General features: G+C 54.2%; 6 protein-coding genes and 3 long non-coding RNA genes across 17 annotated transcripts; 3 read left to right on the forward strand and 6 right to left on the reverse strand.

Moving 5' to 3' along the window:
* The first annotated feature begins 13,025 nt into the window (after window positions 1-13,025).
* EPHB4 (EPH receptor B4) lies at window positions 13,026-30,473 on the forward strand. Its single transcript, XM_030301225.1, has 17 exons — window positions 13,026-13,191; window positions 15,936-16,006; window positions 16,192-16,479; window positions 17,185-17,581; window positions 18,551-18,706; window positions 18,892-19,224; window positions 19,530-19,654; window positions 20,074-20,239; window positions 21,991-22,093; window positions 22,305-22,369; window positions 22,488-22,601; window positions 22,689-22,936; window positions 26,607-26,822; window positions 27,100-27,249; window positions 27,657-27,850; window positions 28,057-28,212; window positions 29,347-30,473. Exons 1-17 carry the CDS (start codon window positions 13,140-13,142, stop codon window positions 29,474-29,476), a joined length of 2,964 nt encoding a protein of 987 aa, XP_030157085.1. The 5' UTR covers window positions 13,026-13,139; the 3' UTR covers window positions 29,477-30,473.
* Window positions 24,067-28,145, reverse strand: LOC115504335. 2 transcript variants are annotated; one of them, XR_003965661.1, is made up of 4 exons: window positions 28,067-28,145; window positions 27,280-27,405; window positions 26,529-26,837; window positions 24,067-25,172 (listed from the first exon to the last, which is right to left on the reverse strand). It is a non-coding gene; the product is annotated as an uncharacterized LOC115504335 (long non-coding RNA). The 2 variants fall into 2 exon arrangements; XR_003965660.1 differs by having other exon boundaries at window positions 24,067-25,323.
* A 2,456-nt stretch (window positions 30,474-32,929) lies between the features above and the next one.
* Window positions 32,930-71,141, reverse strand: ZAN (zonadhesin). The gene is made up of 48 exons (XM_032591556.1): window positions 71,065-71,141; window positions 69,857-69,909; window positions 69,226-69,372; window positions 68,782-69,053; window positions 68,515-68,602; window positions 67,661-67,813; window positions 64,844-65,008; window positions 64,183-64,274; window positions 63,912-63,990; window positions 63,623-63,769; window positions 62,816-63,087; window positions 62,453-62,537; window positions 61,781-61,935; window positions 60,759-61,303; window positions 60,063-60,485; window positions 59,707-59,828; window positions 58,674-58,858; window positions 56,070-56,211; window positions 55,782-55,898; window positions 55,179-55,303; window positions 54,685-54,830; window positions 53,091-53,234; window positions 52,604-52,711; window positions 52,348-52,517; window positions 51,520-51,722; window positions 50,648-50,789; window positions 50,082-50,329; window positions 49,671-49,851; window positions 49,305-49,416; window positions 48,859-48,953; window positions 48,366-48,542; window positions 47,146-47,354; window positions 46,754-46,898; window positions 46,087-46,334; window positions 45,826-45,990; window positions 45,228-45,352; window positions 44,592-44,887; window positions 39,417-39,631; window positions 38,846-38,987; window positions 38,223-38,470; window positions 37,655-37,784; window positions 37,292-37,466; window positions 36,822-36,995; window positions 36,404-36,543; window positions 35,748-35,947; window positions 35,514-35,652; window positions 34,809-34,949; window positions 32,930-33,036 (listed from the first exon to the last, which is right to left on the reverse strand). The coding sequence occupies exons 1-48, from the start codon at window positions 71,139-71,141 to the stop codon at window positions 32,930-32,932; spliced, it is 8,169 nt and encodes a 2,722-aa protein (XP_032447447.1).
* On the forward strand, window positions 65,497-81,243 carry LOC115504337. 3 transcript variants are annotated; one of them, XR_003965663.1, is made up of 3 exons: window positions 65,497-65,611; window positions 67,256-67,357; window positions 79,962-81,243. It is a non-coding gene; the product is annotated as an uncharacterized LOC115504337 (long non-coding RNA). The 3 variants fall into 3 exon arrangements; XR_003965664.1 differs by having other exon boundaries at window positions 67,256-67,353; XR_003965665.1 differs by lacking the exon at window positions 65,497-65,611 and adding an exon at window positions 66,655-66,684.
* EPO (erythropoietin) lies at window positions 79,113-81,012 on the reverse strand. The gene is made up of 5 exons (XM_030301238.1): window positions 80,996-81,012; window positions 80,315-80,457; window positions 80,008-80,094; window positions 79,569-79,748; window positions 79,113-79,401 (listed from the first exon to the last, which is right to left on the reverse strand). Exons 1-5 carry the CDS (start codon window positions 81,006-81,008, stop codon window positions 79,246-79,248), a joined length of 579 nt encoding a protein of 192 aa, XP_030157098.1. The 5' UTR covers window positions 81,009-81,012; the 3' UTR covers window positions 79,113-79,245.
* Window positions 81,244-90,591: 9,348 nt separating the features above from the next.
* POP7 (POP7 homolog, ribonuclease P/MRP subunit) lies at window positions 90,592-91,706 on the reverse strand. Its single transcript, XM_030301431.1, has 2 exons — window positions 91,533-91,706; window positions 90,592-91,293 (listed from the first exon to the last, which is right to left on the reverse strand). Exon 2 carries the CDS (start codon window positions 91,281-91,283, stop codon window positions 90,861-90,863), a length of 423 nt encoding a protein of 140 aa, XP_030157291.1. The 5' UTR covers window positions 91,284-91,293; window positions 91,533-91,706; the 3' UTR covers window positions 90,592-90,860.
* A 14,367-nt stretch (window positions 91,707-106,073) lies between these two features.
* LOC115503709 lies at window positions 106,074-109,167 on the reverse strand. Its single transcript, XR_004343064.1, has 2 exons — window positions 109,091-109,167; window positions 106,074-107,991 (listed from the first exon to the last, which is right to left on the reverse strand). It is a non-coding gene; the product is annotated as an uncharacterized LOC115503709 (long non-coding RNA).
* Window positions 106,916-116,596, forward strand: GIGYF1 (GRB10 interacting GYF protein 1). Of its 6 annotated transcripts, none has more exons than XM_030299946.1 (24): window positions 106,916-106,997; window positions 107,092-107,221; window positions 107,330-107,425; window positions 107,590-107,701; window positions 107,811-107,919; window positions 108,283-108,323; window positions 108,546-108,716; window positions 108,963-109,216; window positions 109,337-109,445; window positions 109,931-110,068; window positions 110,235-110,332; window positions 110,541-110,712; window positions 110,847-111,013; window positions 111,131-111,231; window positions 111,319-111,432; window positions 111,516-111,616; window positions 111,772-111,854; window positions 111,962-112,105; window positions 112,216-112,443; window positions 112,707-112,894; window positions 112,995-113,155; window positions 113,250-113,407; window positions 113,501-113,630; window positions 113,724-116,596. In XM_030299946.1, the coding sequence occupies exons 1-24, from the start codon at window positions 106,963-106,965 to the stop codon at window positions 113,774-113,776; spliced, it is 3,093 nt and encodes a 1,030-aa protein (XP_030155806.1). In that variant the 5' UTR covers window positions 106,916-106,962; the 3' UTR covers window positions 113,777-116,596. The 6 variants fall into 6 exon arrangements, with proteins under 6 accessions (XP_030155806.1, XP_032447548.1, XP_030155805.1 ...); XM_032591657.1 differs by having other exon boundaries at window positions 112,710-112,894; XM_030299945.1 differs by having other exon boundaries at window positions 110,847-111,231.
* Window positions 116,537-121,693, reverse strand: GNB2 (G protein subunit beta 2). The gene is made up of 10 exons (XM_030299997.1): window positions 121,562-121,693; window positions 119,131-119,276; window positions 118,889-118,927; window positions 118,664-118,770; window positions 118,270-118,333; window positions 118,024-118,186; window positions 117,863-117,929; window positions 117,394-117,595; window positions 117,087-117,303; window positions 116,537-117,013 (listed from the first exon to the last, which is right to left on the reverse strand). Exons 2-10 carry the CDS (start codon window positions 119,185-119,187, stop codon window positions 116,907-116,909), a joined length of 1,023 nt encoding a protein of 340 aa, XP_030155857.1. The 5' UTR covers window positions 119,188-119,276; window positions 121,562-121,693; the 3' UTR covers window positions 116,537-116,906.
* Between the last annotated feature and the right edge of the window lie 203 nt (window positions 121,694-121,896).

Raw genomic sequence — 121,896 nt, forward strand, 5'->3', positions numbered from 1 at the left:
AAGTCTAAAGAGGGCTCAGAGAAGCCTGACTGAAGTTTGGTCAAGGAAAGGGTCTTTGTCATGCCTTGACCCCAACAATCCTCCACCTCACTGCACCCCGATCCACTGATCCTGCCCTCTTCCCAGTCCCCCACTCACTTCCCTTCTTATCCAGCTTAAAGTTCATGGTCAGTGAAAAGCTCTCCCTTGTCCCTCTCTCACTTTATTAACCTCCTGGCAAAACCACAGCCCAGGTAAATGCAACTCCCCGCCCAGCTTGAACCTGCCCAAGCAGCTAAATGTGGCTGAAGAAAACATCCAACTATGGGAGCTCATCTCAAATTCATGACCATGAACCTCAAGTGTGCCCTCATGCTGCCCAGCATTCAGATGAGTCTAGTCACTCTCCTGCACTCCTAGAGGACTTACATCCTCACCCCTCTCTGTTCAACCCTCTGTGCTTCCTGTACAGCTCCTCAGCACCATCTCACTTCCCAATTCGGCGAGAAAACAGAAGCCACCAAGAGACTAAAAGCTCCTAATCCACCACCACGCTCCGCTGTGCCCTCCTCCTGTCACTAGTGATGAACTGATCATGCTCCCAGCTAAGGTCAACCCGCCACTACATCCCATTTCATCATCTTGTTTTCTCTTTTCATTGGCTCATTCCCACAGATATACAAATATGTTTTCCCCCGTCTTGTCTTAAAAAGGAAAAAAAAAAATCTTTTTTGAATACACTGTACTCCCCCATTATCGCTCCATTTCTTTGTTGTTCTATATAGCAAAACTCCTTAAACAAGTTGTCTATACTAGCTGTTTCCAATCCCTCCTCACATTTATTTTTTTTTATTTTTGAGAGAGAGAGAGCAGGGGAGGGCCAGAGAGAGGGGGGCAGAGGATCCAAAGTGAGCTCTGCACTGACAGCAGAGCCTGATGTGGGGCTTGAACTCACGAGCCGAGCCATGAGATCATGACCTGAGCCAAAGTCGGACACTTAGCCCTAAGCCACCCAGGCTCCCTCCTCACATTTTTTTCTTTTAATGTTTTTTAATATTTATTTATTTTTGAGAGAGAGAGAGCAGGGGAGGGGCAGAGAGAGAGGGAGACACAGAATCCGAAGCAGCTCCAGGCTCTGAGCTGTCAGCACAGAGCTTGACGTGGGCTCCAACCCACAAACTGAGAGATCCTGACCTCAGCCAAAGTGGGAAGCCCAACCTACCCAGCCACCCAGGCGCCCCTAGTGGATTTAAAAAGAAATGTGAAGATGGGACGCCTGGGTGGCTGGGTAGGTTGGACATGCAACTTTGGCTCAGGTCAGGATCTCCCAGTTTGTGGGGTTGAGCCCTGCGTCCGGCTCTGTGCTGCCAGCTCAGAGCCTGAAGCCTGCTTCAGATTCTGTGTTTCCCTCTCTCTCTGCCCCTCCCCTGCTCATGCTCTGTCTCTCTCTCTCTCTCTCTCAAAAATAAACATTAAATATAAATAAATAGATAATAAAAGTAATAAAATAATAACAACAAACCCACTAAATTTAGGCTTTTGCCCCTCAGCAAAAACAAAACTGCCCATCAAGTCACCTGTGACTTCCACTCTGTCAATCCGAGGGTTGCTGCTTAGTCCTCATTTTACTAAACCATCATCAGTTGACATGCAGGCATACCTCGTTTTATTGCCCCTCGCTTTATTGCACCTCACAGATACTGCATTTTTTTCATACATCGAAGGTTTGTGGCAGCCCTACATGGAGCCAGTCTTTTGGCACCATTTTTCCAATAGTATTTGCTCACTTCATGCCTGTCACATATCGGTAATTCTCGCAGTATTTCGAACTTCTTCATTATTTTTATATTTGTTAGGGTGATCTGTGGTCAGTGGTTGCGACTCACTGAAAGCTCAGACGGTCAGCAGTTTTAAACAATGAAGTCTTTTTTAATTGGGGTGTGTACATGGATTTTAGACATAATGCTGTTTCACACTTAATAGATTACAGTGCAGTGTAGCCATGGCTTTTATGAGCACTGGGGACCAAACAATTCATTTGACAGGCTTTCTTGTGATATTCACTTTAATTGCGGTGGTCCAGAACCAAACCTGTACTATCTCTGAGGTATGTCTGCATTTGATTACCATCTTCTCCTCCACCACTTTCCTCTTCTTCTAGGAGACCACACTCACGCATTTCCTCCTGCTCGGTCTCTTTGGCTTCCTCCTCTCTTATCTTAACTCTGGAGCATTCCTAGATGTTGGAGGCACAGCCACAAGGCACTGTGGACTGGAGGCTCTACCAAAAACCAGAAGCTCGGTCCTCAGACTTCTTTTCACCATTTACACTCACTCCCTCAGTGACCACTTCTAGTCTCAATGTCTTAAATACCGTCTCTATGATGGTGTAGCAAGGGTGTATCTCCAGCCCAGATCTGAGCTCCACACTGTATGTCCAACATCACACTGACATCTCCACTTGGACTTCAAACAGGCAGCTCAAACTCTGTATATTCCAAAATCAAACGCCTAAACTTCCTCCCACAACCTACTCCTGTTATGGTCTTCCCACGTTTCCATTTGCTTAGGTAAAAAACCTTGGGGTTATGCCTTCTCTCACATCCCACATCCAACCCATCAGCAATTCCTTTTGCCCCTACTTTTAAAATATTACCAGTGCCCAACCACATGTTATCACCCTACTCCAAGCCACCATCATCTCTTAACCTGCATTATGGCAACACCCCCCTAACTGGTTTCCTGCTTCTGCCCTTGTTCCTGCAGTCTATTCTCAAAAGAGCAGTTAGAAGGATGCTGTTAAGGGGGCACCTGGGAAGCTCAGTCAGTAGAATGCACGACTCAATCTCCGGGTTGTAAGTTTGAGTCCCACGTTGGGTGTGGAAATTACTTAAAAATAAAATCTTTTTTTTTTTTTTTTTTTAAGGATGCTATTAAAGCAAGAATCAGTTCGTGATGCTTCTGTTTTCAAAACTCTCCAATAGTGACACCTGGGTGGCTCAGTCGGTTAAGGCTTCCACTCCTAGTTTGGGCTCAGGTCGTGATCTTAAGATTTGTGAGTTGAAGCCCTGCATGGGGCTCTGCTCTGATGGCTCAAAGCCTGCTTGAGATTCTCTCTCTCAACATAAACTAAAAAAAAATAATAATAAAAATAAAAAATAATTCTCCAATAGTTTCCTATTTTTGCCATTGTAAAAGACAAAAGCTTTAATAATTAGGATAACATACTTAACTCGTGATTCATCAACTATAGTCCCACTACAAAGTTTATGCCCATTGCCTTAGTGTAAATGTTAATAGTGTTCCTTTGGCTCAGAATTGAGCCGGAGTGGTCTATGTATTTCATGGCCACTCTACCCCTGTAGCCCTACCCAATCTGCATCCCACCCCACTCTCCTCATCTCCTTGCCCCAGCCTCCAAGAACGCACTGTGGCCCACAGGGCATGAGCGTCCTTGGTGTTCTGGACGCAAATTTTGACGTCTTCTTGAAATCTCCTCCACCAATCTCATTTAAATTGAACCACACCCTTCATCCCATCCCCATTTTTTTTCTCCATTGCACTAACACCATCTAATATACGTCATATATTTGTTTATCTTGTTCACTGCCTGCCTAGTCCCAAAAAAAAGTCAAGCTCCGCGAAACAGGAACTTTTGTTTTCTTCGCTACTGTAGCTCTGCCGCTTTAGAAGACTGCTAGACAGGGGCGCCTGGGTGGCGCAGTCGGTTAAGCGTCCGACTTCAGCCAGGTCACGATCTCGCGGTCCGGGAGTTCGAGCCCCGCGTCGGGCTCTGGGCTGATGGCTCAGAGCCTGGAGCCTGTTTCCGACTCTGTGTCTCCCTCTCTCTCTGCCCCTCCCCCGTTCATGCTTTGTCTCTCTCTGTCCCAAAAATAAATAAACGTTGAAAAAAAAATTAAAAAAAAAAAAAAAAAAAAAAGAAGACTGCTAGACAGTCGCCTGCACGGGTTGGGAAACTTGCTCCTCACGTGACTGCACCGGGCGCCACCCGCCTGCTGGGAAGGGAAGATGGCTGCGCCCAGGGTGGCCTCAGAAAGAGGGCAACCAACGAGAGGGCGTCGGCTCGCTAGAGCGTCCACGCCTCGCCTAAGTCTGCGGTTGCGTCCTGGGAAGGCGCGAATTCGGGGGCTACGTGCTGGTCCTCCTCCCCACCTTTTTTTTTTTTTTTTTTTTTTTTTTTTTTTTTTTTTTTTTTTTTTTTTTTTTTTTTGAGGAGAAAGGCATTAGCTCATTCTCGGAGATGCTTGGTGTGACTTGACTGCTGCTTCCCCACTGCTTGGGATCGCTGTCATCCGAGGCGTGTAGGACGAGGTTCTGGGATTCAATATCTGGGTTTTTCGCCCCTGGTTCAAGCTCCTCGGTCAACCTATTAAGTGACCTCACAGTGTCAGTCCAGCCTCCAGTTCTGGGCACCCCCGAACACACCCGGACTGCCTCTCGGGGCCAAGGACGTCTAATCCACTCCGCAGGTGCCCCACTCAGAGTTCAGGCCCTAAATGTGAATTCCCTGGCGATCCACAATCCCGCTTCCCACCGACCCCGCAGCGCGGGGTGAGCTCCCCAGGATTAAGTCTCGTGAATCCGGACCCCCTCCCCCAGGCCCCAGGGGCAGATGAGCCCTTGGCCACCGCCCCTGCAATTTCCTGCAGACCCAGCAAACAAAAGGCTCGGGAAGAGAGGCGAGGCTGAGCGGGCGCCCTTCCTGCAGGAACAGCTGATGGAGCAAAATGGTCCAGGAGGGAGCGGAGGGGAGGGATGAAATTCCAGGATTCCTGGAGGACCAGAGTGGGAGGCCAGACCCCTGGATCCCGAGGAGGGAGGGAATCCAGCGAAGTGGACGTGGAGGGCCCCGGGCAGGACACCTGAGTTTCCTGGGCTCTGCCAGATCCCAACTGCCCTAGCAGGGTTGATGTCAACTTTTGGGAATGGAGGGGGTGGGGGGGACAGTGCAGTTCAGGTGAGCTCTCAGGCCCACAGGCTGGAATGGGGGGGGGGGGGCGCTGGGAAAGGCCTGAAGCCCTGCGTCATCTCCTCTGGGGCCCAACCTACCTCCCCCTGGCCCGACCTGCTACCCTCTGTGCTGGCCCCACCCAGGCCTGGCTTCCTGCTTCTCCCCAGGCACAAAGCTTTTTCTGCTAAGCTTCATGAACCAGCACCCCCACCCCTCGCCCGGGGTCTTCTTGTCCCTTCTGGACCCTAGTAGCCTAGCCCCCCAGCCACTTATATTCCCTCCTAGAGCCAAGGCCCCTGCCCCCCATTCCTGTCAAGGACACAATGGTAAGGGAAGGGCCACGTTCAGTGGGTGGGGGGATGCTGGCATGGAGAGGGGGCTTGGCCTCATATCCTGTCAGGCTGCCAAGGGAAGAGAGGAAACAAAAGACTTCCCAGCTGGGACAATGAGCCTCCCGATACCTCTCCTCCCCTGCTACCACTCCTCCTCCACCTCTCCCTTCTAGCTCTAGTCTTCAGCTCCTTCCCCTCCCTTCTCACCAATTTCTTACCCTCTGGTAGCCTTGGCTTCTGGTGTGAGCTCTGCCAGTCCTTCCTAGAAGATAAGGGCAAGGCAAAGGGGGGAGATGCCCTCTGGCTGGCCTGGCTGAGAGAAGGAGGAGGAAAAGGACATCGGTGTCCTTCAGGTCCTTGGGGGTGGGGCTGGAAGGCCAGCCTGTATGCTGAGTGCCACAGTGGAGTCAGCCAACCTGCTGACTACTGGCCAAGTACATTGGACGGCTCACTTAACCTGACCCGTCTCATCTTTAAAGTGGATGTCAGAAGGGCACCCTGGGTGGCTCAGTCGGTTAAGCGTCTGACTTTTGGTTTCGGCTCAGGTCATGATCTCATTCGTGAATTTGAGCCCCACGTATGGCTCTGCGCTGACAGTGCTGAACGTGCTTGGGATTCTCTCTTCTCTCTCTTTGTCTTTGTCCCTCTCCTGCTTGCGCTCTCCCTTTCTCAAAATAAATAACCAGTAAAAAATAAATAAAGGAGGGGCGCCTGGGTGGCTCAGTTGGTTGAGCATCCTGCTTTGGCTCAGGTCATGATCTCACAGCTCGTGGGTTCGAGCCCCGCGTAGGGCTCTGTGCTCTCAGCTCAGAGCCTGGAGCCTGCTTCAGATTCTGTGTCTCCCTCTCTCTCTGCCCCATCCCCACTCATGCTCTGTCTCTCTCTGTCTTAAAAATAAATAAAACATTTAAATAAATAAAGGAAAAAATAAAGTGGGTGTCAGAATAACGCCCATCCTGCCTAAGAGTTCTTACGATGAATTAAATATGATAATGTTTGCTTTTATAAATAAATAAATAAATAAATAAATAAATAAATAGTGAAGTGTAAGGCTTTCCTCCATCTTTCCAATCTACAGTCTCCTCCAACCCCCCTCCCACTGGGCACAGGCTCCAATCACCATCATATGCCAGTAACCCCTGAACCTGTATCTCCTGCCAAAAAGCTGCCCCTGAATGCCTGTATGGTTGACTGCTGGACCTGCGTTCTGGATGGTACACAGGGATCTCAAATTCAACCTGGCCACACCTTCCTCCCTGGTGGCTCCAGTCCCCTGGCTCCTACCTAGCTGCCAGAGTCTGAAACTTGAACCATACTTGATTTCAGTCTCCCCCACTCCCATGGCCAGGCTCCAAGACCTACCTGCTCTCACATGTGAGCGCATACTTCTGTCCTTTCAAGCCCTTACTGTCATTTGGAGACCTACATGTGGTTTTTCTGCCTTCAGTCTTGATCCCTTTCATATATATTGTTTTTAACATTTATTTATTTTTTGAGACAGGGAGAGACAGCATGAATGGGGGAGGGTCAGAGAGAGAGGGAGACACAGAATCTGAAACAGGCTCCAGGCTCTGAGCTGTCAGCACAGAGCCTGACGCGGGGCTCGAACTCACAGACCTCGAGATCATGACCCGAGCCGAAGTCGGATGCCCAACCGACTGAGCCACCCAGGCGCCCCAGTCTTGATCCCTTTCAATCTACTCTCCAAAGTTGGACACATGGGGTCTTTCTACACAAATCCGATAGGGTTGCCTCTTTGTCTCAAACCCTTCAGTGGTTCCCCAGGTGTTCAGGACAAGCCTGCACTCCAGGATTGTCCTGTGATGTCAGGCTGGCCCTTGCTCATGTCACCAGCTCATCCACTGTCACTGTCCTGGCAATCTACACCCTGGTGTCCTGAACTCTGGCAGCACAGGGACAATCTCACTACGTCCACACTCTTGTTTTTGCTCTTCTTCTGCCTTTTATTTTTAAATGTTTATTTATTTTTGAGGGGGGGAGGACAGAGAGAGAGGGAGACAGAGGATCCAAAGTAGGCTCCACACGTCAGCACAGAGCCCGATGCAGGACCTGAACCCACAGTGAGATCACAATCAGAGCTGAAGTAAGACACTCAACAAATGACCCACCCAGGCGCCGCCCCCTTCTACCTTTAAAGCAACCTTTCCCCCAATCTCCTCTAGGACTCCAGTCAGACAGCATCATCTTCTCCAGAAAGTTCACCTTGAACCCGCAGGTTGGATTACGTGTGCTCCCCCTGGGATCCCATAGGACCCTCTGTATGCCACTACTTATGCTCCACACATAGCTTCCTGGGTTCTGTTGAAGTTTCGTGGTTGTTTCTTCCCCTGGGCTGTCAAGGATGACTTTGTGTCCCCAGTCCTGGTCCATAGCAAAAGTACAATAAATAATTGTTGAAGGGTGCCTGAGTGGTTCAGTCGGTTAAATGATGACTCGTGGTTTCTGCTCAGGTCATGATCTCGTGGATCATGGGTTCGAGCCCCAAGTAGGGCTCTACACTGACAGTGCAGAGCCTCCTTGGGATTCTCTCCCTCTCTCTCTGCCCCTCCCCTGTGCACATACTTGCTATCTCTTAATAAATAAATAAACTTAGAATAATGATAATTGCTGAGTTGGGGTGCCTGGGTGGCTCAGTTGGTTAAGTGTCCGACTTCGGCTCAGGTCATGATCTCGCGGTTCATGGGTTCAAGTCCTATGTCGGGCTCTGTGCTGACAGTTCGAAGCCTGGAGCCTGCTTCAGATTCTGTGTCTCCTTCTCCCTCTGCCCCTCCCCTGCTCATGCTCTGTCTCATTCTGTCTCTCAAAAATAAATAAATAGGGGCGCCTGGGTGGCGCAGTCGGTTAAGCGTCCGACTTCAGCCAGGTCACGATCTCGCGGTCTGTGGGTTCGAGCCCCGCGTCGGGCTCTGGGCTGATGGCTCAGAGCCTGGAGCCTGTTTCCGATTCTGTGTCTCCCTCTCTCTCTGCCCCTCCCCCGTTCATGCTCTGTCTCTCTCTGTCCCAAAAATAAATAAACGTTGAAAAAAAAAATCAAAAAAAAAAAAAATTAATTAATTAATTAATTAATAGATGCTGAGTGAATTAAAGAATGACTAGTTAATAAAGGAATAAGTATGTACATTTACTGAGTATGTACATGGGCCAGACTTGCATTGGACTTAGCGTTGAGCACAACACACATTGTACCTGCTTTTAGGAAACCTGGGACCACAAACAATGAAAATACAATCACTAATAAATTTATAAAATCTTTTACACTTGTGTCTATTACAATTTCACATATGATGAGTTTGGGAAGATGTCTGGTGGTCAGACAAGGAGTGGATTCAGGTTTTGTGAGTCCTGAAGTTTGTATAACATGGGGAACCCACCTTAAGAAAATAAAATTGTGAAGCTGAAATTAGGTATAAAAGCTAATGTTTGCTTAAATGCAGAAATCACGGGGGCGCCTGGGCGGCTCAGTTGGTTAAGCTTCTGACTTCGGCTCAGGTCATGATCTCGCGGTTCGTGGGTTCGAGCCCCACATCGGGCTCGGTGCTGACAGCTCAGAGCCTAGAGCCTGCTTCAGATTCTGTGTCTCCCTCTCTCTCTGCCCCTCCCCCGTTCATGCTCTGTCTCTCTCTGTCCCAAAAATAAATAAACGTTGAAAAAAAAATACTACCAAATCGAGAAAAACAGGCTAGGTGTAGTAAATAATTGCCCAACACATCTGTATAATACTTTCATGTCCTACCTTTTTCTTACCTGTGTACTGGGGCTACCTCTTCATATGATAAGGACTCTGTAATACTACTTTCTATTTCTCTTTGTCTCCATCTTCCCTCTATTATGGCCAGTTGACTTTTTTTTTCTTTCATTATTGAAAGTTTATAAAGATCTCACTGAGGTTTACAACTCATCATTGGCAATATTGAAACCTCTACCAAATTCCCTTTGTGTAAGGGCCGTAAGATTTCAGGCTATTTCAAACATTCTTGTGCTGGAATTCACCTTAAAAACTGTTTAAATTGATGGCACTCATTAACCAGGACAGTGGGAGGGGCAGTCAGGTGAGGGGTGCGGAAGCTTAAACTTCGTGGGCTTCCACTAAACTTAACTCTAGACTTGACAGGGTGAGGTACACCCTATGAAGGGCACTGGGATATGGGGGGAGGAATGACAGTTTCTAGAATTTTCAGTGAAAGGGATGATTTGTTGTTTATTACATATAGGGAAAGTCCTAACTCCAACACTGCGCCAAATAACTGTCATGATGTGGGTAGCAAAAAGGAAACCTGGGGCACCTGTCTGGCTCAGTTGGTAGAACACATGACTCTTGATTTTGAAGTTGTAAGTTCAAGCCCCACTTTGGGTATAGAGATATATACTTAAAAATAAAAAATTTAGGGGCGCCTGGGTGGCTCAGTTGGTTAAACGTCCGACTTAGGCTCAGGTCATGATCTCGCGGTCCGTGAGTTCGAGCCCCACGTCGGGCTCTGTGCTGACAGCTCAGAGCCTGGAGCCTGTTTCAGATTCTGTGTCTCCCTCTCTCTCTGACCCTCCCCCGTTCATTCTCTGTCTCTCTCTGTCTCAAATATAAATAAACGTTTAAAAGTAAGTAAGTAAGTAAGTAAGTAAGTAAATAAATAAATAAATAAATAAATAAATAAATAAAATTTAAAAGCCCGACCAGCTGTTGGGGTGGGGATGCTCTACACAGGTACTGACATGGCGATGATCATAGGCAAGGAACAGGGGGTGACAGCCTAATTTTGGGGTGAGAGGGCAGTGAAGCACTCTAATAATGAAGGAAGGAACACCCGAGATTTGCTCAGGTCTGTTCCACAAGCATCCATCCAGGTAGTGATTTGGCTGCTCACTTACGTAATGTAATACAGTAGATACTGAATTAGCTTTGCTAGGAAGTAGTCCTGGGTGGATGGAGGGTGGAGGAAATGACTTCACACTCACAGGATAGACACTCCTGAGCATTGGAGTGAAAAGCTCAGATATCATCTCCAAGGAAAGGGGAAATACTGGGATTCCTGCCCCATTAGAAGATCTTTGAGGCCAGGAGCCTTGCTTTACAAATCTGCAAACTAGCACAGTGATCGCTTGGCACATAGCAGATGCTTAACAACAGCTTTATTTTATTCATTCCTTTATTTATTTTTTGTGTTTTTTTATGTTTATTTATTTATTTGAATAATCTCTACACCCAATGTGGGGCTTGAACTCACGACCCCGAGGTCAACAATTGCAGGTTCTTCTGACTGAGCCAGCAAGGTGCCCTATTATTCATTCTTTTACTGGTATACATTAGATATTGGGAACTGGCTTACATGATGGGAGGGGTGGGGACTGAGGACCCTATGATAAGGGATCGACTGGGTATTTTCTTTTTCTCTAATATTTATTTATACTTGAGACATAGAGACAGAATGTGAACAGGGGAGGGGAAGAGAGAGAGGGAGACAGAATCCAAAGCAGGCTCCAGGCTCTGAGCTGTTAGCACAGAGCCCGATTTGGGGCTTTGGACACTTGACGGACTGAGCTACCCAGGCGCCCCTCAACTGGGTATTTTCTTATCTGAGTTCTCTTCCCTATAGCTGAGGGAGCCTGGTTCTCAGGGGTCAGAAATACAGGGTTCGAATCTGCAGTGAGCTGCACCCCTCTGTCTCATCAGCCCTCACTCCCCCCTGCCTCATTTCTCTGTGCATCTGTGTGGGTCTCTCTTTACCATTCAGGCCATCCACCCCCCACCCCATCAGGGGTCCCAACCAAATGAGACAATTCAAGCAATCAAGGGCACAAGGAGGTTGAGCACAGAGCCCAGGAAGAGACAGAGACATAACTTTTGGAGGAAAGAATTTGAGTGTGTAGTGAGAAGCAGGGAAAGGTGTGTGTGTTCCGAGTGAGGAGGTGGGTGTTTAACCTGGAGGAGAAGCTGAGTGAGAGAAGGGAGATATGGCTTGGATCAAGGAGGGAGGAGGGGATTCCTGGCCCTGGCCTGGTCTGCCTGGCTCCAGCCAAGCCGGCTGTTTCCTGCCCTCCGTGACCCCCCACCCCGGAGCAGGACCCAGGCAGGGCCATGAGGAAGGGCAGGGGTGTGGGGAGCACACTTGTGGCCGGAAGATAAGTGCGCTGGGACAAGAGGTCACTGCAGGCCTAGCTGTCCTCTTGGGGGGTTAGAGGCGCTTGGCAGTCTCCTCACCCCCCCTCCATCCACCTCCCTCCCCAACGTCCTGGGCAGGAAGGAGTGTTCCTTCACTCTCTCGGCTCCTCAGCAACTCCAGACTGTCTCCCTTAAATTTCTGAGTTAAACCCTTTCCTTCCAGCTCTTCACTGGCGGACTCCTGCAGCGCACCCCCCCCCCCTCCATAGGTGACCTGACTTATAAGGGGGTTGGTGGGAGGAGCACTGTTTTCCTGGACCCTCCCCTCTAACTGATGGGATGGGGGTGGGGAGGCGGCAAAGAGAGGAAGGGCCCTCCCAGCCATCCCAAGGGCCCCCAGGAGCCAGACAGGAAACAGCCTCTGGAAAGACAGCAGCAGCCCCGGCCCAGCCCCAGGGGTCAGGGCTGCGGGCGGCAATGAGCTATCCCCAACGCGACAGTGAGAGTGAAGATGGTGATTTGGGAATCCATCCAGACTCTTTACTCTCGGTCCCACCTACCTTTTATTTACTCCTGCTTCCTTTTTTTCTATACTCCTCCCCATCTCAACCCAGTTGCCCCACTTCGCTAGGTTGCGCGCACAGCAGGTCCCCATACCTAACGTTTGTTGAGTGATTGTGTGAACGTTCGCTCCAGGGTCATCTAAGCAGCGATCGCTGTCTCGGGAGCCCAATGCGCCACCCTCCATCCTCAGAAACTTCCCCCAAACATGGTCCCCTGCGCCAACTATGGAGTAGTGGGTGCATCCAGGAGTAGAATCCAAAGTCCGCAAGAAGGTTGGAGCGGGCTTCGAGTGAGTAGTGCACTTTTCCACGCACGTCCGGGCGGCCCTCCGTGCTGCTGCTGGGTGTGTTTCTCCGCTGCCTGCCGTGTGCTGGGTTCGGACCTGCCCCGGGGGTCCCCGGGCCCCGGCCCCGACACGCGCGGTCCGCGTCAGGGCGCAAGGCCACCGCGCACGTCTGGGCGGTCCCCGGGCTCCGCGCCCGCCGCCCCTCCCCCTTCTCCAAACTTTCTCCCAACTTCCCGACCTGCTCCGCTCGGCGTCCCGCTCTGCTTCCCTCATGAATTATTCAGCAGTGCGCGCTCCAATCAGCGCGCCCCGGCCCCCACGCCGAGCCCGGACTCGGGGAGGGGGGAGCTCCCCCGCCCCCCGCGCGCCCCTCCCTCCCCGGCCAGGCGCCGCCCGGCCCAGTCCCAACCCGGCCCAGCCCCGGCCCGCCCGGCCCCGCGCCGCAGTCTCCCTCCCTCCCGCTCTGTCGCCGCTCCGCTCCCACCCTCCCGGCCGGCTCGGAGCGCACCCGGCCCGGCGCGCGAGCAGCACCACTCCAGGGAGGGGGGGAGACCGCGAGCGGCCGGCCCACCCCCAGCCAGCCGGGGCGGGACCCCGAGGCCCCGGAGGGACCCCGACTCTAGCCACGTCTCGCTCTGCGCCCGCCCGGCGCAGCCAGTGCGAGGACGCCCCCCGCCCGCCCGCGCGCGTGGCGGGGACGCGGGGCCACACCTGGACGCCGCCGCCTGGTGCCTGTGCCGAGCGCGCCCGCATGGGCCCGCGCTGAGGGCCCCGACCGAGAGTCCCGGGTGGGGAGTCGGTGTCTGCCGTCTCGAGGGGGGGGGGGTCCGACCTGGGGGGGCTAGTGCCCCCCAAAACTCGGATCGGATCCAACCCGAGAAAGGCGGCGCCATGGAGCTCCGGGCTCTGCTTTGCTGGGCTTCGCTCGTCGCGGCTTTAGAAGGTGAGTTTCCCAGGGGGCACCCCGGCACTCCAGGGGCCCCCAAAGTTGGGCCTCGGAGTGAGGGAGCCGGCCTCGGTCTGCCCCTACTCCGGCACCCCAACCCTGAGCACTTCGGACCAATAGTGCTAGACCGGGCGGGGGGCGGGGAGGAGGCGGCCCGGCGGGGAGTGGAGTTTTCTTTTGTTTGGGAAAGAGAAGGAGTGGAGCTCCGTCCCGGGACTTGCCCCTGCCCCAGCTTCCCAAATTCTTAACCCTGATTCCGTACGCCCTTGGCAGCCTTTCCTTTTCTCCCTCCTCCAACCTTCAAACTGTCTCCAAAGCTTCTGTCCCTCTTCCCACCTCTGCCAAACATGAGGAAACGTTTCTGGAGGAACAACTGTAGACCAGGCAGAATGCTAGGCCAGAAAACTGCCCCCACCCCCATTCCTCATCGTTCACACCTTGATCCTGCAGTTCCCCTGGCCTCTGGCAGCTGGGCCACCTTCTAAACTCACCCTCCAAGCGCCCAAATCTGTCTCAAAGCCACTGCCTCTGCTGCCATGAGGCCCCCTCCCTGGTTTCCCCAGGCTGCACCTCAGCCCTTTAAATGCCGTCTAGACCCCAGACCTGCACTAGTCCTGCCTAGGCCCCCTTCTCCAACCCCACAGGCCAGCAGAAACTGACCTTCACAGCCCCCGGGTCACCTGAACTTAGCCTAATAGCTACCAATCTCTCTAGATTTCTGATTTTTCTGTGTTCCTCCCAGATGTTTCTTCATCCAGGAGTCTTTTCCCTCGCTTCATCTCCTAGAGGGGGAGCCGAGCCCAGAGCCCTATAAACCCTCCTCCTACGGCCCTAATCTCCTTTCAATGAGCTGCCTCCTTCCCCCCCTTCACTGCCTGGAATCAAAGGGGTCTCTGGCGGGGGGGGGGGGGGTCATGGGGGGGGCTGCTGAGGAGGAGGAATCAAAGGCAGTTGGAAACCCCTCTCCCCCAGGCTGGGCAGTGCTGCTCTGGGCTGGGGATCAAAGGCTGGGGAGGGGGAGAGGGAACCCTTGCCCGGCTCCAAGAAAGAAGGGGAAATAACTGAGTGAGGAAAAGGAAGACAAAGTGGGGAGATACGCCCCAGGGCAAAGCATGTCGAGAGGGAAGGAAAGAGGCAAAGGAGAAAGGGGGAATGTTTTCATGCTGCTAAGTAAGTTCCTTCCCAGCCTGAGGCCTGCACTAAATTTTCACCTTCACAACAGCCCTGCTGTGGGAGGGATTGTTGCCCCTATTTTACAGATGAGGAGACTGAGGCTTAGAAGAGTGAGATAACCTGCCCAGGGCCACGTGCCCCAGTGAACGTGAAAGGCTGGAGACGGAAAACCTAGGGGAGTATAGTGACAGAAATGGAGGTGGACAGAGGGTGGAGGAGAGAGGTGAGAGGCAAGAGAATTGACAGATTGAGGCAGGCCCTCTGAGCCTGAGATAGGAGGAGAGAAAGTGAGTCTCTCAGAGCGCTGAGGACAGCCCTGAAACAGACAGTGTGTAAATTGGAGACAGGAAAACACTATCCAGGCTGGAACAATGGAGGGTGGAGACGGCAGCCTCTATCCACCCCCTTCCCAGAACCCGGGCATCCTGTCCCCAGCGTGCCGGGTTGGCTCCTGCCACCCCCGGGGGCCCGGGCCTCACCTCGGGTTGGCTGGGGTCCCGTCTGACCCCTTGCCCTCCGTGGACATCACTTGGCCCCTGGGAGGAGGCTGCCCCACCCACCCACCTTCCCTTCTCCCCTGCAGCCCCCACAGGGGCAGAGGGAGGCAGGCGGGTGAGTAGGGGGAACCTGGTCCCAGGTGTGCTGCTGGCTCCCCTGGGGGCCTCCCACATGGCACTAGCCTCCCAGGGGATTCCCCTACCCTCCCTCTACCCTCCACTGCCAGGGGCTGTGATGTTTCTCCTAATCCCCCCTTTCCGCCAGAGCCCCACCCCTCCCCCAATGCCCCTCCCCAGAGACCAGAGCGGAGCGGAGCCAGGTGTGTTCACCCCTCCATACACACACCCCTAAAATCTCCTCCCCTTTTCCTTCCCGTAACCAAATCCAGATGTGAGGCCTCTGCAGGCAGGGGCCAGGGCGGGAACCCAAGCGTCCTGGCCTCCAGCACTTCCTCCTCTGACAGCAGCGAGCTCTTGAGGTGGGGGCAGCGGGTGGTGGTGGCAGGGCTGGGCCTGGGCAGCTGAGTACCACCTTCAGGGATCTAAAGGACTGGAGTGTTTGGTCCCAAAAGGAGGTGGGAGCCTGGAGCAGGAATGGGGTTGCAGGGAGGGAGGCAGTGACTTTGGATTTGAGGAAGGGACTGTGAGTGGAGGTGAGGCAGGCCCTGTAGGGAGGGGTATCCCCCTGCCTGCGGTTCTCTTCCCTCAGGTCATGCCAGGTCGGGGTTCTAGTTTAACCCTGTCTGAGCTGTTTGGCCTTCTTCCCCTTTCCTCAGGGCAGAGCGGTTCTCAGAAGCCTAGATCAGGGAATTCGGAGGGGGGCAGCCCGGTGCCTGCCAGCTGTTAGGGGTGGGGTTGGCACTCCAATAAAGAGATGAGAAACAGGGTGGCAGAGGACAGGACTTGCTCCCCTCTTCATCTCTCGGCTCAGTCAGCCCCAATGCCACCAGCTTGGAGCTCAGAGGACCCACCTGCCTCAGTCAGTTCCCAGGGATCTGGTCTCCCTGGTGTCTCCCCCAGTGCTGACTGTCTGTCTGTTTGTCTGTCTGTCTGTCTGTCTGTCTGTCTTAGAGACCCTGCTGAACACGAAACTGGAAACTGCAGACCTGAAGTGGGTCACGTTCCCTCAGGTGGAGGGGCAGGTAGGAGGCAGGCCCAGGAGCTGGGGCTTGGAGGGACACCGAAGGAGGAGGGACAAGAGGTACCTGTGCCGGCCTGCTTCCCATGCCGCCAGCCCCCAGATCACAGCAGCCTGAGCCCCTCCTTGCTTTATCACAGACACCCCCCCGAGCAGCCCCCAAGCTGATTCCCCCCACTCTCCCCACAGTGGGAGGAGCTGAGCGGCCTGGATGAAGAGCAGCACAGCGTTCGGACCTACGAGGTGTGCGACGTGCAGCGGGCCCCGGGCCTGGCCCACTGGCTGCGCACCGGCTGGGTCCCGCGCCGGGGAGCTGTCCACGTGTATGCCACGCTTCGCTTCACCATGCTCGAGTGCCTGTCCCTGACCCGGGCCGGGCGCTCCTGCAAGGAGACCTTCACTGTCTTCTACTTCGAGAGCGATGCTGACACGGCCACAGCCTTCACGCCAGCCTGGATGGAGAACCCCTACATCAAGGTACCCGGGCGCCCGGGACCCAGCCGCCGGCCAGTGCGGGACTGCGGCAGGCCCGTTGTGGTCCAGGGGCAATGGCTGAGCTTCCGAGGCCCTGGGGGATTGCGGGGGCGCTGGGGCCTGGAAGCAGAATGCTGCAGCCTGGAGAGGGAAGAAGGTGGTTGGCTGGGTGGAGCAGCCACGTGTAGTTGAGCTGCCCCCAGGACCCCCGGGGCGGGGGGGGGGGGTCGTCTAGACCACCTCCGCCACTTCCCACCTTCTCCGAGTACACCTTGCCCTTCAGAGACTCCTTTCTGCGCCTTCCATCCGATTCCTACTTGCCTTGCAAGCTTCAACTCCCCCGGGACGCCTTTGCCCTGGGGTCTCCCGCCAGCTACAGATCTCGTCATGCTTTTAACTCCTCTGTTTCCTTCGTTCCTGTTTCCTCGGCTCCGAGTCCAGGGGCCTGTCATAGAGCAGGTGTTGATAAATGTCTGCAGGGTGAGCGAGTGAAGAGAAAGGGGGGGTGCAGGACAGAGGCTGGACGCATCATAGGAGCTCAGCAAGCATAAATGGGTAATGTTGGGGCCTGCAGGCAAGTGGAGAGAAGGCTCTGGAACAGGAACGGAGGTGGTCAGGGAGAGGGTGAGCTGGGAAGAAGAAAATAGTCCCCCAGGCCCTTGGGGAGGGGAGGACAGTTGGCCATGAGTCTCTCCCTGCTCCTGGCAGGTGGACACAGTGGCTGCTGAGCACCTGACCCGGAAGCGCCCTGGGGCCGAGGCAACCGGGAAGGTGAACGTGAAGACGCTGCGTCTGGGCCCACTCACCAAGGCTGGCTTCTATCTGGCCTTCCAGGACCAGGGTGCCTGCATGGCCCTGCTGTCCCTGCACCTCTTCTACAAGAAGTGCGCCCAGCTGACCGTGAACCTCACCCGCTTCCCGGAGACTGTGCCTCGGGAGCTTGTGGTGCCCGTGGCGGGGAGCTGTGTGGCTGACGCCGTCCCCACCCCCGGCCCCAGCCCCAGCCTCTATTGCCGGGAGGATGGCCAGTGGGCCGAGCAGCCGGTCACGGGCTGCAGCTGTGCCCCAGGGTTCGAGGCCGCCGAGGGGAATACCAAGTGCCGAGGTGAGGCCCAGCGTCTTCTCCGTAAAGCTTGCCCACCCATGCAGCTCGCCCATACCCCGCTCTTGGACCCACTCCAATTTCCATTTTGAACATTTCTCTGTTCTCAAGGGCACTCACAGGGCCTGTTTACAGAACCCCCAGCATAGTTCTGAGCTCTTTCACACCCTTTTTCCTAACTGTGTCCCCAATTCTTTCCTGGATGAGGGGTGAGGGGCGCAGGGCTGACCGCAGGACGAGGGTACCTTGTTGGGCTCTGAGGACAAAGGCATCGTGGTCTCTGTTTCTTGTTCATTATGGTTTCCTCTAATTTACTGAGACTGGATTCTCACTTAGCTATTTTTCTCTAGAGTGTGCGTGCAAGACTCAGGTTTTGTAGATTGAGCATAAGGGATCTGGGAACTTCTGTGGAAAAGAAAATGACCTTACTGTCACTCACCTCCACCTGCAGTTGGCCTCTGACAGTGACAGGGCCCAGCAGTCACAGCAGGACCTGAGACTTGCACACCTTTCGAATCACAGCTATTTTCCCAGCCCGTTCCAGAAGATTCAGGAATGTCCTAGCTGCATTTTTTTGCCCATCAGGGCTTCAGTATTCCAGTGGCCATCGGGCCTGCCACTCTACCTTGTAAATAAAGAAAACACGTTCATTCCTGTGGCACAGACTTGTTTTTCTCATGTTTTGATCATCGTATTTCAGTTTACTTGGTCTCTGTTGTGATCCGGTGTATTTAGTGGTGTGCATTTAAAAACATAATTCTGAGCAGCGGTCTGTGGTTTCACCAGACTGCCAGAGGGCATTTGTAGGGGGTGTCGAGGTTAACAAAGGTCAGAAACCCTGATCTGGAGGGAGGGTCCCCTTCTCCTCTTAGAGGCGAAGTTTCTGAGCTCTTCCCTTGCTGCTCCCTGTGTGCCCTCCACGCAACTTTAAGAGCAGCTGAATGTTTCTGATGAACGCTGTCTCTCTCTCAGCCTGTGCCCAAGGCACCTTCAAGCCCTTAAATGGGGAGGGGTCCTGCCAGTCGTGTCCAGCCAACAGCCACTCCAACACCATTGGCTCGCCCGTCTGCCAGTGCCGCGTCGGGTACTTCCGGGCCCTCACAGACTCCCGGGGTGCGCCCTGTACCAGTAAGTGACCAGTGACCCCTGGGGCGGCGGGTGGACACCCACCCCAGCTCCCAGCCTCTCCGGCCTTCCTCCTCTTGGCCCTGGCCTGCTGGTGCTCAGCCAAGACAAGAAGTCACGAGGCTGCCTGCGTGCCCCACTGCCCCTCTCTGCTGAGCGGGTCACCCTGACTCCCTGGTGTCCCACAGCGCCGCCCTCTGCTCCGAGAAGTGTGGTTCCCCGGCTGAATGGCTCCTCCCTGCGCCTGGAGTGGAGCGCCCCCCTCGAGTCCGGGGGCCGAGATGACCTCACGTATGCCCTGCGCTGCCGGGAGTGCCGCCCTGGGGGGTCCTGCACACCCTGCGGAGGAGACCTGACCTTCGACCCTGGCCCCCGGGACCTTGTGGAGCCCTGGGTGGCGATTCGTGGGCTGCGTCCTGACTTCACCTATACGTTCGAGGTCACCGCCTCGAATGGGGTGTCCTCCTTAGCCACCGGACCTGTCCCGTTTGAGGCTGTGAATGTCACCACTGACCGTGAGGGTGAGACTTCGAGCCGGCTGGAAGGGACGCAGCTGGCCCCAAGGCCTGAAGGGCAAAAGTCGGTGGTGGGGCAGTGAGGCCGCCGGGAAGCGTGGAAAGTCAGGGCTTGCAGGGCAAGAGGCAGACACAGCGAGTGAAAAACGGTGCCGAGGCAGGCAGGCTTTCAGGACGGGGCAGAGAGAGTCAGAGGCAACTCCTGGAACAGCTGGAGGACCGACACAGGTGTAGCCAGCAGAGGCAGAGTTGGAAAGACAGGGAACAGACCTGTCACGAGCAAATACCCTACCCTGTCCTCTCCCTCACAGTACCGCCCCCAGTGTCCGACATCCGGGTGACGAGGTCATCACCCAGCAGCTTGAGCCTGGCCTGGGCTGTTCCCCGGGCACCCAGCGGAGCCGTGCTGGACTACGAGGTCAAGTACCACGAGAAGGTGAGAGCAGGACCTGCCCCTGGGGGTTTGGGGTGGGCAGGGGGACGTGTTTGGGGACTGGGACACCTCAATTACAGGCATCCAATAGGCATTTGAATTCTAGCTCTGCGGAGTACTAGCTGTGTGACCTTGGGCCAGCCCCTTGGCCTCTCTGAGTTTAATAACCCCATTGTAAGTCAGTTACAGGTACCAACCCCACAGAATGGCTGCAAGGATTAAATGCTATGATAAAAACCAAACACCCAGCACAGTGGATACCTAAATGAGCTCTGAGGCCCCTCTTGCTGCACAGGGGAACCAAGATGCAATGATGGGGGAGGCTCAGGGCAGGGAGGAAGAGGTGGGAAGAGCAGTGGAAACATGGCGGGGGGCGGGGGGGGGTGCCTGGTTTACAGCCAGCCCCTCCTCCTCTCGGACAGGGCACAGAGGGCCCCAGCAGCGTGCGGTTCCTGAAGACGTCTGAAAACCGGGCGGAGCTGCGGGGACTGAAACGGGGAGCCAGCTACCTGGTCCAGGTGCGGGCGCGCTCCGAGGCCGGCTACGGGCCCTTCGGCCAGGAGCACCACAGCCAAACACAGCTGGACGGTGAGCCTGGGGAGCAGGGCATGGGCGGGCCTTGCCCGTGCCCTCGGAGGACCCCCAAAGTCACGTTCCCATGCTCCTCTTTCAACCACAAGGCGTTTTGGCCTAGTGAGGAGAGCATAGGCTGCAGAAACCAAAACGTATAGCTGGGAGGGGAGACCTGCTCAGTGGCTTTCCGGCTGTGTGACTTTCGGCAGAAGCCTGACCCTTCCTTAAGTCCCACCTCTCTCCTCCCCACAAAGTGGAAATATCCCGAGGCCTCTCTCACAGGGTTCCAAGGATTAACTGAGGTGACACCTGTTCATTTTTATGTATTCCTTTTTCATGTTTGTTTATTTTGAGAAAGAGAGTGAGCACACGAGCAAGGGAGGGGCAGAGAGAGAATCCCAATCAGGCTCTCGCTGTCAGCGCAGGGCCCTATGCGGGGCTCAAACTCCCAAACCATGAGATCATGACCTGAGCCAAAATCAAGAGTCGGACACTTAACCGACTGAGCCACCCGGGCACCCCATACCTATTCATTTTAATATGCTTGGCCCCGGGGGGCCCCTGGGTGACATTTGAGCATCTGACTTCGGCTCAGGTCGTGATCTCACGGTTCATGGGTTCGAGCCCTGCTTCGGGCTCTGTGCTGAACGCTTGCTCAGAGCCTGGAGTTTGCTTCGGATTCTGTGTCTCCCTCTCTCTCTGCCCCTCCCCCGCTCGAGGTCTGTCTCACTCTGTCTCTCAAAAATAAATAAATGTAAAGAAAAAAAAAATTTACTATGCTTGGCCCAGTAGCTTTCTGAGCCTTTTCATTTGACAGTTTAATTGAGCTGGGACTCACATGCCATACAATTCACCCACTTAGAGTGTACAGTTTGGTGGCTTTTAGTATATTCAGTGTTGTGTGACCATCACAATTAATTTTAGAACCTTTCAGCATCCAAAGAGAGATACTATAGCCCTTTAGTCACCCCCAGCCCCTGGCAAACACTAATTTACTTTCTGTCCCTGTGGATTTACTTACTCTGGACATTTCATACAAACAGGAACCGTGCATTCTGTGGCCTTTGGAGACTGGCTTCATCCTTCACTCAGGACAATGTTTTCTTTTTTTTCTTTTTTTCAAGTTTATTTTGGGAGAGAGAAGGGGGGTGTGGAGAGAGGGGGAGAGAGAATCACAAGCAGGCTCCACACTGGAGCCTGACGTGGAGCTCGATCCCATGACCCTGAAATCATGACCTAAGCCAAAATCAGGAGTCAGATAGATGCTCAACCGACTAAGCCCTTCAACCACCTAGGCACCTCTAGGAGAGTGTTTTCGAGATTCACCCATATTATAGCGTGTATCAGTGCTGTTTACGGCTGAAAAATATTCCATTGTATGGCTACAGCATGTCTTATATATCCATTCATCTGTTGATGGACATCTGGGTTACTTCCACTTTTTTGGCTACAAACCTTTTCATTTTTAGCCCTTGGGGACTTTCTGTGATCACCAGTGTCTGTAACTGAACAAAATCAAACTGCTCTTGCCGCAACTAGGTCTGGAAACTTCCCCCCTTGCCCTGAGGGACTTGGGAGGGGCCCCCACCTGTGGAAGGCAGTCCGAAAACCACTGTGCTTCCCGGACCCTGCGTCTCCTCCGCCTTCCCCGTACCCCCCACCCTGCTGGGGGCCTGTTCGCGAGGGAACACAGCTCGTGCCTTGCGGCTGGTGTGGGGTCCCCAGGGGCCGTCGGCTTCTCTTGATCACCAGTTTTTCTCCCCCAGAGAATGAGAGCTGGCGGGAGCAGCTGGCCCTGATCGCAGGCACGGCGGTCGTGGGTGTGGTGCTGGTCTTGGTGGTCATCGTCATCGCCGTCCTGTGCCTCAGGTGAGGGCTCTGGGCACCTGGAGGCCCTTGGGAAGGCCCGTGTAGCTGTCCACCTGCCCGCTCGCTCCAGGCAAACCTCCCTCAATGCCCCAGGATACTTGTTTTCTCTTGGAAGCTTCTCTCCTCCCCGCTCCTCCTCCCCCCGGTCCTGTCCCTTTGGGAACGCACAGGTGTGGGATTCAGTTTACCTTTTCTTTCCCATTGGCCACAGGAAGCAGAGCAGCGGGAGAGAAGCTGAATACTCAGACAAACACGGACAGTATCTCATCGGGCACGGTGGGTAGGCGTGTCCTGAAAGAGGCAGGACTGGGGGCCAAGCTGTGAGCCGAGAACCCAGGCATCTGAGTGCATGGGAAGCTGCTTCTCGGTTAACGGGGCCTGTGTGATCCCTCAGGTACTAAGGTCTACATTGACCCCTTCACTTACGAAGACCCTAATGAGGCTGTAAGAGAGTTTGCAAAAGAGATCGATGTCTCCTATGTGAAGATTGAGGAGGTGATTGGCGCAGGTGAGAGGAAGGCTGGGCGCCTGTGGGAGGAAAAGGAGGGCCAGATGGTGGGCAGAGGAGGGCTGACCCTCAGCGTCCTTCCTGAAGGCGAGTTTGGCGAGGTGTGTCGGGGGCGGCTCAAGGCCCCAGGGAAGAAAGAGAGCTGTGTGGCCATCAAGACCCTGAAAGGGGGCTACACGGAGAGGCAGCGGCGGGAGTTCCTAAGTGAGGCCTCCATCATGGGCCAGTTCGAGCACCCCAACATCATCCGCCTGGAGGGCGTGGTCACCAACAGCGTGCCCGTCATGATCCTCACCGAGTTCATGGAGAACGGCGCCCTGGACTCCTTCCTGCGGGTGAGCCTTCTGCCCCCAGCCTCCCGCACCCCCCTCACTCCCCCAGCACAGCCAAGGAGCTCAGAACCAAGGTAGATCGTGGGGTGCACATCACACCTCCTCTGCCCTTTGTTCTCCCTTCGGGACAGCTTGAATTCCTGGGACTGGCCTTTCCTTTCGGCCGTGAGTGGCAATGGCGTCTCGGTGGGGCGAGCTGACCCCAAGATTTGGAAGGATGGTCATTTGTCCTTTTGACAAATATTTCCTGAGTGCCACCTGGCACATCAGCCACTGTCCTAGGTCCTGGGAATAAAGCCATGAACATCTCTGCCCTTCACAGTATAATCGAGGAGACTGGAAATTAACAACTAAACAAATTTTTTGGAATACAGATATTTTGGGGGCGCCAGGGTGGCTCAGTCGGTTGAGCGTCCGATTCTTGATTTTTAGCTGAGGTCATGATCCCAGGGTTGTGGGATCAAGCCCCGAGTGGGGTTCTGTGGATGGAGCCTGCTTAAGATTCTCTCTCCCTTTGTCCCTCTCCCCTCCCACTTTCTGTCACTCTAAAAAAAAAAAAAAATTAAATACAGATCATTTGGAAAAGTGACTTGAGATGATGGGGAAGAGTTTCTTTTAATTTTCATCACTTTAACAGGCTTCACTGGATTTTATTTTATTTTTTAACTTTACATCTTTTTGGGGGAAAAAAATGCATTTTCCTACAGAGCAAGATATTGCATTTAACAGAATTATGATGCTTCCTCGGGATCATCCGGTACCCAGTCAATATTCACATTTCCCTAGTTGTCCCCCAGATGTCTCCTTCCTCCTGGTTCCTCCAAACCAGGATCTAGTTCAAGCATTGCGCTTAGTGGTTTTGTTTGTTTGTTTGTTTTGTTGTGTTTTGTTTTTCCTGGTGGTTATTTTTTTTTTTTTAATTATTTTTTTTTTCAACGTTTATTTATTTTTGGGACAGAGAGAGACAGAGCATGAACGGGCGAGGGGCAGAGAGAGAGGGAGACACAGAATCGGAAACAGGCTCCAGGCTCTGAGCCATCAGCCCAGAGCCCGACGCGGGGCTCGAACTCACGGACCGCGAGATCGTGACCTGGCTGAAGTCGGACGCTTAACCGACTGCGCCACCCAGGCGCCCTGGTGGTTATTTTTTTGAGCCTCTTCTAAATCCAGGACCGTTCTTTGTTGTGACACACTGACATTCTGAAAAGCTGGGCCTCTTATTCCTTTGAATGTCTCACCTGCTGGATTTATCAGCTTCTTCCCTATGGGGTCATTGTTTCTCCACTTCCTTTAAGAGAAGATAGATTTAATGTTCTGATAAGTTCAAAAGTAAATATGTGTGGCCAGCCTCCATCGGGGGTGCTGTGTACCTCACATGACACCCCATCCAGAGACAGGCTCTCTGGCTCTCATCAGGAGAGATGCTGAGGCAGGCCTTGGGGTAGTGTGATGGCGGCCTGACCCTTCCTTGTGGACACAGGCTTCTGTTCCTTGGTACCGTACAAAGGTCTGGTTGCCAAGAGAGGGAGGGAGGGTCTATTTTAGAAGAGATGACATTTGGGGTGCCCGGCTGGCTCAGTCGGTGGAGCATGCGACTCTTGATCTCGAGGTTGTGAGTTCAAGCTCCACGTTGGGTGTAGAGATTCCATTTAAAAAAGAAGAAGAAGAAGAAGAGAGGACATTTGGGCTGACATTTGGGTAGATGAGAGAGAGCCAGCCAGGAGCAGATGGAGGAGAAGCACGTGGGCCTCATGGCCTTAGTAAGGAGTTTGGATTTGATTAGAAGTACAAAGGGAAGCCTTTGGAGGGATTTCGGCAAGAGAGGTGATTTGAGGAGCTCCCTTTGGCGTGCTGGGGGGCAAGAGCCAAGAGCCAGTGGGGAGACTCGCAATCCTTTGGGGCCCGGCAGTTGCAGCAGGATGGGGAGAAGTGGCTGGATTCGGGACGTGGTTTGGAGGCAGGGCCAGCAGAACCCGCTGATGGATTGTAAGTGGCAGGTGAGGAAGAGAGGAATCGCAGAGAACCCTGGCGTCTGCCCCGAGCATCTGGCCAGCGGCGTTTCTGCAAGCTGAGTTTTGAGGTGTGGGACAGGGGCAGGCTTAGAGGAGGGTTCAGAATTCAGGGTTTGGACTCTGGCCCTGGCCCTGCATGGCTGCCAAGGGTCCCCTGCGTGCTTGCTGAATCCAGAGGATGGGATTTGTCCACTGTAACTGTTGGGCTGATCCGGTGAGAGCAGACTCTGTAAAGGTCAAGGTCAGGCTTTAGGTCTTGGCTTTGGCGCCGTGTTCATTGATCGCACCCAGTTTTTCACTGCCGTGTTGCAGGCTACACACAGCTGGTCCAAGAGGGCTGAGCAAGCTTTCTTTGGGTCAGCACAAGTGCATCTGCACCTGTAGACAGGTAGTTTAGGGCACACCTCAACTGTTGCCACTCTGTTGCCTCCAAATAAAAAGAACATACTAGGGGCGCCTGGGCTGCTCAATCAGTTAAGTATCTGACTCTTGATCTCAGCTCAGGTCTTGATCTCAGGATCCTGAGTTCAAGCCCTGCACTGGGCTCTGTCCTGGGCACGGAGCCTACTTAAAAATGGGGGGAAAAGGGGCTCCTGGGTGGCTCAGTCGGTTAAGCGGCCGACTTCGGCTCAGGTCATGATCTCGCGGTCCGTGAGTTCGAGCCCCGCGTCGGGCTCTGTGCTGACTGCTCAGAGCCTGGAGCCTGTTTCAGATTCTGTGTCTCCCTCTCTCTCTGACCCTCCCCCGTTCATGCTCTGTCTTTCTCTCTCTGTCTCAAAAGTAAATAAACGTGAAAAAAAAAAATTTTTTTAAAAATGGGGGGAAAAGAGTTGTGTCAGAAATAAGGAAAAAATTAGGGGCTCCTGGGTGGCTCAGTCGGTTGAGCCTCCAACTTCAGCTCGGGTCATGATCTCACGGCTCATGGGTTCAAGCCCTACGTCGGGCTCTGTGCTGACAGCTCAGAGCCTGGAACTTGGTTCGGATTCTGTGTCTCCCTCTCTCTCTGCCCCTCCCCTGCTCGCACTCTGTCTCTCTCTGTCTCTCAACAATAAATAAATGTTAAAAAAATTTTTTTAATAAAAAAATAAACATTAAAAACATTTTTTTTAAAAGTAAAAAACTGAAAAAAAAAAAAAGTACTAGATTAAAAGGATTTGTTGATACTCCCTGGATATAAAGCCCTGCCTTAGGCTAAACAGAAGAAAATGATTTTTTTTGTTTTTGTTTTTAATAATGTTTATGATTTTGAGAGGAAGAGAGAGACGGAGCACGAGCAAGGAAGGGGCAGAGAGAAAGGGAGACACAGAATCTGAAGCAGGCTCCAGGCTCTCAGCTGTCAGCACAGGGCCCAACGTGGGGCTCAAACCCACGAACTGTGAGATCATGACTTGAGTTGGGGTCTGACGCTTAACCGACTAAGCCATCCAGGCGCCCCTAAATCAAAGAAAAGTTAAAAATAATCGTATAATCTTGAACATCATGTCAGGTTACTGTAGTGAGAGCTGAGAGAGCTCAGAGTAAGAGAAAAGAGGAGGGCTTACCTGGGAAGGAGGAGGGCTTACCTGGGAAGGAGGAGGGCTTACCTGGGAGGTCAGCGGAAGGAAGGGGGGGATGGCAGGTGCGCTGGCCTGATGGTGCCCTCTCCCTCGTCTGGTCTCCAGCTGAACGACGGGCAGTTCACCGTCATCCAGCTGGTGGGCATGTTGCGGGGCATCGCCTCAGGCATGCGGTACCTGGCTGAGATGAGCTACGTCCACCGAGACCTGGCTGCCCGTAACATCCTGGTCAACAGCAACCTTGTCTGCAAGGTTTCCGACTTCGGGCTTTCCCGCTTCCTGGAGGAGAACTCTTCTGACCCCACCTACACGAGCTCTCTGGTGAGGCTGGGGGACCTGCGTATGAACTAGGTTCTCAGGGCCAGGTGGAAAGATGGGAGGCACTGGCAGCTCCAGTTCAGGGTCAGGATGTGAGCGCAGACCATGGAGGGGGCGGTCAACTTAGGGAACCCAACTTCCGGTGTCCAGGAAAAGAACAGAGTTGAGCTATGTGTCTGAGTCCCAGAAAGAAAGGAGGCCTGGGGGAAGGCAAAGGCAGGGGGCCAAATGCCTGGGTCCTGTGAGTCCCTCAGCTAACCTTTTCCCTCCTCATCTTTAGGGGGGAAAGATTCCCATCAGATGGACAGCCCCTGAGGCCATCGCCTTCCGGAAATTCACATCTGCTAGTGATGCCTGGAGCTACGGAATTGTGATGTGGGAGGTCATGTCATTTGGGGAACGTCCATACTGGGACATGAGCAATCAGGATGTAAGTGTCCCATAGTCCTGCCAAGCTTACCTGAAATGTTCTCTCGCCTGGGATATGGGTTGGGGAGTGGGGTCCCCAAAGAGCTAATCGCTGTTGTCCTTGAGGGTGGCACAGAGTAGAGTTGATCTTTGTATCCAAGACTTTGATACAGCACGTCTGGTCACAGAAGGACACAGAGGAGGGCAGGGTTGGGAAGTTACTCATCTAGATCACGGCCCAAGAGCCACTGGGGCTTCGAGCCACAGCCAGCTTCAGCCCCGGCCAGGAGGACCCCCGCCCCAAATCTGCCATTCTCAGGGGCTATGGCACCTCTCCCGGCATCTGCCAAGTCCCCATTTTCTGGGAGTCCTTTGGCACCCCAGTGTTCCCGGGAGACCCTCACCCAGTGCTCCTACCTGTCCTTCCAGGTGATCAATGCCATTGAACAGGACTACCGGCTGCCCCCGCCCCCAGACTGCCCCACTTCCCTGCACCAGCTCATGCTGGACTGTTGGCAGAAGGACCGGAACGCACGGCCCCGCTTCCCCCAGGTGGTCAGCGCCCTCGACAAGATGATCCGGAACCCAGCCAGTCTCAAAATCGTGGCCAGGGAGAATGGCGGGTGAGGATCCCAGACAGCGGGCTTCCTTCCCACACTCTGCCACCACCTGAGAGCCCCCCCCACCCCCCGCCCTTCCTCCTCAGAAGTATCCGTCCCTCTGGTGGTTTGTGGGATTGTCCCTGCCTGCTTCTCCGAGGCTGGGCCCAGAGTCTCCACCTGATGTAGCCCTGGAGCTCAGCGCGCCCCTCCCCATCCTTGCCTCCCAGGGCCTCGCACCCACTCCTGGATCAGAGGCAGCCTCACTACTCAGCTTTCGGCTCTGTGGGTGAGTGGCTTCGAGCCATCAAGATGGGAAGATACGAGGAAAGTTTCGCAGCCGCTGGCTTTGGCTCCTTCGAACTGGTCAGCCAGATCTCCGCTGAGTAAGTCGTGGCAGAAGCCGGAGGTGGTGGCTGAGGGGTACCTGGGGACCAGGTTTAGCAGGGACCTTTGGGGGAGATTCCTGGTGCAAACCCTGTTAGCAAGAGTCTCCACCACCACCACCCCCACCAAAACAAGCAGTAACAGCTCTGGGGGCTGAGAGCCCACAGAATCTCCCAGGCCGGCATTGCCCAGCTCACCCCTTTGCGCCACCCCATGGCCCTGCGGCACCATAGGTATCTATCCTTGTGTATCTACATTCCGGGCTCTGCTCTCACATTAACAGTGACAACTCTGGCTGTTTTCCCCACCCATAAAAGGAGAGGGTTGGACTAGGTTTTGGAGATCCTTTCCAGCTTTAATGTTAAATAGTTTTATGGTTCCAACGCCTCTCACTTGCCTCTCACTTTGTTCCCCCAGTCGGCCCCTCTGGCGCTCCACCTTTCTGCCTTCCCATTTCCCTCCCAGGCTCTTTTCTCAGGCCAGGTTTGAATAACACGTGGAAGGAAGAGAAATCTAGGAACCAGGGGGTGGGAGGCAGTCTCCCCGCAGGGCAGGTCATGGACCCCCCTGCTCCCTGATTGTCCAAGAGACTCGTGCTCTCTATTTCCCACCTCTGCTATTCTCCCTTATCTCAGGCTCCAGGCCTCAGGATGGGGGGGGGGGGGGGGGGGGGGGGGCAGCTTGTGTTCGCCCCTCCCCCCTTCCTCCCCACCCTCTCTTCCTCTCTCTCCGACCTTTTCTTCTGACTTCTCTTTTCTCCTCTAAAGCAATCTATGCAGCCCCTTCCCCCAACCTCATTTTGCGCGTTTTTCCCTCTTTCATTCCTCCCCTCCGCTGATTCTCTGCCTTTTCCTAATCCTTGCTGGAGCCCCAACCTGTGGCCCCCACAACCTCCCACCAGCCAGCCCTGCTCAGCTACCTACCCCACCCTCTACTGCGGCTGTGCAGAAGGACTGAGGCCCCGCTCTTAAATCCTCCGGAAACTGCCGGCAACTATTGGCAACTATTGACGTGCCCCTCCCCTGCTGGCCTTCCTGATTGGCTGACAGTCCTGAGGCAAGACAAGGTGTCTGGAGCTAAGAGAGCCTCCCTGGGAGCCCTATGGCCTCACCTAGCTCTCCCTTCTTCCCCAGGGACCTGCTCCGAATTGGAGTCACTCTGGCGGGACACCAGAAGAAAATCCTGGCCAGTGTCCAGCACATGAAGTCCCAGGCCAAGCCTGGAGCCCCGGGTGGGTCGGGAGCACCAGCCCCCCAGTACTGACCTGCACCTGCTTGCCTGGCCCCACTGCTCTGGAGCGGCAGGAACTCCCAGCTGGGGACACCGCTCCCCTTCTTCCTGGGACAGAGTCGGATGGGGACCCAAGAGGCCATCATACCTAGGCCCCACTGGATTGCACTTTGAACCCGTGGGGGTGGGGAGCTGGCAATTTGGAGACAGGATTTGAGGATTCTGCCATATGAGAGTAGAAATCACATGTCCCCCCCGCCCCCCAGGCGGGGAACCCTATGCCAAGGGTGCGGGAGCCCTTCCCTCGGGATTGGGTGTGACCAGAGGGAAAGGAAGTGCTTATAATCTGCCAACTTCCCAGGAGTGGTTGGGCACGATCCCCACAACCTCCCTCTGATCCCCAGTTAGGGCCCCACGTACCGCCCCCCCTTCACCTCGAAGGGCCACTGCACTGCCCTGCAGACCAAAGAGAAGAGGGTGACTAGCCTGGGAGCTCGGGAGTGGAGAGCGCCGCATCGTGGCCGGAGGCGGGAAGGGGTGTCGTGGCCCAGTGACAAAATCATTGGACTTGGATGTCCCAACCTTGCTGCTGTCTTCCCCGAACTCAGTTTTCCCTTGTAAATGGTCCTCCCCCATCTGCTGCCTTCATATTGAAGGTTTTTGAGTTTTATTTTTTATTTTGGCCTTATTCCCCCCGCCCTTATTTTGTTGTTTTTTGTTGTTGTTTGTTCTTCCACCGTCCTTGTCATTACCTTTTGTGTTGGAGGGGCCCGTTTCATTATTGCCTCCTTTGCCCAGGGTGAAACAGGGCCTCATCGCTGTGTCTGTTTCCGGAACAATGCCTTGGTCACACCACAACTCCCAGACACTTCCCTGCCCCCAAGTACCCCCAAGCTGTGTCCATGAGGGGGTGTGGGAGGGGTGAGGTGGTGGTGGAAACCAGAGACAGACACCGGTGCTTGGAGGGGATCTTAAATTATATTTAAAACAATTTTTTTTTTGTATAAATAAAAGAAACTGGGAAACTGTGCGGTTCTGGGGGTGATTGGGGATGGGGGATGGGCCAGGTTTCCGCGGAGAGTGCGGCCTGGGTATGGAAGAGTGGTCGGAGGTCTGGAGACAGGGCTGCAGGGGGCTGCAGGCTTGGTTCCCGGGCCCCAGGGTGTGTCTGAGGTGGTGGGGTGGGGGCAGTGGGAGATGAGTCATTGGCAGCTGCTTCTAACGGCTCCAGATGGTTCTGCCAAGAGCCTGGGGCACCTCCGGGGTGGGGCTGCCCCTCCCTCCCCTGTCCTGGTTCCCCAGCCCTGGTAGGGGGCCTCACCCGGGGAGGCCTTGAGCTTGTAGCCCTGCCCCGCAGCCCCCTGAAGGGGTATAAGGGGGCATTGGCTGGGGTGGGGGTCCAGTTAGATGAAGGAGACAGATGTGGGCCAGATGTTGGCAGCTGGGGTTGGTTTAGAGGCAATGGGGGAAAAGTCTGCATGAGCTGTGGGGGAGGGGCAGAGCTGGAGTGAGGGATGTGGACCCCCCACGGGTACACACACAGACAGACAGAGACACACACACACACACACACACACACACACCCTGGGCTGAGTCCTTGGGAAGACAATTCCCCCTTTCAAGATGCTGCCCGGGCAGGTTCTCCCAGGCTCTTCGGAAAGGGAGGGGAAACCACCTGAATGTCTTCCCCCAACTTCCAAACAGGAAGATGGGGATGGGGTCAAACCCCTGCGAGCCCTTGTTGCCCTCTTTTGTTCCTTTGCTCCCAATCTGCCCACCCTCAGGGACACCTGCAGGGGCCAGCCTTGCTACTTCTGCATCTCCGGTGGCCCCTGTTGTGTTGGGTCTGTGCGGGACCCCAAATCACAGTTTCTGCCCTTCCCTGCCCAGGTGGCCTCAGGTGGCGATCCCGTCTGTGATTTCCTACCTGTCCCAGCGTCTTCTAGCGTCCCTAATGCTCTGGAATCCTCTGTCCACTCCCTCGATGACCCATCACTCCTGTTTTGTACACTCAAGAGGTATGGGAGGGACTCCATCCTGCTAAGGATGGAGGGCGCGTGGGTCCAGAAGGACGTGGTCTATCTGGGAGGATGCCGGCCCAGGCCACCCCTTTCCCCTCCCAACCAGACATCCGGGCTAGATAAGGTGACCTTAGTTGTTGAGGGGAGGGGCAGAGGTCAAGGGGACAGGGCACAGAGGAAAAACAGGCAAAAGGTCAAAGATGCCGTGAAGGGAGTTCGGGTGGGGGCGGGGTGTGCAGCAGGGAACCCCGTGATGCCCGAGCCAAAGTGCAGCCAGCTCACTCGCGGAACCCCCTGAGCACCCCTGCCATGCCCAGCTCGAGTGAGAGCTGCTCCCCCCAGCCAGCCGGGTCAGGGGCCATCCCTCCCTCCCCGGGCCCTTCCCCAGCCAGGTGGGATCTCCATTCCTTACACGAGGGTGGCTGCAAGGGTCCTCAGAAAATAAGCACAGAGGAAGGGTTCCTTTGTGGAACCCAGTGTCCTGCCTGCTCTGGCATCCCCTGTCCCTTGGGGTCTTACGTCCTGGCCTCCCCACCCCAATTGGCAGCCTTCCTTTCCCTCTTGGCGCCCAAGCAGGATGTTCCAGGCCCCATCCCCAAGCAGTGACCTGCCCGTTGTCTGAAGGCCCGAGACCCTGGGGGAGGGGTCAGAATGTGAGCCCTTTGGCTTCAGGCTAAGGAGAGCTGGCCTCAGCTGCTGGGATGGGGCTCCGAACTCCTCAGCCCCTAGACCTCACCAGCAGTTGCCATAGTAACCCCTAGGCCCTCTTGGGAAATGGATGTGCGCAGAAGCGAGGGGCCTCCCCGGAGGATCACAGGCAAAAAAGCCACATTCCCCATCCTTAGCCTCCACCCCGTGTTTAATCTCCTCATGGGAAATGTCAGCCTCCTCGGGATCACCTGGGTTCCTGGGAAGACTGGGAAAGTGCAGGCTTTTTTCCCATTTCCCAGAAGCCAGAGGGCTGGACACCCCACCGCCAAGCGGCTCTGTCCAAGGGACAGTCAGACCTCAGTCGCCTCCCCTCTGGACATTTTGCAGAGCACCCAGCGCTGGCCACCCCCCAGCCCTGCACACTTGTGTCCCTCCCTCCTATTTCCCCCCCCCCCCCAGACCCACTTCGTAGATCCCTTCCTCCACCACAGTCATGTGGAAATTCACATTTCAAAAATAAATTTTAATTTTCTCTCTCCTTTTTTGAGGGCAACTCAAAACTGAGGGACTCTAAGGGCATGCTCTGGAACGAAAGCTGAGGAGAAAGCAAGAAAACCCCGCGTTAGAGGCAGACTCAGCTCCCAGTCGCCAAGGTTTTGTGGGGCTGGGATGGTTCTCACCAGCATCGGCCAGCCTGTTCTCTGTTCTGGCTCTGCGTTTTCTCCCTGGAAGTGGTGGGGAAGAGAGGAGGGTCAGTGCCCACTCCCCTGTGGACTCGTCCCCACCCACCCCTGCTCATCCCCTTTCCCAGAACTCACCTCCTCCTCCTCTTCCTGGAAACACATTCCCAGGTCACTGCCGGCACTATGACCACCACAGGCACGAGCATCCCCAACAGGATGGCCACAAAGCTGGATGCTTCTGGGGTGCGGGGGACAGAACGGAGGCACATGGGATAGGAAGGCGTGGGGAAGGAGACACTCCCCTTCCATCCTAAGTTGCCACCGGAAAGGACTGTAACCCCTGAGTCCCTGGGTGTGACTAGTTCTCCCTCCAGAAGGCTTTTACTCCAAGGCCTCGGCACCACACACCCAGGGTCCCTTTGTGTTTCTGGACACTCAACTCCCATCAGCCTTGTTAAGGGGGGTGTTTGTCCAGCTGGTCCCCTAGAGTCCAGCGTATCATTGTGGCCAGTGCTTCTCAACGAGCAGCCCTGGAATCACTTCTAAAATGTTTTGTTAATATTTATTTATTTTTGAGACAGAGAGAGAGATAGAGTGCAAGTGGGGGAGAGGAGCAGAGAGGGGCAGAGAGACACAGAATCCGAAGCAGGCTCCGGGCTCCGAGCTGTCAGCACAGAGGCCGACGCGGGGCTCGAATCCATGAACTGTGAGATCATGACCTGAGCCAAAGTTGGACGCTCAACCGACTGAGTCACCCAGGCGCCCCCGGAATCACTTCTACTAGTCACCCGGGAGCTTATTAAAAATGCAGATTTCTGGGGCGCCTGGGTGGCGCAGTCGGTTAAGCGTCCGACTTCAGCCAGGTCACGATCTCGCGGTCCGTGAGTTCGAGCCCCGCGTCAGGCTCTGGGCTGATGGCTCGGAGCCTGGAGCCTGTTTCCGATTCTGTGTCTCCCTCTCTCTCTGCCCCTCCCCCGTTCATGCTCTGTCTCTCTCTGTCCCAAAAATAAATAAAAACGTTGAAAAAAAAATTAAAAAAAAAATGCAGATTTCTGGGCCCCCTCCAGACCTACTGAATCCAAATCTCTGGGCTGCCGGGAGTAGGGGGGGAGTCCTGAAATGAACACGTAGAAAAAGCCACCCCCACCCACCCCACCCTGGGTGAGAGGTGGGATAAAGTCGGAGAACCACAGGCTCAGAGGCTCAAGGGAATTCGAGTTTTAGATGGGGAGAAAGGGTCAAAGGTACTGGAGAGGCTCAGACGGATCCGAGACAGGACAGGAAGAGCAGGAGTGAGGCAAGGAGACCAGAGAAGGGACCGGGGTTCCGAGAGAAGATCCCAGAGGACAGCGGGTCCCCCCTCGTAATCTGGGGTTTCGCTTTCCACACTTGGTCACCCACAGTCACCCGCAGTCCAGAAGCAGATGGTCCAGTAGCATCAGAAGGTCAACAGCCTGACACTACATCACAACGCCTACATCACGCACCTCCCTCGTCATCTTCTCTCCCATCATCACAAGAAGGGGAGGACAGTACAATCGGTTTGAGAGACAGACCACATTCACATGACTTTTATTATAGTAATTGCTCTGGTTCTATTCGGTTAATCTCTTATTGCGCCTAACTGACAAACAAAACTTCATCATACGTCTGCACGTACAGGAAAAACCAGATGGGGTCCGGGGCTGTCTGTGGTTTTGGGCATCCACCTGGATTTGGATGGGGGTCTTGGAAAGTACACCCCACAGATTAGTGGGGGGCTACTGTATGTCGGTAGGGGATGGGCACAGGGACTCGGATTCTTTGAAACTCCTTGCTCTGCTCATCTCTAGGGAGCATATTATATTATTATGTTTTCTATAATGTGTGTTACATTAAGAATCTACTACCCGTCATAGCTCTGTAATAGGTATGCATTATATGTTCACATTATGTACATGGAATAATGCTGTAGCAATTGGTGGCGGGGAAGGGGCTGTGAGGATACAGGGTCTGGGATGAAGTTCTCACCTGGTTTTCCAGGGGGTGGCACATCCTGGGGCTCTGTGCAGAGGTGCCCCCCGTAACCGAGTTCACACTCACAGGTAAAGTGGGTTCCCTGCTCCTGGCACCGTCCATCATTTTGACAGGGGTTCCGTAGACATGGGCTTTCTGTGAGGACAAGCGGGGTGATGGGGGGGTGGTTCTAAGAGGACACCCACAGCCAGGGAGAGGGGCCTGGGGCTGGGACCCCAGAGAGGGAAACAGAGGCTGGAAGAGGCTGGGCAGGGGTCCGCCAGACTGGCTTGTTGCTTGCCTGCTTTTTTTTTTTCCCCCTGAGTTTTAACATTTTTTTTGATTATTTTTATTTAAATCCAAGTTAGTTAACATATACACCAGCCTGCCTTTCAAACTGGGCTCTACACTCACTAGCCCTGGGCTCTGGAGAAAGTGCTCACCCTCTCTGAACTCCACTTTCTTTACCTATAGTGGGGATGTGGGGTAAGGACTGAAGATCACGGAAAGCTAATGCCGGGACAAGGCCAGCACAGTGCCTGGCAGATGGCAGGCACTCACTGCACGCAGATTCTTTCTCTCTGCCCCTCCCAAAAAAGGAGAGAGTGGGATGACAGCCAGCCTCCTGACATCGAAGACTGAGAGGGACGATCCTCCGTCCCGCTCTTCCCCCCCCCCCACAAGGGGGCAGCTTGAAGCCAAGGGGAGGTCTAGGCTCACCTCGGAAGCAGCCACGAGTGAGGTTCCCCAGGGTGCAGATCTCCCCGGCACGACAGCGGAGGGGCTCACACAGCAGCACCCCCGAGCTGGCGCAGGTGCAGCGCTGAGAGCAACCCTCGGTCACATAGCTGTCACCCCGCTGCAGAGGGGAGAAGGGCCGGGAGGAGAAGGTCTGGTTTTCCCCCCTCGTCGGGCTCTCCTGCCCCCACAGGGCCCTCCACTCCCAGCCCGGACCTGGTAGTAGATGCCGTTGCCGGTGCAGCCACAGTGGGCCACGGGGAGGCTCCGGGCACCACTGTAGATGTAGCCTGGGAGGCTGGCACAGCCTTCCACACAGGGTCCCTTGCAGTCCCTAGGGGCTGCCAGGTTGGCACAGGAGGCTGGGCAGGGTGTCATACAGCTCTGATAGACGGTGTTGGCCGGACACGCCAAGGCTGACGGGAAAGTCATAGTGAGGTGGTGGCCAGGCTCGGCTGACCCCACAGATACGGGGAACGTGGGGCCGGAAGCTGGAGGGGGGAACAAGGTCATCCAACAGAACCCAGAGCTTGGTAAAGGCCGGGAAGCCAGAAGAGTGGGCCGGCTCTGCGTGTCCTTCTGCCTGTGACATTAAAGCGTGCTAAGGAAGTGGAGGAGCAAAGCTGGGCGGAGGCGAGAAGGAGCGAGAAGGAGCGGGATGGGCTGACACGGGTGGGTGGGGTGCAGCCTCCTGGGTGGGGCAGAGAGGGAGGCTGGGTCGGGAGGACTCGGATGTGGTGAGTCCAGGGACGGATAGGGGAAGCGGGGCGGGCAACCCAAGAGGAGCAAGAGTGGGGGCTTAGAGCCGAGCAGGGGGCAGAAGTGGCCAAGAAGGTCGGGGGACCAGCTGCTGGGGAAGGTCAGGGCCTCACCACAGCCGGTGAGGTCCCGCCAGCCGGCCGGGGTGGCTCCCGCCTCCTGGCAGATGATGGCGTAGCCGCTGAGGACCTGGCAGCGAAGTTCCTCCTGCTCTTTGGGGGTCCGGGCGGTACACAGATCAAACACACAGTGCCTGGGGGTAGCAGGACAGTTGGGGGCTGTCAGAGACGGGGAGGCAGAGACCCAGCCCTGAAGAGGAGGACCCGGAAGCCCCAGCAGAAAGATATTAGGCAGCGTGTGTGTGTGTGTGTGAGCGTGTGTATGAGTGTGTGTGTGGGGGGGGGGGGCGGTGCGTATCACAAGGAACTGAAGCCACAGAGAGAAAGAAGAGCCAAACAGAGCTCGGATCACAGAACCGGCAGCAGGACCCGGACAAAGGCCACTCCCATGTGGTCTGGGCCCTCGACTCACTGCTGGAAGGGCTCGGGGGCCACAGTCTGGTGACAGGCAGCAAAGGGGCCCTGGGGGTCCACCAGCACCCTACACGCCTGGGTGCTGTTGACGAGCGCCAGCCGCTCAGGGGTGCATTCCGAAGTGTCGGAGCCTGACTCCTCCCCTTCCTCCTCTTCCTCCTCCGGTATGGCCCTGGGGCAGAGACCCAGGGGGCGCCAGGTGAGGCCCATGAGGACGGTTAACTCTGGAACTGGGGAGGAAGTGTGGGGAGGCATGGGCACGGCCTGGGATCCGTAGGGCCGGTGTGCCCACAGTCGGTCTGAGAGGCAGGGACAGAACGAGATCAGGCAAGTGTGTCTGGGCTCTCGGCCTCGGGCGTCCTCCTCTGCTGAGGATACGGGGTGAGTGGGGTGTGGACAGATACCGGGCTGATGCTCACCCCCCAGGGCCGGTCACCTTGCGGCCACTCAGAAGCCCAGCCCTCTCACCTTGCGAAGCGGGCGAGGCCGCCACTGATCCTGTGTACCTCCCAACTGTTGCCAAAGCCGATGAGGTCTTGGGTGATGGTGCCGTTGGGCAGCACGAAGTCATTCCTCTTGTTCCCGTCAAAGTTACCGCACAGGCCACGCACGAGCCCCTTGTACTTGTTGGGCAGCGTGATCACTGCGGGAGGAAGGGGTGTTCGAAAGCAGGGCTCCCCACCTCCTCTCTGCCCCTCCAGGCTCCTCCCGAGGCGCTCAGGGCCCACTCCCAGGGCAGGGGTCTCCTCACCATGGCCTGGGGACCACGTGGTTTTCCTGGCCCCCTCCCGGAAACGTCCATCCTGCTCTCCCATCCCCGCTCTCAGGTACCTGCATTTTTGCCTCCGTCAAAGCTGACAAGCATCTCGAAGTCAGTGATCAGAAACAGGCGATGGCCTCGCAGGTTAACCCGCAGACGGTCATCGGGCTGGTAAGGGATGTCCACCTTCTGGTTGTTGACCTGGAGAAGACAGACGGGAGCCACGTGGTCCGGAGTCAACCCGACCCTCCGCTGCCTCTCCTCTGCCTCTCTGCACTGCTCGGCATCTCCGTGCCATCATTCCATGGAAGGAGACACCCCGGTAGGGTTTGCTCCCCCGCGTCTCTCTTCCTTGGCAGGGCGGACGCCCCCGGTCCTACTTCAGCCTGGCTCCACCTTCACGCCACACGTTCTCTCCTTCCCTTTCGCCCTATCTGTCTCCGACCTCTGGCTCAGTCCCGCTGCCCTCCTCTGCCTCATCCCATGAGGGGAGTGTGGCACTGATTCCGACTTCCATAACCAGGCAGCCCAGGCCAGGAACTTCCCAGAGAACACGGAGCCCTGTCTTCGCCTGTTTTCAGTGGCCTCCCAAGGCCCAGGCCGCCTCCCGACACCCACTGGGCCCGGCCTGGCTCTTACCACGAGCTCCAGATGAGCCTGGAGCTGGACTGTGTAGCCATAGATCACCACGATGATTTCGTGCAGGTAGACGGGGCTCCAGGGCAAATACACTTTGTTGTGCCCCTCGACGATCAGAGGCGCCACCCCAGTGGGGAGCGCGTCCACCGTCTTTATCAGAGTGTAAGTCATGCGGCCCCGGAAGAGGTAGCTGAGGCCATCAAATGTACGGTAATGGGGGTCCCCGTAAACTGAGCATTGCTCTGATGCTGCCAAGAAGGACAGACACTCAAAAGGGACCCTTCCCGGATAGAACAACGCTCAGAATCCTTCTAAGGCCCTGATGTCTCTGGTCACCCTCCCTCCGAGCCCCCAGCTCCCTAGATATTTGACCTTCAACCTTCTTCCTTTCCCAGCCCCCATTACAAAACCTGAGAGATCTCTCGGTCCCGTCCCCTCTGTTTGCACTTAATAGAGCAAATCCCAGGGGCGGCCACGGCTAGGCCACGGAGCAGGTGAGAGCCCAAATGAGGCCGCAGGCCCACCCCCTGCCCGTGCTGGGCCCCCTTCCCTCTCCAGACTTTCCCAGCCTGAGCCCCTTCTGGCCCCACCTCTTGCTCCACCTCCCCAGTTGCCCCTCTTACTGTTAACGTCACAGGTGCCCGTGCCGTCAGACTGGGGCTCACAACGGGAGCCAGAGGGGCAGCTGAACTGCTGGCAGTGAACGGTTCCCGAAGTGCAGGCACACCTTCTGGTGCAGCGAATGGTGATCCAGGTCTTACCCTCCTAGAGAAGCCACGGGAAGAACCAGGGCGTGAGGAGGGAAGGGCCAGCCTAGGCCCACAGTCTGAATGGCTTACTTGGCCCAGGCCAGAGGCAGTTATGGTACCGCCTCCTAGAGGCATCGTGCTTGGTGTCTTACATACGTTGTTCAGGAAGTACTACTGGACCCATCTTCCAGATGAGGACACTGAGGTCACGGAGGTCCTCTGACTCATGAGTGGTACCCATAGGATTCAAACCAAGGCCATGCCCCATCCCGGCTGTTTGGATTCCTCAGATCCAAAACCCAAACCATGCCCACCGCCCCCCGCCCCCAGCCCAGCCCTGGCTGGGCACCACCCTGCTCTGTCCCCAGGCTCAAAGAGACCCAGGAAAGGAGAAAATGCCAGCTTCCAGGTGTTGTCCCCACCGCTACTTCCTGTCCCCACTCACAGGGAAGGAGCTGCCATAGTCGTCTGTGCAGCCGCCACACTGACTCCTGGGTACACACTCTTTCCCACTGAGCACGAAGCTGGACTGACAAATGCAGCCCTCCTTGCAGATGGTGGGGACTTGGGTGTCACTGCACTGGCCTGATGGGTCCACGCAGGAAGGTAAGCAGGAGGGAACGCAGGACGAATACTGGGTGTGGATGGGGCATTCCAGAGCTGGGGGAGGGGGAGGGTAAACATTTATTGAGCGTGGGCTCTGTGACAGTCCCCAAGGAAAGAAAGGAGTAAAAAGGCCCTTCTACCAATTCAGTGTGGGAGACAGAGGTCAGCCAACAGCCCAGCGACTTTGATGTGTGTGGTCAGTAAGTGTGTGACAAGTGTGCATGTGCAACAGGAGCAGGGAGGTGTTCGCTCTGTTGCAGGAGAGAAATGGAGCCCTTTAAGCAAAGTACCTGTGGTCAAATGGAAATGTTCACGGATAGCAAGAATCTACAACATAAAGGAGTCAGTTGTCCCTAAGTTAATTTATACATTTCACATGACCCCAATAGAACACGCCAGTGTGATTTGGCATTGTTGTTGTTGTCTTAAGTCCATTTATTTATTCTGAGAGAGACAGAGACAGCCTGGATGAGGGAGGGGCAGAGAGAGAGAGGGAGAGAGAGAGAGAATCCCAAGCAGGTTCCGTGCTGTCAGCGCAGAGCCCCACACAGGGAACGCAGGAAACTGAGATCGTGACATGAGCTGAAACCAAGAGTCAGACGCTTAACCAACTGAGCCACCCAGGCACCCCTGTTTTGTTTTTTTTTTAATAGGGCAAGAAGGTATTAAAGTGGAGAGGAAGCTATGAACAAACCAGAAAAGCCAAGAAAACTTAAAAAAATGAAAGAAAAGAAAGAGCAGTGAGTAGTGAATGTCCCTACCAGAAATTAAAACACAATTTAAACTCTCAATGGTCACAACACTGGGTTACTAGTAAGTGAAGACACAGCAGTGAAAGGACAAAGAAGACCCCATAGGGAACAGATACATATAGGAATTTAGTATAGAATAAATCATGGCATCTCAGGCAGTGGGAAAAAGAGACAGGTCATTTAAGATGCTAGGGGAAAAAATAAAAACAAATGTGATTCACATCTCGTACTGTGTACCAGAATAAAAATTCCTGTGGATCAAACGTGTGATATAAAAAAAGAAACCATTGGGCTGGCTTGGTCGGTAGCCCTACATTGGGTGTAGAGCTTACTTAAAAAAATAGAAAGAAATCATAAAAATGCTGAAGCAGGGGCACCCGGGTGGTTCAGTCAGTTGAACGTCCCACTCCTGACTCAGGTCATGATCTCATGGTTCGTGGGTTCGAGCCCCGGGTCGGGCTCTGACCGACAGTGTGGAGCCTGATTGGGATTCTGTCTCTCCCTCTCTCTGTCCCTTCCCTGCTTGCACTTTCCCTCTCTCTCTCAAAATAAATAAACTTTAAATGCTGAAGCAAAACATGAGCAAATTCTTTTTTTTTTAATGAATTTTTTTAAGTTTGTTTATTTGTTTTGAGAGAGAGAAGGAGAGCATAAGCAGGGGAGGGGAAGAGGGACAGAGAGGGAGAATCCCTATCAAGCTCCCATGATCAGCACAGAGCCCGATGGGAGGCTCGAACCCACAAAAACTTTGGGATCATGACCTGAGCCAAAGTCAGTCGCTTAACTGACTGAGCCACCCAGGCGCCCATGAGCAAATTCTTTTTTAACTCCGGAGCTGTAAGGCATTTGTAACTATGGCTCCAAATGCAGCATCCCCAGAACAAAGACTACCATATGCTACCCCATATACGTGTATCTCTTTCATTTGCCTGACAAAAAAAGTCGAAGAAAAAAAAAACTGGAAAAATGTTTGTAACTCATAGCACTAATAAAGGGCTACTTACTCTCTGTGATAGATAAAGGACCTCCATAAGATAGTTTGATAAAAGCCAACGAGCCAGTGGAAAAAAAACGGTGAAGGGATATGAAGACAGAGTTCTCAGCAAAGGAAATTCAAACAACTCCCAAACACGTGGAAGAATGCATAACCTCACTCATAGGAAAAATGCAAATTAAGACTCTTTGTATTTTTCACGTATCAGATTGGCAGAGGTCCGAAAGTGTGACAATGCTCTGTGTTGGCGAGGCTGTGGGGAATCGGGCACTCTCCCGTGTTGCTGGTAGGAACGTAAACTCCTCACCCGCTGTGGAAAGCCAACTGGCAGCATTCCTCAGAAGAACGAATGCACACAGTCCTTCATCCAGCATCCCACCCCCAGCAGTTTATCCTACGGACAGACGCGTACGTACAAAATCGTAACTGCAGCGCTGTCTGCAGTAACAATTGGAGACAACTAGAAAGTCTGCCAACAGGAGACTAGTCAAGTAAAGTGGGACAAACAAGGGGCGCCTGGTGGGCTCTGTCTGTGGAGCAGGCAACTCTTGATCTCAGGGTTTTGAGTTCGAGCCCCACATTGGGTGTAGAGATGACTTGAAAATAAAATCTTAAAAAAAATATATGACACAGGGCGCCTGGGGGGGGGGGGGAGTGTTGCTCAGTCGGTTAGGCGTCCGGCTCTTGACTTCGGCTCAGGTCATGATCTCACAGTTCGTGGGTTTGAGCCCCATGGCGGGCTCTGCACTGACGGTGTGGAGCCTACTTGGGATTCTCTCCCTCCCTCTCTCTCTGTCCTTCCCCCACTCATGTTCTCTCTCTCTCTCTCTCTCTCCCTCTCTCTTTCAAAAATAAATAAACATTAAAAAAAATTATGACAGAGGCTCCTGGCTGGCTCAGTCATTTGAGAGTCTGACTCTTGATTTCGGCTCAGGTCATGATCCCAGGGTCGTGGGATTGAGCAGTGGGGAGTCTACTTAAGATTCTCTCTCTCCTGGGGCGCCTGGGTGGCTCAATCAGTTAAGTGTCCGACTTCAAGTCATGATCTCACAGTCTGTGAGTTTGAGCCCCACGTTGGGCTCAGTGCTGACAGCTCAGAGCCTGGAGCCTGCTTCAGATTCTGTGTTTCCTTCTCTCTCTGCCCCTCCCCTGCTCATGCTCTGTCTCTCTCTGTCTCAAAAATAAATAAAAACATTAAAAAAAAATTTTTAATAAATAAATAAAAAGATTCTCTCTCTCCCTCTGCCCCTCTCCCCAACTTGCACAATGCTCTCTGAACAAATAAACAAATAAAAATTATGACAAATGAATTATGATGTAATCATGGGATATCACAGAGCTGCAAAAGAGAATGAGGGCATTCCTTAGCAGATCTGATGTGAAAGGATCTCCAAGCTAGATTATCAAGCAAGAAAGATAAAATGCAGGGGCACCTGGGTGGCGCAGTCGGTTAAGCGTCCGACTTCAGCCAGGTCACGATCTCGCGGTCCGTGAGTTCGAGCCCCGCGTCGGGCTCTGGGCTGATGGCTCGGAGCCTGGAGCCTGTTTCCGATTCTGTGTCTCCCGGTCTCTCTGCCCCTCCCCCGTTCATGCTCTGTCTCTCTCTGTCCCAAAAATAAATAAACGTTGAAAAAAAAAAAAAAAAAAGAAAGATAAAATGCAATCTACCGGCTGTTTCGAAGGGACACTTGCACCCCCATGTTTATAGCAGCACTATCAACAATAGCCAAAATATGGAAAGAGCCCAAATGTCCATCAATGGATGAATGCATAAAGAAAATGTGGTCTAGGGGCGCCTGGGTGGCTCTGTAGGTTGGGCGACCGACTTCAGCTCAGATCACGATCTCGTAGTCTGTGAGTTCGAGCCCCGCGTCAGGCTCTGGGCTGATGGCTCAGAGCCTGGAGCCTGCTTCCGATTCTGTGTCTCCCTCTCTCTCTGCCCCTCCCCCGTTCATGTTCTGTCTCTCTCTGTCTCAAAAATGAATAAACGTTAAAAAAAAGAAAAGAAAAGAAAATGTGGTCTATATATACAATGGAGTATTACTCGGCAATCAAAAAGAATGAAATCTTGCCATTTGCAACTACGCAGATGGAACTGGAGGGTATTATGCTAAGTGAAATCAGTCAGTCAGAGAAAGACAAAAATCATATGACTTCACTCATATGAGGACTTTAAGAGACAAAACAGATGAACATAAGGGAAGGGAAACAAAAATAATATAAAAACAGGGAGGGGGACAAAACAGAAGAGACTCATAAAAATGGAGAACAAACTGAGGGTTGCTGGAGGGGTTGTGGGAGGGGCGATGGGCTAAATGGGTAAGGGGCACTAAGGAATCTACTCCTGAAATCATTGCTTCACTATATGCTAACTAACTTGGATGTAAATTTTAAAAAATAAAAAATAAAGTTAAAAAAAATAAAAGGCAATCTACTGGATCTTGTATGCTATTTTTAAAACAAATAAAATTTAAAAAATAAGGAAAATTAATTTGCATTTGTTTCTATGGGCATAAGTAAAAGATCTTTGGAAAAATACTCAGATGCTGGTAAGGTCAGGCTGTGACCCGGGGTCAGGGGGGAGGGAGACTCTTCACTGGCAATCTTTTTTTTTTTTTTTTATTCTTTTAGTAATTTCCACACCCCAAACATGGGGCTTGAACTCATGACCTGACATCAAGAGCCACACGCACTTCTGGCTGAGCTACCCAGACGCCCCAGGCAATCTTTTAATACATTAAAAGTTCCTGAACCATGTGAATGCGTCACATCCTAAAAACACACTAACCACTGTCTTAAAGTTTAAAAGGTTCTGGAATTATATAGTGATGATGGTTGCAGAGCTTGTAAATATCCTAGAAAACAACGAATTGTATTTTTAAAGTGGTGACTATTATGGTATGTGAATTCTAATTTGAAGAAAATAATGTTAAGAACTACAGAAGGATGCCTAAGAGTCTGCCAGGAGGCGAGAAGAATCTTTGCCGTCAAACTTGACCTGGACCCCGGTGTTAAAACCTGGAACTTTCCAGGTTCAGGGAGCGGTGTGGATAAAGGAAAGGAGGGGTGTGGAAAAGCAAGGTCCGTGTGTGCTGTCCCCGTCATAGGGGCATTGGCTGAGACCTTGTTGCAAAGGAGCCACAGCTGAACAACGAGGTCAGATGCAGGTCGGGCACGGCCCAAAAGGAAGACAGGGAGCTTTAAGGGACACGCAGATGGAAAGGAGGTGTGGGAGTGCTCCGGGGTGACCGTAGGGGACACTCATCACGGCAGAAACTGCTGTTTCTCCAGATTGGGGGCTGGAGCCCCCGGGCCCGGCAGGCGGCTGCGAAGTTTTCCAGAGATCCACAGAGGGCATGGCGTAGGCCTCCAAACTGACAGAGGTTGTGGACACACTTGAGCAGGAAGGGCTTGAGGAACACGTAGGTGGCACACTCAGTCCAGGCTGGAGTCTGAAAGGCCGCCTGGCATTGTTCCTGGGCTCTCACTAGGTCATCTCTCCTGCAGCCTATATTTAGATTCTCCAGCTGTATTGCTTGGGTCTCCTGGCTCTCTTTTTGGCAACTGCAGAGGAGAAAAGGGTCATCACAGGGACAGCCACTGCCCCACCTATGAAAATGACTTGGCCCTCCCAAGTGACTCAGAAGACCCCCTTGTCTTGTCTTCACTAGGAAGCTGGTCCAAGCTCCGGCTACCTTCTGGAAGCCTCAGTCCCTGCCCACACTCTGAAGCGAAGAAAGGAAGGCTCATGTGTCCCCAGATAGGTTCTGGGGACCCAGAAGCCATCCCCCGTCAAGTTGCACACATACAGGAACACTCCAGTCTTCCTATCCCTGGCACGCTACACAGTCTGGGATCCCAACTCCTGTTCCTATGAAAGGTTAGAGGCTTTGGGGACAATTACTTTGGGTGAGACTCCTTATCTTGCCAACTCTCCACAAATTCAGCGTCATTCTGGGCTAATTCGTCATTGGGCATCATGAGCTCATCCTCTTCCTCACCATTGAAGTTTCCGCACAAGCCACAGACCTGGGTGGGCAAAAGGGTTCTGGGCACCAGGGAAGCAAAAAAGGCTTTTTTGGGGTGCCTGGATGGCTCTGTTAAGCGTCCAACTTTGGCTCAGGTCATGATCTCATGGTTTGTGGGTTCGAGCCCCGCATTGGGCTCACTGCTGCCAGGGCAGAGCCCGCTTCAGATCCTCTGTCTGCCTCTCTCTCTGCCCCCACCCTCCTCCCGCTCTCACTTGCTTTCTTTCCTTCTTTCTCGGAAAGAAGGAAAGGAAGGAAGGAAGGAAGGAAGGAAGGAAGGAAGGAAGGAAGGAAGGAAGGAAGAAAGAAAGAAAAAGGAGACTTTTTCATATGGCATGGGCCCGCATTTCCACTCCTAAGAAACAGGCGCACTCCCAGCCCTCCTCCATTCTGGGGAGTGACCAGTTAGGTCTGGAGAGGGCTCGGCCCTCTTGAGACAGACTCCCCTAGAGAAGAGCCAGGGGATTCCCCCACCTTTTGGTAATAGGCTGCAGGGAGCTGGACCTCAAAGAAATCTTTGCCGTCAAACTTGACCTGGACCCCGGTGTTAAAATAGAGTACGGTGTTGTTGCCAACAATACGGATTCTGAGCCCTCGGATCTCGGTGGCGAAGGGAAAGGTGACCTGTGTGCCGTTGATCTACAGAGGAGGGCAGGGCAGGTGAGTGGGAAGAGGGACCTGAGCCCCCTCCCCAGAGCTGGCCTCCTCCCTTCCCCCCCACACCACCCAGCTCACCAGCACACGGTGGTCCTTTATCAAGGTAATGAGGGTATTAAAGAAGTCAACGTTGACCTGGTGGAGGTAGGAAACAGCGGACTGGCCTCTCTTCTTCCCATACTTGACGCTGATCTTGAAGAAAGGCAGGTCCATGGTGGGGTGGCACACTTTCACCAGGATACCAGTGCAGGTGTCCCTGATGGTGTGGTAAGTGCCATCGAAGCTCAGGTACTGAGAGTGGTTTGAGGTACGGCACACTCCCATACCTGGCAGAGAGAGACGGGTTGCTGAGGAGTGGTCCAGCCTCTCCGAGAACAAGTGCTCTCCCCATCTGTGAGGAGAGCTGAAGGTGAAGGAGGCCCCACAGGGAGGGGAGAAGAGAAATAAAGGCTCGGTGGCCAGGCTAGGATGAGGCTTGGGGGTGGAAGGGGCGCTATTCTGCCAGAGAATGTGGCATCATAATGGGACTCACAATGTCCCATCTAAGTTCACGGCCGGGACAGCCATGAGTGAACACGAGGAGCCCTTTCCAAAGGCACAAGGGTCATCATTCCCAGTCAGAAGTTCTTTGGGACCCCGGACATAGGAGCCCAAGAGCTACAGATGATGGGAGAGGGTGAGGAGGAGTTGGGGACAGCAGTCTCAGTGACACCGGGGTCCTCCTGTGTGCTCAAGGGCCTTCTACCTGAAGCCCGGCAGCGTAGCAGCCCATCCAGGGGCCAGCACGTCTGGCCAGGCTTGCAGGCGGCCTGCTGGCAGGAGATGGCGTGGCGAGTGGAGCAGGTACAGAGCCTGGAACAGGCGTGGTCCGCGTACCATCTCTCCCCGACCTGTGGGATGTGGGCGTCAGCAGAGCCCATGGAGGTTTGGAAGCCAGAGTTGGACCGAACCCTCTACCCCGGGCGCCCCCTCCGGCTCGCTCCCTTTGGCTGCTTGCCTCCATCCCCAGACTTTCTCGGCCTTCGGGCTTCTGGGCTTGCTCCTCAGCCCCTAGCACTGGCCCCGCCACCTTACCCCTTCACAGGCTCTGAGGCCTCCCGCTCCCCAAACATGTGGCGCTGCGGTCCGGCCTCTCACCGGGTGGTAGTAGCCCTCCTGGTCGACGCAGCCGCACTGGCTGAGGGGCACACAGGAGGTTCCACTCAGGATGTGACCTTTCTGGCACTCACAGCCCTCCGTACAGGGCAGTGCTGCTGGGCAGTCTCTGGGGGCCGTCAGGCTGAGGCAGGTGGCTGGGCAGGGGTTGGCACAGGGGCTGTAGCTGCTGCTGGACGGGCACTTCAGAGCTAAGAAGAAACCAGTGTCAGGAAGGGCAGTGATTTCCAGCACCCTGAGCTCGGGGCATCGAGAGCTCCCAGAGAATGTTCATCAGATGAATGGATGAACACAGTGAGATCTATCCATACAGTGGAATATTACTCAGTCTTTAAAAAGACATTCTGGGGGCACCTGGGTGGCTCAGTCGGTTAACAGTCTGACTTCGGATTGGGTCATGATCTCAGGGTTCGTAAGTTTGAGCCCCGTGTTGGGCTCTGTGCTGACAGCTCGGAGCCTGGAGCCTGCTTCAGATTCTGTGTCTCCCTCTCTCTCTGCCCCTCTCCTCACGTTCTGTCTCTCTGTCTTTCTCTCAAAAATAAATTAAAAAAAAAATTTTTTTTAATGTTTATTTATTTTTGAGACAGAGAGAGACAGAGCATGAATAGGGGAGGGGCAGAGAGAGAGGGAGACACAGAATCCGAAACAGGCTCCAAGCTGTCAGCACAGAGCCCGACGCGGGGCTCGAACTCACGAACTGTGAGATCATGACCTGAGCTGAAGTCGGACGCTTAACCGACCAAACCACCCAGGCGCCCCTCAAAAATAAATTTTTAAAAAATTTAATTAAAAAATGAATAAACATTAAAAAAAGTTTTAAGTCATTAAGATGGGAAATTTTATGTTATGTATATTTTACCACAATTAAAAAAAAAAAAAAAGAGTTCCCTGAAAAGAGAGGAAGGAAGAAAGGGAACAGAGCTGGCCCAGGTCAGAGGGGAAGGAGGCAGTAACCAAATGAGGGTAAACCGTCTTGGTGAAGAGAGAGTCAGATGGAGGAGGCTCCCAGAGTGGGGAGACAAGTTGAGGGTGGGGGTTGGGTTCGGAGAGACTGGAAGGCTGGGACAGGATGGGGGTTCCACATGGGGCTGAGGGTCGGGCTGTGACAGAAGAGCAGAGGAGCAGACTTTAAGGACAGGAAGAGAGACAGGGGTTCTGGCAGCCTCCTCCGGGCTTCGGGAGCAGGTGGTCGGGTCACTCACGGCAGAAGGTGCCATTCCGCCAGGAAGGGGCCCGGCCGGCATGGGCACACAGGGATGCATAGGCCTGCAGCGAGCGGCACAGGGTCAGGGTGTCCCCCTTGGTCCCACACTGGCCATACACACAGCTGGCAAAGCTGGACTGGGGAGGCACCACCCCGTGGCACTGAGAGAAGGGTCCTGGAAGATGAAACAATGTAGGTGTGAGGGCAGAGAGTCAGCTTGGAAGGGGAAAGAACCACGCGGCTGCCCTGCAGTGCATTCAACATCCATTTCAATCAAAACCCGTCATTATTGAGAAAGTACTGTCTGAGATGCAAAGAAAAAAGGTCCATCAGAGCTCCTGAGGTGAACACTGCCTCTGCCTTACCTTCCGCTTGCCTTCCCTCTGACTTTCTATTTCCTGTCTCATCCTTCCTCCCTGCCTGACCAGTCCCCCTCCTCTGTCTCTGGCCAGGGGAGGAGAGCGCTGCGGCCACCAAGGGATGTGGCTTACCCTGAGGGTCCATTAAGACATCACAGTTCTTTTCCCAGCTGTTTGCCCCTCTGTTCTCCTGGCATCTGGAGGGCTTCGGACCCTTAGCAAAGCAGCTGAACAAGGAGAGGGGAAGGGAGAGGAATTTAGGATTGGAGGAAGCTTCCCCAAAACTGAAGCGACAGTGGAGAGGGAAAATGGGAGGGGAGTAAGAAGAGAACAAAGTGGTCCCTCAAGCAACAAGGTCAGAAGATGCAACAGGAAGGAAAGCATTTGGCACTCAGGATGGGATTCCCAAGGGGGCTCTCCAAAGAGACAGATGAGTAAGTGCAGAAGGCAAGCGGGGCGGCGGGGGACAACAACCTTGGGTCAGTTCGTCTCCGGAGAGATCAGGGACGCACAGAGGACCCCCCAGGCTGCCTGCCGAGGCTCCTCCCCAGCTCTGGCTCCCCGCATTCCCAGCTCACCCTGTTTCAGAGTAATCAGGGAACTTCCAGGCGACGCCCAGGCCATCCGAGCTGGCCACAGGCCTTTTGTCCAGGAGCAGATTGTCATCCAGGCTATTGTTGTTGTAGTTGCCTGGAGGAGGGTCCAGTTAGAGCCATACACCCTCTCCCAGGACCACCACCTTCCTCTTAGAAGAGACAGCTCGCTCTTCACTCAACAGACCACGGTTCATCTTTCTTTCTCTTTCCCTTTGGCCTTTTAACACCTACCCGCACGCACAAGCAGACAGGCCCTCAGGATGCCTACTGAAATCTGTGGATGAGCCGGTCCGGGACAAACTCTGGCCCATTGTCCCCACTTTGCCCGCAGATGCCCAGGGAACTCACCACACAGCCCGCAGAGCCGGCCAGCATAGGAGGAGGGCACTGTCACTTCGGCCAGATGCTTCCCATCGTAGCGAATTTGAAGCCCAAAGTCCGTGTAGAGGAGGATAAAGGAACCGCTAGGCCTTATGCTCACCCGGCCTTGTGCAGGCCACACAGGCAGGGCCACTCGGCGACCATTCAGCTACAGAGGCAGGGAGGACGCAGTAGGGAGAAGCCCTTGGGACAAGGACAACGGGGCCAGGACGAGGCAGCAGACAGCGATGGTGATGTGTCTGCGGAATTGGGGGCTGGATCTGCTGTGGGCTTCCCCAGGGGCTCTAGAAGCCAGACAGGTGGGCCTGTGGGCAAGGAGGGTGCAGAGAAGAGATGTTGGTGGTGCAGGGACCAGGGGAGGCGGGCGGAGGCACGCACCATGACCTTGTGGCCTTTGATGAGCGAGATTCTCAGGTTGAAGATGTGCAGGTGAACGGATCTGACATAAGAGGCCTCCAAGTTCCCACTGCGAAACTCATTGGTGGCGCTCACGATGAAGTAGTTCTCTAGGGACCTAGACTGGCAAGGCCTGGTCAGGATGTAGCTGCAGGTGCCCATGAAGTGGTGCAAGGCTCCGTCGAACGTCAGGTAGTGGAGGTCCCCTGAGATGGTGCAGGTGGCGGCCCCTGGGGTGAAGGAGATGGAAAATTCAGAGGTGCCCTGACCCTGAGCTGCTCTCTGGGCGAGTCCACATTAGAATGGGACCCTTGGCTCATCCTTGGCTCATCCGTGTGGTTGGCTCGGCCTAGAGAGGTCAAGCACAGGGACTGCCCCAACCTCACCGGGTCCACGCAGACGCTGCTCAGGCTTGGGCCAACTGCCTTCCAGTCCCCCGTTAGACTTGGCTCTCTGGGGTGCCTGTTTTAGGGCAGAGCCATGCCCTCGCCCAAGGTCACGCGGGCAGCTCCCCCTCCCCCCCACTCACCTTCCACCCGTCTGCTCACCTAGGGCATGGCAGCCATAGATGCCATCCTGCTGACGACAGACCTCCTGGGCCTGACACCTCCACTGCGTGCAGCGAATTTTATTGTTGCTCTCGCAGGTACAGAGCTGTCTGCAGCCTGGCTTGAACCACCGCTCCCCTACCTGGGGGATGGAAAGAAGAAAGGAAAGAGGTCATTCCCAGGTCTGTTACTCAGATCAGTGGGTTGCTCCCTGGGACCATTCCTGTCATCCCGAAGCTCCAGGCTTCGCTGCAAGCCTGGCATTGGCTCACTTACTCAGCCATTCACTTCTTTGTTCCTTCACTTTTTCAACAGATATCTGTTTGTGCTAGGTCTTAGGGATTCAGGAATGAACTGGGTGGACGATGTTCCTGCCCTAACAGCTCATGATGGGGGGGTGGGGAGGGGGGGCAGTAAACAAGTAAACTGATGGATCAACTGTTCCAGCAGGATATGCACCTAAAGAAGACAATCAGGGGGCCCAGTGAGAGTTTCCTGCCATCAACACGGACAATAAGCACGGGCTCAGGAAGTTTAGAGGAATGTCTTCTGACTTTGCTTACCAGGAAGGCTTCAAGGAGGCAGCATTTGAACAGAGCTTCAGAGGAGGTGAAGGATTCCAACAGGCACAGGTGGTGGGGGGCGGGCAGAGCAGAGATAGAGGGACTACAGACAAAGTAAAATTGAGAGGAAAGCAAGGCACAGACAGGGTATTCAGTAGGCCGACCCAGAGCTGGGCAGAGGGCTGTGATGGACGTCAGTGTCGTTCTCAGGGACAGGGCAAGGGACAGGCAAAGGAGGAAGAGAGAAACACCAGAGGTGAGGGTCTGGCTTCAAATGTGCACATGGAGGTGGGGGGCCCAGAGGCTCACCTTGAAGTAGCCCACTGTGGGCTCGAGGCACCCACACTGGGAGTGGGGGACACACTGGAGACCGCTGAGGACGAAGCCCGGGTTGCACTCACAGCCCTCCACACACCGGTCCTGGCAGGCCATGCCAGAGAACCCAGAATGGCAGGTGGCGGGGCACACCCTGGCACACAGCGTGTACGTGCTGTTGGGCGGGCAGGTCATTGCTGGAGGAGGGAGAAGCAGAGGTGAGAAGGGCACAGGGCAGGACAGGGAAAAGGGAACGAAGGTGGGTTCAAAGCCCAGTGTTCAGAGGGCCCACAGCTAGAGGCTTCTGCCCAATCCTGAGAAGCAGAGGGTGACCCGGAGAAGGGTGACCAAGGAGCTCGGCTTCCACTCTGGGCCCAGAAAGTGGCTTGCTGGGAGCTACTAAGAGGCGGGTCTGGGGGAGCAGAAAGATCTGGGGGAGCAGACAGATCCAAACGTCTCAGCACTGCTGCTGTGTAGACATGCACTTGTCTACAGGGCAGAAGAAAAAGCCCATGAGGGCTCGATCAAGGGCACCGCCGCCTAAGCAGGCTCCCCAGAGGCCGTGAGGACACCAAGGCCGGCGTGCAGATACATCTGCAAGCATTGCCCCGCATAGCCTCAGGTGGCCGGGGGCACTTTCTGAGTCTGCAAGGGACTGTGATTTTTCTCCACGGCTATTTCTGCCTGCAGATTTCCCTGTGCACGTGTGGAATCAGAGGGGTTCAGCCAGGGGTCCCCCACGCCTGTGCCAACACTCAGATGCCCACCCTCTGCTCGCATCCGCGGGTGAAGGAAGGGGCCCTGCTGCGGGGCACAACTCACGGCAGAATTGGGGTCCCCTCCAAGGCTTCACGGCATAGCCAGCATCCTGGCAGATCTCAGTCAAGGCTGCCATATGGGCACACAGCACTGGCTGCAGCCCCTGGAATTTACACATGTCAAACGTGCAGCTCTTGAAGAACGAGGAGGCCTTGAGGTGAGGCAGACATGCCCTGAGGAGAGAGGCTGGGTCAGAGGAATGAGCCAGGTGCTCAGTGACCACCCTGCCTCCCGCGGCCCTAACCGGCTCCCTTCATACTCAAAGGCTCCGCGGGTGTCCAAGAGCCGTCCACAGAACTGTAGTCCCGACAGACTGTTCTGCAAGCCTGACTTGCACGAGGGAGGAACTGTCAGGTTCTTCTGGCACCTGGAAGAGACCCCCCCCCAACAGGCCCTGAAGGCTCGTCTCCACCCCGCCCCTACCCCAGCAGTCTCGCGGCTCTCGGCGGCCCCTAGTGGACAGCTGCTGAACCCCAAGCCCGGGAGGAGGTGGGAAAACCTGGAACCGAGCAAACCGGGACAGAGGCTGCTTGGCATCCCCTGAGGACGACTGACAGCGTGGGGGCAAGCGTGGTGGTGAGGTGTCCGTGAACTTGGCCGGAACGGGAGCAGGGAGAAGAATGACAGAAGTTGGGGGGGGGGGGGGGGGGGGTTGCAGGCGGGAGAGGAGAAGGAAGAACAGGGGTGATGTCGGTCAGGGTGCACGGTTCTCAGAAGGGCAGAGGCAGGGGTGGCCACGTCCTCACTCCTTGTCCTCATCCTCTGCCGTCTGCCAGCTGTTGCTCAGCTCCTCATCGTCCAGCGCTGGGCTGCCGTCGGGCTTCTGGTTGTCATTGCTACCGTCCCCGTCATAGTTGCCACAGAAGCCACAGAGTTTGCTAGAGTAGGTGCTGGGGGTGGGAGGAGAGGAGGAGGCGTTAATGGAGAGAAGGGGCTCCAGTCCCTGGAGGGACCACGCAGAGGGAAGGGCAGAGCTGGGGGCCTCGGGCAGGACACATCGGAGGACTAACAGACGCACGTTGCAAACAAGAGCCTGTGCCAGGCGCCCTGCACACAAGGACCTCACAGACCTTCCCCCCCCCCCCGCCCCCGAGCCATCCTCACTACTCTGCTCATGCCCCATCTTCTTGCTGGCCCTACAAATGTGAGAACCAAAGGCAAAAAGAAATATAGATAAAATTACATTTCCTTATAACCTGCAGCCCTTTGACAAATTCTTTTTTTTATGTTTATTTTTGAGAGAGAGAGAGAGTGGGAGTGCACGCAAGCAAGCGGGGGAGAGGCAGAGAGAGGGGGACAGAGGATCTGAAGCAGGCTCTGTGCTGATAGCAGAGAGCCCAACGTGGGGCTCGAACCCATGAACCGTGAGATCATGACCCGAGCTGAAGTTGGACACTTAACCGACTGAGCCACCCAGGTGCCCCAACAAATACTTGAGACAGGCAGAGTAAGACGTTCCTCCAGGAACTCCATCTGTCTTAATATTAATACTTTGTTAGAGGGAAGGACAACCGTAGCTTGGCAACAGCTAGACCTCTGGGATCCTGTGAGTCTCCTTTGGAAGCTTCTGCTTATCTTTACTTCCCCAACTCCCAAGTCTATAATCAGGCACCCCTCAATCCCAGTACAGCTCTCTCTGCCCATGGGTCCTGTCCCTGTGCTTTAATAAAACCACTTTTTGGGTTGCCTGGGTGGCTCAGCCGGTTAAGTGTCTGACTTTGCTCAGGTCATGATCTCTCGGTTCATGGGTTCAAGCCCCGCATCGGGCTCTGGGCTGACAGCTCAGAGCCTGGAGCCTGCTTCACATTCTGTGTCTCCCTCTCTGTCTCTGCCCCTCCCCACTCGTGCTCTCTCTCTCTCTCTCTCTCAAAAATAAATAAACATTAAAAAAATGTTTTTAAAAAATTCTTTTTCATTGTCGACTCCAAACCCCAGCATTTCAAACCACACCACGACAACATTCCCACATTCCCGGTTTTCCATGCATTTGCCGTTTGCTACCTGCAAAGACATTCTTTCCCTTGTTTGTCCGTCCTGGGAACCACCCTTTCTTGAGACTGGGGTCAAGTGACCACTCTTCAGGAAGCTCCCAAGACCCATTAGCCACTCGTTCTAGGACATTCCCAAAGCATCGTGTGTATATCCTGCTATTATCATTCTGCCCAGAAACCAATGTCTCCTGTCTCCTCATCCAAAGGGAGACGGGAACTAGATGCTTCCCACCCAAAGATTGAAAATTAGTGCCTGGACGGGAGGGGGAGGAGGAGGGCAAGGTCCTGGGAGGGGGAGGGGACAGAGCAGGTCGGGGGAGTGGCAGCGGCACCGAAGGGCACCCCTCACCTGGGCACACTTATATACAGCTGCTGGTTGCCATCCCATCTCACCCGCAGACCAAACACCGTCTGCAGCTCCACAAACCGCCCACTTGAAGCCAGGAAGATTCCTTTAGAAGGTACCGCTGGGAGACAGACTTGCTTCCCCCCAACCTGGTAGGCGGGGCAAGGGAGGAGACCAGGAGACAGACGAAAGGCAAGGAGAACCCCCACCCCCACCCCCACCCGGAGAGACAGACAGAAAGTCAAGGAGAACACCCCATCCAGAGACAGATGGAAAGTCAAGGAGAACCACCTCCCCGCCGCCCCACAGATTCCCACATCCACGCTGGAAGGCACGGCAGCATCCACGGCAATCCTCAGGAGCACACAGAATGCTCTGGAACCCGTCCCTGAGAGGTCTGGAGGTGGCAGGAGCTGGTTGGAACACCGCGGCCCACGGGACAGGCTACAGCCAAGGTCTGGAAGCATTGGCAGGACTGAACAGAAAACCAGACTCACCAGCGTGCGCCTGTTTCTGAGCAGGGTGATGGTGATCTCATGCAGGGTCACGTAGACTTTGCTCAGGCAGGACATGCCTTCCTGTCCTCGATCTTCATTCTTTGCCGCCACCCTGAAGAATGGCTCTGGGTGGGGAGAGGGGTGAAGAGCACCCAGGGGCCCATTCAACAAGCATGTCTGAGCGTCCACTGAGGGTGGCGCCCACACCTGGCACTGCGGGGCTAAAGGACCACAAAGAGTGGGGCGTGACCGTCTGCCTTCTTCCAGAATAGCCTGTACTGTGCTGAGACTCTGTGCCCCCTCAGTGGGCCAGGGCACCCTCTGGGGCAGGGCATTCGTAATAGCTCTCTCGTCCCTTCATTGCCATTATTCCAGGTAGGCCTTCAGTAAAAGCTGGCCAGGGAGACAACTCCTAAAGAGGCATTCTCTTAAAGGGCATCCTGAGTAAGTCTTGCTTCTGGGGTGGACATGTCCACTCTTACGTCACCTAAGACATTGTTCCCATCTTGCTCCTCCCATCGGCTCCCCAGCCCTTTCCTGCCGCCCGCTGTTCCCAGCTGTTCTGAACTTGGACCCCTGGCCCAGGCATCTCCAGGGCCATACCTGTCGAGTTGCCACAAGGTTGGGCCAAGACGTAGGTGCGTTTGCCCATCAAGTTGAAGTGTCTTCCATCAAAGGTGAGATAGTGCGGGTCTCCGTAGACGGCGCAGGTGGCGGTGCCTGCTGGGGAGGAGGAGGGTGGGGGGCACAGGCAGCGGGCTGCTGCCACTGCTCCAAGCAGCACCTCACCCACCCAGTGGCATGCCCCAGCTCCTCTGGTCAAGGGACCCTGGTGTCATACCCACTCTGACCAGCTGGCTGGCGGGGTGGCATGCGGGGGGGGGGGCTCACCGTAGGGTTGGCATCCGTAGTGGCCGTTCTTCAGCTGGCACACTGTGTGAGTCCCACACTGAGAGATCTGGCACTCCATCCGACTGCCAGGCCTGCAGCGGCAACGTTCTGTGCAGTTGGAGCTGAACCACTCTGCCCCAGGCTGGGAGCAGGGGGTCCGGAGTTAGACACTATAGCTCTTGGGGTCCTTCCCCCTTCACCACCACACCTGCAGACCTAACTTGGCGCATACTCTTCCTCTTCCCACGGCCCTGCCAGATAGCCCTGCTCACCACAGGACATTTGCACGTGCTTCCCTCTTGTCCTGGAATGCTCTTCCCCCTCCTTTCTAGATCATTTTTATGTAACCAGCTCAAGGGTCACTACTTTCTCAGGAAGACTTCTCAGACTCCCTGACGAGGTCACCCTCACAGCTTTGGGTACCTTTCCTCCCCAGGACTTACCACAACTGTACTTTCATATTAATTCCTGTGATTGTTTGATTGCAAGCACTCTGTGAGGGACCATGGCTCTTTACTCACTATCAGAGCCGCAACACATAGTACAGTGCTTGGCAGGAGCTCTCATCCAAGAAATCTTTGCTGTTGGGGCGCCTGGATGACTCAGTCAGTTAAGCTTCCGACTCCTAGTTTCGGCTCAGGTCATGACTTCATGGTTTGTGAGTTCAAGCCCTGCATTGGTCTCTTTGCTGACAGTGGAGAGCCTGCTTGAGATTCTCTCTCCTTCTCTCTCTGCCCCTGCCCCCCCCCCCAATAAATAAACAATAAAGAAAAAGAAACCTATGCTGTGTCATAGTGAACCAAGATCCAATGTATCCCGTGGAATCTAAGAGCATTAGGAGAGCAAGGACCATGCCCTGTTTGGGATGGCCCCAATTCCAGGAGGGTGGAAAGGACTCAAGAAATGTTCCTTGAATGCATAAATGAATGTATAAGAAATGCATACATGACTCCAGGGGCAGGCAAGAAATGCTTAATGCTAATGGTTGTGATAGATCTTTCTGAGGCTGAAACTAATCCTAACACTGACATAGGGACACCCAGGAGACTAGTTAAAGGGAGGAGGGGGAGAAAGTGGTCCTCAAAGAGGCAGATAGGAACTCAGATGATCCATGGGGAAGAACACCTGAAGCTGAGACTAGCCACTGGACACTAGTGAAGAGCTTAATGCACTTTTTTTTTTTTTTTTAAAGTAGGCTCCACGCCCAACGTGGGCTTGAACTCACAACCCTGGGATCAAGAGTCACACACTCTACCAGCTGGGCCAGCCAGATGCCCCTAGTTTAATGCACTCATAATAGGTTGTGTATGATATTTACCATAATTAGCTAATAATAGTAACATTTATTAAGTACTTGGCCTGTGTTCAGACCTAATTTCAGATTCACAACAGCCTTATGAGGTAGGTAGAAATTATTGTGTACACATTTCGTAGACACAGACACAGATGTGAAGAGATAGAGACACTTGCTCAAGGTCACCCAGCAAGTGAATGCTGGAGCCCAGATTTTTTTAAAAAATCTTTTTTTTTAAATGTTTACATACTTTTGAGAGAGACAGAGACAGAATGCAAGCAGGGGAGGGGTGGAGAGAGAGGGAGGCAGAGAATCCAAGGCAGCCTCCAGGCTCTGAGCTGTCAGCACAGAGCCAGACGCAGGGCTCAAACCCAAGAACCGTGAGATCATGACCTGAACCAAAGTCAGACGCTTAACTGACTGAGCCACGCAGGTGCCCCTGCTGGAGCCCAGATTTAAAGGCTCTGTCCAATACAGTGGCTACCAGCCACATGTGGCCATCGAGCTCTTGAAACGTGGCTGGCTCAAATTGAGATATGCCGTAAGTATAACATACACACTGGATTTTGAAGAATTAGTATGGGGGGGGGGAGGAATATAAATGATCTCATTAATAATTATTAGTTACATGTTGAAATGAGAATATTTGAGATTGACTACATTACTGGAATTAATTTAACCTGTTTCTTTTTACTTTTTAAAAATGTGGCTATTAGGAAATGTGAAATAAAGCATGAGGCTTGTGTGCTATTTCTTCCGGACAGCGCTGGCTCAGAGCCTGTGCTCACGTGGAACCTTCCCAGGGGGGCCACCAATTAGGGGAGACAAGAACAGTCACTCCTCTGTTTTGACAGGATATGCAAGTTCCTTTGGAAGAAGATTCTGGAATGTTGTGTTCTGCCTTGAACACGCCTGAAGTTCTACTCAGCATCTGGGCTCCCTGTACATGCAGGGACCCCCCCTGGCTCTCCTCAGGATGGAGATGAGGGCCTTGGACCACTAGGTTGGCCCAGCGTCTCATGCGTGGGGTGTGTTCATAATCTCCACGGGATTATGGAGTGTTCTGCACAGCCTAGCCTAGCTGAGCCAAGGTGAGTACTCAGCACATATTTATTGTAGGAACAGAGATGACCATCAAAAGCCATATTGGGAATGAATGACTCCAATATTGCATAACCTCTGCTTGTGAGCTGGCCCCTTGGGACTATCCCATGGGGACAGTCATCTCGTCTTGGGAGCAGATGGAGCCAGAACCCAGGTGTCCCACTCACAATCTCCCTCGGGGGCTCTGGGCACCCCAGCGGCCTTACCTTATAGTAATTGTTGTTGTAGAAGCAATTGCAGGACGAGGCATTGATGCAGAGGGATCCCCGAAACAAGAAGCCAGAATTGCAGACACAGCCAGGTTTGCAGGGGGGCCCACAGTTGGGCTTGGGTCTCTCACAGTATGCTGGGCAGGTGCAGCGCTCATAATGGGCATTTGGGGGACACCTCGCTGAGAGGAAAACAGGCTGCATCAAGCCTTCACTCTACCGCTTTTTTCAGGGAGACTTCCTGTTCTCCTATACCCCCACACTCAAGTTCTCTACAAAGTAAGTCCATAATTTCGCCATAAAGAGGAGTGAAGATCCCTCATATGGATGGACTTGAATTTCTACAACACGGAAGAACCTTGAAAACATGATGTGGAGGGAAAGAAGCCAGTCCAAAAGACCACATAGTACATCATGCTCCATGTGTGCAATGTCTAAAAGAGGCAAATCCACAGAGACAGGAAGTTGATTAGTGGTTGCCAGGGCTTGGGGCATGGTGGGGGTTTGGGGAGAATGTGGAGCGACTGCTAACGGGTTTCTTTTTGGGGTGATAAAAATGTTCCAGAATTAGAAACTGATGTTTGCACAACGTTGTGAGTATACGAAAACCACTGAATTGCAAACTTTAAAAGGATGCATCTTATACTATATGAATCATATCTCTATAAAAAGGAAGGCGTGTGGCATGCGACTGGCCCAGTCAGTGGAGCATGCAACCTCTTGACCTCAGGGTTGTGAGTTAGAGCCCCACGTTGGGTGTAGAGATTACTTAAAAATAGAATCTTAAAAAAAAAAAAAAAAAAAAAAAAAGATGCTGTAAGTTCGGGACTTGACTCCCAACAACCTCCACCCCACCCATGCTCTGCTTCCCTCTTGGTCGGGGTGGTCCTCATTTTTTCAAAAGTTAACATGTCGCATTCATCTCTCTTCTAAGACTGCAGTTTTCTATTAGAAGCATTCATTTATGTAATTCTCTCTCCTACTCATGATCTCTTACTTTCTGCTGTCGGTTCGATGCTGTGTCACATACCTGGAGTGCGTCCAGGGGTTGTAGCGGTCGTGGAGGTACTTGGAGCAGTGGAAGACATCACCAAGACTGTTGGCCCAATGGGTACAAGTGTTGGGCTGGGCTGGGGTATTGTAGGAACTGTGTGCCATTCAGTGGCAAAAGTAGATATTTTTGTGGGGATGGTGGGGTTTTTTGTAGGGACAGTGGGTTTTTCAGTAGGGATGGTGGTTTTTTCTGTGGGGACGGTAGGCCTTCCAGTAGGGACGACAGTGGTCTTTTCAGTGAGGACAGTGGATTTTTCTGTGGGGATGGTGGTCTTTTCAGTAGGGGTGGTAGGCCTTTCAGTGGGGACAGGCGGTTTTTCAGTGGAGACAGTGGTCTTTTCAGTGAGGACAGTGGGTTTTTCTGTGGGGATGGTGGGTTTTTCTGTGGGGATGGTGGTCTTTTCAGTAGGGGTGGTGGGTTTTTCTGTGGGAAGTGTAGATTTTTCTGTGTGGATGGTGGGTTTTTCTGTGGGGATGGTGGGCCTTTCAGTGGGGACAGTGGGTTTTTCTGTGGGAACTGTAGACCTTTCAGTGGGGATGGTGGGTTTTTCTGCGGGAAGGGTGGGTTTTTCTGCGGGAAGGGTAGGTTTTTCTGTGGGAAGGGTAGGTTTTTCTGTGTGGATGGTAGCTTTTTCTGTGGGAAGGATGGGTTTTTCTGTGGGGATGGTAGGCCTTTCAGTAAGGACGGTGGGTTTTTCTGTGGGAAGGGTAGGTTTTTCTGTGGGAAGGATAGGTTTTTCTGTGGGGATGGTGGGCCTTTCAATGGAGACAGTGGGTTTTTCTGTAGGAACTGTGGGCATTTCAGTGGGGATGGTGGGTTTCTCTGTGGGATGGGTAGGTTTTTCTGTGGGGATGGTGGTCTTTTCAATAGGGGTGGTGGGTTTCTCTGTGGGGATGGTAGGCCTTTCAGTAAGGACAGTGGGTTTTTCTGTGGGAACGGTAGATTTTTCTATGGGAAGGATAGGTTTTTCTGTGGGGATGGTGGGCCTTTCAATGGAGACAGTGGGTTTTTCTGTAGGAACTGTGGGCCTTTCAGTGGGGATGGTGGGTTTTTCTTTAGGAAGGGTAGGTTTTTCTGTGGGGATGGTGGTCTTTTCAGTAGGGGTGGTGGGTTTCCCTGTGGGAAGGGTAGATTTTTCTGTGAGGATGGTGGGTTTCTCTGTGGGATGGGTAGGTTTTTCTGTGGGGATGGTGGTCTTTTCAGTAGGGGTGGTGGGTTTTTCTGTGGGGATGGTAGGCCTTTCAGTAAGGACGGTGGGTTTTTCTGTGGGAAGGGTAGGTTTTTCTGTGTGGATGGTGGGTTTTTCTGTGGGAAGGGTAGATTTTTCTGTGGGGATGGTGGAACTTTCAGTGGGGACAGTGGGTTTTTCTGTGGGCACCGTGGGCCTTTCAGTGGGGACGGTGGGTTTTTCTTTAGGAAGGGTAGGTTTTTCTGTGGAGATGGTGGTCTTTTCAGTAGGGGTGGTGGGTTTCTCTGTGGGAAGGGTAGATTTTTCTGTGGGGACAGTGGACCTTTCAGTGTGGATGGTGGTCCTTTCAGTGTGGACAGTAGGTCTTTCTGTGTGGACAGTGGGCTTTTCTGTGGAGATACTGGGCTTTTCAAGGGGTATAGTGGACTTTTTAGTGGGGATGGTAGGTTTTCCAGTAGAGATGGTGGGCTCTTTGGGAAGGACAGTGGTCTCTTCAGAGGGGATAGTGGTCTCTTCAGTGGGGACAGTGGGTTTTTTAGTGGGAATAGTGGGCTTTTCTGTTGGGACTATGGGCTTTACTGTGGTGACAGTGGGTTTTTCTGTGAGGGCTATAGGTTTTATTTGGGGTGTCATAGGTTTTTCTGTGGGGGTCATGGGTTTTCCTGTGAGGGCCATGGGTTTTTCTGTGGGGGCCATGGGTTTTTCTGTGGGGACAGTGGATATTTCACTGGGGACAATGGGTTTTTCTGTGACAACCATAGGTTTTTCTGTGAGGACAGTGGGTTTTTCTGTGAGGGCCACAGGTTTTTTTGTGGGGGAAATAGATATTTTGGGGAGGTTCATAGGTATTCCTGTGGGGGCCATGGGTTTTTCTGTGGGGACAGTGGATATTTCACTGGGGACAGTGGGTTTTTCTGTGGTGGTCATAGGTTTTTCTTTGGGGACTGTAGGCTTTTCTGTGGGAGTCCTAGGTTTTTCTGTGGAAACAAGGGTTTCAGAAGGGCCAGTGGGGGGAACTGGAGATTTGGAAGGAAGCACTGTTGGCATAGTTCCTGCAAAGAAAAAACAAACAAACAAACAAACAAACAAACAAACCCTGGAGTTTAGTCGAAATCAGACCACCGCCCTCTTCACTCACTTCCAATTGGAGTGGGTGGCCTCAAAGGGTAATTTATTCACACCTCTCCTTCTACTCCCAACCCCAACCTTCACTCAACAAACTCTCAACAAACACTGCTCCTAATATATATCAGACGTCATGCCAGATACAAGCGACACAACATGAATAGGATGTGGGTCCTCCCTTCAGGATCGCCATCTACTGGGTAAGGAATTCTGGATCTAGCCACAGAAATTCACTGCATCAAAGTCACATGCACACACGCAAGCATCCTGATGTCACCGAGAAGGCAGAATGTAGAACACAAAGCAGTGTGAAAATACAAGCACAGGAGAGAACTTGATTTTCAGCCATCTGACAGATGGTCATCCCAGAGCACCGCCCCCTTTCCGGGGCCTTGAGTTTTGTTTTACCTCTACAAGTCCCGTGATTGATCAAGATAAAACCCACAGCGACAACAAAGGCAGTGTTGGTCCCTCTGATGGCCTCCAATATCAGCTGAAGGGAATGAAGGACAGAGAAGAGAGAAGTCCAACTGAATCCATGGCACCTCAAGGATTCTCCCAGACAGCCTGTCCTCTGCCAAAAGGTCACCTTGTTCTAGGCTCAACAGTCCAACTCTGCCCTCACTCCTTTTCAGGATGCAGATATCCCTCTCAGGGACACTGAGTTCACCTCTGCTCTGCTCCCTTTCCAGTGTCCCATCTCCTCAGCCCTGATTGTCCCCGGGTACTATGTCCCCCTCACCGGGCCCCACACAGGGCCCACTCTCTCACCTGCATGGGCTGTTGATGCCCCGAAGGGATAGTGACCGAGGTGTTCAGCCAGTCGGGGCTCTGAGACCCAACGCGGTGCCAGAGAGAAGTCGGGAAACTGCCTGTGGGACTCTCCAGCAGGAGATTGAGTTTAGCGCCCTCTCCTAGGCCGTACATGTGGTAAGCAAACTCCACACAGATCGCACTCGGGGCACAGAAGGGCCGGCTCACCAGTCTGCAAGACTGGCCTGCCTCAGAGAACTTGTCAGCCTCGACATAGATATAGCGACCTTCTGGGCAAAAGAAGGGAATCAAAAGAAGGGCAAGATGACAACCCCCACCCCCACCCCGAGGACACTCTCGTGTTGTTTTCTCTAGCGACACCTCGCAAACGAGGGTTTGACGCGAACACCCAAACTCCCCACGCTGTAAGCGGGTTTTTTTTTTCCTACTTGTTTTGGACTTCTAACTGAAGAAGGTAGGATCAGAAAGAAAGGGAAAACCAAACGAGCAACCCAGATTCCTTTGCTGGCTGCACCAGTAAATGTCTTAACTGAAAATGAGGTTGTGGATTTTGAAGGCTCGGGCTCAGTGAAGTGAGTTGCCTGGATTTTCTGGCGGTTTCAGTGACCCCACAGGCAGGAGAATCTTCAACCCGTTCGATTTCTGTCATCTCCCCAGCTCGGACCCATGGTGGCTTCCCAATAAACACCTGCCGGCTGACCGTCGCCACCTACAATATCTTCTCCCAGGAATCCTACCAGCCAACTCCCCAGCTGGGAGAGGATTCAGTAATTCGTTGGCTTGGGAGATCCTCAATCTCCTCACCTCCATTAAGGGAACCTCCAAAAGCGCCTGTACCCTGCATGTGCATATTTTTACTTCCCCGGGTCCAGTGTCCACCATCCCCTGATGCCTGGGCCCAGTCACAGAAGGGATGGGCATCATCATCAAAGTCACACTGAGGAAAGCTCTCTAGGGGATCAAAATGGGAGATGTGAGAAATTTGGGCCATGCCCTCTATTTCTCCCCAATCTTGCCCTCCCACCCCCCGACCCCCACTGCCCGTTTTGATGATCAGGTGGAGGCCCTGCTCCTCCCAGGGCCTTGCTCTCACCCCCACAGGGAGCAATGCTGATCGCATCCACTGCCACAGCTGGCTCTGGGGTCTCTCCAAACACACCCACCACAGTGAACTGAAGAGAGAGAGAGAGAAAGGGGACTGGGAGTGAAAAAAGAGCCCAAATGCCCAAACCACCCCCCCACCATCTAATTTTACTCTATTCAGGAACCCAGACACCCTGCTCCCAGCGCCCAGACCCTCACTCCACTTCAATATCAGAAGTGCCTACCCTGTGCAAGGGGTCCTGATCTTTGCTCCTCTGTACCTGAATTTCTCCCTGGGCTGTGTAATTGACAGTAACAGGCTGCCAATTGGGTCCAGGTTGTCCTGAGAAGAGAGTGTGTTTCCTGATGCTGCCTGCAAATGAAAGGAATCAGAGAGAGAATTGACTTATTAAGGGGACTGAAAATGACCTCAAACCTGTACTCAGAGGGTGCCTGGGTAGCTCCGTGGGTTAAGTGTCTGACTTTGGCTCAGGTCATGATCTCACGGTCTGTGAGCTCGAGCCTCATGTCGGGCTCTGTGCTGACAGCTCAGAGCCTGGAGCCTGCTTCACATTCTGTGTCTCCCTCTTTCTCTGTCCCTTCCTTGCTCACGCTCCGTCTCTCTCTCTCTCTCTGTCTCTCAAAAATAAACAATTTTTAAATTAGGAAAAAAAATCCTATACTCAGAAAGAAGAGTAGCTAAGGGAATACTGGGAGTGTATCCCCCTCTCCCAAATGCAAGCACATCCTTCTCTCTCACTCTCCTGGTACTTTTATCTGTTTTTCTAGAAGCCAGCACTCTCCCAGCTTCCCAGTTCTACTCCACACAATAATCTTGCATATATCCTAGATTTCCCTAGAAATATGGGATGCCCCATATTTTCCTGTCAATTCAACCCTGGAAGACGAGATAAGCATAAATCCTGCAAATGCCAGTCTCACCCAAGACAGAAGCATAGACGGCGAGGGCTGCACCAGGTGACTGGCCATAGAGGATGTAGTGGAAGGACAGGCTCAAACAGCCAGAGGACTGGCTCAGGGGGCTCAGGAGGACAGATTTCTGCCGCGGTTTTGCATTCTTGGGGTCCAGGAGCATGTAGAAGCCACCTATAAAGTAAAATGCCAGTTAGGTGGGGTGGCTGAAATTGAGGGATAGGACCCTGTGACCGCAGGGGTCCCGGGCCTGGGAAGCCCCAACAGCTGCCTAGGATCGGCCAGCGATGAGGTGGGCCTCCATCTGTCCGAGGCCTTCGAACTTTCCAGAAATGCTTGGCAAGACTGGTTAAGGGCGCAGGCACCACCATATGAAACGCAGCATCCTCTCAGAAGCAGCAGCCAGAACCTTGTCCTTTGGGTTGTGACGCTTTAAGTCCCCCAGGGTCATATCCTCTTCCTTTTCTGGACCCACGGGACAGAGCTGATTCACACAAACTGGTGAGAGAGAACTGGTCTGACGCCTAGAAGCCGGCATCTTCCCATCCCACCCCCTCCGGCAGTTCAAGCAGCCAATCAACCTAGACTTCGCCCCGTGACGCAACTGGTAGCCGGGGAAAAAAGTTAGGCTGCGCAGGCGCGCTCCGTCTTGACTCCCGAGCGGTCCTGCCTGGTGAGCGCGCACGCACCAGGCCTGGAAAGGCGGCCTCCGGGAGACAGAAAAGAGGGCAGAAGGGGAGGGAAGAGAAAAGAGAGGAAACATCAGGGAAGGAGGAGGTAAGGGGAAGGAGGGAAGTGGTAAATGGTGAAAGAAAACGCCAGGAGGGCGCTAATGGGATAGCTGGTTGGTGGAAAGGAGAAGTGGGAGTAAAAGAAAAGAGGGAAAAATAGAAGGAAGCAAGCTGGAAAAAGGAGGAGAGAGAAAATGGAAACAACAACCAACATTTACTGAAACTACTGGGGCTCGGCTTGGGGGTGCTAATACTGGGGGGCGGGGGTGATGCGGAGATGGGCTGGCCCTGCCCTGATCTCCAGGGCTTCGGAAGGGAAGGGGAGGTTCTCCGGGTCTTTCTAGAAGGCGGACCTCCGGCAGCAGGAACAGTAAGAAAGCACAGAGGAAGGAGATCTTGCATTTGGAGTGAGCAGAAAGGGCTTCTGGACGCTGGGGGCAGACGGAGAGGAAAAGGACAGAAAAATGAAGGGAGAGGATTGAGAATGGAGAAATGCAAGGGGCCAGAGAACAAAGAAGAGAATTTAGAAAAGAAATCAGGGAGCGGGGTTCTCATGTTTGACCTACACAGCTTGGCGTGCGTGGCGTGTGCTCTGTGAGGCCTGGAGAGGCACGTTGTGTGGAGAAGACAGGAAGAGAGGTAGTTGCTGTGGGCGAGAGAAAAGGAGCAGAGAGGCACAGGGAAGGAAGGAAGGAAGGAAGGAAAGAAGGAAGGAAGGAAGGAAAGAAGGAAGGGAGGGAGGGGGTGGGGGAGAAAGTAGAAAGGGGGAAGGAAGGGAGGGAGGGGTCATCCGTGGAAAGAAAAGCCCAGCCAAGAGCACAGAGAGAGATGGTGGGAAAGAAGCTACGGACAGACATGGATGCAATGGAAGAGGAAACGTATTGCCTGGCTTATTACAAAAGCCTTGTAACTATATACATATGTATATGTTTATTTTAGAGAGAGAGCACGCACACGTGCATGAGTGGGGGAGGGGCAGAGAGAGAGGGAGGCAGAGAATCCGAAGCAGACTCCAGGCTCAGAGCTGTCAGCACAGAGCCCGACATAGGGCTCGAACTCACGAACCATGAGATCACGACCTGAGCCGAAGTCGGACATTTAACCGACTGAGCTACCCAGGTGCCATATTGCAAAAGCTTTCTAAATGGCCTCTCTGCATCTGCCTTTGGCCGTTCCCTTCAGCGTGTTCTCAACGCAAAAACAAAAACAAAAAAACCCCAAGTGATCCTTTTAAACATAAGGCAGATTTAGTCACTCCTCTGCTCCGAATCCTGCAAAGGCTCCCCATCCACATCCACATAGAATCAAAGCCACAGTCCTGACCATGGCCTTCAAGGCCCCAAGTCATCAGCCCTGCCTAGGACTGCTCTAAGCTCCTCTTCTCTATCCTTGCTAGGTGGCCTCTTGTATCTCAGCACCTCCCCTACCTCCTAGCTCGCTGCTACCTCAGGACCTTTGCATGGCTGGCCCCTCTGCTTAGAATGTTCTTCCCCTCTATATGTTTACTCCGTCACTCCTTCACTTGCTTCAAGTTTATGCTCGAATATGACCTGAATGAGACCTACCCTGACACCTTGTTTAAAACTCACAACACCCCCCGCCTTAACTCCTGCACTCCCAATCCCCTCATTTTGTTTGACTTTCATTTTTCAGTAGTCCTGCTATAACTATAATTTATTTCTTGTTTTAGGAACCATCTTCCTCTCACCCCCTGCCACTCCTAGTCTGTTTTGTAAGCTGATGTATCTCAAGGGCCTGGGACAGCACCTGGCACATCATAGGCGCTCAGTAGGTACTTGTTGAATGAATGGATGAACGAATGAATGAAGAATGCATGAATGAATGGTGCCAGGGAAGGGAGGTGAGGAGTAGGCTGTGTTGGGTCTGCCCGGTGGAGTTTGTGGGATGGCAGTGGGGGAAGCTGGGGTGTGGAGTTTGCTTTCTGCTGCGTAACTTGCGCTCAGCGAGGCTTGAGGTTGCTGGGGCTTACATCCCATGGCAGTTACTGTGCGGTAGTCAGGCAAACATCATAAACTCCTGCAGAGGTCACTAGAAGCCCACAAAGTCAAAGGACGGAAGTGTGGTCATTACTCACCACCAGGGCTAGAGAAATCGTCCTCAGGCCCCACTTTCAGCACCCCGGACGACCCCTTCTTCTGGACCCACTTGGCCCCAGAGGCTGTCGGGATCCAGCTCCAGCCACAGAGATCATTTGGAATGTCAAAGCTGCACATTTGCATCATGCAGACTGAGGGGAGAAAGAGCGGGGAGGGGAGGGAGGGTGGATTTAGCTTGTTCTAGAAGGATGCAGCTCTCAAAAGTATGCCCCAGTGTGGGCATACTCAGAATTCTGAGTCCCAATACTGTGGGACCCAATTCTGAGTCAGAATACTGTGAGCCACGGTGGGCTTTGGAGCCAGATACAATTCCACTCCTCAACGGCTTATTCCTGGGACATGTTACAGAACCTGCCCAAGCCTCAGTTTCCTCATCTATAACTGGGAACGACAGCCCCCGCCTATCTTACTTTAGATCATTTGTGGAGAGCCACTAGTACAATCCTGTGCCCAGTAAGTGTTAATTACTTGGACTCAGCTTCTGGAATTTTCCTTCACTTGAGTTTGCTCCCCTTGAATCTCTATATGTCAGCTTAGAGGGCTGATTTGGGATGGATCTGGGGGAACAGCTGGAGTGACCAGACATCCAGTTTTGCGCAGGGACTGAGGCATTCCTGAGATGCAGGACTTTCTGTGCAAAAATGGGGACAGTTCAGGGCAATCCGGACTTGGTTGGTCACTCTCGGAAAGTTATTACCACAACTGTGTTCAAAGGGAACCTCTCCTTAGGTGTAGGTACTTCAGGATTCAAAGGTGTGAGGTGTGGAAGTAGAGGGAAGCCAGAGTTGGGCAGATGGTGGAGGCAGAGAGAGAAGGAGGGACAGGGGCTCACTCCGATTGCAGGAGCCCCTATGGATGGAGATGGCATCCAGAGCGATGTCCAGGTAAGCCGTGCTGCCCCTCACTCCTTCAAACATCACCTGTGGGAGAAAGGAGGGGACCACGCAGCCTGTAAACTCCTTTGCCTCAGGCCCCCACTTTTCCTGCCTGAATTCGGGTGGCCCGGCCTTGGCGCCCCCTCCTTGTCCCGGCCCCTCCTGCCCCCACCCACCCAGATTCGCCCTGGGGCCCAAGGCTCTGCCCTCTGCCTCACCCTCACCTGACTGGGCAGGGCAAGGCCCATAGGCACGGTGACAGCGGTGGGAATCCAGGAGGGGCTCTGGGTGTTAGTATGTTTCCAGAGCAGGCTGGGGCGCTTCTTCTTAGTGTCCCTGAGCAGCAGTAGTTTGAGCTCGGCGCCCCACGAAAGCCCAAACAGGTGGTAGGCGAAGTGCACGCAGAGGGGGCCTTGCTCCCATATGGGGGGGCTGCGTAGGCGGGCCACCCCGCCCCGGTGGAAGGTGCTTGATGCCATGTGCAGGTAGTAGCCCTCTGCGGGAGGCAGAGCCCAGGATGATGAGGAGGCCCTCCCAGCCTTGAGGGCTGCCCTCCCACCCCCTTCCCAGAGCCCAGGCGTCCACTTCCAGCTGCCTCCCTTCTCCCTGCACCCGCGTCTGCCCGTGCCTACCTCCTAGCTGTCTCCCTAAACCTTAGGCTTCCTTACCTCCGTTGGGGTAGCCCCCGGGGGGACCCATACTGCCGGTGGGGGAGGGTCCACTGGCTCGAGTCCAGTCCCCGTCATCTGTGGACCCTTGGGTCCAATCACAGAGGGGGTTGGAGTTATCCTCAAAGTCACACTGAGTGAGAACAGCTGGGAAGAAAGGGCCGCTCTGAGGCCAGGAGAGGGGAGAGGGCCAGCCCCAGAGCCAAACTGGGGGTCGGGGGTTAGCAGGATTGCTTAGCTTAGAGAAGGCAGCCACTATGTGGGGTCAGAGCACAGATTTGGAAAAGAGAATCTGAGAAATAAGAATCTCGTAGGAGAAATTCAGGGCAGGGTGGGGCAGGGCAGAATGACTTCTAGGACAGGGGTCGCACACTGAGGTCCAGGGGGTGGATTCATCTGGGCAGACAGGCTTTGTCTGGATGCATACATTTTGTTGTTAATCTGAATATGAATCTTCTAGGTAGGGCTTGGACTCCACTCTTCCATGGTCCCTCCACCCTCTGTTCATCCAAGGACTGCCCTCCACACATCACTATGTGTTGATGCCATCGCCCAACCCAGAGGGCCCTTGAGGTGGCCACCCTGCCCTGGGGAAGGAGAAAGGTCTGAGTGGTGCTGGTTTCCAACTCACAGTTATCCCTAGAGTTGCGAGCAACTGGCTTCCATTCTGAAGGCTTCCCCTTCCTTGGGGTTGAAGAAGGAAAAAAAAAAGTAATACGTGTCATCATCAAGAATCATAAGCCTCATTGATCGTGAGCTTTCTGAGTGGTCCTTCATGAAGGATTTCTTGGTATTCATATTGCACCAAAGTGTAGGCAGCGAACATATATTTACTTGTCTTCTTTAAGGTTTTCGAAAGCCCGGGCGCTTGGGTGGCTCAGTCGGTTGGGCGACTGACTTCGGCTCAAGTCATGATCTCACTGCTTGTGGGTTCGAGCTGCACATCAGGCTCTGTGCTGACAGCTCAGAGCCTGGAGCCTGCTTCAGATTCTGTGCCTTCTTCCCTCTCTATGACCCTCCCCAACTTGTGCTCTCTCAAAAAATAAACATTAAAAAAAAAAAAAAGAAGGCCCCCAACCTCCTCACGTTAAATTCTCATCTATCTCCTAAAAATAAAATAAAATAATGAGTGTCTCTCCTTGGAGCGCCTCACTGGTTCCCTCCGTGCCTCTGTGACCTGTGTTGGAGCCTCCCTGGAGGAGGAACCCGATCGTGTGTATGGCAGTTCTCAAGCAGTGCCTCGGCGTTTACACCTGGGGAAACCCCTTCCTTCGAGCTGAGGTCCTCTTGTGCTGAATCCTAAGTTCTCCCCTTAGAGCGGGGACCCTGGGTCCCACGCTGCCCTAGCTACGTGCCACTGAACATACAGATGAATAACACAGGAATGGCCCCTCCTCGCCCTAGGAATAACGCAGAGAAGCTCACTGCGCCTCCCCAGATGGTGTAGGCCAAACAGAATAGCCCTTTGCCATACACGTACAAGTTCTACTTGCTCAAATCCCACAAAACAAGCTCCAGGACACCAAGCCATCTATCATTTCTTGCTGCCTCTACCGGAAGTCTCCTGTCTGCTGGGTTTGCCCTGGGTTTGGTCCGTTTCCTGAAGGCCCAGCCTCTCCTCTCGTCTCTTGCTCTTTCTAACATCTGGGCTCTGTCCTCTGAGCTTCTCACACTCCTCAGTTCTAGGCGCTTGGGTCGTGGGGTTCTCCCCACTGTTCCTGTTCATCATTCCCTTCTGCCCCACGGCTGTGCCCTTCATCGTTACCCTTTTGCCCCCTCCAGCGTTGCCCCTCACTCTCCCCCAGAGTCACCCCAGATCACCCCCTGAGCCCCGCTTACCGGACAGGGGCAGGCATGTGGCCCTGGCCCCAGGCGGCCCCCACCAGCAGCACCAGAGTCCAGACTGGAGGAGCCATATGGGACCTCAGAGGCGGCTCTTAGGGAAGAGGGGAAGGCACAGTGAGCGCGGGCTACTTTATCTATCCCTGACCTTCCTCGCTTGACATCCTTCCAGGGATGCCGTGAAAACCAGACAGAGAACACCAGAACGCTCTGGGAAATGAAAACTACAAGGGTGGAAATTTAAAATCCAGTGAAAGGAAATGAGATGAGATCAGGAGAGAAGGACCAAGAGAAAGACTTAGAGAAGCAGTCCAGAACGTCTAGCATCCAACCAAAAGAGTTCAAATCAGAAAGAACAAAGGGAAGGAAAGGACTTCGGAAAAACCACACGAGAAGATTTCATAGGACTGAGCTACAAGTCTCTTGATGAAAAGGGGTCTCTTATGATGGGTGCAAAGACACCCATGGAGGGTCTGTCATGAGATTTCAGAGTATTGGGGGAGGAGGGGAGAGAAGACCCTAACCACTTTCAGACAGAAAGAAGCAGGTCACATACTAAGGATCAGGAATCAGCATGGCATCAGGCTTTTCAATAGCAACCAGGGGTTCTAAGAGGCCGTGGAACATTGTCTGCAGAATTCCAACAGGAAATCATTTCAAATCTAAAATTCTATAGCTGGCAACAATGGCGAAAACGACTGGCAGGTCATTACTGGCAAAGAATCAAAAAAGACAAGTCCCAGAGGAAGACACCACCAGCCAGTAAGCATCGGAGAAGATGTCCTGCTTCACTAGCGATAAGGAAAATGCTAATCAAAACTACAACTGTCACATTGACAACCATTTAAGAGATTGAAGGCATTGGGCATTGGCCAGGATGTGGGTAGACACACTCAAATACATTGATGCTAAGACTCTATGTTAGTGAAAACTTCTTCGAAGGTAATCTGAAACTCTCAAACTTCCTAACATGCACATCTTTGACCCCACCTTACCTTTCCAAGCATCTTCCCACAGAAATACCTATTTGCACAAAATAGTAATAGAAATGCCTTTTTGCACAAAGCTGGGCACATCTTAAAGATGGTAATTGTGGCACTGATTAGAGTAGGAAAAAAAAATCGAGATTACCCAAACGTTTGCCAGCAGAGATGCGGTTGGATCATAGTCAAGGACTATTTTTCGCATGGAGGAATATTATGTACATATTAAAAAGAATGGCACTCCTCCAAAAGTTAAAAATAGAATTACCATAGGGCCCAGCAATTCCACTTTTGGCTGTATACCAAAAAGAATTGAACGCAAAGATGAAGAGATAGATAACCTGGTCACCCATGTTTATGGTGGCATTATTCACCATAGCCAAAAGGTGAAGGTGACCCAAAGTCCACAAAGCCAAAAAATATGGCACATACATACAATATCATTCAGCCTTTTTTTTTAATGTTTATTTTTAATTTTTTTATTTTTTGAGAGAGACAGAGTGTGAACAAGGGAGAGGCAGAGAGAGGGAGACACAGAATCTGAAGCAAGCTCTAGGCTCCCAACTGTCAGCACAGAGCCCAACGCGGGGCTCGAACTCGCAAACTGTGAGATCATGACCTGAGCCGGAGTCAGATATTTAACCAGCTGAGCCACCCAAGCGCCCCTCATTCAGCCTTTAAAATGAAGGACATTCTCACACATGCTGCAACACTGAGGACATTATGCTAAGTGAAATAAGCCTGACACAGAAAGACAAATAGCATATGATTCCGCCCATAGGAGATGCCTACTGTAGTCAGACTCGTAGAGACAGAAAATAGAATGGTGGTTGACAGGAATAAGGAGTTTTTGTTTCATGGGGACAGAATTTCAGCTAGGGAAGATGTGAAGGTTGTGTGGATGGCCAGTGGTGATGATGTCACAATGCGAATGTACTTAATGCCACTGAACTGCGCGCTTAAAAATGGTTAAGAAGAGGGGTGCCTGGCTGACTCAGTTGGAAGAGTGTGAGACTCTTGATCTTGGGGTCGTGAGTTCAAGCCCTATGTGGGGTACAGAGATAAATACATTTTAAAAAAACAAAAGAATTTTCTAAGAATTTGAATGGTTAAGATGACAAATTTTATGTTGAGTATGTTACCACGATCAAAAAATAATTTAAAAATATTAATTGATGTTATTACACTTTGTTAAAGTTTATTCCTGGCTTAAGGAAAAAATAAAGAATGGGGTAGAGCTGTATGCTGTGATAGTGGAAAGGGATCCTGCGTATGTTATTAAGTGAAAGAGGCTGGAAGAGTCCAGAATGCAGACAACAGGAGGGATGAGCCACCTCTGGGAAGGGACGGAGGAGACCTTGCCGACACAAGTTTAGAGACTTTCTAAACCACAAAGAGGTGGTAATCAGACAAGATGGGAAGACACATCCAGGAAGGGAGAATGTTCCAAGCTTAGAGGGAGCATGACACTTTTTGGAAGAATGGTGTGGGGGGGGGGGGGGGGGGGGCGCGGAGAGGCAGGGTCCCTGGCTTGGAGGACCTTGGATGCCATAGCTTTGAAGGGCCACTAGAAGTTTTTAAGCCACCAGGGTGACTTGATCCCACGTACATTCTCCAAAGGCTTCTGTGGCAGCCTCGGCAGATAAGGACCAAAGAGAGGCTGGTTGGAGCTGGAGAGACAGGAGAGGAGGCTGCGGAGGGTGAGGGATGGTGGTGCAGCTGGACAGTAACATCGAGACAGCAGGGGTGGGGAGAACTTTCCAGGAGCCAGGAACAGCGGTGCTTGTGGGCTAATCTAACCGCACCTCGTGTCCTCTTCATTGCACAACTATTGTCCTCGTTTTCCATGTGTTGAAACTGAGCTCTTCGGAAATGAAGTCCACTGTCCGGCCCAAGAGCATGGCTCCGGCGGTCCCCACAGTGTGGCCCGCGGTTGTGTTGGGAGCATCCAGAGGCGGTCAGGGCCCCACCCCCACCCCCACCCCCACCCCAGCCAGAGCAGCTCTGCTTTGACCTGTTTCATAAATGGCAATCCTACATAAGACTGCAGCGGAAGGGTGGTTTTGCCCCTTTTGAAAGGGCTGTTGACTCCCACCGCACATACGGAGCCATATCTAGGCTGGAGGGCTGGTCAGCAGCGAGCTGGCCTCTCCTGTCCAGACTTCCCATATCCTACCACACCCAGGTGTTTCTAAAAACCTTCAGTTTCACTCCCTTCACCTTGGCAGCCCCCCATTCCCTATCATCAAATCTATGCCCGGCGTGGCTCAGTCGGTAGAGCATCTGACTCTCGGTTTCAGCTCAGGTCATGATTTCATGGTTGTGGGATTGAGCCACACGTTGGGCTCTGTGTGGACAGCAAGGAGCCTGCTTGGGATTCTCTCTCCCTCTCTCTCTGCCCCTACCCCACTCATGAGCGTGTTCTCTCTCTCTCTCTCTCTCTCTCTCTCTCTCTCTCTCTCAAAATAAATAAACTGTAAAAAACTTAAAAAAAAAAATCTATGCCCAGGGGTACGTCGAAGAGGGAAGTCCTAACCCCCTTAGCAGTCCTGGGGATTCCTGCCCACATGAACCCAAAGGGACTGTGTAGGGGTCCGATCTGGGGAGAGAGCAATCCTCTGCCCCTTTTCATCAAAGTGGGGGATGTAATGGATGCCCAGCCCAAACCCTGACCTACCCTTTCTCCATACCAGGTTAGGAGAGCAGTCAAGAGAGGGACAGCGCCAGGAAATGGTTAACCCGGGGAAGAGCAACAGAAGTCAATTGATCCACAGCCCCTCCTGGTTGGGCAATAAGTCCTCCGAGGGCTGCTTTTGGTGACCTCTCTTTGGCGCCACAGAGCTGGACAATCTCAGCTTCCAACCTGTCCGGGGGTGGGGGTTGGTTCACAAGTCAGGACAGGAAGGGCCGGCGATGTGGGAGGGAGCCCCCGGGCTCTGCATTTTGGGGAGTCATGAGTGCACAAGGACCCAGAGGGCTTGTGGCTTGACCAGCCTAGCAGCTGCAGGGATAGGTGTGAGAGACCCTGGTATGTAGAAACCCTGGGAACCACTCCAGAGAAGTAAAGCCGGTCTTGGCTTCACTGTGTTTCCTTGGACACTTTACTCACCCTCTCTGGTCCTTACTATGTGCTTCTGTAAAATGGAGAGACTAGCATGGCTAAATTTTGTTTTGTTTTGTTTTGTTTTAAAGCAGGAATTGTGTGTGGGTCATGTAATTTTTTTCCTAATCAATTTTTAAAAATCAAGAAGAGAGAGTTCATGGACATTTGGGCATGACTCATATAAGTTGGGAAACCATACTCCTGCCTGCTTTTCTGTTGCCAGTAATCTTTCATAATGTCACAGTTTTATGATGGAATTTTAGAGGAATTAACCTTGACCAGCTAGGGGAAAAAAAAACCCAAAAAACGTAGTTAACATTCAGCTTAGGTTGCAATGTCTAATGTTGCCAACTCAACTCCAGCAACACTTGTCTTCTTTGGTGAGAAGAGGATTCTGAGCAGTTCCAGAACATCTTAGGTGACCTGTGAGCTGGGGTCAGGCAGGTGCATTTGGTCAGCCTGATGCTCAGGCCCAGAGAGAAGGTTTGGGCCAATAGGTGGCAGTCAAGGTGGGGTCTCCGGCTGCTGGAGGCTACTGAGTTGGCCTCCAGTGCTGGAGACTTGGGTCTTGGGAAGGGTGGGGGGTAACTTCTGCCCATCTAGGGAGGAAGGAGGAACCCCAGGCAGAGGATGGAGCAGGGAGGAGTTGATAGTGAGAGATGGATGGGCCTAAAGCCTCATTGACCCAGAAGTGCTCCCTCTCCTCCAGCTACTCCCTCTACGCTCCTTTCCCTGTGGTCCCCGCTTGGGGCAGGAGAGGGAACCAGGGTCAGAGAACCTGGATCCTGGTCCTTATCTTCCTCTCAGTGTCTTACGGCCTGGGCACGGCCCATAATCTCTCTGAACCTTGGTTTCTTCCTCTGCAAAATGGAGATCCTCTACCGTCTCTGCCTTCCTCTCTCGGTTAGGAGAGCAAATAAGAAAACGCCCCGAGAAAGCACCTTGTAAATCGCAAAGCACTCTACAAACACAAGGCAGTGCCATTAAACAATTATGTAACCCGCTGACTCAGAACTGGGCTGTGCTGGCTCCTGTCCTGCCAGGAAGTCAGAGGAGCTGGCTGGCTGTCGTTTACCTGGTGGGACTTAAGTTTTATTCTCCCCATCCGGCAAACGGGGATGATACTGAAGGTCCTCCTGTTTCGTGGATTGGTGGTGAGAATCACAGCAGGTCATGCCGGTGCCAGAGTTTAATAAGTTGTGAATCATCATCATAATAGTTCACACTCCCTGCCTGTGCCTGAAAAACATCTGGAATCTGGAGACACCCTCCCTCCTTGGGTATCTATGTTGCTTCGCAGGGACTTGAGCCTTCACCAGGTCCTTCCCATCGGGGCCTGTCCATACAGTGACCTACAAAGCCGGCTCTGTCCACGTTTATGAGCTCCTGTCTTTTTGTCTCCAGTGGGGAATGCCCGCTTTCTCGGAGGACACCTGGGCTGTGAGTGGCGCAGATGATCATTTCATGTTTTTCTAAGCACTCAGCACAGAAGCTGGCACCCAGTAGGTACTCCGTTAAGTGTGGAATAAATGAGTTATGTGGGGTTTTTTTTTTAAAGTTTTTTTTATTTTTCAGAGAGAGAGAGACAGACAGGCAGACAGACAGAGTGCTAGTGGGGGAGGGGCAGAGAGAGAAAAGGAGAAAGAGACACAGAATCTGAAGGACGCTCCAGGCTCCAAGCTGTCAGCACAGAGCCCGACGCAAGCCTTGAACTCACGAGCCATGAGATCAAGACCTGAGCCAACGTCAGATACTTAACCAACTGAGCCACTCAGGCGCCCCATGTGTTTTGAATGTTTCAACATACTGGCCCAGGTCATATAGTTGGGGTCCCTTAACTAGCTAGGTACCACATCAGGCTAAGATGTGCTTAGGGGTTGAGTCCTCAACCTTGTGTTCAGGTCCCAGCTGCCATTATTAGCTGCATTCCTTGGATTTCAGGACAACCCTCTTGACTTCAGTTCTGCCAGAGAGAAAGACAGATTCCTCCCTTCCTGATTCACAGCAGTGGGGCGAGAACCAGATGCCATCTGTGGAAACCTCAATACAAACTTCTTTTAAAAATTTTTTTTTTTTAACGTTTATTTATTTTTGAGACAGAGACAGAGCATGAACGGGGGAGGGTCAGAGAGAGAGGGAGACACAGAGTCAGAAGCAAGCTCCAGGCTCTGAGCCATCAGCCCAGAGCCCGGCGTGGGGCTCGAACTCACGGACCGTGAGATCGTGACCTGAGCCGAAGTCGGATGCTCAACCGACTGAGCCACCCAGGCGCCCCTGCAAACTTCTATTGAAATGTGCCAAGATCGGAGCCTTAAGGGTTCTTTTGCAGGCCAATTTGTTTAGCATTTCCCAGTGGGGCCTGAAGAGGGCACTGTACCCCAGGAGCTGGATTGGCCAGGTGAAAATTCTCCTTTGGATCCACCCCTCTGTGGATTCCTCCCACCCCTGCCCCCATCACGCTCCTATACTTCACAGATACCCTCCAATCCTGCAACCTACCCCTAATTTTTCCTGCTGCAGATTGCAAAACTTCTCTCTCTTTTGCATGTTTTCAGGGGTGCAGCCTGACTTCTCTGTTTTGTGATAGAAACAGAGAGGCTGATCCTCCCATGTATGTTAATGGCCAGGATCTGGGTCCTGATGCAGTTTTGTGTCATCTTTTGCTGTCTGCACTGGTCTCTCCTGGGCGGTACTTTACAGCGGAAGCATTATGTCTGGGAAGGAATTTGAAGTTGATTGTCAGAGTAATGAGTAAAATTAGACGTAGGGATGGAGAGTGGAGGCTGTTGGTTCTGTGTCCCATATCCCGGGGAAGCAGGGAGCAGGTAGGGATTCTGTGGAAGGAACAAGCAGAAGAGGGAAGGGGTCAGTGCTGGGGGAATTGGGGGTTCCTGTTGTCTTGACCTTGGCAGTGACTTTATTTCTTCATCTGTTCAATGGGAATGACAGTGGACACTTTCTCATAGAGTTGTGCAAGGAATCAAATGAAGTCGAGTAAGGGAACCACCTGGAAGAGCCATGCTCAGTGAGACCCTTGTCGGGGAAGGTGGCTCCTTCTGTGAGTTACAGGGTAGAGCATTAATAGTGACCATCCCCGGCAAGGAAAGAGGGCAGCGGGATTTAGAGGTGGCAAAGGCAGATACTGGGAATGTGGTTTTAGCCAAAGGCACCACAGAGAAGAAGTGAGAAATAAGGGTCTAGTATACAGGACTGGGAGCTGTCCCCAGCCACCAAAGGGACTCTTCCTCCTGGCTCCTGTTTCCTTGATGGCGGCTGTAACTCACTAAAGAGAGTTGCCAGCTGCCTACTGAGGAATAGCCTTGAATGGAGCCACCTTATTGACCAGCGTGGGCAGAGCTTGTGGCCTCAGGCCCAGTGGGGTCAAGAGGTCAGACAGGCCATGCGAGGCAGCACGTAGGGCCTGACCCCCTCCAGCTCTAGTTTCCCAGGACTGCTGCCTGCTGCCAGGGTGGGAGCAGGGCCAGGGAAGTGGGGCGCTCCAGGGGAAAACAGAAAAGCCAAGAGCCATGTTGTGGTTTCAGTTCTTGCCGGTGAGATTGAAAAATACACAAGATGTGGACCCACTGAGAGCCAGGGGCCAGCCCCCATCCCATCCCCCTGGCTCCCACCACCCTTCGTCCGGCGGGCTCTTACTATCATGGGAGTGCCCATGAGACCTGGAGAATTCATGACTCGCCACCTAAATTCTCCGGTCCCTCCTATCCCTGCCTGATGGGTGCACGAAGAGGTATCGGCCCTCCACCTTGTCCCGGCATCACGGTTCGGCAGGGCACCAAGATGAGTTTCGGTTTCTCCCCAGCAAGGCTCCATCCCCAAGTTTAAGCTGATTTCCTCCAAATTCCTCCTGCTTCGGGGCCTCAGGCTGGCCCTGTGACATCCTTAGATCTGAGTTGCGCTCTGGACAGTTCCTCTGGCCCTTGCGATGTCACCACTGGCCGTGGAGTGTCCGTGGGACAGGCTGGTGCTGAGCTGATCACCCCCGACAGGGGTCAGGAGTGGTGGTGCAGAGGGCGTGGCACAGGCAGTGGTGGTAAGTGAGGTGGTGGACATGCCCGGGGTGGGAGCACCTGGTCACCTGTCTCCTCTTCGGCAGGCCTCCCCTGTGTACAGCGTCAGCTTTCCCCGCAGGAAGTTGGAGTAGATTCGGAAAAGTTTGCACAAAGTATCGACAGTGAATGTTCGGAGTGGAGCAGCAGAGGTTGCCTCTGGAAGGGAGGTGGCTTCCTTCTGCCAAGGAGAGAACAGAAGGTTACCGCAGTGCCGGGGCCCCTGGAGGGAGATGGGATTCAGGCTAGAATCGGAAGGGGGATGAGAGCCTCAGTATTTCTTGGCAGGGGTCCTTCTCCCATTTTACAGAAAGGGCAGAGAGAAGTGAGGCCCCCCCACCTACGCACCTGGGCTCCCAGTGCCCGAAGCAGGGAGGTGAGGCTGCGCAGGCTGCTGACGGCTTTATCCACATGCAGCTGCAGGGTCTCAGATGGCTGGGAGGAGTTGGCCAGCAGGGCCTGGCCCCGCAGGATGGCTTCTGAGAGCAGGGCGAGGCCCTGCCAGACTTCCACAGCCTGCTGCCCGACCTAAAGGGAGTGGACACTTGGAGTCAGCAGCCCAAGCCAGCCCCTCCGTCTCAGCAACCCCAAGCACCAAGCTGAGCAAATGAAGGCATGGAATCAGTTTTGTTGAATGAATGAATGAATGAATGGATGGATGAATGAAGAAAAGAACAAATGAATGGACATACTGCATTCAGCCCTCACCTCCTTCTATCATTCTCCCTCCCACCCCAACAGGTTCCCAAAATGAGACTCCCCAAGAAGAAGGAAAACATAAACTCACGTCCATCCTCTTCCAGGTATAGAAGTTGACCTTGGTGTCTGGGACAGTGATATTCTCACTGAAGCTGCAGCCTTCAGCACAGCCCATCTGAAATGCACGACCCCCGAGTCAGGCTCCCCGAGGGCCTTACCTAGCTTCCAGGTATGCATTAGGGGTACCACTTTTATCATTGTTACTGGGGGTTCTGGCTTCCCACCTCCCTGAACCAAGTGCCAGGAAGGGGCTCAGCTTCCTGGATCTTAGAGGACCCCCCCCCCAGGACTCCTGAGAGTGAGTTCTGTGGAAAGTTTTGTGGAGGGGGCCTCACCGTGACATTTTCGGCCTCCCTGGCCTCCAGAATGTACCTCTCCAGGACTCGGCTGTCACAGATGAGGCGAGGGGGGGCGCCCAGGACTGGGAGGCCCAGGGGAAGCAGCAGCAAAGATAGCAGAAGCAGCAGGGCAGGACATTCTAGAAAAGAGTGCCAGGCTGAGTGTGTTTGGAGGAGCAGGTTCACACATCCCGTTCCTCTGCCCCCAGCTTGTCGCTCCCACCCCGAACCTTCCCAGCGCTCGGGTTCTGCCTCCTTGGCCTTCATTCAATCCCCGCCGCCGCCGCGGTGAACACACCCCACCCCCCAAACTACCGGCATCCCCTTCTCCCGGGCAAACTTCAATCCCGGTGTGACAGAGGCTTCCCCTCTCGCAGATCCCGGGGATTGCTCCAAGACCCAGGTATCAGCTTCCTCCCCACGCACGGAGCCGCCCCTCTTCCCCCCCGAACCCGCAAACCGCGTCCCCGTGCCCGGGTCAGATTTCACCTTTTCCCGGCGGCTCCGGGAGCCCTGCCGGCACGTGGAGGCTGCCCCACCCCCCTTGCCCTTCCGGGGTCCTTGGCAAGTTGTCGGTCCTTGAACCCGGCCACCTCGGGGCCACTAGCCCCAGCGGTAAATTCCTGCTCAAACAGGGGCCCAGGCGGGCGGGGGCTCCTCCAGCCGGCGGGTACTCACCGCACGACCCCATCTCCGCGCCTCCCCCGGCCCCTCAGCGACCAGGGGCTCGGCCGGCGCCCTTGCCGGGAGCCCTCATCCCGGGAAGCGCGGCGGGGCAGGGCCGGCCTCACGCCCTGAAGGAAGGGGCCACCGTCCGGGGGCCGCCGAGCCGGGGTCGCGCACAGCGAGCGCAGGACTGCTGGCCACGGTCCGCGAGGACTGGCGCGCGGCGACCGGTCGGGGTTGGCCCGGGGACTGCGGCTCGGCCGGGGGTCGGGGCTGTTATCAGCATGTGTGCGTGCGTGTGTGGGGGTGGGGGGCAGGCTGTGTGCGTGAGGGGTCGCCGGAGGTAGGGGCCAGAGGGGTCAGACCGGGGCAGGACGCCTGGGTCGGGGGTTCGCCGGGGCGGGAGCACAGCGGCCGCAGGCGCCGAGCGGGGCACCGGTCTGCGCGTCCGAGCCCGGGTTCTGGGAGGTGCCGCTGGGTGCGCACCCGCGGGAGGGGTGCCATTCTGGGAAAGGCTGGGGGCCTCCGACGCTCCCTGGGGGTGGGAGAGTGGGGCGTCCCGTTCTCGGGCCAAGGTGGGGGGGGGGGTTCAGAGCTGGGGGTGCCGGTTCCTGCGAGGCAGCTGGGTCTGGAGGCCGGGAAGGTGCTGGCAGAGGCGAGTTGCCTTCCTCTCACAATCCCGCTACTTCTAGAAGCCAGTATTTGTTCGTGGTCTGGAATTTTATGGGGGCACACGAAGCAAGAAATCTGGGGGTCTTCTCTCCCCACTCATCACTTTCCAGGACTCTGAAAACCCAGAAATGGAACTTCGGACACCTGGTATGTTGTGCAGGACAAGCCATGCACTTTGACGTCCTTTTTGTTGTTTTTGTCTCTGACCTGTGATATAGGTTAGTCTGCGTGGCAGAATTCTTAAGAACTCTGAAATAGAGCTATCCCCCAGAATGATGGCTCTTCAGATTTGCAGCTCAGCCTTTGGGGCTTCTAGGAAGCATCCGGGCAAGCTGTCTAGAGCAGGAGTCCAAGGCTGGCTGGTCTCTCAAACCTTGGAAAGAGGTCTCAGTCCTGAGCCTCAGTGCCCTGACCTATCAAATGGGGCTGATGAAAGTCCCAGTCCCAAAGTCCTACAAATACAGATGGTTATACATATTCCTTCACATCCTTACCAGTTCTGTGATACTAAAGATATCTCATTCAACATTCAAGCCATCGGTGCCTTCTTTTGTCAAGTCAGCTGACTTTTGCAAGACAAAAAGATGTGTCTGAGACCTTGCTCCTGCTTCCTGGAGTTTGTAGCTTACCATAGAGATAAGATGGGTACACAGGGCAGTGTGTGAGGACTGGAGTGTGTGGAGCCTAGGTGGAAAAGTTTGAAAGAGGCAGAGCTCACTGTTAGCTGGGGGAATCATGGAAGATTTGATGCAGGAGGTGACTTGAGCTCAGCCTCGAAGGGTGGGTAGGATTTCCATGGGAAGAGATGTGGGGGGGGGGGGGGGAAGAGGCTAGTACAGCAGGGGAGAAGGAAGATCTGGGATGGTCAGGCATGTCAGGGGGGAGGGTGTGGAAGGGAAAGGTGGACACAAGGCCAGAGGGCTGGTTTGGGAGGGGTCAAGTTGGGAAGGGCCTTGCATGCCACTCTAAAGAATTTGGATTTTGTTTGAAAAGAATGGGAAAGGGGCGCCTGGGTGGCTCAGTCGGTTAAGCGTCCGACTTCGGCTCAGGCCATGATCTTGCAGTTTGTGAGTTCAAGCCCCGCGTCGGGCTCTGTGCTGACAGCTCAGAGCCTGGAGCCTGCTTCAGATTTTGTGTTTCCTTCTCTCTCTGCCCCTCCCCTGCTCATGCTCTGTCTCTCTCTGTCTCAAAAATAAATAAAACATTTAAAAAGAAAAGAAAAGAATGGGAAACATTCATTCATTCATTCATTCATTCATTCAAGAAATGACTATTCCTCTAAGAAATATATATGAGTACCTAATTGTGGCCAGGGACCTGGGGATAGAGCAGTGAATGAAACAGACAAGAACGCCTGCCTTGGTGGAGCTGACATTCCAGCAGCAAGGCAGATGACAAACACAAACATGGGGATCTCTGGGGCACCTGGGTGGCTCGGTTGGTTGAGCATCTGGCTCTTGATTTCGGCTATGGCCATAATCTCGCGGTTGGTGGGTTTGAGCCCTGTGTTGCGCTCTGCGCTGGTATCACGGAGCCTGCTTGTGAGTCCCTCTCTGCCTCCCCCGTATTGCATGTGTGCATGCACTCTCTCTCTTTCAAAATAAATAAAACTTAAAAAAAGAAAAAAAAAAAAAAAGAGGCTCTCCAGTGGCAATAAGGACCAAGGAGAACAGACATGGAAGTGACCAGGAGTGACCGGGGAGGCTGCAATTTTAGATGGGCAGTCGGGAGAGCCTTGCTGAGAGGGTGACATGAATAAAGTCCCATGGAGGTGAGGGAGGGAACCATAAAGTGGGGAGAGAGCAAGATCAAAGAGGGGCTCAGAATGGTGACCAGGAGAGGCGGGGAAGCAGAGGCTGGCCTGCTTCCAGTGGGAAGGAATGAAGGTCTGACTTGCTCAGATCCTGCCCCTCTGCCCTCCACTCACCTCCAGCCTGCTCTGGGGTCCCTCCTCAACCCTGCTGTACTGGCTCCCAGTCTGCACACCCTGCTATGCCCCTGGTGCCAATTTCCCTCTCAGCACCCAGGCAGCCTCCCAGCCCCGCCTGGCCCTCAGAGCCCGGTTCTGCTTCCCTCCTAAATCCCAGCTGTGGGACAAGCACACGCACGCTCACGTCCACACACGTCCACACATGCGTTCTGTCCCGACCCCTCGCCCCTCCCCAGCCTCTGCTCTTCATTCCCCCGACTCCTGCGTCACTGCCCTGACCTGACCATGGAGAGGGGGCCAGGGACAGATTGGGGGGGGGGGGCGGGTAGACACTGCCTGAGCAAAGGGAGGAGAGGAGGATTTCGGGCTGTGGGACCTGCTACTTCCTTCGTAGCAACTTGTTGGAGGTGCCTACACCCCTGCCTTCAAGAAAGGAGGGGAGATGGGCCAGAAGGACCAGCTTCTTCTAGGTGTTGGGGCCTGCTGGACAGGGGCGGTGCTGGTTCATCCTCTAGGGCTTTTGGAGAGAGCCCTCTGATGGCAGCTTGGGAGAGAAGGTGCAGGAAAGGATCTTGGTCCACCCCACACCCAACCCCTGAGCTGAGGTAATCCTACTAGAGGGCAGAGGGTGCTTCGGGGGCCAACTTCAACCCAAATGCTCTTGGCTACTGCCCAGCAGGGTCCAGCTGTCTGCCCATGACACCAGGGGACCCTGAAGAGCAGAGAGAAAACAGGAAGCTTCCCGGGGCTCCCCCCCTGCAATGCCCACCGCCCCCTGCCAGGGCCCCCTTCATCTGCCTCCCTGTGCTCTCCTAGCATGGCGCTGACCACTGCAGAGGGTCTCCTCCCCAACCTCTGCAGTCAATCCCCACTAGCTTTCCCATTGAACAGCCTCTTCTGTGTCACTCCCCTGATCAGGAGCCTGCTATGGCTCCCAGTTGCCTCAGAACTAAGACTGCCTGTGTTCTGCCCTGTGTCTACCTTTCCAGCCTATTTTCCTACTTTGCTCATTCCTACTCCTTCCATCACATGAACTCAGATGCTTCCTGCCTTTTGCTCACTCTGTGCTTTCCACCTGGATCACCTTCTCACACTCTCTCTCCCCACAGCGTTCTTCAAAGCCCAAGCCTGAGCCTTAAGCTCCTCTATGAAGCCTTCCCTGATCCCCCAGCAGGAAGCTGTCCCCTTCCTCTGTACTGCCATCATTTATGGATGTAGCTTAGGCCTCTTACTGGCTGGGCCAACATGCACAGCTTTCAAGATTGAGCACTGTACAACTCCAGAGGGTGCCACTCACAGACTTGCTGGGAATGGTACTCCCTGGAGTCATGCAGCACGGGTGACTTGATCATCAAAAAGAGCAAAGGACAGTGTATGGCAGGTCTGGCTCACTTTGGTACCCCCCGGGCACCCAGCGTGTTGCCTCTTTACGGTTAAGTCTGGCTGGTATTAGGCAATCCCTCCACTCCAGACACCTCTGCCAGAGAATGGGAGACCTAGAGTGGGGAGGTGAGCCACTCATCCTCCGAGTGCTTGCTGGACCCAGCCTGGACAACCTAGCTCTGGGATTGCAGGGGCCCGTGAGGCCTACATCCACTTCCTGAGCAGCAGCCACTGAGGCGGGATCTGAAAAGGGACGGGGTGACAAGGAGGATGGCGGGGGTGGAGGCAGGCTCTGTTCCATGGAGCCTTCCTGGCAGCCAATCCAGACTGAAAGTCCAAGGAGAAGCAAATTTACGGTTCCCCTGAACTGCCCCAGACCCCAAGGCAGCAGGAAGCCCCAGCTGCCTGGAGTCGTGTTGGGGACGAAGAGGGGGGCCTCCGGGCTTCTCTTCCATCCTCTTTGCAAGCAGTGGCTTCTCAGCTCGGCTGGAGAGTTCAACCAGTGGCCCAGAAGACGTTCTGTGCTGGGAAGTGAGGTGGCCAGGGACTGTGGAGGGTGCGGTGGGGAGGGCTTCCTGGCCCTTAGGGAGCTGGGAAGGGAGCAAGGATGCTGGAGAACAGATCCCCGCTGGAGAACCAGAGAAAGTCCTGTCTGAAGTCAGTTTGGGGAAACTGAGGCAAGGGTTGCTTTCTTGGCCATAAAATAGCCAGTAGAACCAGACATCCAGGTTTCTGCTCTCAACTAGCAGCTCTGTGGCCCAGTGGCTTCCAGGGGTTGTCCTGGAAACAAGGGAGCCCGGATTAGTGGCCTGATCTGCCACTTACCAGCAGCCCACTTGGACTAGTGACTGTACCTCTGAGCCTACCGATGGCGAAAATGATAGTGATTGCTTGCCAGAGCTCTCGTGAGATTATGTAACACCTCGAGCAGGGTAATCAATAAGTGCCGGCTGTTACTACTGCACTATCTCTGCTTTATTGTCCCTCCTACTTGTCCTCACTTGGGAGGCCTAGAGACCAAATCTCCAGCATATTCTCCAGACTTCCTCCACTGTTCCCTCTGGGGCGCTGGGCACAGGCTCAGGGCACCTCGTGTCTGGTGTTGTGTCTGCTATGCCAAGCAATTCACCGGAAGACGTCGTGAGAATGGAGAATAGTGGGTTGTGGATGGAGGTATCTTTGGGTGTGTATACTGATGGCACTTGGAGAAACTTGCCCCTGAACACAACCGAGTGAAACAGAGTCACTGTGGGAGTTGCAGGTGGGTTAAGAGGCAGATACCAAGACATGTCTCAAATGGGTCAGCCGGGGATTCCTTGCCCTGTCGGTGTGGGTCTCCTCCTAGGGGAGCCCAGAGAAACCCTAAGGATCTTGAACTGAATGAGGCCTTTGGGCTCACCCTAGACAAGCCCTGAAACATGATGGGCCACCTTTCTTGAACACTTGTCTCCTGAATCCCCCAAATGTTTGAGTCCTTGAAGGTGGGCTCCCAGGGCACCAATGCCTCCACCTCAAGCTCCAGAACGACCCCGGTTCGGTTTCTGTGGAAAGCGTCCGGCGAATCCTAGGATCTGTAGCTCACTAGTATTGCTGAATATTCCTAAGCAACCTGTAATCTCCCAACCTGTAATCAGAAGACAGAGCTGCTAAGTTGACCAGAGTAATGTTCCTGTCCAAAAATAAGACTAGAAAATCCTAACTGAAGCAAAACATGACTGGCAATGTCAACATGAGTAGTTTTTTTCTCCCGTGTGAGGCCTTTGCAGGCGCTCGGTTGTGAGTACAGACGTTTCATTTTGTTGACGTGCGGCTCGGGGACTTTTTGAGGATTTGGTATGACCTCTACTGGGCGGTATTATAGGCGCTTTCTACTTAGAAGAATATAGGCCGAGACCTCAAGGGAAGTTTATAGAAAACTTAGACATACTCCTGCACATCCAAATATAGCAGATATTCTCCCAAGCTGTTCACGGTTCACTGAGAACCAACAAATATCAAGAACCTGTTGCTCGACCCCATAGGCATCCCCTGATCTGTATACAAGGGAGCCTCTCTGCTTCTGTCTTATTTCAGGAGCCAGCAAATAAGTTTAGTACTTTCGGGAAAGTATATTTTTCTTGCAGCCAACAAAATTCATTGACTCTGAACCGGAAAGGACCTAGGAGGTCCCATGAAAGTGAAGGCCCACCCTCTGCTTGCAGACTTCCAGTGGCAAGATATTTGATGTTTCTCAAGAGAGCGGAGGCTTGTTATAAAGTGGACAGCAAGCTGTCCTTCTATACATCCATCCATGTAGTCATTAGATATTTATTAGTTACTGGATCAGGCAATGAAATCACTTCTTCTCCTTGAGGTTATCGTACCAGTATGATCACTAACTCCCCTGATGACCCCACCTAGAGAACAGAACAAAGGAACATGCTTCGTAAACAATTAATGTTCTCTTATTACAAAAATGATACGTGATCGCTGAAAATTAGAAAATATGGCTAAACCAAAACATAGGAGTTAAAAAGCACCCATAATGCCATTATGGCATTTCTTTTGCCGGACAAACTTCTAGTCATCCTTCAACATTCAAGTCAAAGATGACACCATTAAGGGGCGCCCGGGTGGCTCAATCTGTTAAGCGTCTGACTTTGGCTCAGGTCGTGAGTTTGAGCCCCGCGTTAGGCTCTGTGCTGACAGCTCGGAGTCTGGAGCCTGCTTCAGATTCTGTCTCCCTCTCTCTATTCCCCCTCCCCCACTCATGCTCTGTCTCTCTCTCTCTCTCTCTCTCAAGAATAAATAAAAAAAAACATTAAAATTTTTTAACAAAAAGATGGACCATTAAGGCAGAGCCTTAAGTGGTCATATCCAGGCATCTTTCTTTGTGGGATCACCTTTGCCTCACCCCAAACCCTGGTGCAATTGGACCTCTGCTCCCTGAGAAACTACATTCATCACAGACTTTTCAACCACCTTCTCTAGAGGTTCGTGGGTTTAAGGAACACGCCATTCTTCCCCCAACTCCTGACCAAGCACCCTGCACTCAGCCCAGACTGAGTATGAGGACCTCCCCAGGAGGATCATCACCCAGTCCAAACAAGTTCATGTGTCCTTAGGGCCTGTCTTCTTCTCTGCCAGGCAAGCCACAAATGTAAAAGCCAACAGAACTAGTAACCCGGCCTTGTAAATCAAACACACAAATCCCCTTTCCACCCCCCTCCCTATGCCCACAGAGAGGCCCAAAACCATTTCTTTGCAAAATGGCTCACATTAACAATAGTAGCTTTTCTGACTTGTGGAGCCTGTACTAAATGCCAGGGATGGCTCCCAGCACTATGCCAATTATTTGCCTTTTTAAATCTGTCTCACTCCCTATTGACTTTATAGAACCAGTTTCACCCTCTCTGGGAGGCGGGATGCTTAACAGATCCCTGCAACTAGTGACTGCTCAATAATGCTATGGGTGATGAGCAAATGTCCACACCCTCCTCCAAAATAAGGCATTTCAATTCTGGCCTCTGGGGATCTGCTTTTGAAGTAAGAGGTCATTTTGAATGCATGGTGGCCTCTGCAGCTGTTGAGTAAAAAGAAGGGAGGGGAACCCCACTGGGACACACCTTCTGCCCCACCCCCTTCCCTTTTCCCAAACTCTGATGGAAGATGCTTCAGTCAACAGAAGGAAGCGGAAGAGAGGTCTTGGTTGGCCTCCCTACAGGAGGTATCTGGAGTGCCCTGCCCTGCCCTGCCCTGCCCTGCCCACGGTGCATGGACTCTAGCAGATGCAGGAGCCTCCCCCACGCCCCCTACCTCCCCACACACTAAAGGGCACGCTCCAGGACCCGCTCTTCCTTCAGCAGCAATGTCTAGGAGCTGTTTCTGCAGACCTGCCACTGAGGGAAGCCCCACTGGCAAGCAGTGAGAGGACTTGGGAGTAGAAACAACAAATAGGCTGGGAGAGGTAGCTGCCAAAACAAACCAAATGCAAAAGGGCTGCTTGCCACCACCTCAGCTGGGCCTGGGCCAGGAGCACAGAGAGATGAGAACACATACGTGCAGAGAGACACATAGTTCCAGCGAGCTCCCTATTCTGCTCCTGGGGGGCTCCAGGGCAAGGGAGCCTTGCAGTCAAGACTGATAGGGGGACGAGGTGGGTGGCTATGGAGTGGGGTGGGGGTGGGGGACCTGAAAGAAATGTCTCTGGTCTTGTCTCGCTTAAGTCTCCCCAGTGCCCCCTGCTTTCTAGCCACCGAGTCCTACACACTGCCTATTCATGACTCCCCTTTGTGCATGCTGACCCCCCTGCCAGAGATGTCTGTCCTCTCCTCTCTTTTGCCTGGCAAACTCCTATTCATCCTTCAGTACCCAAGTCAACAGTGAAACCATTTTAGACTCCAGCAGGAAGCTAGCCATTTCATTCTCTACATTCCCAACTCATGGCTACTCTTACATCTTACATAACTCACCTTCTCACTCATTCACAAATTTGTGTATCTACCTTCCCAGTTAAATGAGCTCCTTGAAGGCAGGGGTTTTTGTACTGATTTTGTATCCCAGGGCCCAACCCAGGCTTTGGCTCACAGTAGGCACTCAGCACGTTTGTTGGAATGAAGCACTGGTCTGTTAAGGAGTCCGCTTGCCCGAGTTGCTGGCAGTCAATCACCTGGCATCAAAGTCCCTCAACGGGGGAGAGGGACCAGGCCAGAGGGAGGGTTTTTGAGAAATGAGAAGCCTTATTTTCAGAACCCCAGACCAAACCGCCTTCAGGCAAATTAAGAGTAAAACCTCTGTTACTTTTAAGTCAGAGGCTTTCCAACTCTTGTGACTTCGATCGATGGTAAAAAACACAATTTATATCATAAGTAGCACGTGTGTAACTCTACACCTATCCCTAACTGGAAAGGCACTAACAAAACACCGGTTCAGTGGCTTTTTTTTAATAGAAAAAGAAAAAAAAAAACTTTCTAAATGGCTCCGACCCAGTGAATTGATTTCAAGACCCACAAATGGATCACCACCCACTTTGATAAACATTGCTTTCAGTGACTCCAGCTTGATAAACATGAGAAATCAGATCCTCTTACAAACACCCAAACAAAAATTACTGATTACCTGTGTGCCCAGTAATTCAGGGAGGAAGCTCTCCTTTCCCACTGGAGCAGCTCGTCAAGAAGGGTCTAAAGGGCTCTGGACCACAACTGCTTGGAACCACCTGGGCCCCGCAGGACTGGGAATCAAATGAAACAGTCCCTATCATAGAGTCTGACACAGGGAAGGCCCACGGTTTTTGTTTGCTCCCTTCATCCTTAAATTCTCACCTTTCCTGTCTCGGGAACCACCACCAGAAAGCCCGATGCTTCTTGAGTATACAACCATCCTGCTGCACTTTAAGCAGGCAAGATGGAACACCTCATCCCTCGGCCTTCCTCTGAGAGTACACAAAATGTTAACGCGAACACTGGGATTCTCGGGTTTTTGCATTGCACTACAGTTTGTTTTCTTACACAGTCTGTAATACTATCTACGCTCTCCGTAAAGGCAGAAAACACTTGGGGTCCCCTCCTGTACCTAAATACTTGTAAAGTTTCCTACTCTCCCTTTCCAGGCACACACAGAATTTACACAGAGGAGAGCCAGCCGCAGTGGGGTAGCTGCATACTAACACAACTTGATATTTTTTATTGTCGATGACAAAGCTTACAGACCACAAAGACGGTAAGACCCACGGCTTGGGCCCAACAAGAGACAATACTCTTTCCCTCAGTTCAGAGTCCTCTGGGCTGTAAGGGAAACAGGCTTTCTCTTACGTGGCTCTGGTAGGAGGTCCATGGCCACATTCAGTACAAGGAGAGCCACATCTGAGCCTAGCTACCTGGGGGTATGTGGACAACGCCGTCCTCTTTTGGGTTACTTGGGTGTAACCCTGAAAACACGGATGTGGATGGCCGAGTTGTTGCGGATGCGGGTCAGCGGCTCTCGGGTATCAGTCTCTGGTTCCAGCTCATCGACGAGCTCCACGGTGGAGGTATTGGCAGCCACCTGCAAGGACCCGAAGCTGCCCGCCTGAAGCTGTAGAGCAATGTTGATGGCACGGTTGATGGCCAGGCCCAAGCCATGAATGTAGATCTCGCTGCATGAGTTCTGACCCCGAGCCCCTCCGTCCAGAAGCTTTTGGCAGCGGGCCAGCTGGGCTTTAAAGTCAGTCTTCATGTTGACGTAAATGTCATTGGGTCTCCGGGGCAGGCGGTGGGGGAGCCGCTTCCGAAGGGTATACTCCACCGGGTCCAGCTCAGCCTCGACCGCCCCGCGGGGCTCTCGATTTTCCGCCATGCTGTGCGCCCTGACGCGGGGAGGGAGATCAGAGAGAGGGGACAAGCGACTTCGCTTTCTTCCCTACCCCGTTTCCAGCCCAAAGGGTGCAGACAGGAGGGGGCGCACTCAACGCCCCTCTTCCCTTCCAGCCTCAGTCCCCTCCCACTCACTTCGGACTTGCGTATCTCCCTCACCCCCAGTTCCTATTCATCCAGGACATCTCCCCCACCCTCAGGTCCCTCCAGAGCCCCCTTCCCCCGCGCCTACACTCTCCAGTCCACAGTGCTCTCCCCGAGCACGCGGTCCACTCCCGGCCGAACCACTCAAGTTTGCGTCGACCCGCCCGGGCTGAGGGCGCGGCCCGCGACCCACAAGCCCCAGGACGAGAAGGAAAGCCGCGCGTAACAGGATCGCGAGATCGCAGGCACCCTGGCGGCTACCGGCTCCTGAAAGGGCTGCCAAGTGCGCACGCGCACCCCGCCCCCCGAGGCCCGGCCCGCGTGATCCACGAATCGCTTTCCCGGCCTCCGTTCTCCCCGCCCCTTCGGGCGCTCGCGCAACCGCGCGACGTGTTCAAGTAACGCGAGAGATCTGAGAGATGGGCTCTACCACGTGTACGCCACGCAAGCTGAGCGCGGATGCCGGGGGCATGTATTAAGTCAAATTCCGGGAGAGTCAGCTTTCCTAAGCCAGTCCAAGTTCCTGGCCCACGAACGGGATCTTAGAGGGGAGACAGGAGGCTGTTCTAAGGACGTGGAGGATTTGGGGTAGGGGACTGCCAAAGACCAAAAAAAGGGCTGCGAGTTCAAGAGAACCTGAAGGGGACTGAAGGCAAGCCTGGACTCCCGCGTTCATCGCGGTTTCTCTGGTCAGAGGAGGCGCGGCAGAGTTGGCAGAACTGACTCCCCCGCCCAAGGCCCCTGCTGCCTGAGACTTGAGTAGGGGATTGAGTGGCGAGGTCGGGCCCCGGGCAGAAAAAGCCACCTCTGGACTCCCCAGTAGATCACGGGGATCTGTCCCTTTCCCCTATCACTTGCAAGGGCTCACCCCAAAGTCAGCCCTTGGAGACCCAAGCTACGAGACGTAGGCCCAGCCTTCACGGCTCCCCCGGACCATGCTGACCGACCCACACCTCTCAACCTTTGCCCGCCAGTTCATCGTCCTCTGTCCACCCCCACTCCCGCCCCCAGCAGGGACGTGCACCCCCTGGTGGGCAGGGCGAGGCAGCGCCTGCGGGTTCCTGGCTCCCGATGGCAGTTGGGAGGGGTTTCCTCTGCCCAGATTGGTATCGTTTCTGGAGAGTTCTCTTCAAAAAGGAGTTAGACTTGCATTGGGAACCTAGAGCTATTCTCTGCTTGAGTTGCCCCAACACTTAAATACGGATGATAATTCGTGTTCTGCCACTAGGAAACCCAAAATAACCTTGTAAACTTAAGCCTACGCATGTGAGTTGGCATTTTTATGACCCCATTTGACTGCAGGTTGGAAAGGGGACAGGTTCTTGAGAACTTTTCTCCCAGCATCATTTAAATCCTGTAGTTGTCCCTTTAGTTTCAGATTTTCATTAATCACAAGTTTGGGGGTTTATGTGGCGTGAGGAGGAAAGGCTATTCTGCCTCAAAAGTGACATCTGAGCTGAGTTTTGATGGATAAACTGTTTTTCAAGGAACCAAGGAGTATTCTGGAAACACTGAATGGTATTTTGAAAAGAATGGAAGCGTCATCTAAGCTTCCACTTCAAGGAACTAGAAAGTGAGCCAAATAAAGCCAAAGGAAAAAGAAGTGAGGAAATAATAAAAGAATAAAAATCAAACTGAACACAAAAACAATAAAGAAACTCAAAAGAAAAGCTAGTTCTCTGAAAAGATCGATAAAGTTGATAAGCATGTAGCAAGACTGACAAGTCAGAACCAGAGAAGGAAAACTGGTGCCTGGCTGGCTCAGTCAGTAGAACATGCATGCAACTCTTGATCATGGGATTGTAAGTCTGAGCCCCAGGTTCGGTGTAGAGATTACTTGGAGATAAAATCTTAAAAAAAAAAATCAAATTACAATTACTAGAAATGAAAGTGGGGATAGCACTAAAGATAGCCTCATATGCAAAAGATACTTAGAGAATAATACAGGCATGCGTTGGAGATATTGTGGGTTCAGTTCCAGACCACTGCAGTAAAGTGAATATCACAGTAAAGTGAGTCAAATAAATTTTTTGGTTTCCCAGTACATATAAAAGTTATATTTACATCATAGTCTATTAAGTAGTCTATTAAGTTTGCAATGGCATTATATCTTTTTTAAAAAAGCATGTATCTTAATTTAAAAATACTTTGTTGAAAACATAAAAATATTTTATTGATGGGGCACCTGGGTGGCTCAGTCATTTAAGTGTCCAACTTTGGCACAGGTCATGATCTCATGGTTGGTGAGTTTGAGCCCCAAGTCGGGCTCTGTGCTCATAGCACAGAGCCTGCTTGGGATTCTCTCCCTCCCTCTCTCTCTGTCCCTCCCCTGCCCTCTCTCTTTCTCTCTCTCTCTCTCTCTCTCTCTCTCTCTCTCTCTCTCTCTCTCAAAAATAAATAAATAAATAAACATTAAAAAATACTTTACTGCTGAAAAATGCTAACCATCATCAGCTTTCAGTGAGTTGTGATCACAATTACAGATCATAACAAATATAATGAAGTTTGAAATATGAGAATTACCAAAATGACCCACAGACACAGGCTTAAGCAAATGCTGTTGGAAAAGTGGTGCCAAGAGACAGGGTTGCCACAAACCTCCAGTTTGTAAAAAGTGCAGTAAAACAGGGTATCCTTGTACAAACAACTCGCTATACACAAATTCAACAACTTAGATGAAATGGACCAATTTCCTAGAAAACCACAACCTACGGAACTTACAGGAGATGAAATAGATCATCTGAATAGTCCTGTGGCTACTGAACTAACTACATTCATAGTTTTAAAAAACCTTTAGTAAAAGAAACATCTAGGTCCACATGGTTTCCCTGGTGAATTCTACCAAATTCTACACAATCTCTTCTCTACAGAAGAGGAAGGAACACTTTCTAACTAATTTTATGAGGCCAAAACCAAAGATTATACAAAGAAAACTACGGACCAATATTTCTCATGAAAAAAGATGAAAAAATCCTCAACAAAATTCTAGCAAACTGAATCCAGCAGTATATAAAAAGAATGATAAGCCATGACCAAGTAGAATTTACTCCAAAGATGCCAGACTGGCTCAAAAAATAGAAAATCAATCACTACCATTTACCAGGCTAAAGAAGAAAATGTATATGATCATATCAGTCAATGCAGAAAAAAACATTTAACATAATTTAGTATCCATTTATGAGAAAAACTGTCAGCAAAAAAAGAATAGAAGGGAGCCACCTGGCTGGCTCAGTTGGTGGAGTGAGGACTCCTGATTTCAGGGTTGTGAGTTCCAGCCCCACATTGGGTGTAGAGATTACTTTAAAAATAAAAATCATAAAAGAACAGAAGGAACTTCCTCAACTTGTTAACGAGCATCTACAGAAACTCTACAGCTGGCTACAATCATATTTAATGACATAAGACAGATGTAAGACAGTTTTCTCTTAAAATCAGGAACAAGGCAAGGATGTCTTCTCTAACCACCCTCACTATTGAAGTCCCACCCAGTGCAATAAGGCAAGAAAAGGATACAGTGTAATAAAGCAAACAAAAGATTGGAAAGGAAGAAATAAAATTCTCTATTTGCAGGTAACATACATGACTATTGGAAACTGAAATTTAAAACAGTACCATTACAATACAGAGAGAGGGGGATCAGGAGTGAGGGAAGTAGAAGGAGGGAGAAATATTTAGGTATAAGTCTGACAAAACACGCAAAGAATATGTATGCTAAAAACTACAAAATCCTGATGAAGAACTCAAAGATCTAAATTAATAGATGTCCATGTATTAGAACACTGAACATAGTAAAGATATCAATTCTCTCCAAACTGAACTCTAGGTTTAAGGCAATTCCTATGAAAATCCTAGCAAGAATTTTGTAGATCTAGCCAACTTCACTGTAAAGTTAACACGGAAGGGCAAAGCAAGGTAGAGCAATTTTGAAAGAGTTGGAATCACAATACCTTATTTTAAGACTTACTACAGTATCAAGACAGTGTAGTATCTGCCAAGGGATAGACACACAAATCAATGAAATGGACTAGAGGGTCGCCTGGGTGGCTCAGTTGGTTAAGCGCCCGACTAATGATGTCAGCCCAGGTCATGATTTCACAGTTTGTGAGCTTGGGCCCGCATCAGGCTCTGTGCTGACAGTGTGGAGCCTGCTTGGGATTCTCTCTTTCCCCCCTCTCTGCCCCTACCCCGCTTGCTCGCTCTCTCTCTCAAAATAAGTAAATAAACCTAAAAGACATTTTTAAAAGATGGAATAGAGAATCCAGAAATTGATTCTCACAAATACAGCCAGACGAAGGTGCAAAAGCAGTTGAAGGAGAAAAGAATAAAGAATTGAACCTTGGGGCACCTGGGTGGCTCAGTCAGTTAAGTGTCCGACTAACGATTTCAGCCCAGGTCATGATCTCACGGTTCAAGAATGGGAGCCCCACATTGGGCTCTGCGCTGAGAGCCCAGAGCCTGGTATGGATCCTCTGTCTCCCTCCATCTCTGCCCTTCCCCCATGCTCGCTCTCTCGCGTGCTCTTTCTCTCTCTCTCTTTAAAAAATAAACATGAAAGAAAGAAAGAAAGAAAGAAAGAAAGAAAGAAAGAAAGAAAGAAAGAAAGAAAGAAAGAGAAAAAGAATGGGGCGTCTGGGTGGCTCAGTCGGTTGAGCATCCAACTTCGGCTCAGGTCATGATCTCGCGGTCTGTGAGTTCGAGCCCCGTGTCGGGCTCTGTGCTGACAGCTCAGAAACTGGAGCCTGCTTGGGATTCTGTGTCTCCCTCTCTCTCTGCCCCTCCCCTGCTTGTACTCTCTCTCTCTCTCTTTCACAAAAATAAATAAAACATTAAAAATTTTTTTAAAAATTAACTTTAACCCTGTGAAAGAGGGGCGCCTGGGTGGCGCAGTCGGTTAAGCGTCCGACTTCAGCCAGGTCACGATCTCGCGGTCCGTGAGTTCGAGCCCCGCGTCGGGCTCTGGGCTGATGGCTCAGAGCCTGGAGCCTGCTTCAGATTCTGTGTCTCCCTCTCTCTCTGCCCCTCCCCTTCTTGCACTCTGTCTCTCTCTCTCTCAAAAATAAATAAACATTAAAAAAACTTAAAAAAACACATTTTTAACCCTGTGAAAGATCACGTTAGTAGAATGAAAAGAGAAGCCATCCATCGACTGGGAGAAAATATTTGCAAATTACATATCAGACAAAGGATTCGTATCCAGAATAAACTCTCTAAATTCAAGAGTCAGAAAACAAACAACCCAATTAGAAAATGGGCAAAAGTCTTGAACTGATGTTTAGGTAAAGATGGTGTAAGGGTGGCAAATATGCACATAAAATATACAAAGTTGTTAACTGTTGAGGAAACTCAAATTAAAACCATGATGAGGCACCACCACACATCTATCAGAATGTCTAAAAAAAAAAAATCTTACCAACCAAGTATTCACAAGAAAGCAGGGAAACTGGATGTCTCACACACTGCTTGTGGGAACGAGAAATGGTCTAGCCACTCTGCAAAAGAGTTGGGCAGTTTCTTCTAAAACGAACCATACAGGGGCACCTGGGTGGCTCAGTCGGTTGAGCTCAGGTCATGATTGGTCACCTGGTTGGCTCAGGTCATGATCTCACAGTCTGTGAGTTCGAGCCCCGCATCGGGCTCTGTGCTGATAGCTCGAAGCCTGGAGCCTGCTTCGGATTCTGTCTCTTCCTCTCTCTCCCTCTCTCTGTCTTTCTCTCCCTTCTCTCTCTCTCTCAAAAATAAATAAGCTTTAAACATAAATAAGTAAATTTTTAAAAATAAAAAATAAAATAAAATAAAAATAAAATGAACCATATATACGCTTAGCCTATGACCCAGCAACAACACTCAAAGGCATTTAAAAACCTGTTCACCGGGGCGCCTGGGTGGCTCAGTTGGTTAAGCATCCGACTTCGGCTCAGGTCATGATCTCGTGGTCCGTGGGTTCGAGCCCCGCGTCGGGCTCTGTGCTGACAGCTCAGAGCCTGGAGCCTGTTTCAGATTCTGTGTCTCCCTCTTTCCCTGACCCTCCCCTGTTCATGCTCTCTCTCTCTGTCTCAATAATAAATAAATGTTAAAAAAATAAATAAAAATAAAAACCTGTTCACCAATGTCCATAGCCACTTTATTTGTAGCAGCTCCAAACTGGAAATAACCCAGGTGTCTTTCGACGGGTCAATGGTCAAACAAGCTTCTCAGCAGTAACAAGTGGATCAAGACTTGATAGGCTGTTGGAATACTAGTTACATCACAGAATTCTGTGCTAAGCCGCTCACAGTTTCGTGTGGAAGACAAACAAGATGAACAAAATGGTGAGACCAGTGCTAAATGGGGAGCACGTACAGGGTTCGGTGGGGCCCCCAGGAAGAAAGAACAGCCAATGTGACCTGGAGGAGATCCAAGGTTTTCCAAAGGAAGCAGTGGCTAAGCTGAGATAGGAATGTCTAGCATTGGGGCTCCTAGCCTGTGCAGTCCCTCCCATTACAATGGATAGGTCTGGAAAGACTGAGCATTGTGTTAAGGAAGAAGGAAGGAACCACAAAGGATGCAGAAGGAGCAGCTGGTGAGGTAGGAAGAAAAACCAGGGAGTATGGTGTCCTGGAAATTATGGAAGGAAAGCATTTCCTGAAGGAGGGAGTGATCAGCTGTGTCTATGCTGCTGACAGGCCACATAAGATAATGGACCAGTGGGGGTACCTGGGTGGCTCAATCCATTAAGCATCAGACTTTGGCTTGGGTCATGATCTCACGATTCGTGAGTTCGAGCCCTGCTTTGGGTTAGTGCCTTTTCCCTCTCTGCCCTTCATGAGATTCTCTCTCTGCCCCCTCTCACTTGCACCCTCTCTCAAAAAAAAAAAAAAAAAAAAAAAAAGATAATGGACCAGTGGGTTCAGCAACGAGTAGGTCATTGGTAACTTGAGACGCTAAGACAAAATCTTAGATCGTGGCAGAAAATAATTCTGAATGCAATAAATTCATTTTGAGGCCCATTTTGTCTGACAATTAACAATAAACAGTTTATGAACGATCACTCCATTACTCAGGATATGTGTCTTTTCATGGGATCTAAAATGTGGTTTCTGAACTCTGACATCCAGATAAATATAAAGGTTCATGATTTATGTGGGTGAGGCCAGGCACCGTAAGAAACTGATGTGACATTAAGATGGTCCTCATCTTTTTTGCATTTTATTGAAGGTAATCACTACAGAGGAATCTGCCATTTGGAAAAAGGGCAGAACTTGGCTCTTTAAACTTACCTGGCACCTCCCTTTCATCTCGATTAATCATCTCGCCAAATCTCTTTCTTTACTTCAAAAGCAATTTAAAACAACATAGACCAAGGCATTTTACACCATAGCACCTGAATAAACAAAAACATTTTAGGTCTAAGTGATTTTTTTGTAATTTTCTCTTTCATTCTGTATGGGAGATACACAGTTCTGATTTCAGTTTCTTTTCTCAAAGAGGGTGCTTAACAGATTCAAATTCCCATGTCTTCAGCGGCAGCAGCCAGAGCGTTTTCCCCAACTTTACAGCTGGAGGAGATTGCTTGGCTACAGTCACAAGTTGGAACACAAGGAACCTTTGGTGATCACTCCAATCTTGGACTCTGGAGTCTAGTCTGTGCTCCTTGCCAGGCTGCATCTAGTGGGTGCTACTCTATAATCAAACACTTTTTTTAAAAAGTTACTTATTTTGAGAGAGAGAGAGAATCCCAAGAAGGCTCCACATTGTCAGCACAGAGCCCAACACAGGGCTTGATCCCACAAAGCATGAGATCACAACCTAGCTGAAATCAAGAATCCGATGCTTAACCCACTGAGCCACCCTGGTGCCCTGATCAAATACATTTTTATGGTAGCATTCAAAGCATTCAGCTGAAGTTCTGCTTTTCTTCTTACCCATCTACTCTTCTCCCATCAGCCTAGATTGCGGCTATTATAAAGCTGACCCCCACTTTTCCTAAACCCACCCCAAATCCTGCCTTTCATCCAGCTCAGCACAGCTGAGTCCACAGAGCTACAGTCCCTACGGCTACCAGTCGACAGAGGTCCCTCTTTTCCCTTGTACCATGTCTCCACCAAAATTTGCAATCTCACGTTGCTAATTAACAAAACACGCTAAGGCTTTACTCATTCCGAGATTAGGCTGCTGGGAACTTCAACCACCCAGGACACAATCTAGAAAAGTTAAAAAACAAACAAAAAGCAAGGACAACAGCTTTTGAGTTAAGAAAAAACAACTGTTATAAAAAAGCTGATGAACTTTAGGTAATAAGTTCTCACCCAAGCTTAGATTCTGTTGATACATTTTATACAGTGTTAACAATCAGAATATTGTGGACCCTGTGGAACCAGAAGCCCCTACCAGCTAACACCGGTGGAGTACCTGCCCTGTGCCAGGCACTGTGTTGAGTGCTTTACCCCACAATCCAGAGATGGAAGAGATTATTTCCAAGGCCACAGGCAGTAATGAATGAAACCCACACGGGAGCCCTTGCTCTAAAATAATTCCACTTTCCAGCCTGGGAGCAAGCAGCTAGACTGGCAGCACTAAGAAATCCTGACTGCAAGAAAGTCAAGGGAACGGAAAAAAGCAGACACTAAAACTACAAGTGCACAGAAGCCTGGGGAATGCTCAGTGCAGGAACAAAGGGCCTTCTGGTAGCTCCTGAGGTCTGTGCTCCATTATGGCACAACACAAGGGACTCAAGTTCTAAGTCTGACTTTACTTCTCCATATCCTAAGGATTACATTGTGTTTGGTAACAGCTATTATAGGAAGCTGGAAAGCAAAGTATACATTCTGGAATAACTGTAAAAAAAAAAAAAAAAAAAAAAGGTGAAAACACCAGAACACTTTTTCATCCTGAAAAGTTCAAGGATTCTGGAAAACCCCTTTTTTAAACAAAGGAGGTGTCAATTTACTACTCGCATTTGCATAGTAATTTCTCTCTTTTCACAGCCTTTCATATTCACCTATTTTAATTCTTTCAGCACTCCGGGAAGGAAGTGGAGTGAGGGTCAGGGGTGGGGCGGAGAACTGCAATAATACCTGACTGCAAACGAGAAACCGAGGCCCGAAGGTATCAAATGCTTCCCCCGAAGTCTAGAAGCTAGTCAGTGGCGGCGCCAGATAGAAACTCTAGGTCTCACCAGCCAGTGCTGCCTCGGACAGTTTCCAAGTGATTAGTTCCTCACTTATTTCATATATCCCAGAACGTCTGAGTGAACACACATCTGGATTAAAAGTTGTCTCCTTCAATCCAGGCGGGCTTCCCGGAGGAAGCCGACTGGCGAAACTCAGAGCCCTGCGATGCCACCTGCGGCGGCCTCCGTCGCGACGGTCACGCGTCACTTGCCTAGGGGCAGCCGGGGAGCGCCCCGGGGACCCCCACCCCCGGCCCGCTGCAGGCCCTGCGTCACGTGATGAGCCAGGCCCCGGGTCACGTGTCGGGGGGGGGGTCGGGGCGGCGGGCTTTGGGGCTCCTCGCGGGGCGCGCGGGGCGGGCGCCTGGCCGTGCGGGTCGCGGGGGACCGGAGCCGCGGAGGGGGCGGGGGCGGGGGCGGCGGCGGCGGCGGCGGCGGCGGCGGCGGCGGCGGAGGGGGCGGCCCCGCGGCCCAGCGTCCGCGTCACGTGGTGCGAGGCGGGCAGCCATCTTGCTACAAACACAAACAGAGAGGAGCGGCCGCCGCGGGAGCGCCAGCGCCCCCTCCCCCGCCGCCGCTGCCGCCGTCGCCGCCGCCCCCCGGCCCGCCGCGCGCCGCCAACGCCCCGGGACCGGAGCCTCGCGCCGCCCGCCCGCCGCGGTAAGCGCTCGGCGGCTCCGCGGACCCCGGCCCGCCGCCGGGCCCGGGGCAGGCCCGCCCCCGACGCCGAGGCGGCCGCGCCGAGCCTGCGAGAGCCAGAGCGAGAGCGCGGGCCGCCGGCACGGACCCTCCCGCGCCTCTGCCCAGGCCGCCGCCGCCGCCGCAGCCGCCCGGTGCGTCCGCACTCCCGCCGGCCCTTCCCCGGCACGGCCCCGAGGGAGGCCGGGCCCCTCCCGGGGGGCGGCCGCCCTCGCCCCGCGCACCTGGCGCCCCCTCCCTGAAGGGCACGCCGTCCTCCCGCGCGGCCCGCCTCCTTCCCACCCCCGCGCTCCTAACGGTCGCCCTCGGGCCCCTCGGCAGCCCTGCCCGGCCCCCTCCCGTCCATCCGCATCCTCCGCCGGGGCCCCCCGACCCTAATGCCCGGCGGTCCCCGGAGACTTCCCCGGCGTGCCTCCGGGCTCTTATAATTAGCTGGGCCCAGCGGCTCTGAAAGTCCAGGCGTTCCGTGACTTTGGCCAACGTGGAAGCCTTTCCTCTTAACCAAAGCACCTCCACTGGGTCTTCACCTAAATCTCCTTTCCACGAGCGACATTAGTGCTTGGTCATTGGGGTCTCCTTGCTCCCTGTTGCCTGACCGTTTTCAACACCTAAGTCTTTCCTGTCTCCAGGCCAGGCTCTTCCCAGCCCAGCGCCTCTGATGCAGCAGCTCCCCGGCCACGGCCCCTCACACTTTGGCTTTTTTTTTCCCCCCTCCTTCTTCTTCCTTCCTAAGTTAACTTAAAAGCAACCCTCATCTCGCATTTCTTACCCGGCCGTTACTAGAATTCCCAGTAAGCTCCCAGGTCTGGTCCTTCATAGGGCCCCGGCCCTGGGAGATGCTAAGTCAATTGTTGTTGGCCCATTCTTTCCTCCACCCGCCCCAGTCTCACTGCCCTCTCCTTATTGCTGCTTGCCCAAAGATCAACCTCCACACAATCTCTCCACTGCTCCTCTGAGCTGGCAGTTAGTTGCACCTTAGCCCTCCACCCCCCGCCTCTGCATCTGAAGCCCTATGGGCGCCGACAGGGTAGTCCCCTTTGCCACTCATGATGTGGGAGTTCGCTCTCCAGGTCCTTCATCTGTACTGTTCCCTGTGTGTCTCAGGCCACCCACCCTCACTCAGCTCCAGTCTTAGTTTCTAGTTGTTGGTCTGGTGTGTAATTGGGAAGGATCGAGACGGATCTGGATTTTGTGTTGCTGCCTTGGTCTGGGGACCCAGGGCCTTAGGAGACCTATATGGTGATTACAGTCAAGTGAGTTGTGTTCCTAGACCTCTGGCCCGACTTTTTAAGCCAGGGGACAGATTAGTGTTGTTGCCGTTTGAGAAATTAAAGGACTGTAGTTTGTTGTTGTCTGTGGTTGGAGTTAGGGGTAGAAAGAGTAGTCTCAATTTAAACAGCAAGGGAGAAGAGATTGCTACGTGAAAGATTTATAAAACTAAAGGAAATTTAAAACGGCCTGAAACTCACAAAGTACTCGGGGTGCTTCTGCTGCTAGTGCATCCCTTCTCCAGTCTCGAACGGAGTGTCTGGGGACCTGGGGTCCCCTGTGGGGCCAGCTGCATCCTTCCTTCCTTGTTTTCCCTGGCTAGGTCCCAAGACTGGGCAAGTGGGTAGAAGGGATCAAATGAGGTAAAGTGTGAAAGCGCTTTGAAAACTTAACTGGTAAACGTGCCAAGGGGCGTTATTTGTCATGATGGCTCAGAGAGGAGAGAGCTGGGATCGCTCACCAGGTGGGGGGAACATGGGCTTGCACCCCTTTCTGAGCTTTCTCAGTTACCCTCCCGGGCCTGGAGGATCTTCGCATCCTGAGAAAGGGCAGAGTCACTTCCCAACAGGTTTGGGACTGGGCGGTTGTTGGTTGCTCAGATGTCGGGGAATTTGGGACTCCACTTCTGTTAATAGTGGTACCTTTCTGTGCCAAGGCACATAGCTCTGGAATGGGGCTAATTTTAGGGTTGATGGAATGAGGAAATAACGTTAACTTAGCGTGTGCTAGGACTGCCCATTCTTGGGATCTTTTTCTCCTCAGAGTTCTGAACCCCAGAGAACAGGCTTCCCTCCTGTTCCTGCAAGCCTGTTGTGAACACCCTGGACCAGTATATCTTTTTCCCTCAACTCCAGCAGGGGGCAGCCTTTTAATAGCAATAAATCTAAAGCTTGGAGGGAGAGGGTATACCAAGGCCTGAGAAAGAAGATGGGGCAGAGGGATGGAGGGAGCCGGGCAGGCAGATGAGGCAGGCACGTGCTGAAGGTAGGGGTGGCGGGTAAGCGGGAAAGAGCCTGGAGGAGACGCTTAGATCAAGAAGCCAGGAAAGGGTGCTGCCCCCAGTCCTGTCTGCTGTCTGTCCCGGCCCTTTTCCTTCACTGGAAAGGGATCCAAACAGGTGGCTTCGAGAGTTTGTGATAGAGAAACTTTGCACAGTTTTTTTAATCTCTTCTTAAGGATTTCCCTCCTGGCAGGGTTTCAGATTTCTCTCAAGGGACAGTATAATTAGGAAAAGATTTCCCTGCTTTTAGGGGAGACTGAACTGGAATAAATTTGGTTTCTCCTGTCTTCTGTTCTTCCCCGTAAACACAGAGCAGGCTTTACCTGCGCTTGTGATATGGAGGAGGCGTCCTCAGCCCGGGCACTGTCGCCGCATCGGGCCCACTAATTTCTTGTTGTGGGGGGGGCTGTCATGCACCTTGTTGGAGGCCAGTAGCGCCTTTCAAGTCACGCCTACCAAAACCGTATCCAGATACTGCCACATGTGCCCTGGAGCGCAGGCGCCCCCAGTTAAGAACCCCTGGCTCAGAGGACACAGAAGCACGCCTGGTCGGAAGGTGGGAACCACCGGCAGCTCGTGTGCTGCTTCGCAGTGCTTCCTTTGGTCCGAAGGACGACCCGACAGCCACCGGCTGCTGGACCAGGTCCCCCTGTGGCCAGGCCAGCCCGGAGACGTGACTTTCCTCCAGCCGCTCCTCTGCTTCCTCCGCCCTGACTACCTTTCCTTGCTTCTGCAGTTTCCCTGCTTCTCACACCGGGAACCACTTTTCCTCAGTTTGCCAGTCTGCGACCAGGACAGAAAGGTGAAGGCCGGAAGAGGAGAGCTGCCTTTGCCACTCCCTGGAAGGGAGGGAGGGTGAGTTGTCCCTGTTGTCTCACAGCGGCCTTCCATGAGGATGGGGCTCTTCTGGAAAGAATCGCAAGGGGCTCAGAACAGCCTCTCCTGAGGTTTGTTTGCAGGAATGTGGGGTGTTTTCTTTGGAGTGAGGAGGACCTCGGTATGTAATAGGTATTCCCAAATGTCTCTTTTTTTCCCCCCCTAAACCTTTTTTTTTTTTTTTTCTCCTGCCGGGGTGGGGGTGGTAAAACAGGCCATTTAACCATTTTTGAGTGTACGATTCTGCAAGGTTAAGTACGTTCACGTTGTTGTGCAACTGTCCCCACTGTCCCATCTTCAGAACTCTTTCGTTGGTCCCATTTTGGCTGAAACTTCTTACCTATTAAACACTTCCCAGCCCTGGCCCCTATTATTCTATGTGTCTCTAAATTTGGCTGCTCAAGGAATCTCAAACAAGAGGAATTCTGTGGTGTTTGCTCTTTTGTGACTGGGCTGTTTCATTTAGCATAGTGTCTTCAAGGTTGATTGGGCAGATTAGGTAAGGGCTGTAGCGTGGAAAGAAGGAACCTTACTCTGTTGTCCTGGGAGGTCTGCGTGAATCCAGTGAAAGGAAGAGCTTTTCAAATGTTTTTATTTATTTTTGAGAGAGGCAGAGCGTGAGTGGGGGAGGGGCAGAGAGAGAGAGACAGAGAGACAGAGACAGAGACACAGGATCCGAAGCAGGCTCCAGGCTCTGAGCTGTCAGCACAGAGCCCGATGAGAGGCTCGAACCCACGAACACCGAGATCGTGACCGGAGCCAAAGTCAGACGCTTAATGGACTAAGCCACCCAGGTGCCCCTTTTCAACACCATGTGTCTCCTGAGAGCCACGTGTGCCGTGGTGTGCTCTGTCGCCAGGAATGTCCAGTTGGGGCTGTTGCAGAAGAGATGGTCATGCCAGGGACAAGTCCACCCTGTTCTAGACAACCTCCAAAGCTGGGTTTCCTCCTAGGACACCAGGATTTTGGAAGCGGGTCCCACTTCTGTCATGGTGTTCCGCTTTGTCTTCCCGTCTGCAGCTGTGAGAGCTACTGCCCCTTGACCCCTCTGGAAGAAACCCTTCCGCCTTTCTTCGCAGAATCGTGGAGTCTTGGACTTGATGGAAACCGTGGAGGCACTCTGGTCCGGCTTCCTCCCCAGCCAGTGAGGGAAGTCCTTGTGCAGCTCCCTGAGACCTCACCCACCCATCCTTGCTCAGAACCGCCAGGGATGCGCTGCCCCCTGAGAGCCTCTCCTGCTGTTCCTTAGGAGGACAGGTCGCTGCCACTGCCACTACTTCTGTCAACCTCATTTTTACTTTATGGTGAGAGGGGCTTTTGCCTAGTTTGTAGCATAATGTTCCCTTTTTGGTTCTTAGTAGTTGTGATGGGGCTCTTCCCGATCCCTGGAAAAGTGTGGATTCCTGTTGGGTAAACCAGGCCAAGGGGGCACTGGCTGGACTCACCTGCCTGTGGCCTTCCGTTTGCCCTGTCTTTGGCCCTGGGGTAGGGGCTCCTCACCGCCGCTCCCATTCTACTGGCTTTCCCCCCAAACGGAATCCCTGGATTCTAGCTGCCAAACAGGCGGCCCTGAGAGTTTTCAGGAGGGAGGTAATTTTGCTCCTAGGTTGCATTTGTGATTCTTTCCATAATTGATGTTTTTTTGTCTCTAGGGTATTTGTGGCTCTGACGTTTTGTTTGTTGGTTTCCTTGCTTGCTTGTGTTTTACCTTTGTTCTGAGTGTCCCCCATGCCTCAACCAGCCCCTTCCCAAATACCACGCCACCCTGCGAGGGCGCTTAGGCCTGGAGAGGTACCTGGCGTGCTCTGCCACAATGCCAGCGCCTCTGTTAGCTCTGCTGGGTCAATTAACTGGTCTTGAGGCCTAGCGGGGGGGACAGAGATGAGAAAGAGCAGGGTCCGTGGTTCCCTGCGCCGGATAACTAGAAGCCTCCCGCAGCTGTGGATCTCCCCATGTTGTGGGCCAGGGGAGGGCCAGAGGTGGGGAGACCCACCCGGCCCATTAGTTTAACCCCAGTTTTATTTTCTTGCCTCTCGGTAAGGATCTTTCCCTGATGTGAAGCTCCCTCCCTGGACACCACTGTAGTCAGGTCAGCGTCCTGTAGCTTGGAGACCTTGGTTCATTCCAGCACAGGCCCCTGCCTGAAGAGAGCCCCGGCCCGGCCCGGCCCTACCTGCTTCCTGGGGCAAGGCTGCCAAGTAAGTCTGGGGTAGAGGGAGGTACCCTTTGCTGAAGCTGGAAAGGGCTCCAGCTGCCCTGTTTTCCTTCCTTCCCCCAGGTCTTCCCCCGTTGCGACAGTTCACTTAACTCATGGTGTGAGTGGCACGTGGCTGGCTTAGGTGAGTCCTTTCAGAGTTCATTAGGCGGGATTCCATTTCTTCTCTTCTTGCGCTTCTCTAGGTGTGTGATGTGTTGTCTCCGAGGCCTAGTGTCCCCGTGTCTCCACAGGTGTTTGGAGAGTGAACGCCAGGTCCCCCCCCTTGTCCCTTCAGCCCCTCGGACCTTGAGGATACACCTGGCTCCACGATGGCAGCAGAGACCCTCAATTTTGGGCCTGAGTGGTGAGTCACACATGCTTTGGATGGCTCAGAGAAACCAGGAAGAAGAGGGCTGCCCGGATTCCTGTTTCTCTCCTTTCCTGTGTCCCTTTTCTAGGCTGAGGGCCCTTTCCAGCGGTGGCAGTGTGGCCTCTCCACCCCCGTCCCCTGCCATGCCCAAATACAAGCTGGCTGACTATCGCTACGGGCGAGAAGAGATGCTGGCTCTCTACGTCAAGGAGAACAAGGTGGGGCTAGGCGAGAGTGTGGGGTGTGTGGCCCTGTTGCCCATTTGGTCTCAGCCAGTGGAGGGGGTCCAGGAGCACGTGGGACCTCCGCTCTGCCCCGGTTGACAGGTACCCGATGAGCTGCAGGACAAGGAGTTTGCTGCGGTGCTGCAGGAGGAGCCACTGCAGCCCCTGGCGCTGGAGCCTTTGACTGAGGAGGAGCAGGTGGGCCTGGGCCGGAGCCTTGCAGGGCAGGGTGCTGGGTCTCCATCTTGGAGAGAGGGGCCAAAGCTGGAAAGACAGGTGGTGGAGGTTGTGGTTCTGGGCGGGGTGGGGGGGGGGGCGGCGGGTGCCTGGGTCCTCACTCCCACCCCTGGCTCCCTCCTCAGAGAAACTTCTCCCTGTCAGTGAACAGTGTGGCTGTGCTGAGGCTGATGGGGAAGGGGGCCGGCCCCCCCCTAGGTGGCGCCTCCCGCGGCAGGGGCAGCACTCGGAGCCGAGGTAGAGGGGGTGACCACGTGTTCCGGGGGCGGGCCGAGGTGGGGCCCATGGTTTTGAGGGTGCAGAGAGACGATCGGGCAGGCTTCCCACGTGTATCTCCTTTCTCCAGGCCGAGGCCGTGGTGACAGTTGCTTTTACCAAAGAAGCATCGAAGAAGGCGAAGGGGCCTTTGGTCGAAACCCCCGGGAGATCCAGCGTAGCCAGAGTTGGGATGACAGGTGCTGGCAGCATCATGGCAGAGCAGAGAAGCCCTGTGGCGGGTTCTGGTGTCGTGTGGAGGGGTTCCGCGCCTTTGGCATTAGAGAGCAGCAGGGGATTCGCTGAATAAGCCTTGGTCACAAGTCTTCCTCTTTGCCTCCCAACTCCCTGCTGCCTTCCTCTCTTCCCATTTGTCCTGTGACCTCCTGTTCTAATGTGTCCCCTTGGGCTCCCTCCCAAGACTGACTTTTCTCTAACCACCCCCCCCCCCAGCCCTCCCTCTCCCCACCCTTCTCAGGGCAGAAGGGACAAGTTGTGCAGAGATGCTGCAGGTTGGGGAGGGGAAGCTGTCCTGGTTTGACCAACACCTTTTCCTTCCGCAGAGGCGAGAGAAGGTTTGAGAAGTCGGCCAGGAGGGATGGAGGTATGGAGAGTGGCAAGGGCGATGGCCGGGTCCTGAGGGTCCCTGAGAGGTGGGGGGAGGACTGAAATGGGTGACCACATGAGGGGAAGGTGTTTCCTGAGGGAGGTGGTGGGAGCAGGGGGGCCTGGAGCTGGGCTCCTCCTTTATCACGAGGTGTGTAGTAAGAGTCTTCCAGGAACCGTGGCTGCCCTTCCACTGACTGTGTCTTCCCCTGTTTCCAAGCGCGATCCGGGTTTGAGGAGGGAGGGGCTGGCCCGAGGAAGGAACATGCCCGCTCAGATAGCGAGAACTGGCGTTCTCTCCGAGAGGAGCAAGAGGAAGAGGAGGAAGGCAGTTGGAGACTTGGGGCAGGACCCCGGCGAGATGGCGACCGCTGGCGCTCAGCCAGCCCTGGTGAGGTTGGGGCCGGATGGGTGTTGTGGGGGGCATTGGTGGCAAGAGCTTCCTGAGGGTGCGTTCCCGCAGCCGGGTGGAGGGAACAGAAAGTTTCCTGGAGTGGAGTGGGTGGGAGGGCAGACTTGGAGATGTCGGTTCCCGGTGGGGGCGCGGGGGGGGGGGGGGTCCCCAGTGGGCAGCAGAAGAGCGAAAGCCAGCTTGCCCAGGATACTGATCCTCCTCCTCTTGACTTTTTCTGCCCAGATAGCGGTCCCCGCTCTGCTGGCTGGCGGGAACATGGGGACCGGCGTCGCAAGTTTGAATTTGATATTCGAGGGGATCGAGGAGGGTGTGGTGAAGAGGAGGGGCGGGGTGGGGGAGGCAGCGCTCACCTGCGGAGGTGCCGAGGGCCTGACGGCTTTGAGGAGGACAAGGATGGGCTCCCCGAATGGTGCCTGGACGACGAGGATGAGGAGATGGGCACCTTTGATGCCTCTGGGGCCTTTCTGCCTCTCAAGGTATTCGTGAGGGGGCGAGGGGAAGGTCTGTGCTGGCGGGTGGTGGGACCTACCCCAGCAGGGGCCTCTCCCACTCATCCTCTGCCCCTCGTCCCCACCGGGTTCCGTAACCCCGTGCAGAAGGGCCCCAAGGAGCCTATTCCTGAGGAGCAGGAGCTCGACTTCCAGGGCCTGGAGGAAGAGGAGGAAGAACCTTCTGAAGCGCTAGATGAGGCGGGCCCTGAGGCGGGTGAGCCCGAGGAGCAGGGTGGGGTGGGGAGGAGAGGAGGTGGGCAGGCAGAAGGCCCTCACCAGGCTAGGCACCAGCTGTCCACCCGCCTTCAGGAGAAGGTGGCCTGTGAGAAGAGCGGGTGTCGTCAGGCGGGAGGAACGCAGCGGGGCTGTCTGAAAGGCAGGGTGCCAGGCGAAACCCCGATGTAATCAAGATGACCTGTGAAAATTCCTTGGAGGACTTAAGGAATGTGGTGCCAAGAGTGGTGTTGCGTGTACAGCCCTAGGCGGTGACCTGGACACGCTCCTGACGCATCTGGTGTCGCAAAGTGGGGTTTGTGGTGCTGATTGGTTGGATGTTAGTGGGGTCGACCAAAGCTAGGTGGGAGGGTTCAGTGTCCAGAGGCCTAGATCCTGGCCACAGATGGAGGATTTATGCCAAGTCATCTTTAAGGCCTTCCAGCTGGTTGGTTTTGAATTCTGGTAATTGCCCTTCTCTTTCAGGAGGGAAGGAGCTGACCCCACTGCCTCCCCAGGAGGAAAACTCCAGCTCCCCACCCCCACTGCCCACCTTGGGCCCGCTCTGGGGAACTAACGGGGAAGGCGACGATGCTACAGAGAAAGACCTGCCGGCGACTGAAGGTAGCCTGGGGTTGACGGGGGCGGGGGACGCTCCCCTTCCTTGGAGGGGGCGGGGAGAGAGCTAGAATCACAGCCCTCTCCTCTGGAATGAGGGTGGATTGGGGTGGGGGGGGTGTTTCCTTCCTGTCTCGGGATCTTCTGTTGCACTTCCTTTCTTCGCTCCTAGACGATATGAGGGGGATGCAGCTGAGTCCCGGGGTGGGCTCACCCCCTGGTCCACCCGGAGATCTGGAGGATGATGAAGGCCTGAAGCACCTGCAGCAGGTGTGGGAGAAGCCTAAGAAGGTTCTAGGGATCCTCCCCTACAGAGGACAGGGGGCCGTTGTTCCATCTGTCGCCACCCAGTTCCTACTTTCCCCGTCTGTCTGCCTTGTGATCTGACCTCCCGGCTCCACCCTGACCTCAGCCTCGGCCTCATCTTGGTGTTGCCTTCTTGGGCCGTTGAGCCTTCCCTCTCTCCCTGGTCTCCCAGGAGGCAGAGAAGCTGGTGGCCTCCCTGCAGGACAGCTCCCTGGAGGAAGAGCAGTTTACGGCTGCCATGCAGGCCCAGGGTCTGCGCCACTCAGCAGCTGCCACTGCCCTCCCTCTCAGCCACGGTGCGGCCCGGAAGTGGTTCTACAAGGACCCACAGGGGGAGATCCAAGGTGCTCGTGGGGAGTGGGAGCCATGCAGTGGGAGCTCGGGGGGCGGGGGTGGGTGGGCAGGAGGACGACCTCATTCTCGTTCAGGGCTTCTCTGGCGTAGCTTTCTGACCGAAGTCCCCTTTCCCTTGGTCCAGGCCCCTTTACAACGCAGGAGATGGCGGAGTGGTTCCAGGCGGGCTATTTTTCCATGGCACTGCTTGTGAAGCGGGGCTGTGATGAGGGCTTCCAGCCACTGGGTGAGGTGATCAAGATGTGGGGTCGCGTGCCCTTTGCCCCGGGACCCTCACCACCCCCACTGCTGGTGAGCACGTCCACCTGGAGAGGAGCAGGGCGGGGAAGCGGGAGCCGGACGGATGGCGGCGGGTGGTGCGGAGCGAGACCAGGTCAGAGGCACAGAAGCGCTCTGGCCCCCACTCAGGGCAACATGGACCAGGAGCGGCTGAAGAAGCAGCAGGAGCTGGCGGCCGCGGCCTTGTACCAGCAGCTGCAGCACCAGCAGTTTCTGCAGCTGGTCGGCAGGTACGGGGGCCTTGAAGGCCTTGTGGGTCAGGCCGGGCGCCGGCTGTGTGGCCTCTCCCCGCTCGACACCAGTCTCCGTGTCTGCAGCCGGCAGCTCCCGCAGTGCGCGCTCCGGGAAAAGGCCGCTCTGGGGGACCTGACGCCGCCCCAGCAGCAGCTCACTGCGTTCCTACAGCAGCTCCAAGCTCTCAAACCGCCCAGGTCCGGGGCCAGTCTGTGCAGGGGGGGAGGTGGGCAGAGCCGAGAGGGACTCCGGTCCTGAGAATCCTCGCTCTGCTCCTCAGAGGCGGGGACCAGAACCTGCTCCCGACCATGAACCGGTCCTTGTCGGTGCCGGATTCGGGCCCCCTCTGGGACATACATACCTCAGCCTCATCACAGTCAGGTGTGTGGCCAGCCTGTCCCCTGCCCCCGCTTTCTGAACCCCAGTGCCCCGATCCCAGGGGGGCGGGCCAGGGGCTCTGTGTCTGCTCCCACCCTCTTGCGCTCTAGCCCGGCGGCACTCGGAGCTGCTTCCTGCAGCTGCTTTGCTTCCTGCAGGCGGTGAGGCCAGTCTTTGGGACATACCAATTAACTCTTCGACTCAGGGTCCAATTCTAGAACAACTCCAGCTGCAGCACAAAGTGAGTGGGCTTCAGGGGGCTGGGGTCCTGGGGTGGCAGGGGCCAGACCGACGCAGGGGAAGGCTGGGTGCCCCCGCTCTGCCGTCTGAGCTGGCTTCCTGTGCCAGTTCCAAGAGCGCAGAGAAGTGGAGCTCAGGGCGAAGCGGGAGGAGGAGGAGCGCAAGCGGCGGGAGGAGAAGCGCCGGCAGCAGCAGCAGCAGGAGGAGCAGAAGCGGCGGCAGGAGGAAGAGGAGCTGTTTCGGCGCAAGCAGGTGGGTGCCCAGCTGGGCCTCCCCCGCTGCGCTGGGGCCCGGGGCCGGCCACGCGCTCTCCCCGCGTCTTCCCGTGTCTCACCGCGTCTCCTCGCGTCTCCCCGCTCCAGGTGCGGCAGCAGGAGCTCCTGCTGAAGCTGCTGCAGCAGCAGCAGGCAGCGGCCGCCGTCCCGGCGTCCCCCGCACCCAGCTCCCCGCCACCGTTGTGGGCCGGCCTGGCCAAGCAGGGGCTGTCCATGAAGACGCTGCTGGAGCTGCAGCTGGAGGGCGAGCGGCAGCTGCATAAGCAGCCCCCACCTCGGGAGCCGTCGCGGGCCCAGGCCCCCAACCACCGTGTGGTGAGCAGGCGGGCCGGCCTTTCCCCCACCGATCGATCAGCCGGTCTTGAGCCCTCAGGAACCCCCCCTTCCAGTTACGGTTCCCGGGGGGAGCGGGGGGAGGGATGGTTGAGCCCAAGGTACAGACCTGGCTCTGAAGGCTCTCGCTTCTGGGCGGCCCTCACCTTGCCGCGCTCTGCCACCTAAACGAGCCCCCCTCCCCACCTAGCTGTTTGGAGTGCGTGTGTCTGTGTTTGGGTCACCCTGACTTCTGCCATCTGTAGCAGCTCGGGGGCCTGGGCGCTGCTCCTCTGAACCAGTGGGTGTCTGAGGCTGGGCCCCTGTGGGGCGGGCCCGACAAGAGTGGGGGCAGCAGCGGTGGCCTGGGGCTCTGGGAGGACACCCTCAAGAGCAGCGGGAGCCTGGCCCGCAGCCTGGGCCTGAAGAACAGCCGGAGCAGCCCCTCTCTCAGGTGGGTGCCGGGGTCTGTCTGCGCGGCGCGGCGGGGGAGGGGGAGACCCTGACCTGCCTCAGCAGATTTCATGCCTCCGGTTCGTCCCCGTCCTGCTCAGTGACTCGTACAGCCACCTGTCAGGCCGGCCTGTGCGCAAAAAGACAGAGGAGGAAGAGAAGCTGCTGAAGCTGCTCCAGGGCATCCCCAGGCCCCAGGACGGCTTCACCCAGTGGTGTGAGCAGATGCTGCACACATTGAGCACCACAGGCAGCCTGGACGGTATGGGCAGCAGCCCCTGAGGGTGCCGGGCTGACCCGGGGCTTCCCGACCTGCATCAGGTGGGCCCTGACAGCCCGCCTCTCCTGCCCCTTAGTGCCCATGGCTGTAGCGATCCTCAAGGAGGTAGAATCCCCCTACGATGTCCACGATTATATCCGGTCCTGCTTGGGGGACACGCTGGAAGCCAAAGAATTTGCCAAACAGTTCCTGGAGCGGAGGGCCAAACAGAAAGCCAGCCAGCAGCGGCAGCAGGTGAGGCTCCGTCGGCTCCCCCGGCAGGTGGGATGAGGTGGGATGAGATCGCCCCCACACCGCGCTGACCCAGCTTCCTTCTGCGCCCCGCAGGAGGCTTGGCTGAGCGGCGGCTCCCTGCAGACAGCCTTTCAGACCAACCACAGCACCAAACTCGGCCCTGGGGAGGGCAGCAAGGCCAAGAGGCGGGCTCTGATGCTGCACTCGGATCCCAGCATCTTGGGTAAGTTTGGGGGTGCGGCCATGAAGGAGGCTTCTTACTCGTACGGGGCGGGGGCCTGGGGAGAGCTCAAACCCAGCTTCTCCCCGGCTTCAGGGTACTCCCTGCACGGACCTTCTGGTGAGATCGAGAGCGTGGATGACTACTGACCAGCCCGTCCCACCAGCCCCTGGGCTGTAGGCCAGGGGCAGCAGCAGCGGCTTGGACCCTTGGGTCCCCAGCCTGCAGGCTCCCCACGGGAGCATAGGAGGAAGCAGGGGCAGGGTCCCCAGCACTTGTTACAAACCACACGATGCACCTTAACTCACCCACCACGAGGCACTTTACAGATTGGGGGGGAAGGGTTTTTGGTTTTTTTGTTTTTTGGGTTTTTTTTTTTTTTTTTTTTTCTTTTTTTAAAAAGCATTTTAAACCGCATTGAAGAAAACTGTTAGGAGAGACAAAAAAAAATTGTTAAAAACTAGACTCTAAGCACCCCTTCCCCCTGTAGGGACAGTGAGGGTGACAATGGAAGGTCCACAGAGGTCTTTTGGGGTTTTTTTTGTGTATGTGTGTGTGCGTGTGTGTGTGTTTTGTTTTTTGTTTTTGTTTTTTAAGAAAAAAGAAAATGGAAAAAAAAAAAAGGTTAGGAGATTTAAGGAAAAAAACACACTGTTATTTTGGGGCAGTGGGGACACAGGCCCCATGGACCTGTCCTGCCTGGCCCCCAAGGCTGCACTTACCCTCCCTGCCCCGCAAGGTGGGCCATTGGGGTAACTGGAAGCTGGGGTGCCAGCAGTTTGCACAGCGAGGCCCCCTCAGCCCCGCCGGCCGGACCCGCTGTGAACGGCTCCCTTTGTTGCTGTGACCGTGGCAGAGGTGTCCGTGGTGGGGGCCAAAGTAGCCCCTTGGCTTTGCTGCTTTAGGGGAAAGTTGCACAAATGGGCCGGGCCGCCTCAGCTCTCTAGGCTGCCATCCTGTGCTGGCTGACGGTGGGGAGGGGGAGAGGGCCAGCCGGTGCCAATCTCTTCTGGCCGTCAGGGTGACGGAACTTCCACTCTGGCCCTGGTGAGGGGCTTCCCCCACTGCTGCCATTTGGGGGGACGGCCTGGGTGTGAAGCTGAAAGCCTCAGCTCCCTACCTTGCCACATGAATGTATTCTTTGGGCCACAAGCCCCTGCTGCGCCTTCTGCCTCAACCCCGTGCGAGGTGGGAGTAGAGCAGTTCCTCCGGGAGCTGGAGAGAGGCACCACTTACTGACTGTTTTCTCCTGTGAAAGGGGCAAGAGGAGGGCCTAGGAGGCCAAGGGAGTGGGCAGCATGGGGCTTCGGGTTGCAGTGTGGGGGCTGTCAGAATGGAGCTCCCCCCGCCTGCAGCCAGCTGTGTGGGAAGTGGACCACCCAGCCCTGCTCTGAACCCCCCCCCCCATTGACCAAATGGGAGAGGAGCCGGTGGCCTCTCCCCCTCCCTGCTCCCCTGATGCGTTTTTAATGTTGGGTAAGGTGTGGGGGTCAAGAATAGAAGTGTTGTCTCTCCTGGGTCAGGGGAAGGCCACCCTTCTGTTGCTCACCAACTTCTCATTCCCAATCACCTGCCTGGGTTTGTCTCCATTTGTGTGTGTTTTTCTTTTCTTTTCTTTTCTTTTCTTTTCTTTTCTTTTCTTTTCTTTTCTTTTCTTTTCTTTTTTTTTAACAGTTTGTTGTATCTTTTGGGTTTCTCATCTAACTTCTCCCATTGACCTCATTGCTCAGAGTGCAGTATTAGGGCAGGAATCTGCCACTGCCTCCCCTCCATGAATGTATTTGTCCTTCCTGCCCTGGGGAAATGGGGAGTGGCCCATTTTCTTTCCCCATCCATTCTTAGACCACATTTTTTTTTGTTCTTTTTTTGTTTTGTTTTGTTTTGTTTTGCACCAAAGTGGCAACTGGGTCAGTGTTGGGGGATAAAGCTGGCCTCGGGGGTGGAGGGGCACCCTCCACCTGCTTCTCCCTGGTTTCAACAGTGTTAGCGTCCGTGAAAAGACAATATTCTCTCTAAAGCAATAAGGGGGTGATGGGCCAGGGGGAAATGTCTTGCTGCTGCTGGCCCCCCAGCTCCCCCCTTCCTCACGCCAGTATTTGGCGGCATTAGAGGTGTCGGGGGAGTACTGTTGTGACTGAATGTAACCGCCCCCACCCCTGCCGCAGCCAATGCAGGGGAGGGGGGTGACACTCTTCCCTGTTTCTTCCTTCCCCTTCCCCCCAGCTAAAGAGACTTTGAACTTAGGGGGCCCTTGAGCCTGGAGAGGCCTTAACCCTGTGAGGAAGTGTAGGGGGGGCCCTCTCCCACCCCCATCCCCTTCTGAGAGTGGTCAATGTTTACAAGCCCCTGAGCCCCCCAGCCCAGGGACTCCACCCCCATTGCTGTCCTTTCCCACCCGTCTTCCTGGGCCCCAGCTGCTCTCCCACCCTCCTGGGTTGGGGTGGGTGCAGGGGCTGTTCTGTATCCCCTTGTCTGCCTTGGACCCACAATCTCCCCCACCCTCACCCTGTGTGACTCCCCTCTCTTCTACCTGCCCCTGTAAATATTCCCCTTCCCCCAATAAAACTTGGTGTGTGTTCTCCCCTCTTGATTCTGTGTCTTGTCTTGGGGAAAGGGGCATTGTGATCGGAAAGACAGCTCTGAGCTAGGAACTGAGCTGTGGGCCAGGGCAGCTGTGGTCAGCCAGCCAGAGTCTGAGGGCTGTGTGTGTGTGTGTGTGTGTGGGAGCACCCGTGGCCCTGCTGGGCAGGTCCTCCTGCTTGACTTCCGCCTTGGGCTGGAGAAGGAGTGGGAGTTTCTCTCTGGTCCTTACTTACAAGGGCCCAAACCCCTGCCCACCCCCCCACCCCCTTGTCTGCCCTGGAGACAGAGATCTGCACTGAGAAAGACACAAGGGTAGAGACCAGGTACAGAGTTGGAATTGGTTCCTTTATGGAAAAACTGAAAATATAATAAAAATTAAAATAAAACCAGTTTTAAAAAAGCCAGCCCCTGGAGTGTCTACCTCCTGCCTCTGGCCCTCCAGAGGGATGAGGCCCCAACCCCAGGGCAGCAAAAGGATGAGGGCTTTCTGCCCCTCCTCTCCCCCCCATTCTATCCCATCTTCATCTCCACAGTGGGGGCCCCCGGGAGGAACCAAACCTGGGTAGGGGAGCAGGGACCCAAGGCCCGGTGGCCCGGGGAGGGGGGCTTGGTGTGCACCCAGCCCCAAAGCTCCCGGTCTGTAGTGTGGGCATGGGCAGGGCCCCTCCTGGCCTGGGCTCAGTGGGGTGGCAGCTGTTAGTTCCAGATCTTGAGGAAGGAGTCCCAGGAGCCTGTGGCCACAGCCATGCCATCATCAGTGACCCCAAGGCAGCTCACGCGGTTGTCGTGGCCAGCAAGGACACCTGTGAGGAAAGAACATCAGAACCCCCACCGGCTGGCGGCCGCGGCCCCGGCCCCCGCCCGGCCCCAGCGCACCTGCACGATCACCCTTCATGGCGTCCCAGATGTTGCAGTTGAAGTCGTCGTAGCCAGCGAGCAGCAGCCGGCCGCTGCGGGAGAAGGCAACAGAGGTGATGCCGCAGATGATGTTGTCGTGGGAGTACATGAGGAGCTCCTGGTCAGCCCGCAGGTCAAAGAGGCGGCACGTGGCATCATCGGAGCCCGTGGTGAAGGCATAGCCATTGGGGAAGAACTGCAGGACATGGGACCAGAGTGGGATGAGGGCACAGCAAGGCCAGGAGCCTGGCAGAGACGGGCCGGCCCAGCTCTGTCCAGAACTTACAGCCACGGCATTGATGTCTGATTCGTGGCCAATGAAGGTCTGTCGGCACATAGAATCCCGAACGTCCCACAGCTTGATGGAGGCGTCACAGGCACCTGACACAAAGGTGCGGCCATCAGGGGCCAGCGACAGGGACATCACATCTCCACTGTGTCCGGCAAAACCCACCGTCTGCTGTCCTGTCTCGATGTCCCAAAGGGCACTGGAGAAATGACAGGAAGAAGGAAGGGGTCAGAGAGAGGTCCCTGCCCCCCTTCCCCTCCAAGTGAGCCCAGCCCTGACAGAGCCTCCTCCAAGGAAGGGGCATGGGGGGGGGGGGGAGCCACTGGGTCACAGGAAAGGGAGGCAGAGTGTTCAGAAGCCCCTCACCCTCTCAGGGCATGTATTACATGCTAAGCACCAAGGCAGGGGCCCCCCCAGGGAGGAAGTACTGGTGAGCCCTGACTACCTAGCCCTGGCAGGGCCTCACCAGGTCGTGTCCCCAGAGCTGGTGATGATTTGGTTGTCATCCAGGAAGCGGCAGCACGACAGGTACCCTGGGGAAAGGGGCTGGTCAGCCGGGTCTCTAAGGGAGGGCAGCACAGCCCCTCCCCCCGCAACAGCACCCAAGCCCTGCCAGGTCCCTCTCACCAGTGTGGCCAGGCAGCTCCCGGCTGACCCTGACATTGCCCTCACGGGTCTTGAGGCTGTAGATGGAGCAGATGTTGTCCAGCCCCCCACAGGCCACAAAGTTCCCTGAGGGCGCGTAGGCACAGGTCATGACCCAGGAGGAGCGCAGAGGGATGGCATGGACCTAGAAAGGAGGAGCAGTGCCCAAGGTCAGAGCCAGCCAGGGCCTGCAGCCCAGCCCCATCCAGCCTCGGGCACCACCTCTACCTTGTTGGTGGTATAGCTGTCCCAGATGATGAGCTTCCCGTCCTGGGAGGCGCTGACCAGCAGCCTTTTAAAAAGTGGCAGGGAAGAGGCAGAGGAGTCAGGGTAGGAAGCTCCTTTCGGAGGCAGGACACCTTTCCCCCTTCACCCATCTGGTGGGAGACCCTCTGAGACTACTCCCAGCAGCAGCCCAGAAGTCCCTGTTCATTCGGTCCTATTTCCCATCCCCTGGGACTGTCTGGGAGCCATGGCCTCCCCAAATATGTCCACAACACGGGGATCCTGTTCCTCCCACCAGATCAGCAAGGTGGCAACCCTCACCCCACTCTGCCTGCTATATTCAGCCCAGGGCAACACAAAAGCTCGGCACACAGCCCCAACGACTCGCACACCACACCTTGAATCTGTCCCCCAGTGCATGGCATAGATTTTTGCCAGGTGCCCGCGGAGGGTCCTCCGCGTCCTCATCTGAATTCTCCCCACTGGGTCCAGCCCAGCTGTGATCTGGAGGTAGAAGCAGAATGGGCTCAGGGAGGTTCAAGGTGGTGTGGCCCACCAAGCAGTATGCCTCTAACACTTGCTCCTTCCCTAAACCCCAAGTCCAGCCCTGGATTCATCTCACCTGGGTCAGTGTTGAATCCCCACATGCTTTTCGGGCATCCTGTAAGAGATGGATGGCAGAACCATCAGAGAGACAGGAGAGGCGAGGAGGAGACAGGGAAAGAGGTGACAGGGGAGTGGAGAGAAGACAGCGAGCTACTAGGATAGCCACACACACACACAAATCCCTCCCCCCACCCAGTACGTGCAGGCCACCTGGCCCTTGCCTGCTCAGCCTCCCCAGCCCAGCGGCCAGGCCCTCACCCGGATCTGGTTCCGGAGCTGCTCAGCCTCCTGTCTCAGTTGCTCCAGCTCACTCATGGCGCCGGGCCCGTGGGGCGGGGTTGGGGGCGGCGGGGGGCCGCGGGACGGGGGCTGGGGGAGACAGCTCCTCGCCGCTGGCCCGAGGCCTGGGGGATGCAGGGCTGACGTCAGGCCCAAGGCCGCCGGAGAAGAAGGGGGGGAAAAGGCGGGGTTGAAGCCCGGCCCGGAAGGGGTAAGCGCCGGTCGGAGGGGGGAGGGGACAGCAGCGGCGGCCGCGGTCCCCCAGGCTGAATTGGGGTCTCTGGCACAGAAGGGATGTTGCCCAGGAAAAGCTGACTTCCCCAATCTTCCGCCCCCCGGAAACGGAGCGGGAAGTGCAAGAGGAAGCGCAGGGGAAACCCCTCCCTCGGACAGCAGCTCGGGCGGGACACCCGCGGCAGGAACTGAAGGGGGGGGACGGAGGAGGGGGGGCGGGGAGAGTCCCTTAGAAAACAAACCTGGCGTCCTCCCGGGCCGCACAGACACCGCCCTCCTAGCACCTAATTTTAAAAGGGGCGGTGCCTCTTTAAATTCACCCCCACACGCCGCACACCCTAGCTTCGACTGGGGTGGGGGAGACCAGAGGGGGAAGCTGGGCTGTTCGTGGGGTTGCCTAGGCAACCGTCACCCGGACTGAGAGCACCTCATTGGTGAAGTGCCCCCACCCTAGCCCTGTTGCCAAGGCAACCGCATCCACGGCAGAGACCTGTAGGGTGGGTGACCCCACCCCCGGCCCCATCGCCCCCGCCCGACCCAGCCTCCCGCCCCGACCCAGAACCGGCCAGGGTGGCTGTTTACAGGATTTGGGAAAGCCGATTGGCGCTAATAGGTTCGGGACGGCTCACCCCGGATAATCCCCGGGCCGGCTGCGCCCCATTAGCCGCCCCCGGCGGGCGGAGGCGAAGGTGGAGGGGAAGGCAGCCCCTAGTCGCTGCTCCCTCCAGCGCCGAGGCCGCCCGCCCCGGCGCGCCCGCAGTAAGCCCGTGGGAGCCGTTCTCGAGTAATTAGTGCTCCGAGGAGAGGTCCCCGGCCCCGAGGCGCGGAGCTGCTCTCTCCCAGGCGCGGGCGGGCGGGAGAGCTGGCGGCCCCAAGCGGCCCGGCCTCGCGCCCTCGGCACCCTAGAAGCCCAGTCCCTGGGCTCCGCGCCGGGGCCCCAGGGGCTAGGCTGGCTCCGCTCCAGGGCCCGGAGTCCTGCCCCACTCTTTGGACACCTGTGTGATCAGGCCATGCACACTGCACTCTGCCGACCCAGGCGTCCCCCACCCAGCTCCCACTTCCCCCAGGCCCTGGGCGTTCCTCTTTCCCCCTGACATTTCCCCTCTGTCAGTTCAGCTTTTTTACGCTCGCGCCGGGGGATGCCCTTCCAAAAAAGCGGGGAGTGGGGGTGGGGGGGGGAGAGTCTCCCACTCCACCGCCCCAGCTCAGGACAAAGCCTCTTCCTTCTAGCCGCCAGCAGCCCAGGCCGGGCGGCAACGCCAGAAGCTGGGGGCAGAAGGAAGCAGGCCAGGAAGAAGCCGCTGGGGGCGGGGGCGACGCTCCCAGCCCTCAGTCCCCATCACTCGCCGGAGCCCCCTCGGCTGCCCCCGGATTCTGGGCATACAGTAGCCGGGGCCCCAAGGAGAAATAGGGGTGCCACCGCCTCCGCGGGTCTGGCGGGGCGAAGGGAAGGGGACATGGGAGGGTCCCGGATCTGGCAGCTGGAAGGCGCGGGCCGGTGCCGCGCTGCAAAGCGCAGTGGGCCTGGCCCTTCGGCCCCCACGACCTCCATTTTGCCCAAAAGAAAGCTAGGCGTGGGGTGAGGGCGCCCAGGAGCTGGGCTTGAGGTTAGGGCTAGTAGAGGGAGCAGGGTGCCGAGGTCTCCGGTCTAGGGTAATATGGCCAGAAAACACCGACAGAACCCAAGGGTTCTGAGGGTAGGGTGGAGGCGAAGGGAAGGGTGGCCTCGCGGCCTTGCCTGCCTCTCTGAAGATTCTGGAGTTTTGCAAGGCGAATACCGCCAGAGGTGCAAAGAGGACACGAGGGGTGCTACCCAGGGGCAAACGAGAGGGCGGTGATGGGGGGGAAAGGGGGCGGGACGGGGCCTACAGAAAGCCCGGAATTTGGCCCCCAAACTTCTCAGGGAGCAAGAGGCAGGAGGGGCTGCGACAGGGTCTGGGGTCAGGCAAAACGCCTCGGACGGTGCAAGGAGGGCGTGCATTACTGGGAACAAGGGTCCCCCCCACCCCAGTTCCCCTTCCGGGTTTGGGAGCGACGGAGCCAGAGGAAGGGAGGGGAGGTCTAGGGTGCTACGTCCGCTCCCGAGAGGCCAGACGAGGAGACAGAAGGAAGAGAGGTTCCCCCACGGAAATTTGGGGCTGGGGGAGAGAAGGACTCCTTTTGCCAGCGGAGGTACCTGTGGCGGTGGGACTCTGCGAAGGGTCGCTAGAGCAGCGCGGGAGGTCCTGTCTTCCTCCGCGGCGGAGGCGGCAGCGGCGGCGACGCGGATGGATTTCCTCAGTCACCCCAACTCAACCGTCCAGCGCTGCTCTCCCCAGAGCGGAGGGATCCCGCCCGCCAGTGACGCGGCCGTCGCCGCCGCGCCCAGGGCCCGGCTGGGCGAGACCAATTCCTTAGTGGGGGGAGGCCAGAAGGCAAAAGACCACTTAAGGGGCAAGAACTAACCCCGTCACAACAAAGATATCACACCACACTATTTCGACGCAAAACGGACCAAAAAGAATGCTTCGT

Source organism: Lynx canadensis, chromosome E3, assembly GCF_007474595.2.
Source record: "Lynx canadensis isolate LIC74 chromosome E3, mLynCan4.pri.v2, whole genome shotgun sequence".
In the NCBI taxonomy this organism is placed as follows: Eukaryota; Metazoa; Chordata; class Mammalia; order Carnivora; family Felidae; genus Lynx; species Lynx canadensis.

What these genes read in the sequence shown, in the direction of transcription:
- EPHB4 (XM_030301225.1), top strand. Translation starts at nt 13,140, where the DNA reads ATGGAGCTCCGGGCTCTGCTTTGCTGGGCTTCGCTCGTCGCGGCTTTA. An exon ending in AGGTCAAGTACCACGAGAAG is followed by an intron (nt 19,655 to 20,073) that starts GTGAGAGCAGGA and finishes CCTCTCGGACAG; the next exon opens with GGCACAGAGGGCCCCAGCAG. An exon ending in CCACCTACACGAGCTCTCTG is followed by an intron (nt 26,823 to 27,099) that starts GTGAGGCTGGGG and finishes CCTCATCTTTAG; the next exon opens with GGGGGAAAGATTCCCATCAG.
- ZAN (XM_032591556.1), bottom strand. Translation starts at nt 71,141, where the DNA reads ATGGCTCCTCCAGTCTGGACTCTGGTGCTGCTGGTGGGGGCCGCCTGG. An exon ending in GCCTTGCCCTGCCCAGTCAG is followed by an intron (nt 68,603 to 68,781) that starts GTGAGGGTGAGG and finishes TTTCTCCCACAG; the next exon opens with GTGATGTTTGAAGGAGTGAG. An exon ending in GCCACCCCCTGGAAAACCAG is followed by an intron (nt 33,037 to 34,808) that starts GTGAGAACTTCA and finishes CCCGCACCCCAG; the next exon opens with AAGCATCCAGCTTTGTGGCC.
- EPO (XM_030301238.1), bottom strand. An exon ending in GGGAGGCCGAAAATGTCACG is followed by an intron (nt 80,095 to 80,314) that starts GTGAGGCCCCCT and finishes CGTGCATTTCAG; the next exon opens with ATGGGCTGTGCTGAAGGCTG. An exon ending in ATACCTGGAAGAGGATGGAC is followed by an intron (nt 79,749 to 80,007) that starts GTGAGTTTATGT and finishes CACTCCCTTTAG; the next exon opens with GTCGGGCAGCAGGCTGTGGA.
- POP7 (XM_030301431.1), bottom strand. Translation starts at nt 91,283, where the DNA reads ATGGCGGAAAATCGAGAGCCCCGCGGGGCGGTCGAGGCTGAGCTGGAC.
- GIGYF1 (XM_030299943.1), top strand. Translation starts at nt 107,009, where the DNA reads ATGCTTTGGATGGCTCAGAGAAACCAGGAAGAAGAGGGCTGCCCGGAT. An exon ending in GTCGGCCAGGAGGGATGGAG is followed by an intron (nt 108,324 to 108,545) that starts GTATGGAGAGTG and finishes CCTGTTTCCAAG; the next exon opens with CGCGATCCGGGTTTGAGGAG. An exon ending in AACTCCAGCTGCAGCACAAA is followed by an intron (nt 111,855 to 111,961) that starts GTGAGTGGGCTT and finishes TTCCTGTGCCAG; the next exon opens with TTCCAAGAGCGCAGAGAAGT.
- GNB2 (XM_030299997.1), bottom strand. Translation starts at nt 119,187, where the DNA reads ATGAGTGAGCTGGAGCAACTGAGACAGGAGGCTGAGCAGCTCCGGAAC. An exon ending in ACAGCTATACCACCAACAAG is followed by an intron (nt 118,187 to 118,269) that starts GTAGAGGTGGTG and finishes CCTCCTTTCTAG; the next exon opens with GTCCATGCCATCCCTCTGCG. An exon ending in CAGACATCAATGCCGTGGCT is followed by an intron (nt 117,304 to 117,393) that starts GTAAGTTCTGGA and finishes CATGTCCTGCAG; the next exon opens with TTCTTCCCCAATGGCTATGC.